Source organism: Tachysurus fulvidraco, chromosome 2 (assembly GCF_022655615.1).
Source record: "Tachysurus fulvidraco isolate hzauxx_2018 chromosome 2, HZAU_PFXX_2.0, whole genome shotgun sequence".
Lineage (NCBI taxonomy): Eukaryota > Metazoa > Chordata > Actinopteri > Siluriformes > Bagridae > Tachysurus > Tachysurus fulvidraco.
This window is the reverse complement of record NC_062519.1, coordinates 36,592,810-36,736,988: the sequence shown is the minus strand read 5'-3', so window position 1 is coordinate 36,736,988 and position 144,179 is coordinate 36,592,810. Positions and strand designations below refer to the sequence as shown.

General features: G+C 37.8%; 9 protein-coding genes and 1 non-coding gene across 46 annotated transcripts in view; 6 read left to right on the top strand and 4 right to left on the bottom strand.

Moving 5' to 3' along the window:
- Window positions 1-25,017: 25,017 nt before the first annotated feature.
- LOC113653738 (CLIP-associating protein 1-B-like) lies at window positions 25,018-89,029 on the bottom strand. Of its 32 annotated transcripts, none has more exons than XM_027163529.2 (45): window positions 88,864-89,029; window positions 84,029-84,519; window positions 70,876-70,954; window positions 70,590-70,693; window positions 70,274-70,365; window positions 70,086-70,161; window positions 68,460-68,557; window positions 68,186-68,250; window positions 53,869-53,997; window positions 53,699-53,775; window positions 53,135-53,227; window positions 52,350-52,495; window positions 51,877-52,012; window positions 50,624-50,694; window positions 50,482-50,541; window positions 50,103-50,180; window positions 49,848-50,015; window positions 49,651-49,697; window positions 49,388-49,558; window positions 47,940-47,963; window positions 46,682-46,789; window positions 45,983-46,021; window positions 45,546-45,689; window positions 43,584-43,691; window positions 42,495-42,554; window positions 41,050-41,153; window positions 40,865-40,888; window positions 39,801-40,045; window positions 38,776-38,839; window positions 38,614-38,616; window positions 38,347-38,510; window positions 38,090-38,168; window positions 37,282-37,425; window positions 35,689-35,784; window positions 34,480-34,626; window positions 33,728-33,834; window positions 32,806-32,922; window positions 31,586-31,733; window positions 31,169-31,403; window positions 31,024-31,080; window positions 30,711-30,925; window positions 30,138-30,266; window positions 29,388-29,594; window positions 28,968-29,084; window positions 25,018-28,588 (listed from the first exon to the last, which is right to left on the bottom strand). In XM_027163529.2, the coding sequence occupies exons 2-45, from the start codon at window positions 84,221-84,223 to the stop codon at window positions 28,502-28,504; spliced, it is 4,857 nt and encodes a 1,618-aa protein (XP_027019330.1). In that variant the 5' UTR covers window positions 84,224-84,519; window positions 88,864-89,029; the 3' UTR covers window positions 25,018-28,501. The 32 variants fall into 32 exon arrangements, with proteins under 32 accessions (XP_027019330.1, XP_027019339.1, XP_027019355.1 ...); XM_027163538.2 differs by having other exon boundaries at window positions 30,735-30,925; window positions 88,864-89,028; XM_027163554.2 differs by lacking the exon at window positions 40,865-40,888.
- LOC113654587 lies at window positions 71,380-71,511 on the top strand. Its single transcript, XR_003443430.1, has one exon. It is a non-coding gene; the product is annotated as a U4atac minor spliceosomal RNA (small nuclear RNA).
- A 2,935-nt stretch (window positions 89,030-91,964) lies between the features above and the next one.
- On the top strand, window positions 91,965-93,014 carry LOC113652224 (hydroxycarboxylic acid receptor 2-like). Its single transcript, XM_027161163.2, has one exon. The coding sequence runs from the start codon at window positions 91,965-91,967 to the stop codon at window positions 92,934-92,936; it is 972 nt and encodes a 323-aa protein (XP_027016964.1). The 3' UTR covers window positions 92,937-93,014.
- A 5,678-nt stretch (window positions 93,015-98,692) lies between these two features.
- On the top strand, window positions 98,693-100,143 carry LOC113653990 (hydroxycarboxylic acid receptor 2-like). The gene has a single exon (XM_027163912.2). The coding sequence runs from the start codon at window positions 98,693-98,695 to the stop codon at window positions 99,662-99,664; it is 972 nt and encodes a 323-aa protein (XP_027019713.2). The 3' UTR covers window positions 99,665-100,143.
- A 3,000-nt stretch (window positions 100,144-103,143) lies between these two features.
- LOC113652402 (hydroxycarboxylic acid receptor 2-like) lies at window positions 103,144-104,112 on the top strand. The gene has a single exon (XM_027161420.1). It carries the CDS (start codon window positions 103,144-103,146, stop codon window positions 104,110-104,112), a length of 969 nt encoding a protein of 322 aa, XP_027017221.1.
- Window positions 104,113-106,377: 2,265 nt separating this feature from the next.
- On the top strand, window positions 106,378-112,601 carry traf3ip2b (TRAF3 interacting protein 2b). Of its 2 annotated transcripts, none has more exons than XM_047810200.1 (9): window positions 106,378-106,514; window positions 107,889-108,547; window positions 108,677-108,719; window positions 109,011-109,075; window positions 110,234-110,331; window positions 110,419-110,487; window positions 111,500-111,616; window positions 111,705-111,779; window positions 112,319-112,601. In XM_047810200.1, the coding sequence occupies exons 2-9, from the start codon at window positions 107,902-107,904 to the stop codon at window positions 112,439-112,441; spliced, it is 1,236 nt and encodes a 411-aa protein (XP_047666156.1). In that variant the 5' UTR covers window positions 106,378-106,514; window positions 107,889-107,901; the 3' UTR covers window positions 112,442-112,601. The 2 variants fall into 2 exon arrangements, with proteins under 2 accessions (XP_047666156.1, XP_027019318.1); XM_027163517.2 differs by having other exon boundaries at window positions 112,295-112,601.
- A 63-nt stretch (window positions 112,602-112,664) lies between these two features.
- Window positions 112,665-121,629, bottom strand: clcn4 (chloride channel, voltage-sensitive 4). The gene is made up of 12 exons (XM_027163506.2): window positions 121,217-121,629; window positions 120,083-120,237; window positions 119,240-119,339; window positions 118,971-119,158; window positions 117,487-117,609; window positions 116,798-117,004; window positions 116,582-116,662; window positions 115,894-116,439; window positions 115,588-115,774; window positions 114,616-115,011; window positions 113,969-114,185; window positions 112,665-113,772 (listed from the first exon to the last, which is right to left on the bottom strand). Exons 1-12 carry the CDS (start codon window positions 121,230-121,232, stop codon window positions 113,682-113,684), a joined length of 2,307 nt encoding a protein of 768 aa, XP_027019307.1. The 5' UTR covers window positions 121,233-121,629; the 3' UTR covers window positions 112,665-113,681.
- Window positions 121,630-124,390: 2,761 nt separating this feature from the next.
- LOC113654044 (putative claudin-24) lies at window positions 124,391-126,963 on the top strand. The gene has a single exon (XM_027163996.2). It carries the CDS (start codon window positions 124,689-124,691, stop codon window positions 125,355-125,357), a length of 669 nt encoding a protein of 222 aa, XP_027019797.1. The 5' UTR covers window positions 124,391-124,688; the 3' UTR covers window positions 125,358-126,963.
- A 4,111-nt stretch (window positions 126,964-131,074) lies between these two features.
- LOC113653713 (claudin-34-like) lies at window positions 131,075-133,458 on the bottom strand. Its single transcript, XM_027163494.2, has 2 exons — window positions 133,262-133,458; window positions 131,075-132,098 (listed from the first exon to the last, which is right to left on the bottom strand). Exon 2 carries the CDS (start codon window positions 131,930-131,932, stop codon window positions 131,150-131,152), a length of 783 nt encoding a protein of 260 aa, XP_027019295.1. The 5' UTR covers window positions 131,933-132,098; window positions 133,262-133,458; the 3' UTR covers window positions 131,075-131,149.
- Window positions 133,459-133,618: 160 nt separating this feature from the next.
- The window catches only part of shroom2b (shroom family member 2b), a 21,059-nt gene continuing 10,498 nt past the window's right edge, over window positions 133,619-144,179 (bottom strand). The window contains exons 1-10 of one of the 5 annotated variants that reach the window (XM_047809936.1): window positions 143,894-144,167; window positions 142,600-142,699; window positions 142,291-142,308; window positions 141,844-141,972; window positions 139,403-141,725; window positions 138,740-138,822; window positions 137,565-138,050; window positions 137,076-137,241; window positions 136,044-136,316; window positions 133,619-135,958 (exon numbers count right to left, since the gene is read on the bottom strand). In XM_047809936.1, coding sequence (XP_047665892.1) covers window positions 135,686-135,958; window positions 136,044-136,316; window positions 137,076-137,241; window positions 137,565-138,050; window positions 138,740-138,822; window positions 139,403-141,725; window positions 141,844-141,972; window positions 142,291-142,308; window positions 142,600-142,691 — 3,843 coding nt within the window. In that variant the 5' untranslated portion in view covers window positions 142,692-142,699; window positions 143,894-144,167 and the 3' untranslated portion in view covers window positions 133,619-135,685. Of the gene's footprint in view, window positions 135,959-136,043; window positions 136,317-137,075; window positions 137,242-137,564; window positions 138,051-138,739; window positions 138,823-139,402; window positions 141,726-141,838; window positions 141,973-142,290; window positions 142,309-142,599; window positions 142,700-143,893; window positions 144,168-144,179 lie in introns of those variants that run through there. The other 4 variants (XM_047809937.1, XM_047809934.1, XM_047809938.1 and 1 more) reach the window with 4 other exon arrangements.

Sequence of the window (144,179 nt, the reverse complement as noted above, 5' to 3'; positions counted from 1 at the left end):
TTATCTTGTGGGTGCATGGCTCCAAAAGGAATCTGATGTAAATAAAAAATGAGAACAGCAAGAATGTTCTCAGCAAAAGTTCAGCAACTTAGATAAGCAGTTAATTTATACTCAGAGTATACTATAGTTTGAGGAATTATTGCTCCATTTTATGGCAAAACTTATTTTGCTATCTTTAAGTTAAATAACTTTTGTATCTTTATGTAACTTTATCCTGGTCAGGTTCATGGTTGACCAAATCCAAACTCTGGAAAAAAAACACTAGACAGGATATCAGTGCATTGCAGAGCATCTCAGACACACTCATTCATACTTAAGGTCATTCAGATTAGCCATTCTACTTACACCAATGTTTCTGACAGATGGGAAGAAACCAGAACATACAGTAGAGTAATCCAAACAGATTGTAGCCAAAAGCTCAGGATTGGACTGTGAAACCTGGAGCTGTGTAGCACCAACACAATGAGGCACAGACAATGACAAGAAAAGTCCATGAATGTCCATCATCTTTTGTGATCAAACTAGCTAAAAACACTTAACAACAATGAAATATCTTTACTTCAGTTCAAACTTATTCTTGACTGAATTAATTTCCTTGAAAACTTTCTGCCCTTACATGCTTTATGTATTTATGAAGACACCATTAAAACTTAAAGCCATTTTCAATTCTGGAGTATGCCTTTTAATTAAAATCTAGTTTGGCTTGTTCTAAATATCTCCTCAACAGCATTATTTAAAAGGTGCATTATAAACTTTCTGCCTCTGGCCAAAATTGAGACGTTTAATAAACGTCTGACAAAGATATTTTTATTACACCTCTTAAACATCTAACTGAATAAACTTGCCTCAGTCGTTAAAATTGTCATCATTTGTTTTCATCTAAAGCTTTTAGACATTGCACACTGTATAACATGATCCCAATAAGAACACTGGACAAGTTCTTGACTTATGTGGAATAAAATGTATTCCTTGTCAGATTATATAATGAAGATCCTCTACCAATAGATCTACAATTTAAGAAAATATCATTTCTATCACTTGCCATTCAGCCAGAAGAGTATTATTGAAGTCAGGCATTGTTGGGTGAAAAACCTGGTTCCACTTCATCATAAAGGTGTTAAGTAGGATTGAGATCAGGGCTCATGACACTCAAGTTCTTCCTTCTAACCTTCGCAAACAATGACTGCATGTTGCATGCGTTGTGTAAAAGGGCACTGTCATACTGGAACAGGTTTGGACTCAACCCAATAGCGCATGTTATATAAAGGTCTACAGCTTACGAACAAATTCTAGATAATTGTATTATATAAAATTTTGAGAAGGAACTGAACATCTGTTCATGACACAGAGATTTGGTTGATTCTCAAAATTTTATATAATACAGTTATCTAGAATTTGTCTATGTATTTTGCTATTTATGCAACTGTAAAATTGAACTAAGAAAAATCGAACCCAAAGTACAGTAATGATGAAATGAATGAAATAATTGTCATTTCAACATTCAACATTCAAACTGTAAAGCTTTCTTCAGAGGTGTTCTTCATGCTTGCCACACATGCAGTGCAGATTAGAGCTGAAACTCAATAACTTGCCAGACATGTGTGGACATGACAACACTATTAGCCCAAAGGACAGAGACAGGACATTGTCTTACATGCAGTTTCTCTGGTTACAGTCTGTTATTGTATGTGTACATTCTAAAAGCATTTTCTTAAAAGTCTTCTCTGACTAAGCCTCTCAGACTCTCCTAAGCCATTTAATGGGACATTTAAACGTAAGCCAGAGGCAAAAAAAAATGCACTGGATGATCTCTAAGTAATAGTCTGGAGGAGGAGAGCGAGCGTGAATAAGTCCTCTGTGGTGGACTCTAAAGGGAGTCAGAAATCTCCTGGGAGCGATTTATAAGACATATTAATATCCAATATGTCTGTCCTACTGACTTCTGCCCCCTCATTATAATAAGACCACCACACAGCCAATCCAAGGGAAGACTTGATACTTTTGTGAACGTCAGGGGTCATGAGACTATGGCTAGTGAATATTAATACATCACACTGAATAATTCTACACTGCCATGAGGTCATAGAGGGTGAATGGGACCCTGAGGCAGGGTTACAAAGGCCCTCGTATAACCCACTTCAAGAACTAGAGGTTTACCTACAGTACAGTGTGAGGAGAGAGGGAGACAACATGTCACATGATGTACTGCTTCTGCTGAGTTTGTGGATCTGTGTTTAGTGTACGGACAAAGCGAGAGCATGTAAGCAGGCAGAAAGAGAGCGTGAGGAGAAGGTGTAAACACTCATTTTCACATAGGTGTATGTTTGCAGCTCAGTCTCATATGGGACAGCTTTAGGAAGAACGCTAACTCTGCGCTTGTGGGCCACTAAATTGACAGAAATGGACTCCAGCTGCAGACTAACAGCCCCAGCTGTATTTTCCTTACACACCTCATTCCCAAACCTGCTGATGATGGCAACCCCTATTCACCTGATCCTGCCCTGCTCCGACACCCAGAGCCCCCATGCAGGAAATGCACCTCCATCTGAGCACGCCACTGATCACTATCACACATAGCACTCCTTCTTTCTACAGCATATCATTTATCACTAAAACCAAAATATTTTGCAGCAATGCAATATGTTTACAAGCAACTGCAAAAGTTTTTATGCCCGCAAGAGAGGTGCCGACAATCCTAGCAGGCAGAGACAAAAAACCACAACCACAACACTTAGTGAACGTCATTGGCTAAGACAGCTCATTTGCTGCTAAGCAACAGTAAGAAAGCAGCTAAGCAAAAGTCAAGTCTGACCTCTACTTCCATTGTTGGTATTGAGAGAAAATTAGTCCTTATTTTCTTGATTGTTACAGACTCACAAGACCAAGGTTCACAGATTTTTTAGGTCCAAACAAACCAATCTGGTTATCAGCTGCCTCCCAAATCACTGCAAATGATTTTAAGTCAGAAAATACACAGTAAACACTAACATTAATAGATTACTTTTACTATTATTGCTCACTTAAACAAAAATAATATTTAATACAAACAAGACATATTGAATTTAGTTTCAGAAATCTAAATAATATCAGTTCAAATGTTCCTCATTATACTTTAAATATGATCTAATTAATTTTTAACAATTTATATCCTGAAATTCTTTTTGTCTTTTCTATCTTCTCATTCCAATACCATGGTGGATAAAAAAATTTGCTCTGTAGATATGTTATGTACATACATAATTTGCATTGAAATAGATCTGAATGTAAATCAGTTGTATTTATTCTAAAAAAAAAATACCTGTCAATCTCAGAAGCAGAAACACTTTGACAAGCAAAGTAGGAATTTGCTTTGGCCAACATTCATAAACACACAGACCTTATGCAATCAACATTCTTCTAACCCAGAGTATAAAAATTGCATGTCTACTTTTACCAAAAGTTGTAGGATCCGGGATCCTTTCATTCTTAGGGATTTAGAAAAATCACCCCTGTTGATTTTAGGTCAACACACTTCCTAGACATAGGCTCTATAATTAAGGTCAAAATGATCAGCTACGTGTCAAAATTTGGAAAGCTACACTGTAATCTGAGAAGGATCTCGCTGGAGACTGCCAAAACACAGGAGGAAATGGAGCCTGTCAAAGCAGAGGTCAAGTTCTTCACAACCCAAAGAGAAAGAGCCATCAAGGAGGATAGTGGTTAACTGTGAAAATGTCAGAGCTGCTTATTGTGTGTGTTTGTGTGAGAACGGAGATATCATTAACATTGTGACCTTCACTGCATTTTAATTATTACCACAGATATTTATTTGACCACATTTCCCTACACTGAGAAAAGACCTGAACACAGAAGAACTCACTTCCTTTAGATGTCAATGGCTAGTTTTTTGCATACTGCCAATAATCCTTTTTACAATATTCCTTTTTTGTGGCACTTTTATTTCAAACATTTTTGTAAATTACATTTACATTTACATTTACATTTACATTTACAGTACAGCATTTGGCAGACGCCTTATCCAGAGCGACGTACATAAGTGCTTAAATCTCTAACATTGAATACATAAATGCTGGTTCACTAGGTTACATACTTAAGATACCATGAGTTTAAAACATTTGTTCAAAGTTACAATGAAAAAGTGTCAAAGGTTGTATATATTTTTTTATTTTTAATGCAAAAGATAAGGAAAGAAGTGTCAGTTGATGTGCTTCCTGAATAAGTAGGTCTTCAACCGCCACTTGAAAATAGCCAGTGACTCAGCTGTCCGGACCTCTAGGGGAAGTTCATTCCACCACCTTGGTGCCAGAACAGAGAAGAGTCTTGTAGTATACTTGCCTCTTACCCTGAGAGAGAAATTATATTCCTATTGTTTATACCACGGCACTGTGAAATTCTTAAATCTGATTTGTCAGAACAGTGCATCTCTTAAATGTATAATTGTTAAGATAACATTTCAATGAGATGGTTGTTTATTTGTTTGTTTATTTATTATATAACATTTATGGAAGGAGTCTCCAGTGTTAGTGCTTTGTAGCAGTCAGCTAACTGTCCATAACTGTACGTTTTCCACCAGAGGAAAGTCAGAAATAAAGAGGAATTTGTATATTGCAGTTTCTTGGTAATAAGCTGCAGTTTTTTATTCTTAATACTTCCAACACAAAGTAAGGTAATAATTGCTTATTGATGCTATTTAGTCACTCCAGGATTTCACAGAGGGTTTTTTGTAATTGTTGTAGCCAAAAAACTTGAGTCTCCAGCTTTTTTTTTTTTTCTTTTTTTTTTCAAATTTGTATCAGTTTGTAGTTTTTTGTGCTTTTTGTTTTTTTTGGTGAAACTGCAAGCCCAGGATTCTTCTTCACCCTCCTACGTACTACGTAATTGCTACGTACGTGAATCAAACAGGGCTTTGGCTGAATGTGTGTTGTGATTATGTCTTGGCCCAAATCTGTAAAAAAAATCTGTGTAATTGAAAAATTGTGTTTACTTGATTTTGTGTTCATTTCTCTGAACATATTCTTGCTGTGAAACATGTACCTATAAAGGTTTTTAATTATATAGAGATGATTAAAACATTGATTTTGGGACGATTGAACCGGAAAAATGTAGAGACATTTACAGGTTTTAGGAGTCAACAATAACAAAAAATACTAATTTTGGTCAAGTGTTTTGTTACTTTCTTAAAGCTGAGTTGTTGGGTAAAAAAACAGGCTGTTTGCTAGAACTGATGCCACATACAGTATAAAGCCCAAGCATCACTCATGTGTTCTATGTCTTGTATACACCAAAACAGATTTATTACCCAAAGACATATTATAATATATTATATGTTTTAAATTCACTGGTAAATCCACTGCAGTCATCGATATTCTGATCAGATCCAGATTCTGGATAGAACATAATGTGATGTGTTAATGAGTCAGGCTCTATGTTAGCACTGGCCACAGCAGGCTACGTCTTTAGCTGGGGTTACACGTTAGCTTGCATGAAGGATCTTAAACCTTACAGGTCCCTCAGTGTCATGAAATAATTAAGCATAAATATTCATGTCTTGTTTCTGAGCAAAATAGCATCTGTTTTGGAATAGCATGCCATCTGTTTTTGGGACTTTAAGGGACAATTGTGTAAAAGAGCCATTTGTGATGCACGCTATCCATTTTGATCTAAAAAGATTATTTTTTGCATTGCTCTTGAAGATGCATGATTTTATTTAAGGTGATAAATGTGTCCTACTCTGATCCTGAAAACCTCATCTAACAAACGGTAACGTTCATGTATTCATGGTTTATTCTGCCTCATTAATTCACCAGCGTGAAATATTACATACAGGCTTTGTTTTAAATAAGCCATTCATGTTCCTAAAACACTATTTAAATCCTGATTAGCATGTAATCTGTCTAAACAAACACTATAAATATAAAACATCAGCATATGATAAGATTCAAAGATGGCTGCCTGTACCATGTTAGACTCACTAGTCATCAAATACAAGCATCTTCAAGATAAAACCTGCTCAACACATATTGCAAACATGTCCCATCCGCTCATTCATCTCCCCATCCATCGTTCTTCCCGGTTCTCCATCACTTTCATGCATCTCATGTCGGTGAGAAGATGAAACTTTGTGTTGTCTCAGTTAAATTCAGAGCTTCTCTACACCTCACATAGCGTTGGTGGCTTTTAGCACTCTGAGGTGTAAAACACACATTTTACAGTGAGTGGGAAACCATTTCCAGCATTCCTCAGGAGAAAAAACTCAGGGACCAAAGACCATGACCTTGCAGGACAGTAGAAGGTACTGTGGCTTCTGAAAAAAATTATTTTTTTCTCCTGCTCCAAAATACCGGATTGAAACAACCAACTAATTCCCAACACCATCAGGAGATAAACAAACAGAGTTAAGGAAATCTGAGGAAACCAGAGTTGTTGCTAACACTGTTGCAGTGTCTCAAAGTTCACTATTCTAGGCAACGTTGGATTGTACAAAACTGTTTAATGTGTTCACTCTGAGAGAAAAACATAGACATATGGAAACAGATAATGTATTGCTTGCTGAAGAAATAAATGTGAAACCATGCCAACCAAAGTGTCTCATGGGACAGAAAATGCAGGGCTTATTTTGTAGATAATTTGTTTGAATCATCAAGTTTAATCTGCACTCTGGGTGCTATTACTTAAACATTTTGGTTGTTCAAACATAACAAGAACGTTCAGGCATTCCTAAAGGATTACTATTTGTATGTATGTATTTAGCTGCAGTTATAATGTAGCACAGCACTTTGAAATCCGATCATGCACTATAGAAGCTAGGCTTGTTGTAGATATAGATATGGCTATCATGAAGCCTGTAGAGATTTTGTATATGGTGCTATCTCCATTTCTGTCTTCTAACTGTAACTCTTAATAAACTACTACAATAAAATACTAATATCTATGTAGTGTTTTTGAGAAAACCTCCTTCTTTAATTTGGGCAGTACTGAGCATAATCCAGTAATCGTTCTTATCATTTGCAGTTGAATAGAATTGCCCAGAAAAACAATGTACAGTGTGCAAGGGCAGTTGTACTTAAGGTGGCGCTGCATAAAACAATGGCTGACAGAGTGGCGTGATGCAGCCCACCCTAAAAATGTATTATTTTTCAAAAACCTGTTTTTTTTTTTTTGTTTGTTTTATTTGTGTTATACCACAATACTTTGTCAGTACTAAAAATGTTTTTATTAATAAATGACACGGTATTTATATCCATTTATAGTCCATCATCTCTTAAAGTTGACATTATAATGATATGCCCCAAGCATCACGATGCCTCTTCCGGCTTGCCTTCTTCCCATAGTACATCATTTTGCCATGTGTTACCCTCTTTTGTCAGTAAAAGAAAATATTTTGCGGCAATGACACATTTGCTAGAGATGCAGTGGGCAGAGATAAGGAGAAAAAACAATGTCTTAATGTCCTTTAAGTATTTCTATGTCCTTTAAGTATTAAGCCAAATTTGACTCACATTCCAGTGACCAGCAGAGTAAGTGTGTTTGCTCAACACTCACACATGCACAGAGAAAGTGCAGAATACAAAAGAGATTTATGAAAAGTGGATATGGAGGGGTGAAGAACGGTGTTAAACTACAATGAGCAGTGTGTGAGTGTGTGTATGTGAGCAGGCGTCTCCAGCAGGCGGCCCAGCTGAGGGAGGTCACTAATGGCAGTTCCCTGAGCTGGAGACCTGCCCACCGATTGCCTCCTCTACTTCCCACCTCACATCACCTCATCTCCAGTCCTCTGCTACTCTCCCCTCTTTTCTATCCCCTTTCATCCTCTCTTCTCCCCTTTGTCCTCAAGAGACTCATTATAATCACAAAAATTGCAGAGGTTCTAACGTGGGACTCAGTCTGACCCCTTAAACACACCTAGACCTGTCAATTTGGTGAAATCCTTATTCACACACATCCACATGCCCATAAAATCACCAGCTGCACACTGATAACATAAATTCCATACATTCCATATACACATTTCTCCAGAATAGTCCATAGGAATACAATTTCTTGATACTGTTGCATTTAACACGTGCATAATCATGTAGATGTCTAATCACCAAGCAGACAACACAGTTCTCGTAACTTGAGAAATTTGAGTTTATGGAAATGATCCATTAGTAAGTCCTGAGACGTGAGCTAGTGGACTGCTTTACAGTCAGTTAAGCTTAATACTTTTACTATGATAGCAGTATTCATTTTGATGTACATGAATTAACGTGGTCTTTGGATTGAAGATGTCTTGGCCCAAAACTGTGAAAAACGTGGTAATTTTGAAAAATTGGGAGACTTTCTTGTGTTAATTTCTGCAGTCCAAAAATTTATAAATGTCTAAAAAAAAAAGAAAAAATGTACTAACTGGCAAATTGGTATGATTTAGGAAGAATATAGAAGAATAAAATATACTGGGTTGTACTGTTAGAGGAAAACAAGCTTTAGATTGACACATGACCCCCTACTGTACTTTCTTTCACATGACTCCCTCCTTCCATATCTCTCATACTGGCTCCTAGACTGCCTAACAGTAAACACTGTGTGATGTTGACCCGGAGGAAGATAATTTCATGTTTTCCAGGAGACGATCAAAAGAAGTGGAAAAGCGACCTGCTCACTGCTACCATTTCAGTCATGCTGGTATGTCAAGAGAAAGCTTCCCACACAAACCCGTTCACTCTCTCAAGACAAATAGACCACGAGAATTTAAGAGCACTCTCTCACAAGCCCCTGAACCCAAAACACAGGTGCCACCACTCTTTCATCTCCATGGCACTGAAGGTCAACAATGTAACGGTGGTTTGAACATAAATAATATATTTTATGTCTTCACAAAGCCGGGGAGTTTAAAGATTCTGCTCTGTTGTGGGCTGAAAGTGAGATACATGGAAAAGGGGGTGGGGGCAGAGCCAAAGTAAAAAACAGAGAGAGAGAGAGAGAGAGAGAGAGAGAGAGAGAGAGAGAGAGAGAGAGAGAGAGAGAGAGAGAGAGAGAGAGAGAGAGAGAGAGAGAGAGAGAGAGAGAGAGAGCCCTAAACTGTGCTCCAGGTACCAAGACCAAAGACCTTTCCTCTTCAGAGCCATAAAAAGAACAAAGACCATTGCTGCCTTCTATGTTACTGTCTGTCATTGATTTGTCTCTTTCTTCAACAGCATGCACATTGTTTAGCCTTGAAGATGACAGAAAACAAAAAAGTACAATACAGATTCTAAGTATTTAAGACTTGTCTAATTATGTTGCTCTTAATATGGCATCCATAAAGGAGCTTCCAAGATTTCATGACCTAGCACCAAGTATCAAATGCTAGTGTTAAAGAAATATATTTAGTTATTATAGCTATTATAAAAGTTTTATCAAAAAACAGCTCCAATGGATCTTCTAAATATTCATTCATTCATTCATTCGTTCATTCATTCATCTTCCCTTGTTCCCTTGAACACTTGGCTATAAGGATACACCCTTAATTTGATGCCAGGGCACCATGCACATACACACACACACACACACACACACACACATTCACACTCACATTCACACCAGTGGGCAATTTAGCGTAACCAATAAACATACCTGCAGGATTTTTTTTATAGTGGGAAGGAAACTGGAGAACCTTCAGGAATCCCACTGGAATCCTGAAGGGTTTGGATCATTCAGTTCCTCTGAGAAAACAATACAATCAAGAGAAACATCAGAGAAAGTTAATTTGGTGCTCAAGCTACCTTTTAACTGCAGTCTTTGTGCTGCAATGCTTTTGGGAAAACTCTAAACTTTAATTAATCTGGAATAATATGGAATAATTAGAATTTGAATATTATATGATATATATATTGCATTGTAGCACAAAGCACCTGAGCAGGATATATATATATACAATCTCTGTTTATGAACCGTTACTCATGTGTCAACATCTGAAGAATTCGTCTATTTTTATTCACACATCCCGCTCAGGTGCTTCGAGACTGGATTACTGCAGCTCGTTTCTGGCAGCTCTGAGCACAATTCAACTGATCCAAAATGCAGCTGTACAGCTTGTTTTCAACCTTCCTAAGTTCTCCCACACTACCCCATTGCTACACTCCTTCCACTGGCTTCCTGTAGATTCCCGCATCAGATTTGAAACACTGATGTTTGCCTACAAAGCCAAAAATGGACCAGCACCTACTTACATCAAAGCTCTTATCACACCTCGCACTGCACCACTGCACCACTGCACCACGCTCCCTCCAATCCTGCTCGACTGATCCACCATCTCTCCAGGTACAAGCAAGGTACATATCAAGACTCTTGTCAAGAGAAGCACAGTGCAGTAATGATCCTGAGACTACTTGTAGGTGTTGTGAGTTTGGTTGAACTGAAACTGTGCAGCGAGTCCTGTGAACAAAAACGCAACTTATACTCAAGTCTGCACTTTTTCAGGAAGTACAGTAACCTGCGTGTCTTTTATCCGTTCAGGATATCCATGATCAGTTTCCATAGCGTATGTTAGCACAAATGGCAAGGGAACATTGTGGAACATAGACGAGATGAGAGGCCTTACAGTAAGTAATAGCACCAAAAGAAACTGGTGAGTGCTGTTGTGCTCTCTCTGTGTGTTTTTGATGACAAAATGAATACAAATACACCAGAGTTTGATAGAATCAAATGAGATTGAAACCAGACCAACGCTGCCGGAGGTCCAGGAACACTCACACTCAGATTTGGAACTCAGTAAATTTATCTAGTGTGAAAGTTTTATGTACTCTTTTTTGTTGCTAGATAGATAGATAGATAGATAGATAGATAGATAGATAGATAGATAGATAGATAGATAGATAGATAGATAGATAGATAGATAGATAGATAGATAGATAGATAGATAGATAGATAGATAGATAGACAGCTTTGATAAACGTCACATGAGACTGAGACATCATAAAATCTGTGCATGTTTGGGACGCATTTTTGCACGGCCAGGCAGCACTAGGCCTCAGATATGCAAAGCGGCTTGCGAGGCCTGTCACTGCCTAATCATGGGCAAGGATGATAGATGATGTTTATTTTGTGGTGATGGAACACAACCCCTGGCCGAAGATAATTGTAATAAAAAGGACAGATCAAGCTGGCGGAGTTATTAAATTATCAGACCATAATTTGCATTAATGTATGAAAAGGGAGCCGTCGTGGCAGCCGGCCACGTGGCTGCTGTGGAGAAGACGATTTTCCATTCCTGTTGTCCTTGACTTCCAGAAGGTTCTTCTCTTTCTTGTTTTGCTCAGCTCATGGTCTTCTCTGTAATGTGGATAGCTCTGATATTGTGGAGTACATTCTAGTGGGTTATTACAGATTCCCAAATCTTCATACACACACAAAGACACACACACACACACACACACACACACACACACACACACACACACACACACACACACACACACACACACACACACACACACACACCACACAGCCCACGTTTACTCCCTACATTTAAAGCTGTTTGACAAGGCACAAGAGAAGGCCTTAATCATAACAGTGTGCATAATAACAGCATGCAATCATCCTGTATACTTTTCATATTTAACTACAGACATCTCCGGCTTACAAATCTCCACTATATACAAAACAAACCAAGTCCGAGAAGGGCAGACAATACAAATAATTCAACAGCATCACAATTACAGAGCGCAAGAGATCCTGTGCCACATGATCGGCCCGTTTCATGTCTGTCTCGCACTCACGTGTTCTCTTCCCGCACGCCCAGGAGAGGCTCTGTGTTCATTAGCCAACCAAGGACTCGGAAACATTTGCCTCGGTTGTCCTTTTCTAAGCGAGGGTTTGAAGGGCCCTCGCTGGGGAGAGGAGGCCCTGGTGCCGAGCCAGCTGGACAGAAACAGAGGAGTAAAAGACGAGAAAAAGAGAGAGCAAGAGTGAGAGAGGAAGATAGAGAGGCTAATGGGGCTGCTCCTCTTTTAAGTGTGATCTACCAGAGGAATACACAGACACGCACAATCCCTGATGTGTGCTGAATCGTGCTGAACAGCCTGTTTCTACTCTCCTTTTCTCACACTTTGATAGTCTCTCATTTTTTTCCCTCTTTCTCTGTGTGTCTTTTCTCTCTCTCTTTCTCTCTCTCTCTCTCTCTCTCTCTCTCTCTCTCTCACTCTCCCTCTCTCACTCTCTCACTCCAATAAAAATAAAATAAAAACCTTTAAAAAAAATAATAATGATAATGATAATGATGATAATTACAATGATGGTTAAACAATGAGGGTAAAGTTCACATCTTAAAATTAATACTAAGTAGTTAAATGATTAAAAAATTAAAAATGTTATTAAACGCTTGTGAATTATTATGCTGTGGTGTTATCATGTGATCCATCAGACGAGAATACAAGATGTAGGTCAAAAAAACAATTCGATAGATAGATAGATAGATAGATAGATAGATAGATAGATAGATAGATAGATAGATAGATAGATAGATAGATAGATAGATAGATAGATAGATAGAAAACTGAACACTGTGAGTTAAGTCACTGATTGATAAACAAAATGACACACAAAATAATTAATAGTTTCACTCAATTCTATGAAACAAATCGGTTTTCATTTCAGTATCATTCACTGATGCTGTAGCAGTTCTGAACAGTTTTTCTTTCACCTTCATTTCGTTCTTCTCTCTCTGGAAGTTACACTTAAACTTAAACTGGAGACTCCTTTCTATAAGAGTCAAGAGTCAAGAGTCAAGAAGCTTTTATTGTCATTCCAAACATACATAGCTGTTGCAGTACACAGTGAAATGAGACAACGTTTCTCCAGGATCAAGGTGCTACATAAAACAAAGACAGGGCTAAGGACATGTAAGTAGTCTTAGCCACATAAAGTGCAACTGTGCAACCTGGTGCAAACAGTGCAGGACAAGACAAACAAGACAGTGCAGGAAAAAAGACAGTGCAGACATAAAGTTACAAGACAATACAAAAAGTCCAAAAAATGCAATACACAAAAGACAATAAACAGTAACAGAAACAGCACCGACCGACCGGTGTAAATACTGAATGTTCAAACAATATTTCGTGCAGTAACATTAGAATGAACACAGTTTCTTAGCAGCAGGTCCTTTGGATAATATATAAAGTTGTGCAAAAAACAGCAAATGACTGAAACATAACAAAACGTTAGATATAACGCTGTGCTCGACTGCTGCCTCTACTTTATGACTGATCAGAATTGGTTTACCAATTCTGGTTTACTGTGGTTTACCAAACTAGGTTTAATACATATTTCTGCTTATTACACAACTACACACTAGTAACACAAAACAAGGGGTGTTTAACTGTGTTCACAAAAATAAAACACTATAGTTAGAAATAAATCTGGGATTAATTTCATATTCAGATGGTAGAAAAAGTAGGGTTTAGAAAAACAAAATTAGAAAATCAGTCAAATATATTATTACCATGTTAATTTTATACAGTAAATTATGTTTACCTCTCTGTGAAAATATAAGTTTGGGGGGGGGGAAGCATCTGGAAAAAATGTAAAAAGACTAAACAAGCTTTAAGAGAATTGAACTCAGTACTGGTCAATCACATAGCATCTCTGGGGTCATGTGACCAAATTACACACTTATAAAATTATTATAAACATATTATTATTATTATTATTATTATTATTATTATTATTATTATTATTATTATTATAGTCTTAAAGAAATACACACTAGAGTTCACTTTTAACACTTTATACAATGTGTAATTATGCCTCTAATAGTTTTATGTGCAATCTATACAAATGAAAACACATTTAAACAATCTAGGCAATGCATTCACATGCAAGCTTGTATATATTTTACAGTGTTTATTTATTCTTAATTCTTTCCTGTGAAATTTCTTTACTTTAAATTTCTTTCATAAGTGTTATGTTTAAATCTCCTTTCTGAGAGATAATATTACATTTTACATTTTTTACATGACAATCTCTTCTCTTATCTCTTATATGACAAATAATAATAATAACAATAATAATAATTCTTATTCTTATTCTTATTATTATTCTTATTATTATTCTTATTATTATTAGTAGTAGTAGTAGTAGTAGTAGTAGTAGTAGTAGTAGTAGTAGTAGTAGTAGTAGTAGTAGTAGTAGTATAATAAAACAAGGTTCTTCAAGTTTCCTCTAAATAGTAAAGAACTGTTTGTTTCTGAAAGTTTTCTTTCCTGATAGAGATCTAAAAACATCTAATTGAAACTTGAACATCAAATGATGCTGCTTTTTATTTTCAGGCAGATTCTCCTGAGTCTGATTTAAATCCATATACAACTGGCCGAATTTTCTTTTTTTTATAGAACCAAATAAAGTGAGAATTGTAACAATTTCGACCATTTTTATTTCCTCCTAAACATGAAAGTGGTTCACAGTTACAACCCCTGGCGATTTACAAGCTTTGAGCATTAAATGATGTTTATGGATGGCAAAACAAACAATAATAAACAAAAGAAATCACACGTAATTACCAGAGGTGGCAATTTCATCCAGATGTGAGCAGGCTTTGGCCTGGGACCTTGGCTGCATTAAATGCGTTACTTGATTAACAGCATGCGCACCCAGCCGGTCCAAGTCGGTCCCTAATGATCCAGAGGTCAGAGGTCACCGGACTAAAAGCAGATCAGAGGGGCCGCAGGCCTCCAGTTCAGACACCGTCATAAATTTACCAGTGCAGAGGAAGCCATCTTTCACCCAGCTGTTAAATAATAACACAATCACGCTGGGCCACTCACACTCACAACAGACAAAACATGCAGCACTGCAGGAGACACATCGAGCAGCTCAACGTTCAAGTTCAGGCTCACAAATCAGTTCCCGGGTTTTTAATTAATTAATCAAAGGCAGATGGAACTCAGATTTAGTAGTAAAAGCAAATGCAGGAAATGGCAGAGAGTCAAACTTAGGCTTTCACCCTGTTTAGTTACATTCTGGGAGTGTAGTTTTTTCTAACTTTAGGTATAAAGTTGCTTTAGGTATAAATGTATGAAATATCTGTGATGCCACAATATCTATTACTCATCTTTCTTTTAGTATTTTCATATTGAAGATTTTTGACAAACATTTATTTGTGTATTTAACATCTATAACATGAGATGAGATCATAACTTTAACAAATTGTCAATTGTCAATTTTTTTTTACCTTTATTATAAAATAATCAACCACTGGCTGCTGTGATGTAGCCTGATGTGTAGTGAACTCTTATCACCCTTAAGTTGATTATTTTCTAACTACAGAATCCCCTGAAGTGATTTATTCCTCTTATACCACAACAATTTGCCAGCTTGGACAATTGTACTATTTATTATAGATTGTTCATTGTGTCTATTTATTGTTGTGTCTAATGTTGTGCAACATCCACCAAACTATTTAGTTCCTGTTCTCACTTATGCTATTGCAGCTAAAATGAAAAGTTCCACTGCTCTCTCTCTCTCTCTCTCTCTCTCTCTCTCTCTCTCTCTCTCTCTCTCTCTCTCTCTCTCTCTCTACCTCTCTCTCACTCTCCCTCTGTGTCTCTCTTTGCTCTCTCTCTCTGTCTCTCTCTCGCTCTCTGTCCCCCCCCCTCTCTCAAAGCGAAAGTTATATTGTCCAAAAAACACAGTTTCTCATGTTACTGGGAAAACAGAAAGAAGACATTCACATGTTTTCCTGTTGTATGTTTGACCTCTGCTGCACATTTAATATGTCTGTTAATCCATGTTCTATTTTACACATTCTGTTTTATTCTTTAATGCAGTTGTATGTATACACTTTTGTATGCCTTAGCTTTAGCCATAGCATGGCTATAAGGAACAGCTTTACCTCTTACAGAGTGCTAACATTGGAAATGTCTTGTAAAATGTAAAATAAATGTCTGCTCCCAAAATAAATGAACAATTACAAATGTTTGGAATTACATTACAGTTTCCACCATATAAGTCCATGTATAAGCTGTTACCATGGAAAAACATTCATATAAACCTTACTGCTGGAAATTATTTCAAACCAATCAGATTAGAGTACTGAACAATTCTGTGGGGTTTTTTTTTTATTATTATTATTATTATTATTATTATTATTATTATTATTATTATTATTATTATTATTGTGCAGCACTGCAGGAATGCAACAGGCTCTGATTTTGCCTGCTCCAGATCCACAATATGGAGGTTCAAAGTACTTAAATCATTAGCGCTAATACTCCCTCTAGTGGAGAAGCTGGATATGACGCACGTACGAGCATCTGGACTCGTGGTTTTGTGGTTAATAGTTTTAATAGTTTCAATTTAGAAGATATTTAAATATTACACACTTATACACTCTCTCTCTCTCTCTCTCTCTCTCTCTCTCTCTCACACACACACACACACACACACGGGCCGCATTTACAGAATTGGCTTTATTTTACTATAATTATTATTATAATTAAACGTTATGATGCAATAAATCTGAACATTTTTTAAAATATTTTTAAAATATATTTTGCAAATATTACAACTACAAATTGATTTTATCTTGACCGATTGCAGCGTTCATTTCATCTGTCGTTCTAAATTATTTTGCCATAAAATAAAAGTGTGCAATGTGATTCGGAGCAATTTTACTAGACACGTTTACAACCGGTGTCAAAAGGCATTTGTTTCTTAAATACGCTGTAAAAAAAAAAAAAGAAGAAGAAAAAAAAGAAAAAAAAGAGATTTCGATGAAATACACACTTCAGAGTGAACAGAATGTGTAGTGAGCATTAAAAGTGCAGAAACAGGTGGCTTCAGGAAGCTCATAAAGAGTTCAGGAAAATATCTAGAAATAAAGAAACGACCTGTAAGACAATCTGCTTTCAAGTCAACTTTGTCTTAACAGGTTTCACTGGTGACCGTAAAAACAAGGTCGAATGCAGAGTGAAGCTTACAAGTGACAGATAAAGTAGGGCTTCGGATTAATATTGCATTCAGTCCAGTGAGACCAGAACAGTACACAAACTGGGACAGTGACCCGACTGGAGGGTGTAAATATCAGTGCTACAGTGAATCAGGGCTCATATAGGCTTTACATTTTACATAGAAACTTATGGCTGAATGTTTAAAAAAAAACCTTTCCATCACTATCATTAGCAAGATTATGAAGTCACGCAAGTTTTTCTGTTTTGAAATTTTTTGTTTTACTTTTTTTTTTTTTAAAGAAAAGGTAAATATCTAAAGTACTACAGTAAAACATCTGGAAAAAATAAAAAAGGTGCATTTTAAAGCTAAAAATTAAACCATTATTATTGTACTAACATATGAAGTATGTTATTTGGTTAAAAATAAAATTGGTAAATCTAAAATTATCACATTTTTTTGGTTTATTATAAATAATTATAATAAGAAATATAAATAAATAAGTTAACAAATAAATTAATTAATTAATAAATAATAATAATAATAATAATAATAATAATAATAATAATAATAATAATAATAATAATAATAATAATAATGTAATCTATCTATAAGATATTATACAATCTTTATAGAATATGTAAACATTTTACAATGCATTATAATGGTGTGTGTGTGTGTGTGTGTGTGTGTGTGTGTGTGTGTGTGTGTGTGTGTGTGTGTGTGTGTGTGTGTGTGTGTGTGTGTGTGTGATGAACAAATGGACACTATAAGAATTAACAGTTTATATTGGATTTGATCCATTGCAGTAAAGTGTAACACATTTTCATACGTAATTATAAAAATGTGTAATATTCACTATAAGTGCATTATAACATGTTATAAACATATTCATTAACAGTCACTACACATATGGCTTAAATTCATAGACGCAAGCTAAATGTCTACAGTTTTAATAAAAAATGAAGACTCAAAGGAAATTTTATAAATGACATTTTATACTGTATTTGAACCAAATGAATAAAATTTATAAGCTGACATTTTTACATTTCAAGTTTAAAGTCTGGAAGTATTAAAATATTTAGACACTAAAACTACAGGCTTCCACAAAACATTTCACTGAGGAGTTAAAATAAAGAAAGTGAAAACAGCATGAGTGCAAATACGAATTCGAATTCGAAATTCGAATATGTAGTTTGTGTTGTCAAAATGATTTGGAACGGTAACAAGCAAAAATGATGAGAAAAATTTCAAAAGCAGTAAATTAAAGCCAACTGAGACAATGACAGTGTGTGTGAGTCTGTGCTGCGTTGTGACTGCATTACGGCCCACATTCAGCTCAATTACGTCTTCATAATCAAAATGGATGATGTGACGGGCAGCTCGCCCCCCACAGTCCCCCAACACGAGACATTTTAATGTCAGTCTGACAGGCCTCACATGGGCCACGGGAGCTGAGCGCATGCATACTAATCAGGCCGATTAAGGCATGTTGAAACTGCGGGCCAAGATAGAGAGGTGGATCTCTCAGACCTCCAGGTCTGTGTCTCATCTCTCTCAGCACGATGTCTTCCTTCCTTTGCTGCGGCAAAACGGAACACCGTGCACATTCTGACCTCCTACACAGCCGGCGTCTGCCGCAGTCCGGCGTACCCAGCATGCCCTGGGCCTGCGGGACTCCCACGGGCCCGCGCCCGTTCCCCGCCATCTGCTGTGATTTATAGAAAAGGCCCGATGATTTATGGTGCAGTCATCTCACAATGAAGTCGTTCTCTTTCACTGGCTCGACCTCCCCGACCCAGCCGCCACTCCTGGCCAGGTTTGGGAAATGCACGCTAATCATACGCTAAAAAGATGCTTAAACAGTCAGACCTGGCCAAGGGAACCGAGAGCCTTTAATAAAATTAATTTTCAGCAACTGGGTGAATATTGATGAGAATCCGGTGCCGAAGATGAGACGTGGCCACCTGAGAGAGAGACCGGGCTGTAACGAGAGCCGAGGATAACACACCTGCACTGGACACCCAATAATACCTCAGATGTTAACACTGTGCTTCAGCCCTAAAAATTAAACAAATAAATACTGGTGCCTGGGGAGAGATACTTACAGATTTAGGCCAAGAAAGTTTATAGAGCTCACAGCTTCGGATGAACTTTCAATGAGCCACAAACTAAAAAAGTACCTCTAGGGTTACGATTAATAAAGTTCTATAATAATGCAACATGAAAGAACCAAGCTGCCTTAATTATTCATGAAGGCAAAATAGCAAGAAAGCAAGAAAAAAAGCAAGAAAGCAAGCAAGAAAGAAAGAAAGTAAAATTTTAGATACTTAAGATAAATTTCTAGATGCTTTCTGCCAAATGCTGTAAATGTAAATGCAATTGTAAGATGAGAACTTGGCGCATCTCAGAGCACAGAAATGGATTTGATATCACAATTTTCACTGAACTAACCTTTTTCTTTACTTACACATGAATATATACCCTCTAATAGGCTTGGGGAAAAACAAAAAAATACTACAAATTCTTGAGGTCTTGAGTGTCTACTTTGATTATAAAGATATGATTTCATGCGTGTGACACGATAAAGATGTTCAGGGCTGACCTTGAGTTTTTGGATTCTAGTAAAAGTAAATAAACTCAACAACTTATGTGACTTCTGGTGAAGATTGATTACACCAGTGTGTGTGTGTGTGTGTGTGTGTGTGTGTGTGTGTGTGTGTGTGTGTGTGTGTGTGTGTGTGTGTGTGTGTGTGTGGATTCCTAAATGTGGCAAAGATCAAATACTTCTGCAAGCTATGCTATCAAAACTGTGTATATGTAAAACTGTATAACACAAACATGTCAGTAAATACACTGACCTACAGGCCTTAAACTCCACACATGTTCAATCGAAGCCTTTGAATTGATTGAAAGGAATGATCGATGAGCCAGAAGGAATTCTACAGTAAATGAATGGAGGTGATGTAAATGTATCTGTCAGTGGAGACAGCCAGAGGAAAACACTCAGCGATGAACCTCATAGCGCTCTGCGTCACAGCAGCAGAGCCATTTTCAGCTTCAGTGCTCAGGCTTTTCGATCCCAATGACACACTGAGTGAAGAAGATGACACGCTCATTCCTGATGACTTGTCAGGACATATGTAGAAATACAGTCAGTTATCCGATCAGCAGTCAAATCAGGCTTTATCGCTCAATTACCATGCCATAATTTTATTCATGAAATGCTGCAGGGATTAAAAACTTTCTATTGTCTTCTGAAATGCAAGGGCATCGAAAAGAGTTGGAGTGCAACAGGGGAGCAAGAGCTAGACATTAATATCAATCACTTATAGTCAGTTTTCTATTCATTGTAACATTAATGCAGTAATATATTAATAAAGTAATAAATATTAAATGATTGGTGCGAAACAATACATTTACATTTCTGTCATTTAGCAGACACCCTTAGCCAGAGTGACTTACAATTAATTTCAATTTATACAACTAAACAATTGAGGGTTACGGGCCTTGCTCAGGGGCCCAGCAGTGGCAGCTTGGTGGACATGGGATTTAAACTCATGACCGAGTTCCGATCAGTAGTCCAACGCCTTAAACACAAAGCCACCACGTCCCACAACCACAAGGGGGTTGTGTTGTTATTTGTTTAACAGTTCTATGGTCCCAGGTTGAGCTTGAGGGCCTTGATACAGTTTGTTTATATCCAAGCAATTAATCGGTTAGTAATCGGAGGGATAGCTCAATCGGATCTGAATGACAGTTTGAATGGACTGAATAGGGTTATGTAGATCTGAAATAATCCAATAATGTTGAAAGAAATGAAAAACAAAGCCATGTAAACACTTGAATCTGCAAATTTTTGCAATCGGATTTAAGAAATGTCATGCACAGTGCAGTGTTAAGTGTTTACAGTAAGTGTTATGACAATGCCAGTCTCTCTCTGGATTTGCTTGGAATATTGAAAACAAATATCTGATTCGGATTGCAATATTTATGGTACACATACTGTGTAAACAGTGTTTTAACAATCTATACAGTCATGATGAATTCACCCAATGTCTAAAATTATCTCACGTAAACATAATGTCTGGGTTTCCTCCGGGTTCTCTGGTGTTCTTCTAAAAGCATGTAGGTATGTACAGTAGACTGGCTACTTGTCCACACACTCATTCAAACCCGGGGGCTTTTCTAGTGCAGCTAATAAACCTAGAGGCATGTATTTGGGAAACAGAAGAAAACTGGAAAACGTGGAGGACACCAACACAGACAGAGAGAGAACATGATAAACTCCACACAGAGTAACCTGACCTACTGCAGACCCTGGAGCTGTGAGGAAGCAACGCCACCCACATTACCGCCGTCTCATTCAGCAGAAATATAAACCTCATCTATCTGTCTGTTGTGCATAAGTTTTGTAGGGAGTCATTATATGTTGCTCATGTAACCTTTCAGCAAAGTAATCACATTTGTGATCTAGATGTAGTATATATACTGTACTGTACCATCTCCAGCTCTTTTCCCAATTCTGAAAGGCCCAGTCAGGATAGTTTGATATCACCAGGCCTGAGCTTGGACTAATTCTTTCCTGCACTGGGCTTGTTTAGGCAAGTTTTGGCTGCTCTAAAGCCTACTCACATTACACTTTAATGACTTTGGAAAGAAATGTGACCTATAGCAATCTATAGCAGTGTTCAAAAACTGAGCTGATCAGCATTATTGTGTGACTGAGATTAACAGATAGATTCCAAATCTTATTTTTTTTTTTAATTAACACTCACACACACACACACACACACACACACACACACACACACACACACACAAACACGTGTATTATTATTATTATTATTATTATTATTATTATTATTATTATTATTATTATTGTTATTTATATGTACAGATTTTCTCAACAGCAGTTTCTCATCCACCAAATGACATAAACATCTTGTATTAATTCCAGATTATTTGCATTATATCACAATTACATCCACATAATTAAGAAATATTACGCACTAAATATTTGATGTATCTGAATTTTGTTAATTTTGTACTATGTGTCGAGGTCGATTGGGTCGCTGCCGTTGGTTCAGCTCTCTTACTCCACCTGCTGTTAGTTTGAGGAACTGCACGAACGCTATCAGGGCAAAGCGTCTTGTCTCTGACTATTTTCACCTCACCTTGAATCATAAAAGTGGTTTGATTGACAAGCTGCTTTAGCTTTTGGACGTAAAAGGGCATTTCATTAACTCTCATCAGACTGCAGTTCTGTTGGATCGGGTGATGCTGAAGTCTGCTTTAGAGACTGAAGATCCTTTTGCCCTTCAAAATCATATTATAAAAAACACTGCACTTTTCTAGGGATGTTAGATATTGTTTCTATTAGTTCTCTGTACCATGATATTCTTTCCACATGGTAATGCCAAATTGTAATCTTAATTATAGAAGTGTTTGTTATTTATTCTCAAATCTGATCACCCACAAGGTGTTGATTCGTTTTTCTATAACGGCATAAAAAACATTATATTAAAAAATAATATTAATAATATTGATTTAAAAAAAAGGCATTGACTTGGTTCAGATTTTTTCTAGAGACATGTTGAAAATTTAAGTGAAGTGAAGTGACATACGGCTAAGTACGGTGACCCATACTAAGAATTTGTTCTCTTCATTTAACCCATCCAAAGTGCACACACAGCAGTGAACACACACACACCGTGAACACACACCCGGAGCAGTGAGCAGCCATTTATGCTGCAGCGCCCGGGGAGCAGTTGGGGGGGGGTTCGGTGCCTTGCTCAAGGGCACCTCAGTTGTGGCCGGTGCGAGACTCGAACCCACAACCTTCGGGTTACAAGTCAGACTCTCTAACCATTAGGCCACAACTGCCCACAAAGGAAGGGATCGCTAAAAATGTGTGCTGTAAGAGTCAATAACTAATACTTACACTACAGGAAAGTCTTTTGTAGCCTTTAGAAGACGTTTCTGGACCTTTCTGAACTTCTGGACAAGCTGAATGAGTGGAAATAGCTGCTATAATGTAATTCATAACAGGAAGCAACTTATTATTTTAAGGTTGCACAATGTTTACATCACCTACAAATGGATAAAATGTGCTCTGTTCATTAATATTATAACGAGAATCAAACTGTTATGGAATAAAGCACTGTTTGGAGGGTTTGGGCTTGATTTATTCCCCATCATGTCAATAACAGTTAATAGTCATTTTAGGTTCATTTCAAGTCCAAATTTGGACAATAACTAGATTCATTTTTATAAAATATCAGCTAAAATGTAGTGAAAATGGGATTATGATTTACGTGTAAATGTTAAGGTTAAGGTGCTTCTTATCATTCAGTTTCAGTCTCTATGTTTATGGCATGCAGCTGGAGCAGACTTCAGCTTTAGTTTTTCTGAAAAATTAAATAATCAGTACTAAACCCATTTTTTTAAATAAGAAAAAAAAGGTTAAGCCCAGCTTGGAGGATTTAATTAGTAGGAGTTGGAGAGAATGGAGTGTGCTTGTGGAGCAGGATGATGTGATGAGCTCTCTCTCCTGCCTCAGGCTGTGATGTCAGTGTGAAGCTCAGAAGGTCTAAAACATTTCCTCCTCCACATAACCTTCCCTGATGAAATCACCTGCAAGCCAGCACACGAGTCCACTTACCACTGTGACTGACAGATCAAATAAGAGAAAGGTATAAAGAATGGAACAAAGTAGCATGAAGTGCACAGCGATATTTAGAAGGCTTCGGACTAAAGCAGGAAATGATCTGAAGTAAGGATTCAATTTGCAATTGTTTTGACTTCTCCAAGTTTGTCTCCTGTTGTTTTCAGAAGATTGTGAATCTCCTGTGTACATCTCACTGCGGTTAGTTCCTGTAGCTGCAAGGAAGATTTTGGAATTTGGCCCAATTCCCATACATGTACACAGAATTAAAGGCTGTGTCCCAAACCACACCATGCACATTAAGCACATCAAGGGCTTTACATAAATAAATTACTTACCAGTTTATTGGGAAATGTGTTGTAATAGAATAATATTCCACATGGGTTGGTGTGAATTGCCTCAACGTGGAGCAGACGAGCTTGGTTTAAACTTGACTTTGAATGCACATGCACAAACAGCACGACTATCACTATATGCCAGGGCATGTCTGAGCCAAAACATCTTCGTCCATCAGATTTCCAAATCCAACTCTAAAATGTTTACTATTTCTTTTACACACAGCCAAGCTCTGCCCCACTTACAACTTTCCTCCATCGTTGGGATTGTTCATGAGAATGGAATGGAAATGGGGTTGGGGATTAGGATGAGAATGAGGAAGGGGATGAGGATGAGGAAGAGGATGGTATGAGGATGAGGAAGGGGATGGGGAAAGGAGTCGGTATGAGGAAAGGGATAGGGATGAGAATGGGGATGGGGTAGCTTAGTGGTTAAGGTGGTTACCAATCCAAAGGTTGTGAGCTCAAATCCCAGGTCCACCAAGCTACCATCGCTGGGCCCCTGAGCAAGGCCCTTAACACTCAATTGCTCAGTTGCATAAAATGAGGGAAAATGTGAGTTGTTCTGGATAAGGGCATCTACCAAATGCTGTAAATGTAAATATTGATCTATATTTATTAATGAACAACATGGTGAATTGTGAGTAAAAGTGTCTGAGACTTGCGTGGCTGATTACGCACAGATATGTTTAATTAGTAGCTGGGTGACTGAACAGGGAAGTGACAGTGGGTTCTGGGAAGTGTAGTCCATGGCAGTCATGTTTAAAGGGAGAGGTGTATGCTGGGGAGTGGAGTTAGTGGACTTCATGGCCCTGAACATATACAACAAAAGGATAAAAATTTTGTGCCAAATAAATATAATATACGATTAATCGTGTTTGTTAAACTATTTTTCTACCACGTAATGTAGTGTTAACAGTAAGCCTTGGTTGAGCATGGTATGATATGTACAGAATAATAAGTGCTTCGTAAAGTTTTACAATGATGATGCAAGTACCGGCAATTTTACAATGTGATTTCAATTAGAATTTAGAACTGAAACAAACCTTTCTTATAAAAACTATTTTACAAACAGATCAAAACTTTAAGAAAGACAGAGACTGAGACTGTGACTGTGAAACTCAGAGGTTTTGCTTTATCTAGAGCAAATGGTGTTTACAGATTCTATCACAGGTGGAAGTACAACAAAAAAGGGGTCTTTATGTACAGTTACTGCTGCAAAATAAAAGACATAAATACAGATATGGATATTAAATAAGAGCAGCTAAACGAAAGGCATGCACAGTAAAGCGAGAGGCAGAGTTATAATAGTTTAATACGTCAGCAGAAGCATCGTACTGGCTGCCGTAGTAACAGTCCTTTAAAACACTGGATTCCCCTTAACCACGCACACACACAGGCACACGCACACACACACACGCACACACACACGCACACACACACGCACACACACACGCACGCACCACCTAAAAAAAGCATTTGCAGCTTAAGTGAACTGAGTCAGTTAGCTGGAATAGTGAGGAAAGGGAACGTACAAAGCACTGAGCCTCTCTAGACTTTTGTAACCAAAGCCTGGGCTCCTAGCAAGTATCCATGTAAACATATCTACAGTATACACACAACCAGGATTATTACTCAGTCAACTACAGCACGATGCTGCTTCCTGCACACACCGTTACAGTACTGGTTTTACACCAGAATAGACCAGATTTCGCAAGCGACTGCTAAAACACGCATGCTTCAAACATGCATGCAGAAGGAATGGTCGATTAAAACATCGCTAAAATGTTCAAACACTGGAGCACTGCCACACATCATATCTAAGCAAGTAGAAATCTCTCCAATGGAGGCAGATTCCACCATTTAGATGGTTAATATGTCTGTTTTTAGACACGGCTGTAATTTAGCCTCAAAACAGATAATGAGTGGATCATTTCGCTTTTGGTTTATATTTTTCCAGAAAATATGATCAAAAACGAGACCATTTCAAGCTTGAAATAAGTAGTGCATTAGTAAAGCACTCTAGAAATGAGTTTCAATGAGTTGGATAAGTCGAGCTCTTACATACTAATCTCTCTGCTAATTATACACATTCCATGAATTTGCTTTTCCTTTTTTACTTGCATAGATTTTTTTTCCCCCAGTGAAACTCTTTGTACTGTTTTCTGACTTTAATACATTGTTTATTAGTATAATCTGTCCTGTAGTATTAAGTCTAAATCACAGGTTCTCAAACTTTTTGCAGTCAGAGACTCTTTTGGACTATAGAAAATAAATTCTACAGAAATTCTCTCAGCACTGATTCACGAGCGTAAACAAAACTCGTTCAGATATTAGCCTCATTATTTGAATGTGTAAAGTGTGTTTATTAATGAGAGGCAGACGGCCTCACAACAACAACTCTGGGGGAATAGGAACGATTCAGTAATAATATTAAAAGTGGGCTGTGATTTTTACCGCCATAAATACATGAATAATTCTCAGACCTCTGTAGTGGATGTACCTGAACCCCAGTTTGAGAACCTATGCTTTAGATAACGATCTAGAAATCATGCCCTAGTTGTTAACCTCACTACTACAAGACATTAGACGTAACCTGGATGACTGAACACCGTGCAACTCCGGGTTCATTCGGACACAATGACAGATTACACATCCAGGGCAAAGTGTTGTCGACTTTTTTCCGATTCAGCGAGTTCCCTACTGCTCTTCAGTGTCTAGATGTACAACAGAGACACAAAAAAAAAACAACATACTAGAAATGTTTGATCTCATCTTAACACTAACACAACACGCTCAACATTCAGCATTGAAGAGCACAAAGTGTAACTAAAAGAGCCAGGGTTCAATCAACAGCAGCTGTGTGAGAGGAAGAACTTGAAGAAAAAGGCCATACAGCCACAGACGTTTCCACACAACCAGAAAATTGGATAAGTGGTTTGGCTAAAAGTAAATCCAATTTGGATCAGTTTAGAATCATTGCTCTAAAAAAAAAAAATGTACATTTGCACTAAATATATATAAGTCGTATCGGAGCGACATGTCATTTCATATCAGTATTTTAATCTAAAACGAGCCGACCGAATTTTGAAGATTTTGTCAGGTGAATATTTTAGCTGAAAGATTTATTTGGGTCTGTGAACGTCATTAAGATAGAAAGAGTTAGAAAGAAGGTTGTCTATGGAGCAGATTAAGCAACGTCCTTTTATATCTCTGTTCTTGGTCTAAACTAGCCGAATGATCCTCGAGCAAATTCAGGTGCTGTATAACGGGAAAATCTTTTTTTCTTCTTCTTCTTCTTCTTTTTTTTTTTAATTAAACCAGGGATAAATTCATTCCTTTCTTCATGGACAAAAGGACAATTACTATACAAATACAATCAATTGCATATTTAGAATTAAAAGTCCCCCAAAAAGTGAAATTTCTATAGGTGTGCATGAAATTTCAAAATTTTCCAGACATTTGAAGCAGAAGAAGTGTGATAAAGGTGTCTAAACCCCTACATAGGAATGAATGTTCAACTAGTTTATACATTTACTAAAACGTCCTTCGCTGAATAGACAAAAGCTAAGAATTATACGGCAGCGGATTGTTGTTTTTTCAACCAAGAACTTTTTTTTACATGAACTTGATGCCTGATTGTTTTGTAAATGCCTCCAGCAACAGTAAATAGTTTCGCTAAGCTGCTGAAAGAATGATGTTTTTAAAAAGAGCTTAAAGGAGTACTACAGCTTTTTTTCCCCTATTATAATCTTCACACACCAGAACTGTAGAATATGTGTAATCACAGCAGACTTCTTCTGTATGGAGTTTCCCTGGATGCTTCACAGTACTGAGAGAACGGTTTCTCTAAAGGGGTCCAAGCACCAACGTGTTCATGAACATTTGCATGTATTAGATTTAAACTTCGGTGCACATGTCTAAAGGCAGATGCTGAATGAATGTTTAAGTCTGTATAACAAGAATTCAAAACTCTAAATGATCGAACCACTTCAACCAAAATGTTTTTATGTTTTGGCATGTTTGGGTTCATCAGATACGATTTTGTGTCACATACACATAGATACAGTGTCTATGTCATATACCATCAAATTTCTCTCTCACAAGAATGTTCTGATTCTGAAAGATTTCTACAGAATGAACTTATAAATTTATAAAAGTGTTCGAAATATTTGTCCACTAGACAACTGCCTCGAGACGTTCATTTTAAGCTAGCAGTATATGAAGAGGTTTTCTCAGTAATGGGTAATTTTCTAAAAAATGAAAAATGTTTTCTAAATTGTTGTTATTACACATAGTCTGTAGATGTGGTAATGAGAGATTTAAATACAACAACAAAAAGCCAGAGTTCTCCTTTAGTGTAGAAACAGACTGAGAATACAGACAAACAGGTCCACTGGACTGAGGCACAGATGTCTGATACATTACACGAGTCAAGATTCAAGAGTAGAGCAATACAAGCAACCCAGTTCAGTACCACATACTGTCCTTTCATTAGCAGAAGACTTCCGACCCTGGGATGTTCTGAAACCGGGTTGTTTCAGTAGAACTGGACGGGGCGTGAGGTTAGGATTGGCTTCCGATGTGATTGGTCGGTTTAGCTGTGGGACGAGATGTCAGAGGAGCTGCTGCTGTTGCTGTTGGTAGTTTGGGCTCGCTTGATGTAAAGGTTTAGCAGTTTCATCTGCCAGAGGACAAGAGGAAAACCAGACTGAAGGCTTATCATGATTATAACACATACTTACTGTAGACTTACAAGGGACAAACCCTCTCTTTCTGGCCTTTCTGGTCGGATAGTTGTTCATGATTTTTTATTAAAAACAACAGGAATAATAAATACAGACTGAAGAAAACGTTCCTTATCTGTAAACTACATATTGGAACATAAATGAAATGACAATTTTTCAAATAAATCTCACACCCACCCACCCACGTACATACACACAAGTACATACATACATACACATACGTACATACACACACATACAAGTACATACATACACACACATAAACACACATGTACATACACACGCACAAAAACATGCACATGTCTGCAGATTTACCTTGCTGCCTGTCAGTTGGGCAAGATGAGGCTTCAGACCTTCTCCAATCACAGAATAAATTGCCACAAGGCAGAAGACACTGGCTTTCCTCACGCTGCTCTCAGTGTTATCATAACCCTGAAACACAGACACACACACAGTTGAATGTGACACATACAAAAAAACAGGACACAACAGTCTTGTTATTAGGTACGTATTTGCTCATGGCTCTGTGAACCTGTAGCACTGTTTAAAAAAACCTTATTGCTGTAGTGTTCAGAGTTTTCCTAGAACAGGGTTGAACATCTAAGTGTACTACAGTAGGTATGTAATGACTCTGTGTGTGTGTGTGTGTGTGTGTGTGTGTGTGTGTGTGTGTGTGTGTGTGTGTGTGTGTGTGTGTGTGTGTGTGTGTGTGAACATGTACATGTGAGTGCACACCTGTAGTAGGCCGGGGATGATGTCAGGCAGAAGCTGATATAAAGAATCTTCTGGAATGCGCTCGATGACTTTGGTCTGCATTTTAATGGCGGCTAGGTCGATGGGGTAGTCTGCAGTCTGTACAATGGGACACAGAACCTTAATGCACTGCTCCGGGTGGATGGAGGAAGCCAGGGTGGACGCGGCTTCCTCTGCAGCACGCACCACCTTAAAGAAACGCAAACAAACAGCAATGAGATGCTAAAGGAAGTGTACTTCTAACCGGGGCTGTGGCAAAATGTTTGGTGCTGACACTTGGACTGCTCTTGAGATGCTCTTTGGCCTTTGAGGAAGGCACTTAATTCAATTCAGTTTCATTTTATTTATATACCATATATTAACAATGGACATTGTCCAAAAAGCATCTTTAGAGAAATATACAAACTCAGGATATATATTTGAAATGTATATATTTATAAATAATGTAACCTTTGAACTATGCATCATTTTTAACTGAGTAAATGTTAACATGAATGACATCTCATATACTCTGCATCTAAATTTGTATTCTAATTTTATCTAATTTTATTGTGCTGGATTGTGAGAAGAGTAAAATAAAAGCAGAAAATAAGTGATGCGTTCCATGTTTCCAGTAGAGAGACTAAAATGCCTACATGTCGTCATCGTTCTCATCAGTTTATTTTTTTCTGGAATTTTCCAGTTCATCCAGTAAACAGTAAAAAAAAAAAAAAAACACCACTTGTGCCTGACCTCTTTGTGGGAGTCTTTGTGCGCCTCCAGTGTTTTCATAATGGTCAGTTCTGCATAGTTCCTGAAGCGTGTAGGTTGACTGCGCAACATCTCTTTCAGCACACGCAGAGCCAGCGCCCGGATGGTGTGCTGAGCAGGAAAACAGCAAGATCGCCTGTTAGCCATGGATCCACACACTCCTAATCCAACTCCTGATCCAAAAGCCTTGAAACTTTAAAAACCGAGTAACGCTACTGATTTTTAGATCATGAATTAAAACTAGGACCATGAACCGGTTCTGTGTAATTTCTAATAATCATTAACATATAAATGAATTGTAGTTATAGAGTTGTCACTTCATTGAAGTTTATTTCTATAACATATCTGTTCAAATGAGCTAGATTTTATTGACCATTCAATGCTACATTAATGCAACTTTAAAACAGGAAAACGTAAACATTACATATACAAGATAAGGGAAGGGGCGGGGCTTCCTGGGGTGTATAAGAGGTGTATGTGAGGTGTGTGTGAAAGCTGCCAGGTCACAGTGCTGTAAATACTTTACTCATTTCTCTGCGAGTCCTGTATACTGACATGCACATGGAGCAGATCACTCACATCTTTGTCCCCCAGCGTCTCCAGAAGCAGCAGCAGCATGGTTTTAAAATGCTCCTCCCATACGGCTATGCTGTCGTCACGGGTCACCTTCAACAGCTCCAACAGGGCGGCCCGTCTCTCCTCCACACGCTCGCTGTGATTGGACAGCTCCTTCAGGAGATCACCGACCAGCTCCAAGTGCTGTGCAGGGCCTGGCCAATGTCAGAAAGGAAACAAAATAAGGCTATCCTCGGATAACTGAGGTACTTGTTGAACAGCTCAAGAAACTGATCAGTAAAAATATTATTACCTGTAGAATAACTTTTGGGAGCCATGATTTTGTTTTCACCAAACTCTTGACGACGACCTAAAGGAGAACCAAGAATTATTCCTCGTGTTATAGAATTGAAAATACTCAATCAATCAATCTATAAGCAGATAAATAAAAACATTACCATCACGAAGCTGTTCGACATCGTCATCGAACACTGCCTCCTTCAGAGCAGCTTTATCGTAAGTGCTGATGGAGTCAGTGTAGTTGTAGGGATTGTACTCGCGTGTCTTGGGCCCCAGGAAAGAGCGAGGGGACGGTGTATTCAGTAACGAAGTCTTGTTGTCCAGTGCGGTTCGGCCTCCCTCCATCATGTCTGTACCTAGCCGTGGGTCTGCAATGGAGGACGCTACTGCACTCTGTGTGAGAAACAAACCATGACACTTAAAATACAAACAACTGGATTGAAAGAAAATATGTTTTTATTATTAACATGTACCATGTAAGTAAACTTCATAATGCATTTCTGATCAAAGCACAGCTGGAGAAATAAAGCAATGATCAGCCTGTTTTATTCACTACAAAGTGAAATCAAACTCACTGCGTCATCTTTCTTGGTGTCACGTTTGATTGGCTCGTAGCTGTCCTCCTGGCTGCGGAAGCTGAAGCTCTGAATGGCTTCAGTGACTCCTCGCAGAGAGCTGTAGATCTCGTCTGAGTTCATGTTCTCTGTGTCATATTCCAGCATGCTGCACACACACATACACACACACACACACCGTATAAAAGTCTAGTCAGATTTTATTTTTCAGCACAGTGCATTTTCAGTCATTAGGAATCATTTGAGAATCATTCGGTTCATTCAACTCCACGGAATTATTCTCCCTCGTAAAAATATGGCATCATGTTCAGCCATAAATCCAAGTCGCAGTGAGTCTAATCCCTCAAATCTACACGACTACAAATGACGACCAGCAATAACTAATATGGAGGGATTTACCTAGACTTTTATAAACAGGATTTTAAAAACCTTAAACACATTTTCCATTGATTTGTGTCTTTTTGCTCTCTAATGTGTTTTTAAATGAACTTTATTATCAAGTTGGCATTTGCATGATATTTATTACAGTTCACACAAAAAAAGCTAATATTATGTGACAATCTATGCATGTAATAGTTTAGTTTAACTTGTTTTGATATACACCTAAGACAAACAAAGCTCACAATAATTTTTCAGTAGTTATTTTGAAAAAGATATCCCAGTGCTGTACACAGCTTTAGCTTTATCTGTCATCTCTATTAGACAGTAATTAAGTGTGACTAGAAATGTGCAGTGTATTGAAACCATCTGCGTTTGAGACACTCTGAATATATTTAGCTCACTTTGTGGGATCCCCTTGAGGACCGGCTCTGTGAGCATTAGACAACATGCTGAACATTTCGTTTTATGTACTTCTGTTGTCTTGTCAGCGGCTCCTGAACGAGGGTTTAGTTTAATATTCATCCAGACAGAGAACAAAACAGAAGGACAGAACAGACAGTGAAATAAAATAAAGGATGAGAAAGGGATAGATTTGGAATAGTCAAGCAATTGATGTGGAATGACAGAGATTGATCTGATATCAGAAGAACCCCAGAAGGATGTGAAGGATGAGATGTAAAGAAAACTGAGAAAGTTTCTGGACATTTTGAGACATTCGTCCTGTGTAATAAATGCAATACAAGTAAATGAGTAATGAACAACAGCCTGTGTCTAAATGGGGAAGTGACTCCCCATGACCTTTGACTCCACTCTGTGACCCCCAAGCGGAAGGCCATTACCTGGGCGAGGGGGCCCGGCGCCCAAGTCGGTGAGGGGGGGTGCCAGGGCCAGAGGGAGGGGGAGTGAAGGGACACGGGGCCTTTGATAGACCGTTCGAACTCCAGCCCCATATACGACTAAGTCAGGAACAAGGGATGATGCAGGGAGAAAGAAAAACAAAGAGAAAAAGGAGAAAGAGAAGAAAGGAAAGGAAAAGCAGAGGAAAACAGGCTTGCGTGTTAAAAGGTCAACATAACAGTTATTGTAACAGGATTAGTATTGTTACAGCAACAGAGGTCCATAACCAAACATGGCATCTGCTCAATCGTGTACGGTGACTTAAGTATTCACACCCCTGAACCTTTCCACAGTTTGTAATCTTTGAACCTGAAACAGAAATGGATTTATGTAGAATTAAATATCAAGAGTCTACATAAAATAGGTCAGACTGGGAGGAGTTGGGGTTTGTTGGTCTGATGAAACCAAATTTGAACAAAAAGAACTATGTTGGTGAAAACCCATGACACTAATAACACCATCCCTATAATGAAGCATGGTGGTGAAAGCATGACTTTGACGGTTCTCCTCGGTTGCTTCTTTGACTATTGCCCTCCTGTTCATTGACATTTGGGGACACACTCTGATATGTGGTTATGTTGTATTCTTTCGATTTTATAATCATAAATTTAATGTTTTTCGACCAAATTAAGTCTATTTCTTATCAGGCTGGAACAATACAAAATGTGGAACAGGTCAAGGGAATGAATACATTCTCACAGCATATGTTAACACTTGGTTTACAGACTATGGCTTTGTTACTTGTTTATGGATTTTGTTTCACAAGCAGAAATGCATGCAAACGGTTGGAAATAGTAAGTTTAAAGGCATTCTGACTTTGTACTTCCAGAATGTTCTGGGGCTTTTACAGCAGTCTTGAAGTACCTGGGTGAGAGGCCTCCATGAGAGCAGTTTGTGGGGGACGTCAGGGGACTGGTGCGGGAACTAGAGAGTCTTGGAGGCGTGCGGCCTACTGTGTTGCTCGGTGAACTCTAAAACGTGAAGAGAGAAACAAATGAGAGTTTGTTACTGTGTGAACAAATCCATGGAAAGCCTGAAAAGGTCATTTTTTCTATAGAGGATCATAATTCTTCAAATGCTTATAAATTCTATGATTTTGCACTTCATTAAAGTTTTTCACACGAACTTGCATATTTGCAGTGTCAATATTCATGCATGGATAAATACAATATGTGACATCGTCAAATAACATTTTGTCTCTTGCTTTCAAAAAACTTTGTCTCTTGTTCTGCACCTGAGAAGGTGGAGAACCTTTATTTTGGCCTTTGTTAATTTTGTCACATAGTCACACTAATTGAGTTCCAACTTCTGTACATTTTTCAGTGTCACTTCCATGATGTTTACTGTTTTGACTTCTAACACTACCGAGCCGTTTTTGTTAAGTGTTGCTACGTCCTGGTTTTGACGTGATACGAGGCATGAGGTGATATGATTGGCTGTATATTGCTAAGCATCTAGGCATAACCTTCTAACACTGCATCTTTTCACACTGTACACATTTGGCATCACAATTTCGGGTTAACTCTAATGCAAGTCTAGTGCAAAAAGCCCTATTGTATAATAATCTTCAGGATTCGTTTGATGTAAATATTACAGAAGGCATAAAGTTGGAGTACCATGGCTGCAGCATTGCTTGAATTCTTCAGGTGATTATGCAGGAGTTTGGTGGCTCCATCCTGGAAAGTTTTAGGCAGCGCACCCAGGAGCATGGTGAACTCTGGTGTGTTCAGCTCGAAGAGGGAGATCAGGACCATCTGAGCAGCCTGTGATACAAGCACAGCGTCCAGTGAGACCAGGACTACAAGCGACGTAAACTGGTCGAGGAGTTGGAGGAAGTTGTTTTACAGAAGCTTTATACCATAGCTAAACTTGTACAAGTATCCTAGGGTGATACTTGAAGCAGTAATATACAAATAAGAGAGAAATTAGAGAAAAAAGCAACATAAAGTGTCCTAGAAAAAGAACTGGTTTAAAATTAGCTGTAACTTGCTTCCGTCAGTAGAAAGACAGCTGATCGGTGCTCCTGAAATATCGAAACTTCTACAACAATTTTTGATTCTGATTGGTCAGAAAGTGTTGGTCAATTTCTATGACAGGAAATTCTCTTAAAATAGTTGATTACTTCAAATCTCAGGTTTATATTAATGCTGGTATCATTATTGTTTCTATAGTAACAATTTATTGACATCATTTAATACTTAGTAATAAACAGATCACATCAGCATATCAATGATTATTTTCAATGTTATCACATCTGATTTCTTATGAATACAATTTCCTTGAATTAAACATAGTCTTAAAATGATTGTCTTAGATAATACAATTCTGCATCTGTAAATAAATAAATAGATAGATAAGTAGATAGATAGATAGATAGATAGATAGATAGATAGATAGATAGATAGATAGATAGATAGATAGATAGATAGATAGATAGATAGATAAATAAATAAAGGTGGAACTGCAGCCATGGAAGGAGACAGATGTTAAAACCATAGAAAGATCTGAAGAAATGGTTAGAGGCATTTCCGGGCATGCGTGGCGCATTATACGAGTCCAAAGCAACAGAAACTTTAGATAGTGACAGGTTCCCAGCAGGGCAAAGTAAGAATAATACATCTGTGGATACACATTTAAAACACCTGTACACCTTCTTCCCACATTCAACAGATAAAGAGTCCCGAATAAGAAGAGTTATCCATAGGAGCAGCTTCAGAGAGAGAGAGAGAGAGAGAGAGAGAGAGAGAGAGAGAGAGAGAGAGAGAGATTGAGCCATGTGTGGTTCACGCACCGGTCATGCAGGTTTAAAGCAAAACTTAGACTACCTGCTTACATCTCTCCTCCAGGTTGCCCTCCACAGGGAGGGGGGTGAGTGAGCTGAGCCTGCCTGCCAGCTCCTCACTTACCCAGCTGTGCAGGGTCTGACACACACATAGGTATACACACACACAGTCAGAAAGGTTGCTTACATTTATCTTGCACTAATACTCACTGGCTGTTTAACCTGGCATGAAGGTCACTTTGGAGGTAGAATTACTGACTAGACATCAACTAATTTAGATTAATCAGCTCCACTATGGACCAACAGTGGACCACCTGATAGACCTGATATGTACAAATATAGCCATGTTTCTATAGTCGAGTCTTTGAATCATAACCAGGCTGTTTGCCTCACACCTCAAAGATCCGGGATTCGTTTCCCATCGCCACCCTGTGGGCATGAAGCTCAATGCATGTTCTCCCCATGCTTCAGGCTTTTCCTCCAGGTTTTCTCTCACAGTACCTCCTTGTATTTAATTGTACATATGTGACTTTTTGTAAGCTTTTACCTGTTTGGAAAAAGGCTACTACAGCCTAGCTGTGTTTATACTTACACTTTTACAAACTAAATCCAACATTTCATTCATTCATTCATTCATTAAGCAACAAAAATGGTTCTTATCAGGATTTAAATAAGATCAAAAGTTTTGAAGCTTAGTGTTGTTGATGTTGATCACCACAGTTACAGTTCATGTGACCGTGGTGTAGTTCATTTATAACCTTCAGGTATAACATTATTCTTCTGGTAATTGTATTAGGCTTTAAAATTCATAACAGTTGTGTTAATTTGTGAAAGTTGAACAGAACGTGTAAACTTTTTTTTTTTAACTTCCACATTTGTTATGCTGAAGACACGCAGCTATATGTTTCAGCTGTCAGATGTGAGACACCAGCTTAATAAGATTGAAGATTGTGTGAAGGACTTTAGACAATGGATGCTAACTAACTTCCTCCTGCTTAACTCGGATAAGACACAAGTGCTTTTACTTGGTCCACAGGCAGCCAAAAGTAGGCTTTCTGATTACAGAGTAACTCTGGATGGTCTTTCTGTTTCATCATGTGCAGCAGTAAAAGACCTCGGTGTGAGTATTGATACCGGTCTCTCATTTGAAGCTCACATAAATAATACCACAAAATATGTATGTATGTATGTATATATATATATATATATATATATATATATATATATATATATATATATATATATATATATAGTATTTTAAATTTTAAGCTAATCTTTTTAAAATTAATTTATACTTCAATTGTATATATTCAGTTTTTATTTTAAATTTTTATTCTTATTTTTTTCTTCTTCTCATTATTATTATATATGTATTTCCTTTTCTCTCTCTTCTGTTTCCATACTTCTGTAAAGCTGCTATGAGACAATGGGAGATTGTTAAAAGCACTATACAAATAAATTGAACTGAATTGGATTAATCGATGTCTCGGTGAAGCCACATTGGAGACTACATACAGTTCGTCTCGGAGTACAACTGATGATATTGTGTGCAATTACAGCTGAGCAGTTGTGGTGGAGCACAAAAGCTTTTGTGGGAAGCTGTGTGTTTTCTGAGAGATGAAGGAAATGCCCTCACCTTTCTGACATCTGAGCTCTTGGGTTCTGTGGTCCAGGTGATGATACGGGAGACGGCCAGGCGAGTCTCGCTGGAGTTCACAAAATCACTGGGATCCATTTGCCGGGCTAGAGACTCGATATACTTCAGAATGGCCACCTTCACCTACACGACAGAAACAACAGAGCTAAGAAACTAGGAGTTAAATATTTAAGAAGGCTTCTTCTATTCCTCAATTACTGAATAATATGCTATACTATTTAAACAGAGCACAAGCTTGTAATGTAAATTCATTTTTACTGTGTGAATGAATTAACAGTCAATTATTTTGTTTTAAATGCAATTTACATATATAATATCCCTCGTTTGCAGCGTCTCCACAAAACGTTTCACACAATGTGGAGCTTTTAGTCAATGGCCTCAAACACAGTACGATAAAACACAAGTGTTCAACAAGCAATTTCAGTTGTTATTAATAATGTTCACAATGAAAAAGGAACATCTCTCCTTTCCTGGAGGAATACAGCTTCATTTTTAATTTATTCATCGTGAAAGAAAAGTGTTTATTATCCCGTCATTATATAAATTCAGAATTTTTATACAAACTACAAAATTGTCATTTTTATTTAGCCCTAATGAACAAAGCCAGAGGCAATGGAGAAAATGAAAAAACAATGAGAGGAACCAGATATCAGAAAAAACAATGAGAGGAACCAGACTCAACAGGGAATCCATCCTCATCTGGGTGATTATAAATTTTTACCCTTCTGTAACTGTGTACTGTATGGAGAAATAGTGCAGTAATGTTAGTTTAAAAAAGTCCACCAACCTTGAGGTTTGGAGTTTGCGTCTGATCGACGATGAAGCGCATTAAAATGTTGAACTGCTGATCGTAGGGAAATGAATCCCTGTGAAATAAAGAGGGGGAGAGAGAGAGAGAGAGAGAGAGAGAGAGAGAGAGAGAGAGAGAGAGAGAGAGAGAGAGAGAGAGAGAAGACACAAAACAGTGAATGAAACAAAAAATAAGACATGAAAAAAATGTAACTAGACTAAAAATGTGGCAGTTTTTTCCAGTAGAGTTCAGACCTGGTGACATCGAGAGCTTTCTGCACTTTGGCCTGCACTGATCCCAGAAGATCAGCACCCATCTTCTTCAACAGCTGTGTGAGGAGCACAAAGAGCCAGTCCTGCAGATCGTCCCTGTGCAGCACAATGAAGTCCACCAGGGTTTCTAGGAACATGCTGAACACCTGAAGGTAGAAGGACAAGCTTGATCATTCATGACATACAAAACCCAATATTACACCAATAAATGACTGATTCACTGAACAAACCCAGAATGAAACTACTCACTCTCTGAAGCAGTGATTCACACCAACACAAGACCATGCAACAACAACAAACAAAAATAAATCTGTTAGCCTCAAACAACATGCACATCATATTACAGCAGATAAATAAGTTTTCTTTCTTAAGTCAGATTTATAAAAGGATGTCTTTATTTAGGTGAATCACCTTGCTGTGAGGGTCGGCGAACATCCTAGTGAAAATCTCACACAACCTCTTGAGTTCCACACGACTGAAAGACAAAAAAAGACCCAAAATATTAAAGAATCATGGAGAATCGCATTTCACTCCAGTTTTTGTGGTAATCAGGAATTATACACTTTGTTCATCTGTATTACTTTGACAGATTTACAAACAAGGCTGAACGGAAGGCTTAATAACATTGTATTTATTTAATCTATTTAATAAAAATAATCAATTGGTGATTTGGAAATGAAATTTACACAATTTTACGTACATTAGAGCTTTTCACACTGGAAATAGATCATCCTGGTGTAACATCTGTGGTAGATATTCATCCTACCAACCATGTAAAAGAACGCTCTGCTGAATACTAAAGCCTGCTCATTTCCTGTCTGTTTATATATTTCTAACCATGCAAAGCCACTGTTTCTTTCCTGGCTTGCTAGCTTACACCGTCTTCCCGAGCACTCTCCAAGGTTTGTTCTACGCTCCCTGTTTCTTTGGGTGATCATGGTTTTGCTTTTTATTGTTAATAAACTAGCTTTGATTGAGTGAATTTTATTTTTTTATTATTATTATTATTATTTTATGTGTTTAGTCTGACCTCTTCTCTAGCCAAAGAAGCAGAAAAGCATGGTTTTATATGTGTCTCCTGTGTCCCTGTAGCAGGGGGAAATGTTACAGGTAAACCATAAATATTGTCACCTCTACTGCAGGTTTACTTGTGAGAGGAATATATAAGTAAGCAGAAAATTAAAAAGTTAATTATCTGTTAATTATTTGCATGTGTAGAATACGTCGTTACTGGAGATTGTAGAAAAAGACCACCTCATCAAAGTTGTATCTGTTTTAAATTCCTCATGGGTGCATTTATTTCCGTACTGTAATACTGTGGATATTCCCTTTCAGGATATAATGAAGGCCTTAACAAGGGCATTAGTTCACTGTTACACATCTAATGTAGGATCTGCATTTTCTGCTTGAATTCTCTAAACAAACCCCGAACTCACCTGAGGGTTCTTTGGCTCTTCAGAAGGTTCTGGAGGCCCAGCAGGCCTTCTTTCCTCTCGGACCAGTTGGAACTGGCGCAGTGGTTCAGGATCTCAGCTACGTCCTCCGTCTGACGCATGTAGTGTGGCACTCCTCCGTTCCGTGAACTGTAGGAAAGCTCTGAACAGGCGCTGGAGGCATCGCTGTTAGCGTCATCATCTGAGTACATGCCTGGAGACTCGTGCCAACGCCGTATGGGCCTCCGCTAATGAAACACAAAGCACAACAAGACACAAGATGTATATAATAACGCTGTACTGCTTGGTAATAACGCAGCACTATGCATGCAGCTGATTCTTTGAGGATATGTCGATGTTGTATGAGGAGAAAAGCATGCAATGGATAAGTGAATACCGTCATTAAGCTTTAAAAGCTGTTACCGGACTAGAAAGGCCATTTATACCACAGTGCCGTTGATGTCTCGACTCTGATTGGTTGATTCAGTTTCTGTTACAGCAGTGAATGTAATTTAAATCATGGGTTCATATTTATATGATTATTTTAAACCCCTTTTTACCAGTAAACTAGTGTATCATGCTGTCGGCAGAATGAAAACCATCTCATCGGACGTTTTCAATGGGTGTAAACTAATTATTTTATCACTACAAGTCTGATATAAAATAAGTCAGGACTCTGTTGGCTTTCAGTGTGAGATGTGTTTTTACATCTGTATACAAACTTAAACCAAATTGAAGTGGTTAATGATAACACCTTCGAATTTAAGCTGTTTATGAACAAGCACTCGGGGTGTCTCAGAGAGCAGAAATGGGTTTGATATCGTTTACTTTGAACATAGAAACCTTTGTGTGAAAATAAAGGAAATAAAACAAATCCTGAGCAGGTTTTTGTGATATAAGAATAATTTATTTCATTTTCAGCATGCAGTAATATTTTATTCTTTACTTAACTACTCCATAAGAATCTACTGTGAGTGACTTTTTGTTAGTACGTTCTGTGACTCTAAAGATGATGAAGATGAGGATGAGGAGAATATACAGTTTATACATCAAGAAAAAACCCAAACCTTATTCCTGGAGTCTCCTAACAGCTGATGAGAGTTAAGAGAGCCGAAAAGGGAAAAGCAAAGACAGTGACATGTCAGGATTTTCGGTTCATGTTTCCTGCTTACTTCTAGTGTTAACAGATAAAAAACTCAACAATTTTTTGTGTGTGTGGATTCTGAAAGCTGAGTACTGAACACAGTCTCACCAGAGCATCAGCCACTGCTGCCTCCACCTCCATGCCTGTGTTCAGGATGCGCATGGCGTTGACTGAAGCAGAGATCCGTGCCTGATGGATCAGCCCAAAACGATCTGTTAGAAAGAGAGACAGAGAGAGAGAAAGAGAGAGAAAGAATTATTGTAATTTATTCCTGTTAGGCAAGATGTCATTTCAGAGCTCTATTCTAACTGGGATTCAAACTGCAGCTGTAGTAAAAACTCCCCATGACAAGCCCCTCCCCCATTACAAGCCCCTCCCCCATGACAAGCCCCTCCCCAATAACATGCTCCATCAAGCCCCACCCAATAACAAGCCCCTTCCCACAAAGAGCTCCCATTAAACCCCGCCTCATAACAAGTCCCTCCCCACAAGAAGTTCCCATCAAACCCTGATCAAAACAAGCCCCTCCCCATAACAAGCCCCTCCCCTTATCTCATTCAGTTTGACTATTTAAAATTTCTGATTACTATATTTCTTAGATATCTTTAACATTTTTCTGATCATTATTCTAAAATTAGGAACTTTCAAAATGGACAAATTACACCAAAAATTTAATGAACAAAAACATATATTTTTTAAATCTCAAATATCATCACAAAATATAACAAAAATAAATAAATAAATAAATAAATAAATAAATAAATATGCAATGCTGAATACATGTAACCACAATTGTACAATGATCCAAATAAAAAACAATCCAAAGCACAAAAATATGAAATAATTTCAAACAAATGTGATGTTTGTACTACACTCAGTGTATCTGTTTCTACGGATGAAATTATTGTAGTTTTAAAGTAGAGGTTTGTATGCAGGTAAGATTTAGGAGATATTTACAATAACACTAAACTGTAAACTCTCAGTAAACAGAATTAGAAAATAGTTTTCATTTAAATAATAATTTCAAAACAATTAAAGACCACAGTATCATGATGATAGTTTGATGCAACCCTAATGCTGTTAGTAAAAGCTTGGTTTTATTTGCTTAATTGTTTCTATTTGGGGTAAATTGGACCAGGAAATATAACAAATTACTATAGAATTAACCACCAAAGTGATAGGTATAGGGATTGAGAAAACCTCTTCTTTAAAGCTCCAAAAATTAACAAATAAATCATAAACAATAAATAAAGAGATAAATCCAGTGACACATTTCCAAAAATAAAAACAAACTAAAGTCAACTAAATTCCATAATGACAATAAAAAAAATGTATACATACAGCACAAAACAAGCAAAATTAAATATTGCAAAAAAAAAATCACACACTTCACACCTTGCTAAATTTTTCGTCCATTATCATGTATGTATAATTAGACTATAAAGGCGATTGTTATGTTATTTATTCAAACAATATTGAGGTGTGAAATGTGTGAATTGATGCTCTGTAGCTCCCCCTGTCAGGGGTTCGGTGCCTCTCATGCCGACGTTCACCTGTTTGCAGAGCGTCGCCGCTGGTCAGGGCACTGGTGGAGCGCGAGTGACGCCGAGACACTGATCAACAGGAGAACCAAATACAGCTGAGAATTCAACTATTACACTGAAGCAATCGTTCGATTGTTCATAAATATACAGAGATACATTCTGGGAAGACAAGACAGAAAAAAAGACTGGAACATTTCTCTGGAGTTTAGTTAGACACTGAGAGTGTTTTGAGTTACAGCATGCAGGAGAAGAAGAAGAGGTGAAGGCAAGAGGAAGGGAGAGGAAGAGCTGCTAGAAAAAAAGAGGTGTTTACACATACAGAGATTCGCAGTGATAAAGCAAGCATTCGTTTTTCCTGTGACACAAGTGACAGTAACTAATAGCCACTAGACGTGGGCGTGTCCAGAAACATGAAGGAGTTGAGAAAAGTTTGATTTTATGCAAATATGGAGCGATGTGTTACAGCGACTACTAATGAGAGTGAAGAAAGTAGAGCGCACGTGGCACCCACTGAGAAACATTGTTACTCTGATAACTACTGATGACATCATAATACCGAGTCTGGAGACTCACAGTGAGAAAATCACTGTATGTGTGAATTTGGTACTTATAAAAGCTATAACATTCAAATGAGATGGATGTTGATATCGCTGCTACAGATCTGTCAGAATTTGCAGGGAAATGTGCGTAAACTTGTATGTTGTAACTTAATCTGTACGTTGTTGGTGCAGATTTTTATAAAGTTCTGCTCTGAATTATGTGTAGAAATTTGTACATTTGAAAGTGTGAAGTGTGTGTGTTTGTGAAAGAGAGAGTGTTTGAGAGAGTTAGTGTGTGTGTACGGGTGTGTGTGTGTGTGTGTGTGCGTGCGTGTGTGTGTGGTGAGAGTGTATGTTTGAGAGAGTTTGAGTGTGTGTGTGTGTGAGTGTGTGTGTGTGTGAGAGTGTATGTTTGAGAGAGTTTGAGTGTGTGTGTGTGAGTGCGTGTGTGCGTGCGTGTGTGTGTGAGTGTGTTTGAGAGTGTGTGTGTGTGTGTGTGTGTGTGTGTGTGTGTGTGTGTGTGTGTGTGTGTGTGTGTGTGAGAGAGAGAGAGACTCACCAAGGGGAGTAAAACCCCGTGCAGGACTTGTGTCTCTGCTGCTCTCCCTGCTCGTGTCACGACTGCAACCCTGACTCATACTGGGCCGTGGGATACGACTACCCCGCACTACCAGCCCCATACACACATACACACACACACAAGCATGTCCGAGCAGCAGGAGAGAAAAAATGAAACAGTTAAGACAGGACAAAGGAGAAAAGAGAAAGAAGGTTAAGTGATTTCTAGATGAAAAGAGAGAAGGTATGAAGTAAAGGGGATACTGTGGATTTGTCCCTGTACCTGCTGCTAATATCATAAAGACAACCCTGTACTCATCCCAGGATTCTCAGACTCAACACACTCAAGAGTGCTTGATTTTACTCTTCTACACCTCTACATTGATGACTTAGAATCCCACTATAGATGATGCTTCCTCTCAAGGTTTCTTCCTCATTTTCCTCTGCCACCTCTGGAGGTTTTCCTCATCTCTGTCACCTCTGGCTTGTGCAAATAGGGATCTAAATCTAGATCTGGATTTCTGGACAGCTGCTCTGTGTCTATTGTTAAAAACAATACACAAATGAAATAAAAATAAAATTGAAAATAAAACTGACAGAAACTCAGAGTCTCAAAGAATTCTAAGGCTGAAAAATGAAAAATCTCTATGTTCGAAATCTTCTCATGATGGTGAACTGCAGTGAGTCTCAGTTTGTCCTGAAATAAAACGGCTGTCCAGATAAATAAATAAAGCAAAGGTACACGCAGCGTGCACACGCAGTCAGAGCTGGAGGCGTTCATCTATAACGTTAATCGGCAGAAAGACGCAAAGACGGCAAACAAAAGCAGTGAAATGTCACTATTCTTATTACCAGAGTTGTCATATAATATATAATATAGAACTTCTTGTTTTAAATTCTCACTGAGGGCTAAACCCCCTAAAGATGAAATCCTAGAACCGCCCCTGGTGAGGAGGCAAAGGCTTCACATTGTCAAGAAATCAGTAACTCAACTAACAGAGGAAACATTCAGTAACAAATTTTAAAATACTTCACAAATATATAAAGTGCTGTTGTTAAAATGGTGGTGTGTTTTATAATGATCCTATGATTTGCCCATTAAACAAACACACACACAAAAAAAAAACGGATTATGGAAAAGTTTCCACTGGTTTAAGAGCAGAACCATTAAGCAATCAAATGATGAGGTCACTAAGGGTCAAAGAATTATTGAAGGAGTATGAAACCTGTGTGAATAATGCACAAGGACTAACACTGAAAGTCATCACTCGGTTTAATGCGATTTCCTATAAATAATTTCTTCCTTGGTACATTGATTCATGACTGCAGAATTCATTTTCCACATTAATTCAACTACCATGTTCCATTCTCTTACAAAGAGCTGTAGTACTGCAGAAATGTGACATGTTCTGGTTATTTAAGCCAACAAAAGAAAATACACACAACATCTGAAACCAGAATATCTTGAGGAAACCTGGAACACATGGAGAACATGCAAACTCAAAGTAGACATGGTGGAGGTGGGAAATGAACCTCCAACCCTAGAAATGCGAGGATATACAGTAATTTGAAAGGGGATACAAGAGGACACAGGATTATAATCCCAAAATGTTTTTGTTTACATCTATACATATCTATCTTTTTTTGCCCTTGGCTTGTTTTCTTTTCCATCACAATTTTTCTGATCAGTGAAATAAAGTTAGACTTATGTAAGGAGCTGTACACACCTTTAGCCACTTGTTCTGTGTGAAATACAACCAAACCAAATAGCAAACAAGGTAAAAGAATTAGTTTGGCTCTAATTCTGCAAATAGGTGTGCAGGAACCTGGTGTCAAATCTATATCCAGTACTGAAAAACATTTTCAAATTCATACAAAATAAGAATAATCCCGTGGGTCTTGTGTGCATGCTAACTCCCATTCTGAGACAACAAACCCACTTTGTGTGTGTGTGTGTTCTCACCCTGGCCGGAGCGACCCGGGCTGCTCTCTCGGCTGCAGCCTTGACTGCGTGGGATCCTACTGCGCTTCTCTGCCTGGGTCAGAGAGGACACCTTGCCATAGGACTGACCAATAAGCTTCCCTGGAGAACTGGAACGACTCCCAGCTACACACACATACACCACATAGTGATGCCAAGAGAGTGAAGGAGTGAAACGTTAGTAAATGTATCTATAACATCTCACAGTAGTATAGTGTAATAATATAGCACACACACATTTAATACAGATACACATGCAGGATCATGGTTACACAGGAAGTCATAAATCATAAACAGAAATCGAACAGTGACTGACATCAACGTGGCATTAAGTAAACTTAGGGAAAAGGGAGGAACTGTACATTTAGGTGATGGGGTGGTATAAATCATGCTCTAAGTGATCAGAAAGTCTGCTGTACCGTGAGTCTTACCACCTGCTTGGTTTGCTGACCTGGATCCTTTTGTACAAGCAGCACATGGGGCATTGAAGGGCATCCGGTTACATAATGACCATGAAACTACATTACCCAACATGCATTGGGCATGTCATTATATTTGCTTGTACCACAGCACAGTTAAATGTTCTATAAGAGAATGTTATATAAGACAATCTGTGACAAAACCTATATTAATGATGTTTATGATGATCTTTTGAATAAATTATTGTTTCTATAGTAACAAGTTTTAGAAGGAGTCTCCAGTGTCATTTCCGGTACATATCCTTACAAAAAGACAGGTTTATCGCTGCTAAAATGGATGGATGTTCCAGATCTATAAATGTAACTATAAACAGATAAAAATGACATGTTTTGCTGTGGTATAAGGAGAATAAAGTCATGTTTTATTCCTTACATAAAACATCTCTGATTGTTGCCATGGGCAACAATACCAAGCATGCTGGTGTTCATGATGGCACATAGTAAGCGTATCAGATTTCTTACAAACCAGCAGTTCTTAAATGATACATCTTTAGTGAAAATAACGTGAAATGGTTTAGATTTCATTTCATAACTGAACTCTTGCATGACCCTATCAGGACATTTTCTCATAACTATGATGATAGAGCATTATTTCCAAAGAATAAACAGAACGTCTAGTGTGTCTGACTGTGAACTCACGTTGTGATTGTGACACCACTTTCGCTCTGCTCCGCCCCCTACTGTCTGTAACAGAGGCTCCGCCTCCGACGCTGCTGCCTGAACTCTGTCTCCGTGTACGTACACGACCTAGAGATATAAAGACAGACACAGTGGATGACATGCACAAAGTTTATTTTGAACATTTTTTAAAAGTTTCAATAAATGTAAATTGGGATTTTAAGATGGAAAAAGCACTGGAATCACCTTCTGTACAAAAATGCACTAGCGCTTATGAAAACACGTTTACAGGACACATACAGCTACTGTAACTGTAACTAATATGTAGCTTTCTGTAGATCAGTAAAATTAATGCAAATGCTGAAAACTGATGCATTATGGCCTTTATCATTTTCATACCTTTACACCTTCTACTGATCCTTTTTTCCATAGCAACATATATGCATTAAGTAACTTAATGCAGATTACAATTTATATATTGTAACAACAGATTACTGGTGCTCTGTGAAAAGATTAAAGATTGGGATTATGTTTATTACCAAATGTTACAAAGACTGTGTCAGTTTTGATAGCACCTGGATCGATATACTAAAAATCGTTAAGATAAGATTTCAAACAATCACTTCATGCCCTGTACTACTGAATAAACACACACACACACACACACACACACACACACACACACACACACACACACACACACACACACACACACACACACACACATACACACACTTTTAACTGAATCAGCACTCCTATAGAAATGAAGGTGTCTAACAGACAGTACACTCAGCTTGGAGTTCACTATCAGACTCCATGCAGGTGATCCATGCAGACGTTTTAATCACAGCTTATCGATCACAGCAGGTCAATCACATCACATTCATCACATATTAAGAATAGTTTTATCAATCAGAGCTATCAATAACATCTCATCAATCACAGAGATGCCCAGCTCTAACAAACCTGATTCATCTCATTTTGTTTTGCTTGAACTGTGAATTAGGTGAATCAATTGAATCAGCTTTGAAGCAAGTAAATCAGATGTGAATCAAATTAATAAAAAATGAATCATGTGAACTGGGCTTCCCTGAATCATTAGTACATGGGGACTAGCACAAGATGAGAGACAGAGAGGACTGCACATAGAACCCAACTCCACACACACACACACACACACACACACACACACACACACACACACACACACACACACACACACACACACACACACACACACACACACACACACACACACACTGTATGACAGAAACCTTACCCTCCACATTACCAGGAGTTGCATCTTAGGCAAATAAAAGGCAAATGAAAGGCACAATATTTTGTTATTATTATTATTATTGTTATTATTATTATTAGTGCTATTAATGGTCAGTGCTATAATATAAAACAAAACTTGCTAGATGCCATTAAATACAAAAAAAATATTAAAAAGGATTATATAAAAAGAAATATAAAAAGATTATTATAGATATTTTCAATATATTAGTAGAAATATATTGAAAACAATATATTTCACTCTAAAAGGAGGAAATGTTGCCTGTATTCTTATATTCTACATTACACTCAACCCATAAAAGGCTTTAAGGGAGAGTTTATCTGAATAAATAGCCCTCATTTCAGACAACTCTATCACCAAAATACTGCCAAGACATACTAAATGTCTAAAGTTTGTTTCCTTTAGATTCCTTTAAAAGAGCTTTGAGGTTACTATAGCTAATTAGTAATAAATGCTGATAGCTAACGATTTAGCACTCAAGTAAAACTCAAGTAAATTTGACAATATGAGCTTGCAATTTTTAAAAATTACTGCAGATTTGGGCCAAGATGTGTCATGTGGCATCATCACAATGTGCATCCAGCCAAAGTGCTTTTCAATTCACTGTGAACATGAGTACAGCTATCATAGGAAGTAACTGCATATGCTGTTATGCTGCATATTCACTGGTAATAGTTTAAAAGAAACTGTGCTTGCAAATTCAACAAAAGTAATTTTTCCTCCAAAAAGTACAAAAAAAATGCAAGACAGTTTCTTGCAAGTTGTGCCAAAAATCAAGCTTTTTTGGCCACAAAGACTATGGGAAATCCTGGTGAAACTGGCATAACTCAATCCTGCCGGTCTCACACAATGTCATCTCATACACACTTGCTCATGTGTTTTTAGATATGGTATGACACACCGCTTCAGTAGAAAACTAGAGAAACATGTGCTTAAGATTTTTCACTGTCCTCATAATCCCTCTGAAGCTCTCATGTGATCAAGCGCTACTAACAGTTCCAGGATCTAGAGGTGATTGCTCTTTAGCTGTAGATGGACAAAAGCTTTGGAATAGCTTCTCCTATCCTCACAAAACTTTAGTTTCTTTGACATTTGACCAGCTTTGTATTTATTGGTTTGTATTTATTGTTTTAAAGCACTCTGTTCAACCTGAGCTGATTTTAATGGTGCTATATAAATAACTATGACATTGTTATTGACATCAACGAATCATGCCTAATCATAATGAATGACTATATTGTTGACTATTTTGAGGGGAAAAAAGTGTCTACATTTAGGATTGTATTAATGAGCCAAACAAATAGAACTGTGCAAGAGAACAGAACAAATAGTCCTCTAAGACTAAAGACTAAGAAGCACTGCAATGCAGATTTTTTTCCCCACAGAACTCACTTCAAGCTCCACTCCAGAGTGCAGATGTAATATGTTACCTAGCGAGGCGTAGGAGCCGGGTGGCAGTGCTCCAGCTGAGGTGAAGGGAGCAGCAGCGGGTACTTTGGGCATTCGAGACTTTGCTGTGGCGGCAGCGTTGACGTCAACATCGCTGCGTGATCGCTGCAACGAGCCAGGCGAGGAGGACACTCGAGAGCTAACCACTTTATCTGAGAGACAGGGGCACAGTTAAATAATGGATAGTTAAAACAAAACTAGGACAATTTAGGCACATCAATTAAAACAAATGGCATAGTCTTACTTCTGGTTACATTGCTTGCTACAGGTGTTTTCCCAGCCTGGGGACGACTGAAAGAGAGAGAGAGAGAGAGAGAGAGAGAGAGAGAGAGAGAGAGAGAGAGAGAGAGAGAGAGAGGGAGAGAGGGAGAGAGAGGAGATTTAATTAAAAAAAATAAAAAACAGTCCTTTTCACACAGTTGAACTCGACTCGTGTCTTACTTGAGGCTTTCTTGAGAGCTGGAGGAGGAGCGATCGGACTGAGGGAGCGACATAACACTGTCCGAGCTCTTTAGATGAGACTGCAGAGCCTTCTGATAGGTCAGTTCGAGGGCTTGAAACAGCTGCTCCGCCTCCTTACTGAAGTGGCCGTGGAAGCCCCAATAACACCTAAAAAATTCAAGCAGGATGTTCCAGATAATTCAGATCATTTTCACATTCTGACTTCTTAACCGTAAAAAACCCAATAACACCTACTTTCTAGCAACCATTCTGGCTTCTGAGTCTGCATCATGGACTCCTTTCTTAACAGTTTCCATCAGAACAGGGACATGTCTGAAATGACACAAAGTCAACTGGGTTTAAAGGAAGCTCTGGCGAAAGCAGATCCAAAATCAATATATGGGTTTTTTTCTGCTCTTCTGTGGAAACCGCGCAGACACTATTTTTTTCAATCCTAATACAATCCTGTGGTCACAGGAAGTCCTGATAGAAGCCTTTGTGGCAACCGAAGAGAAGAGACCACGAGGGATAACAGTAGTGTTCAAGGACATGACCTCTGTGTGTGAATGTGGATGTGTGATCACAGAACGCAGGTTTGTCACAAATTTTTGTCAAAAAATTACCATGGTCTTACCTCTCCAGACAGCTCGTCTGCCATTCCTGGAGTAAAAGGTCTAAAAACTCATAACAGCGCCTGGGAAGGTAAAAATAAAAAGACTTAGACTATTCTTTCAACATGTTATCTACTGTTCATGAGAAAACAGAGACTGCCTTACCGACGGACAGCCACGGATTTAGACGTGCAGTTACTGGTAATGATGGGGATAAGCCGAGGATAGTGTGTGTGCTGGGGAAAAAACATAAATAAAACACATTGAGATGTAAATACATAAAAATAAAACACAAAATGCAGAAGACTTGCAAGGGTACAATATGCTGTTCTTTTCTTAAGTATTGCAAACTTTAAAGTGGCAGTTGGTAAGATTTAAATAAGCAGTTTGTCATTTATATCATTCTGATGCTTAAAAGGCAAGTTACAAATGCAATTAAAGTATGTCACACTTTCAATTTACTCTTTTACTCACCTTAAGAGGAATGGCTGAGGTAAAGAAATGACTCTGAGCGATTGATAGCTGTTCTATTAAAGCCGCTGATTAATTTTCTATAAGGCTGCGTCTCAATCAGCTTTGTGGCTCATTCAAGCTCTAGTAAGGACCCTGGGCACGTATTCATAAAAATTGTACGGATTATGTGAGAGAGCTCCTAATTTAGCAAGAGTATTTCAATTCTCAAGAATGTTGAACACGGACCTAGCAGTCTTCAGTGTCAATGTTTTGTAATCGCCTGAGGAAAAGAGTACCTTAAAGTTTCCTGTCAAATCAATGGACCTTAAAAGAAATTTTAAATAAAGGCTAGTGATGGAATGGCTGTTTATAGCTACTATAATGTAAGTGAAAGCAGTAAGTAACGAGTTTTTAGAGGTGCTGCATTGTTAAACAACTATAAACAAATATAAAGTGAGTGCTATGCCTCGTTCTTTAATTAAAACAAGTGGTCCAATGTTCACCTTCTGCTTCTCTCTGGGCCACATCACACCAACCCTTCATGGATTATTTGTAATATCTTTCTTATTACTTTATAACATCTTTGCTCTTTACTTACACAACAGCAGCCTTGCCACAAGCTCAATACATTTCAAAAATATAGCAGTTGAACACAGTTGACTCCTGGGATTCAGAATCGCAATCTTCCGGTCACTAGCCCTGATCTAACAGTTACCCCTTTCCATTATTTCTCTGCTATTAAATCTCTCAGACTGACAAACACAGCAGTCAAGCAGAAGCTTCACTTATGCTTAAACATGAGCCTGGGCAGCTGGTACAGACATAACGCACTGATCAATGGCATTGATTTCCTGTTGTTTCCTCCAATTTAACAACCGGCTGCACTAGACATGCAGTAAATCTGGCCTTTAACGGTGTGGGATGAGGAAACATGACAGCAAACAACAGCATAAACCTGTACTCACTCGTATGATAAGGCGGATGGCTGCTGCACCGGATGTGGCCATCACTTTAGTGCTGTTGGGAACGAGATTGAGCAGTGTGGGCATGATGGACTCTGCTCCATGGTCAAACTTGTTACCCAGAACAGATGACAAATACCTGGAAAGAGAGAGAAAGAAAGAGAAGTTGTGCATGTGTATGTAATATACGTGTGTGTGTGTGTGTGTGTGTGTGTGTGTGTGTGTGTGTGTGTGTGTGTGTGTGTGTGTGTGTGTGTTTTAGTGTATAGATGCACTTCCGCTGCATCCTTCATTCCCCCGTTCCATGACAATGTAATGTAACATAATGCATGAGGCTTAAAAGCGATTCTGGAACCAGTTCAACACAAACCCGAAACGCATTTCAACTAATTGATCTTTTTCTTTATAACCCTTTTAGAAGCGACATCTTTTTAACTAACAGCCAATTGGATCATTGAGCGATAAGCTGAACGTACCCCAGTGTAATGCAGGCCTCACGGACAACTTGAGAGCGCAGGTCTTTAGCTGAGAGCTTTAACGCTACTTCCAGCTGCCTCAGTTGCTGAAGGAACACTTCGTGATCGGTGGCTCCGGCAAGCAGCAGCGAACGTACCTTCTTCAGCTACGACAAATTCCGAAGGTAATTTTAATACATGCAAATAATCCACAAGGAAGAGCTTTAATTCAGGTGTTTTGGGAAAGAGTTTTGCAGGCGTAAACATAGTAATTAAACTCGAATACTACCAGCTCTCTGAAAATGTATGATTTCTGGTCGCTTTTTCTCCACAAGTCTATGCACATGTCAAGGAAGCATAGGTCATTTACTTACTCTCTTTACATTCTGAATGAATTCTTTAATGACTGGCAAGCTAACTGGCATTCACTTTCTTTCTAATTTTCTTTACTTACTAACAGACTTAGTTTCTTTACTTTCTTTCTGACTTAATCACCCTTACACACTGTTCATTTACACATCACTAATTGTCTTATTTTTACACATAATTTCCTTTCCTGACTGACTTTCTTTCTTTTTGTAACTTACTGTTCCCTCACTGACTCATTGACTCTCCCACAAGAGAGACATTATTTCAGTCAACCAGACAAGCAGAACAGTATTCAGATACAGGTGCCTTAGGCACAACTGAATGCTGCCAGATCCATTTCCAAATCTACTGTAGCTTTAATCTAATAAATAATCCATAATTCTGAGCTTAACTTTGATTTTATCAACAAAAGCAGGAAATGGCAGGAAATCGCTCACCGCCAACACTCTGTGCTCCCAGTCTTGCTTTTCATCTGAGAGGACCTCTCTGATTTTATTCATGGACTCCTCAAGCTCTCTGTTGGAGTAAATCTGAAATGGGCACAAAGCACAGTCCTCGTGAGCAGAGCCAGAAATGGCTGATCTCCAACCTGAGCTCCTCTGTGACCTTTATATTTACTGTCAGAGCGAGTAAAAAATGACAAGCCAGCAATACATGAAATTTCAGTACAGTACATATAAAAGCAGTGCATGTACTTTCAGAATAACTGGATTTGTACCTCTGATTTCTTTCACATTTTCACCTTTAGTTAATATATGCAATATCAAGAGATGTCATTGTTGCTAATAAGATTGGAACAGGCAGAGAGAAGAAAACAGAGCTTTACTACAAAAAACCCTTGTCTATGTGAGGGGAAAAGATGGCTCCATGGCAACAGCACAAATGATAAACAGCATGCATGATAAACAAAACATTCGACCATTTTTAATGTCTTTAAACTCAGGAAAAAAATCAATATTAAGGAAAAATGAATATGATGCTGGGGGAAAAGTGGGTCTCACCTGTACCGTGGGCACATCTTCAAAGGCACAGATGAAGTCTTCCTCATCCACAGCACCAGCACCTGACACCTCTTTGCCTGTATAATACACAAATACACTTATTATTACTTATACAAAAATTATATCACTATAATAAATATTACAGTATGTTACATCTTTTAAGGACTAACCTGCGCTCTTGGTGCTGGAGCCAGAGCTAGGCCTGCGCATGGATCCTGTTCGGCGGACAGAAGCTGCTCCTTTAGAGGAGGCAGAGGAACGTCCTCCATCCACAGAGTCGTCATCATCTATATTCTTATCTAAGAAATTAATAAAATAAATAAATAAAAAGTAAATCAAAAATATTACTTTTTCTGAAAATACATCTTCTAGTGTCAAAGAAAAACAAATGATTTAAATAAAGTATTCTCTGTTCTGGATTATATTAGCAACCCAGGAATTAGACATGATATTGTACTCTATTTCTTTTTAGAATCTTGTATTGTTTGTAACCTAATCACAATTTGACACATTTATGCTGCTGAAGTACTTTAATTTTTTTTTCAGTGTAAGGTGAGCAGAAATAAGTATATATGAATTCATATAATGTTTTTTTGTAATGACTTTCTATAGGGTAAATATACAGATTAATAGAACACAAGTAAATAAAAGTAACATTCTATGCAAGATTCTCATCCAATTAGTAAAACAAACAGTAAAAGAATTGTTTGGCTTTTCACCGTAAATATCACTGTTAGTGCCGGTATTAGATTCAGCATTTTCTCTAAATCTACAATTCAGAACACAATTTCTGTGTACTTCTTTTTGTTTATTAAAAATTTAAAAAGTTAATCTTTAAGCTTGCAAAAATGTCCATTAAATAAATAAGAATGTAAAACAGTTTCCTGCACTAATCTATATCTATATACTTTAACAGTTTTAATGCAAATATGTAAAGGTATATAAAGGTAACCAAACATATAGCTGATGTCTAATAGCCATAATTGTTAACTAGCTGTGGTAACAGGTGAATGCTAATATTGAGAGCTTTCTGTAAATATGTAATAGTAACAATTACAAGCTAGCTGTTATGTGAGGTGAACACTAGTCATGAGAGCTTTCTGAAAAAATATCTAATAGCCATAATCGCTAGCTAGCTGAGGTAAGAGGTGAATGCTATTATTGAGAGCTTATAGTTATAATTGTTAGCTAGCTGTTGTGTGATGTGAATGTTAGTCATGAGAGTTTTCTGTAAATATCTAATAGCTACTGTAGAACTGCTAGCTAGCTTCGGTAAGAGGCGAATGCTAATATTGAGAGCTTTTTATAAATATCTACTACTCATCATTGTTAGCTAGCTGTTTTGTGATGTGAATGCTAGTTGTGAAATCTTTCTGAAAACAACTAATAGTCATATTTAATAGCTAGTTGTTGTGTGAGGTGAAAATTAGTCATGAGAGTTTCTGAAAAAATATTTAATATCCATAACTGATAGCTAGCTGTAGTATGAGGTGAATGCTAGTTATGAGAGCTTTCTGTAAATATCTAATAGCCATAATTGCTAGCTAGATGTTGTGTGATAATAAATTTAGTCATAAGATGTCACTGCTATGCTAGCCATAATGCAATATGACCAGGAGAGCAATGTGCTTGGATACCTGTACTGCTGAGACAAGAGCAATGCTAGTCATACTGTAATGCCAGTTCTAGGCTATAAATTAAGTTGGTCATAATAAGATATTATGTGATGATGTGATGTAATAGATAGGCTAGTCGTGATGATGTGATTTGATGATGTGAAAGCTAGGCTAGTTGTGATGATGTGAAATGATGATGTAAATGCTAGGCTAGTTGTGCTGTGATGATGAAATGTGATAATGTGATATGATGATGTGAGATCTATGTCAGTTGCGATGATGAGATACAGTATGATGATGATATAAGAGCTAGGCTAGTTGTGATGATGTGATACATGTCAGGCTAGATGTGATGTGACAATGTGGTGTGGATGCTTGGCTAGCTATGAGGTGAGTATTAGGCTGGCCTTGTTGTGATGTTTGTGATTTCCTAACCCAAAATCACATGAACATCCTTTCAGATCATTTCTGATATCAAAGGTCTGAGGAAGGACAGTGTCAATGGTGGATAATAATAATAATAAAATATAATGCTTTATTTTTCTAAATACAACTTTTGGCACAACTTCTCTAATCGCTCCTACCTCTCTTGGCTGCACTTTTACAATAAAAGGAAGAAATATACCTAAAACAATACTAACACACTTAAACACAAACTTTTCGAATTATGACTCAGTAAAAAGGAAATCTGGCCATAGAAGTTGTGTGTTTGAGTGCCAGGCTAGGCTGAAGTTATGTGAATTCTTGTCCATCCCCTGATCTGAGGTTACTGCTAGGCTAAAGGCAACGTGATGGCAATGCTAGGCTAGTCATGCTTATGGGATTCCTATTTGAAGGGCACTGTCTTATTCAGCACAACCTTATATTGGAAGTGCCTATATATTTCCCCTTGAGTCATACACGTGAGAGCTCTACTGAAATGTGTCAGACCGGCAATCAATTCTAATGAATTATTAAAACGCCCCCACCCCACCCACCCACACACACACACACACACACACACACACACACAAACACACCAGAACAGCTCACTAAAGCCATCTTCATCATCTTTCTAACACATGCTTCCAGTAATAAACACTCTTCCTCAGTGATTTCTACAGCTTTAGTACCATAAATATCGCATTTCTCACATAGTAGAAGGACAAATAGATTCTAAGACAGTGACAGATTCAAAGAAAAAATAAATATCCAGTGCTAATTATCACCACCATGTGTTCAAAGAAAACAGTGATGTTGAAATCCAAGAAAAATTAACCACATCTGTTCCCAGTCCTTTCCTCTGTCACCACTTCAAGATGCTCTCATTCACTCTTCAATAAAGATTAGCTAATGTTCACACCCGTTCGGCATTCACACCCAAAGCTGCTGTCTGTTACCGGCTTCATCTGTCGCTCTTCTGCCGCTCTCTATCTCATTCCCTCCCTCTTTCCCTCCCTCCCTTGATGGAAAGAAAGAAAGATGCTTACAGGCGCAGATCCTCCGGCATACCAGTTTCCTCAACATGCCGTCACACTCTGTGGCTCAGCCTCATGCTGCCTGTGTCTCCATAGCCTGCCCCTCCTTCTCCGCTCACTGTGTGTGTGTGTGTGTGTGTGTGTGTGTGTGTGTGTGTGTGTGTGTGTGTGTGTTAGTGTGTGTGTGTGTGTGTGTGTGTGTGACTAAGGATGCTCTTCCCGAGTGTGTGGTCGAATCTGTGGACAGGCAGCCACTGAACATGGGCATCTCTGAATGATTCATACAAGCACACTCCCTCCCCCTGCATGTGTGTGTATGTGTGTGATTAAAAGAGAGACAAGAACACCAGAAACACACCGTTTAGATGATGTGTCACTCTGTAAATACGCCTCCCCAATTTTACTAGACGGGGGAAGGGGCAACTTGTTTGGGGGAGGGGCTAATAAACGCACATATACACACACAAACACACACAGACTAAGCCTGAAATTATATACATCGTATAATGTATACTGCACCTGTGTATACTGTAGTATTTACTACTTATCTATCAGAAGGTTTATCGGATTATGTGGAGCAGTCGCCATACAAGATATGAATGGGTTACTATAAAAATGCTAATGAATTAAAACAACAATTAACATAAACTCAATTGAATTCAGTACATTTTTTTCTGTATAGTGATTTTAATATTGCACACTGTCACAAAGCAGCTTTACAGAAATCTATAAATTTAAGGATTTAAATGAAAACATTTTTAAATGACCCCTAATGATCAAGCCAGAAATTATGGTAGTGAAGAAAAACTTCCTGAGATGATAGAAGGAAGAGACCTCTTTCCTAATTTCCCTCTTACAACTGTGTACTATATAGTCAAATATTTCATTCTAGTTGTAAGATGAAGTCTATCTTGTTGACGTTATCATTTGTTCTTGAGTTCAAAACGATTCATTGCAATTGCAGCACAAAGTAATCTTCATGGTTTCGAGGTGATACCAAGGATCAATCTCAGTTTCACACTGACAGTTTATTCTAACACAGATCACAGAAATTGGTAATATGACATCTGTGCTAAACCTGAGACCACCTGTTGTACCTGAACTGTGCCGTGATTCCGGTGAACACATGTAGCATGAGCTATGTGTGTTTGGGATGAAGACAGATGAAAACAAATGCACTGGATTTCAGTTTAAAATCAGACCAATACTGCAGGGGAACAATCATAATCCACATTTTAATATACCCAGTGAAAAGCAACAAATGTGTCTGAAGGATGTCGATGTGTCCTTAAGCCTTATAATCACACCCTCCAGTGTCACCCAAATGAGGATGAGGTTGAGGATGAGGTTTCCTCTCAAGGTTTCTTCCGCTTCCATCTAAGGGAGTTGTTTCTCACCACAGTCACCTCAGTCACCTCAGAATTGCTCATTGGGGATAAATGCAAACAAATTCAAATCTGTCTACTATTAATCTTAAACTTTTGTATAATATTAATCGTTGTATAATATAAAACATTTGTGCTATATTTCTTATGTTCTTTAAAACTGCTTTGAGACAATGTCCATTGTTAAAAGTGCTATACAAATCATTGGACATACCTTTGGACTGTATTATAGCAGGAGTTACTGCTAGAGTCAGAGCTGCTGTTATAATTACACAGATCCCTCAGATTTATCTCTGATTTCAGTTATCACAACTCCAAAATGTTCATCTCTTGGTTGTTAAAACCAAAAAACTATAACAGGAAGTGGTAGAAAATGTTCTGCAGTCAGTCAAAAACCTCTTCAGTTTGGACCAGGAGGTTAATGTAAATAAAGCAACAGCACACTTAGCATGACACACGTTTTTAAATTATATAAGCTGCCACAGAAACTAAAGAGCTTTTTAAGAAAAAATATTAATCAATTATTCATTGTGTTTTAATGTTGACACAGCTACAACTACTAATACATTACTAGCAGAGAGACCATCGCTGCTACCAGCTGTGTTTTAGCATTAGCTTGACAAAACAATTAGCTGAGGTAGCTCGTTTAGGCTACCTGAAAAGCGTGCTATGATTTCCTTTCGCATAATTTGTGGTATGTTAGTTCTTTTAAATTTGTTAAATGTAACTATGGAAACAGGGCCACATTTGATTTTCTACCTGTACACACACACACACACACACACACACACACACACATACACACACACACCTGCCATCAGAAGAATCGATCACATCTCAATTTCTATAAATATTATTTAGCTTGAAGGGAACTGGGGTAAAGATTAGTATTTGTCAACATAAACTGTACATTTACAGTAGACTGATATTAAAACAAAAGTGTATGCTAAACAGTAAGCAGACAGTTATAGCATGTTCAAGCATTACACTCTGTTTCATATCACCCACTGTCTTCCCAAAATGTCACTGGCTGATTAGAGATCAAACCATCTGCCCCTCTAAAGTGCTCAGTCACTGTAATAATACACGTCTGATGAATCTGCACCCAAAGCATCCTGACACTAACAGCAGACACAATCTGATGCGTCACCAGAGAAAATGAGTCAGTGAACGGACCCTGCTATTGGAACACAGTGTGCTGATGGAGTAAACTGGGTTAGCAGAAAGTAGAAACCTGGTCTGATCTCTATATTACAGCTGAGGGGAGGGGCTAACAAGCTACACAATACTCAAAACTTACATGACGAATAATATTATACACCTCATTTAAATTGAAAATCAACTAAATTTGTTTTTATGACTTACAACTTTTTATATTAGTAATTAATAAATTGCTAGATAATGTTTATGATGATGATGATGATGAAAACAAGTATAGAACTTGACACCAATCAGGTATTATAGCAGGAACATCCTTAAAATTATACTTCAAAATTAAAGGGAGGTACTGAACTTAACGCCTGAACTTAAGACCCTTCCATTTGGATTAATCCCAAATTTGAATCGTTTCATTTGCTGGTCATAATTCCATATGAATCTTATAAAAATTCAACCACTCTTTCTTGAAATATTGTGCAATATTCTTGGACAGATGGAAGGACAGACAGATGGACAGACGGATCACAGACAGCTAGAAGAAGGAGCTTGAGCTCCTGAACATGAATAAGTAAGGAACATCTCTTTATGACAAACAGAAAGTAATCATTTCATTCTCATGTAGCACAAGACATAAGAGTTCACCCTATCATCTGGAGATTATGAGACACATCAGTGCCACAATCTGTGCCATAGCCATTCACAGCTACAAGTCCAACAGATGAAAAGGGACAGCATACTGCCTCTCCGCTGTCAGCTCATGTATGTAGAAGCGGGGACATACAGTACATGGCACTTTACATCAAGTGTGTTATGCTGCATGAGCAGAAGTTCATGAAGATGCAGCTTTTTGTGTCACAGAAGAAGCACATGTCAGCCTTCACCCTCCCCAGTTGGTAGATGCCATGTGATCGAGGACACAGGGGTGGTGGAAATTCACAGTTGTTATTCAAAAACTCATTATTCGTAGCCAAAAGTTCAAGATCAGAAAAATACAAAGAAAAAATCAAGAAACATTCTACTGATTCATTCTGTAATAAGTGAATTTCTTACTGTGGGATAAAAAAGGTTTATCTTATCCTGTGTATAATAAGTTTGATCGACTACACAAACACAAAACAGCACAGGACAAACACGATCAGTACCACATGTTTCCTGTATACATGATTTATACCGGAAAGTATTAAAAAAATTAAATACTATAAAAAGCATTGTGATGTCGTTTTGCCAAAATGTGCCACCAAAACAATAACAGTACCACATTAAAACTTCTAGAGAAATAACTCATATACCAAGACAGTAAAGGAGGAATAGATACTTAATTTTGGTATTAAAATAAATCATGCTAGCAACTATTTAACTTTAAAAGATGGTCAGTGTAAGAAACTGATTTGAGATGCCCTTAGAAAAAGAGATTATATGGGATATAAATGTGGAAAAATAAATAAATATAACAGACATCCTAAGTTACTTGGTCAGTGTTTGGGAGAGAGAATTCACTGCATTTCAGCCATGAAAGCCAATTTCAGATTAATGTATAAAATCCAAGCTCAAAAACAGTTTAAAACGAAAGGTTAGAAACTGATCTGAGAGAACGTTTCATTTCAACTCCTTATATTCTTTCTCCACAAGGTGGCAGTCTTTATCTCTAAAGTATCATCCTAGAGCTAGAGATGTGAGTATCTGAAATATTCCAGATATGTGAAGTGACTTAGTTTTTATTGCTGTGACTCCTTGCTGTCACTGGATGTTTAACGATATCAGTAAAGTAGTATGTAAAACATGCACATAGTATGCATATGCATGTTATTTTTATTTAAAGAGAAAGTTCAGTGTCTTTTCTGGCATAAACACTAGACGGCAACGCCACACACTAACTCTTTGTGACAGCTGACTGCTCGTACCATAATTCGGAAAATGAGTACAAATCAGCCAAGACACATAGCAAAGACTGAACCCGGCAATCAACACATTCCACACAGACTCGACTTGCTGAGTTTGGACTTTCTCAGCTTGAGATGGAAATTATACGCTTGCAATAAAAATTGCAGAGATGCACAGAATAAACTGAAATGCTACAGAATGATGCCTCAGCTCGACGCATTGAGAGGTCAAAAAAGAAAGAGCTGGTTTGGGTTAGAGATCGTTCCTGCAATTCAACTTAAACTCAATCAAAGCAACAAAAGCTCAAAGCTGCACAATGTTCAATTCAATTTAATTAATAATAAACAATAGCCTGTGAAGGGTTCACAGAGAAATGAAGACACAATAATGTCCTAATTTACTTTTTTTGAGTAAGGTCAACATTCAAAAAGTAGGTTGTAACTAGGTCAGAAAGTGTCCTTTACATATCTCTTAAAATGTGGCCTAATTTTTGTTATCCGCATGTCTAATCAGTCTGGTTTCAGGTAGCTCCATATTAGGCCTCTCAGATCACTGTGTTAATGCTCAGACACTGAAGATGGCTTTCTACTGTAAATAACATTCCTAACCACAGAGCTGTAGCCATTCATAAAGACCAGAGTGTACTAATAAGTATGAGGAGGAGGAAATGTGCGTAAAGTGCATAGCTGGTCAAGTAAATCAGTTGTTTTAACCAAAAAATAACTTTTGAGTTCTTCCACTTGGGTCCACTAAAAGAACTTGGAGTAAAACCTATTGAAAGAGACTGTATATAAAGCCACTCTGGATGTAAACAGTCAACAAGATTATTGACATTATTGGTAAAGATAACAAAATATTATTTTTATTTGAAGTCAGTTTATTCTGTATCATTATTCTTAAAATATTCTCTCATAAATATTCTTAAGTCTTAAGTGTTAATAACAACAACAACAAAACAACAATAATATATTAATAATAATGTTATTATTATTATCCATCTATTTTCTATTATCTTTTATTTTTTATTCTGTAGCAGTTTCATTTATCACATCATACACAGTACGACATGGAATGAAATGCTTTTTTGTGACCGTCTGTGTTATAAAAAGAGTCAAAATAAAAATAAAATTTAAAAAGAAAAAAAAATTATAAAATGAAATAAAATAATAGAAGTGTCATTTTACTTCAGTGCCAACCGATCACGCACACACTCAAACACTGTGGACTATTAAGAGATGCCAGTTCACTGTTTAGACTGCTGAAGGAAACCAGAGAACCCAGTGGAAACCCTCAAGGTACAACAACTTGCAAATTCCTCAGACACATGAATCAGACCCCTAACCCTGAAAGTGCGAAGAAAATGTGCTAACAACTAAAGTAACCGTGTTTTTATTGTTGTTGTTTCTATATTTGTACTCATCATCATATCATTTTAATTATAAAAAAATATGGTCTTGCTTTCAAATAGATTATAAATTGTTCTTTCCTAGTTTGTTTAAATCTCTAATGCATCCTGGTTTTTGCACATGGACATTGTGTATGTATAACTGCAGCTGCTGAGGCACAGAAACCTCAAAAAGCCCAGTCGTAGTCACCCAGGAGAACTGCATTGTGGTTACTCCAGCTCTGGCTCAGACAAAAAGAGAACAGGAAACACAGGACGCTTCTGTTCAGTGCAAACCGATCCACTATTCAGAATGGTAGCAATGGTAACAGTGCTCTCCTGAGCTTTGTCACAGCTGACAAGTGACCATGGAACAGGCTAAATATTAAATTAAATTACTCTAAATGAAATTTCACATCATCTGCTCTCAAAGACACATGATTTTCTCTCATAAGCTTTAAAAACCCAGTGTTAAAGCTGGTGAAGAAACACATCCTAAATAAAAAGAAGCTCTTGTTTTGGAGAACAGTGTCACTGTGTGTGGGCTCAGCACATATACACAGGCTGCTGAAAACACAAAAGTCAACCTAGTGATACCCTTCAGACTTCCTTTGCCAGGCAGCCTTTCATACACACACACGCGTGCACGCGCACACACACACACACACACACACACACACACACACACACACACACACACACACACACACACACACACACACACTAACACACACACAGGCAACAGTCAAACAAGTCATACCCTTCAGACTTCCTTTGCCAGGCAGCCACACAAACACACACACAAGCATCAGTCAAACAAGTGATACCCTTCAGACTTCCTTTGCCAGTGAGCCACACACACACACATAATTGCACACATACACACACTCCAACACACACAGATTTGATTCAAGGCCAAACCTATCCCTACATTCACACTAGCAAGCAATATTACAGCAGGTGAGACTTCATTTTAATAAACATAAGTGACAAAGAGCCACAATTTCAGTGACGGCACAACAAGCAACATTTAAATTGAGATTTCTCAGCTGTGTGCAATAAAAACTGTGACACAGTAAAGCAGCAAATCCAAACGATTGGCTCCAAGGATTCCTCAGAGCAATCCTATGCTACCGTATGTGGGCCACCATTTCATCAGTTCCACACCCACATGTCTAATTCCTATTTGTGTGGGCCACCATTTCATCAGTTCCACAAACACAGCCCTAGTTCCTATCTGCTCTTAGTTTCCTTTTACTGATCCACATGCAAAACTGGAAAACCTATAAACATGCATTCATCATATCCAGTCACATACAACTTCTCATTCAGTATGTATAAAGACACTGTGAAGAAAGTCATAAAGCTCCTATTGATAAATGAAACAAAAACCACTCATTCCTGTCACACACAACCTTTTATTAAATGTGATTTTAATTTGTAATATTTAATAGTAATTAGAAAGTACATTCTGCTAGTACAGTTAGCTTGTTTTGCTAATCTACTAACAAATCTACTACCGACTGGCATGTAACTTTTTTTCATTTTCACAGTGAATAGTGAATTTCAGATTGCTTTAGAAAAGGTTAATGCTTCTCATTGGAACTTAATAAATTTGTTCCTATTTCCTGCTTGATGCTCATAAATATAAGCACTGGTTCCTTTAATCCTGTCATGTACAACCTTTCATTAAAATTGTCTACAGAAAAGTTAAAACTTGAAAAGGAAATAACAGAAATTGTTTGTTTAAATGGTGAGTGCACATTGCTACAGTTAGCTTGTTTGGCTAACTCCTCAATGGAGACTATCATGTAACATGTAAAACAAACAACTAATTTCCACACAGATTAGTGTATTTGATATTACTTTAGCTGTATATAACTATTAATGTTTCTCTTTAAACTGAAACCTGCTTGACAGGAATAATAATAAAAAAAAAATACTCAGAGCTAAATTAGCTACTATTAAGTGCTTGATGCTAAACCATGATAGAAAACCCCTATATATGCTGGTTGATTTTATCCTGTCGTATACAACCTCATTAAATGTGTATAGAAAAATTTCAAAGAAAAATGAGATCCTAAAAGGAAATAATAGAAATTGTCATTGAGGTAAATAAAATGTTCTTTCATGTCCCTGATTGCTTCAGATTAAGAAAAAATTTCATAAAATTATACCACAAACCATGTACTCATATGCAGTCTGAAAAAATGATACTGTATAAAATAAAACAAAAACACCAACTTGTGTTAATCACGTTGCACACGTTAAAAAATTAAGGACTTCAACATCAATAGTTAATCCTGTGGAAGAAATATGAGAACTGGAACGAAGCAAGATGTCACTCAAGATGAATTCATCTCAATAAACTAAACTAAGTCAGGCAGCAACTTTCTGCTCCTAGCACACAAAAGCATCATTATCCTAAAGCCACAGAACGGAGAAATGATAACGAAGGTCTATTAAAGTGCACCTGCTTCAATTCTAATAAAAATGACGACAGCTATTAACCGTCAGAGTCAAGCTTATGTAAACAGCTTGTTAAACTCGCTGCAAGTGTCTAGAAACAGCTTGTGTGTGTGTGTGTGTGTGTGTGTGTGTGTGTGTGTGTGTGTGTGTGTGTGTGTGTGTGTGTGTGAGTGAAATCTCAATCACCTGCCAGAGTCTATAAATATTGTGAGAAGAAAATGTGCTAGAAATGACTTCTAGCAGAGCTCTTACCTTCCCCAGACGTCATGCCCGGTGTGCTGATGTTCGATGCAGTGCAGTTACTGTGTGTACATAAGTGCGAGTGTTTGCTCTCCTGTGCTCTGCATAGCTTCACTCTTGTCTTTCCTGCTCCCTCCCTCTCTCCCTCTCACTCTCTCCCCAGCTTCTCCTCCCCTCTCTGTGTGATCTTGTGACTGCAGATACAAAGTGCCACCGTTCTCCAAAAAAAAAGAGGCTGCAGCTGCTTGTTCGAGCCTCCTCGTCTACATCACCCCAGTCCCTCTAATCCAGTCTATTCTCTTTCTTCATTTCATCCATCTTCTTCACCAAGGGGACTTTTCCATTCTAGTGAACTTACAGTATGGGCAGGAGGATGGGTGCTTTGACGTGTGCTAACCTTTATACAGCACAAAGAAACACTGAGTGGCTTCCACCTCCTTCTTCAGATACTCAGCAGAAAGAAAGACTCTTTAGAGCTTTTATTCACTGTGCTACTTAACAACAAGGCCTGAGGGTGTAAATATTTATAGATGGGGGAAGTGTTCATAATGTTTACAGTAAAGACTCTGTATCTGTCAATCCACAGAAGGAAGTGTGGCCAGTGTGCCTGTCAGTCCCATTGAAGGAGGTGTGGCCATTGTGTCTGTATGCAAAGGAGGGGTGACCAGAGTAAGTGCCATTGAAGGAGGTGTGGCCAGTTTACAGTCCCACTGCCATTGGCAAGTCCCATTGAAGGAGGTGTGGCCAGTTTGCATGCCAATCCCATTAAAGGAGGTGTAACCAGAGTGTCTGCCAGTCCCACTGAAGGAGGTGTTGCCAGTTTCCCTGCCAGTCCCATTGAAGGAGGTATGGCCAGTTTGCCTGTCAGTCCCAGTGAAGGAGGTGTGGTCAATCTGCCTGTCAGCAAAGGAGGTGTGGCCAGTGTGTCTGTCAGTCCCATTGAAGGAGGTGTGGCCAGAGTGTCTGTCAGCAAAGGAGGCATGACCTTTGTATCTATCAGACCTACTGAAGCAGACATGAACTCTGTGCCTTTGTACCTCTGTATCTGTATCATCCAGTGAAGAAAGTGTAAACTCTTTGAGTCTTTGTGAAGAAGGGTTGGCCTCTGTGCTTGCCATTCTCATTTAAGGAGGCATAGTCTTTTTTTTCTGCTAGTTTCAACAAAAGTGGTGTGACCACAGAACCCATTTAGAAGGGGTGGCTAAAGTCCCAGTTTCAACAATAACAGTGTGGTCTCTGTACCTAACGGTCATAGTAAGAGAGATGCGGCCAATGTGCTTGTCAGTTTCAGCAGTGACGATGTGGCCTCATTACCTGTCAGTCATAGTAAAGGAGGTGTGGCCTTTGTTTAGTCACTCTAACTGAAGGGGGCGTTCTCTGTGACTGTCTTCTTAAAGATGTCAATAATGTATCAAGCTGTACATCATTCTGGAATGAGAGACACCAAATACTGCAAATACTTTAAATGCTCCACAGCTAAACAAATTCATAATCCTTCACTTCAATCTGAAAATGACACCATGTACTAGAAGCATTTGCTAAATAACAATGCAAATTAAATGTCTGCTTATTCAACTACTCAAACATCACCCACAATGTAGAATGCATCAACCTTTTCAGTGTGAAAGTTAGACATCAATACTGATGTCCACAGTAACACTGCCAATAAAAGTATCAGTCCTCTATACTGCTAAATACATAAAAACAGAGATGAGCATCCATAAGCGCAAGCTGTCGATCTCATTCACAACAACAAAAGCTGTTTGCAACCGTCCTGAAATAAAGTGCACTGTACCATCAGTGGGAATTCATCTGTGTTCAAAAGTGTACTGGAAAATTTTCATTACTTTATTTTACTCAGTCTCTGCTGATGACATGTCAGGGAAGTCTACAGATAATAAATTAAAAAGAACAAATCGAAGCACCTGGCACAACCGTCACTGTTCAGCTGCGTTCACACATACAGTAATTATATTGCTGTAAGTCAGCAGCCGCTTTACACTGTCGAAGACGTCAGTAGGTGTTCCTACTATTGGTTGCCATGGTAACAACGTTTATCAGTGAGTGGAGCAACTAGAATCCACATCTGGCTACATAAATTTTATTGCCGCTAAAAAAAAACATTCTGGAGGGAGATTTTATATTTAAGTTTATATGCATCATATCATATGAGACGAAGGAGGGGCCAGTGGTGGCTCAAGCAGTTAAGGCTTTGGGTTATTGATCATAGGATCCGAGTTCAATCCCCAACATTCCAAAGCTGCAGCTGTTGGGCCCTTGGGCAAGGCCCTTATGCCTCACTGCTCCAGGGGAGCTATATCATGGCTGACCTTGTGCTCTTACCCCAACCTCCAAACTTGGAATATGTGAAAAAAGAATTTAACTGTGCTATAATGCAGATGTGACAAAAAAAGAGGCTTCTTCTTCAGTGTGTGATCTTTGCCACAGTTCATGAGCACTCTTCTGTCTTCACTCCCATTAGTAGTTGCTGAACCAAGTTGTTTTATATTTGCATAATCGGTCTTCGGAAATTGCTATGTAATATCGTGTTGCGATAGATAGACAGATAGATAGATAGATAGATAGATAGATACTTTATTAATACTGGAGGAAATTCAATCACTGTAGTGTGAATGCAGCATTAGGCTGCATGAATCTACATAACAAATCATATCACATTGAGCTATTTTTTTTAGAAAACACTAGAAAACAAACAACAAATAATATGATGAGATTAAACTAAAACACATCTGACAGTGTAGTGAGGGAAAAAAACAGCGTAGCAGTGTAGTTTGTACCTTATGCAACAAACTGGTCAGATTAAAAGTGTTACACAATTAAATCCTGCAAACCCCAAAACAAAGAATACAGACTTTAGCTGATGTGTAATCACTCACCTACAGACAGAACCATATTTCCAGATCGCTGTACTTCGTCAAATTTACTAAAAATGACATTCAACCTAAACAAAAAAGAAAGAATATAACGTAAAGTTTTTTGCTTGTAAATGAGAACTTCCGTCACATGCAGGAACATCAAAAAGGGAACTGCACTTCTTTTAAAGGGATCTTTAAAATGAAGATTTCCGAAGTGCGCAGTGAGTCTATTTTGATGAGGTCACAAATTTTTAAAAGTATACCTCACATAATATATATTTTTAAAAGGTTATACCTTGATTGTGGCAAGCCTTTTTTCCCAAGATCCATTCGCACTCTCTCTCCGACATGTCTGTAAATCTCCACAAGACAGTTCATAGCTCCATCTCGAACCTAGAGAAGAGAAGAAAGACTGAGACACAAACATGCACTTAATTTAAATAAATAGTGAATTGGAAAAGGTAATGAAAATAAGCTTATAAGCTATAAGCTGGTATTTCTGTTGTATTGTTGTATCGGTTTTCCTGTTACAATATTTCTGTTAGAAGTTTGTGGCTGATTGTCAGTTTAACAGTCTAATGTCAGATTACAATGTAGTTACAATGGATATTATTAGGAGACAAAAATAACCAACGCTCCAGTTCTATTATTAGATACTAAAGGCAAAAGAGCAAGAGCTTATTTTCTCAGTCAACATTACGTTTAGAAGAGACAACAAATGTGGGGCTCAGAATTACAGACTGCAATTAAGCACTTGTGATGAGTTACACAAGAGAGACCTGTCTTGGCTAGTCAACCATCTATCCATGACAATCCTGCAGGTTTGGTGGTGGCTTTTAGTATTCACCTGTTTGTGAGTTTAAGAAACCGTTAAGCAAATTGAAAATAGATCAGTGATCAATGTCAATGAAAGAAGTTTAAAAATAAATAAATAAATACATAAATAAATAAAACATTAGAAATAGCGAGACACAGTGGCTTAGTGGTTAGCACGTTCGCCTCACACCTCCAGGGTTGGGGGTTCGATTCCCGCCTCTGCCTTGTGTGTATGGAGTTTGCATGTTCTCCCTGTGCCTCGGGGGTTTCCTCTGGGTACTCCGGTTTCCTCCCCCGGTCCAAAGACATGCATGGTAGGTTGATTGGCATCTCTGGAAAATTGTCCATAGTGTGAGTGTGTGAGTGAATAAGAGTGTGTGTGCCCTGCAATGGGTTGGCACTCCGTCCAGAGTGTATCCTGCCTCGATGCCTGATGACGCCTGGGATAGGCACAGGCTCCCCGTGACTCGAGGTAGTTCGGATAAGCGGTAGAAAATGAATGAATGAATGAACATTAAAAAAGTCATCCCTAACTAAATAAAGTCTGCCACTGAATTACATTTACTTACAAAGCGTTCAAGACTTAATTAATATTTTAAATATCAAATTCAAATTGTATTTGTCACATACAAATAAACTTTGAATTAGATTAATTAAAGTATGCTTTATATGCATCATTAACACTTTTAATGTTATCAAAGATATCAGTAATTAACGATAAAATATTTATTTACAATTAACTCTCCTAATCTGTTATCTTAATTTGGTACCGTGGCTGATATATATAATCTAAATAAAAATAAGAACTAAAAAAAACAAAGCAATAAAATAAAAGATATATTAAATGTGTTTAAAAAATGGTTCTTTCCAAAATCCTGAAGCAATGCTATTGTTTGTTTCTGTTCACAACTGAATAATCGATAAAAAAAATAACTAAGAAAATAAATGTAAAAATAGTCTCAATTGTATACTGTTTAAAGCATATGCGCCTAAATAGTTTACTGCATTTTATGCGTTATAATATCTGGCCACTAGATGGCGCCCAAGATCAAGGTATCACAATTAACCTCGTGAACTTTACTTTAAACACGTAAGTCGTGAATACCTGACTTGTAGGGTCTCCTAACAGACCACATATGTGAGGCACAATCTTGCTCAGAGTTAAACCCCTGGCTCCATATCTAAAGAAAACAACAATAGAAAAAATAATTAATTTGACTATATGTACTTTTAACTTTTACTAACAATGTAAATGTAAATAAACATGCAGACAGAATGTGGAGTGATACGCACATATTTAATGTTGAAATAAGGCAAAAACAGACAGCCTCTCTGGTCCTGTTGTTCTTGTGTTTGAATCCTGCCAACATGCGGTCCCATACATACTGCATAGACCAGGTTACATGGTTTAAAGCATAAAGCAATGCCGATAACTTATCAATACATGTCATGCTTTGTAGTTTCTGAAATATACCTTTAACTATAATTAAGTTTGGCCTACACTGAACACGATAGCACGTATTTATGTGTTAAAAGAACATATCAGAGCACACTGTGTAACAATGGGCTTCTTCCTAAATTAATAAAAAAAAACACTAGTAACATGTACCTGTGGATTGGCAGCTTGATCCATTATTTTTAACAGCAGAGAATGGGCTTGGTCTCTTACTTGGTCTTTGGCATCACCTAAACGGTCTGTTAAACTGGGCAGGACTGAAGACAAAAGGACAAAAAAGAAAAACTTACACTTTGTTTTGTTTTTTTATGACAACTTGTATTACAGAATCGAGTCTGAATGAGTCATCTAGACTAAACTATATACTTTATTTTAAATTTACCAAAAAAGGAGGAAAGGTAGTTCTGTGTAGTTTAAAACAATAATTATTTTTCTTTACCTGTACCAATTTGGGGTTTAAAATTATTTTGTAATCTGGTGACTAAAGCAGACACAATGTCCATTCCCAGAAGAGCCACCTGAAAAACAAAGACAAATTAGTATAAAAATGTATAACGTATAAATACACAAAAATTACAAAAAGGTATAAATACACAAAAAATAACTAAATAAATAAATAAACCGTAATAAACAGTTAGATTTTCTCAACAAGCCTGCAGTAAATGTGATTTTTTTTTTATAACCCCGCCCATTTGACGTCGCACTGCTGGTATGCAAATGAGCACAGCAAAGGCTCATGGGTAAAGCAGAAATACTACTTTAAAGACTGTTTATTTCTACAAATATACGCAGGAGGTTAAAAATAATCTATGCAATAAGTATATTATATACTACAATCGCATATCTATCAAATATTACTAAATAAGAACACTATCGTTATATCTACCGTCCTGTGAATGCGGAGGGGAAAATACAAGACCGGGACTCAGTACAATGCGAGTTAACCTTCCTTGTCTCGGGGTGGTTTGGGCTGTTCAATGAACGTCTAGTGAGAACATCCCTGCTAACACCTGACCAACACAAACAGCATCACCTGAGCAGCTTCTGCTCAGACTTTGGTGCAATTTTTGGAACCCTTTACTTCTCGGTTTAATAAAGAATACACTGAAAAAAACCAACACGTGCATGTGGAAACAGCGCGCTCTAGCGGTCGCTATTGAGAATGTTCAGAAATCTGGTTTCTCTTAAGTTTATATTTGATATTCCTCAGGAGAAAAGAAATAATAATAATAATCTTGTCACGTTGGCAAGAAAAATCTGGCAGAAAAGCGCTTGACGATAGAGGACAAAATTCACACAGACTGTTGAACAAGAACATTTTAATCCTGTGTAAATACATGATACAGGAATGACAAAAAACACTAACAAAAAACATTAATTAGTTAATATGAAGTTAATTTGTTTTATAAAATTTATTTGAACTATAGCTGGAATTGTTGGCAGTGATGATACAATCTGATTCGAGAATTCAACACGCCAACATGGTACACACACACACACACACACACACACACACACACACACACCAGAGTTAATTCAGCCCCAATGTCTTTCTTGCTGAAGGTTAATCCACACACTACACACTCCTCCTGCACCGGTGTGTGTAGGTATGTCCTTACATGTTAATCGGGACCAAATATCCCCACGAGGAGAGGAACATCTGACCAGTTGCTCTTTATGGGGATGTTTAACTGGATTTCATTTGATTCCTTTCCACAGAAAAAAGACTTAATGATCCAAAAGGTTTTCTCCTGGTGGCTGAGGTTGTGGTTAGAGTTTTATCTAAGTGTGTGTGTGGAAATAAGCTGTAGCAGTGCTGCAGAGGGACTCCTGGCCTCATTTCTGCATGTGGTGCATTTACACTTGCTGGAGATGACTGGGTTTCCAGGCCAGCTGTGGGAGAGGAGTTCTGATTGGTCGGGTCGGCTCGGCTCAGGTGGCGTAAGAACGTTCTAGTAAATTTGGACTAAATAGGTCAAACAGTGAGGTGACAACTGGCACTCTCACTTTTTACAACACAACATGAGTCTAAGGTTTGTAATTTTAGCAACGTAGAGGATTACGGATAATCTGCAGAGCCAAGTAACACCACACTGTATGGCAGAAAAGCTCAGTTAGTGTCTTTGTTTGTCTTTGTTAGGATTATTGTCTAGGCTGCAAACTTCAGATTTGTTAAAAAGAGCCAACAAAATAAACATGTGATTGTGAAAGACCCATGCGTGAGTATAAAGAAAACATTGATAGTGCTGCAGACCTTCAGGTCTTTCAGGCCTTCAGTCCGGCTGAACTGCATTCATAATGCAGGCTCCCCCCCCCTACTGCAGTACACACACACATGCACACACAGACGCACACACAGACACACGAGCTTCAGCAACAGTACTGAGCTAGTGCACTCAGATAATACACACTCATGCACACACAAGATGCAGCAAGAGAATTGAGCTTACACACACACACACACACACACACAAGCTGGAGCAAGTGAACTGAGCGGGTGCATGCTCACACGCACACACACACAAGCTTCAGCAACAATACTGAGCTAGTTCACTCACACAATACACACTCACACATATGAGATGCATCAAGAGAATTAAGCTCACTCACACATACATACACACACATACACACACAAGCTGCAGCAAGAGAACTAAGCGGGCACATGCTCACACACACACACACTGCAGCAAGAGTACTGGGTGCACAGACACACACACACACAGAATCCAAGCCGTACATTATTATTACAGTGTGAGTGTAGGATCTTGAAGCATTTTGGTGTCCTTTGAAAGCAAGAATTATAAAATAATCACATCCTTAAATTCTTAGATAGCATTCATACATCACTTGTAGGAAAACTAAGTTTAAATCAGCTGTAATTGAATCTTTACAGTCATATATGCATTATAGTCACAATAAAGAGCTCCAATCAATCTGAAGAAAAATGTCCAAAACTCATTTCATTTCAGGACATGAGGAAAAACACGTTCTGCTACAAGCTCACTTTACACAAGATCACTGAAACCTTACAGCTGAGTGACTCATGGTGATAGTACTGTAAGAAGATTGAGGTTTATTTCATTCTCATGCTGTCAGAATGCATCTCATTTTACATCTGTTTCTCCCTGTTGTGTCACCCGCCATTTCCCACACACCAGCCATGTCTATTATCATACGGCCAGAGGGTGAAAGCTAACAAGTGCTTCCTGTACGATGACTATGTTCGTGTGAAAGCACTATCTGCCCTCTTCCACATACATGAGCTCATAGATGCCTACAATTGGCTACTGGCACTGTGATAGACAGCAGAATGCAAGAGAGAGAGAGAGAGAGAGAGAGAGAGAGAGAGAGAGAGAGAGAGAGAGAGAGAGAGAGAGAGAGAGAGAGAGAGAGACCTCTAAGGTCGAGCCATGGAAACAACACCATCTCTGAGAACATCAGGGCTTACAGACTGAACACAAAGTCTCAGAGTATCAATTACCTACAGAGCAGAGCTAAAATATTGCAGAGCAAGATAACTTCATTACTGCACTTAAGAATGATTTTCAAGCAGCTGCTTTTTAGATTAATGCCAGTTAGCAGGACAGTGGTGCAATGGATAACGTTGCTATTTCACCGGTTTGGGATCCATGTTTGATCAGTCTTAAGATTTTTAAGCTTGGGGCAAGAAAAGGGTGGAGCATCTGATGTGAAAGAGCTTTGTGATGTAGTGTGTATTTCTGTTTCACAGCTAGTGTTTCCAGGATAGTGTCCAGAAGAAAGAGAAGAAGAGGAAAGAGGGAGAAGGAATGTAGCACATACAATATTTAATAATGATAGGGAGTTAAAAGATGACACAGATTAGATCGTATAGGGATTATTTTTGTGACCAATCATATTGCAGGTAAGATCTACTACACAGCAAAGAAATGCCATATACTGTATATATATTCTGTAGCTATGTCATTTGTAGATACTCTAACATCTCTGAAACATGGTCGAAATGCCTTGGCAGCAGAAATGATATAATTCGTCGCTATGACATTTCTGCACTGTGTCGGAGATGCTTTCATTTACATTTAATAAATTTATTAGATTTGTAACATACAGATGTTAACTAATGTTGTCTAATATGATCGGTCACAAATGTAATCCCTACACTAAATAGCCTCAAATATCTTAACATAGAGACAAACTGATTTTTTTTTTATTGGACAACCAATCACAGTCTTCTAAAGAATGAGTCATACCCAGTAATGTGTTTAACCCCGCCTCCTCTCTAATATAATAGCTGTTGTATTATAACTCTTGAGATAAGATTTTTTTTGGCTAAATTAGCTCTCTGAAATCATTCTTTAAATCTTTATGAATATGGACCTTATCTTATCCTGATATGGGAAGCAATATTTTAAACAAGTGAGAATGCAAGACCATCTCATAAGATCACATAACCTAACTGAAGGTTTCACTTCAGCTGGGTCTGAACTGAATTCCATAAATTAAGCAAGTTCAGGAGCTTATTCTTTTATAATTGAAGGTTTGATGTTAAAGCAGTAATTGGGTTGTAACTGCCAAGTTCACACCCAGCTGTCGCAATTTTCCATTGAGAGTTTATCGAGTTAGCAATCTGTGGACATGCATCACTTTAACAAGGCTGTAATAACACTATTAACATGCAGGAAAGATCTAGATGGACCTGGCTCCATCATATCAGACTACAAAAATAAATGTATATTAATGCTCATCCTGCTCAGTCCTAATTCATTTACATTGCTATATCTGCAGGGTACGAATGCGACTGGGTTTTGTGCATTTCATCTCATGAGCTTCATTCAAGGCACGTTTATTTTTTACTCATCAAACTCGTGTCAAAGTCAAGCTGACCAACAAAGTTCGTTTCACTTACAAAGAATCACATGTGCAAAATTTGTCCAGGACCATGGTGCTACATGAAAAAACACTAAGCTACATAAAACAAACACAGAGCTACATGAAACAATACAGAGCTACATGAAACAACACAAAGCTACATGAAACAACACAGAGCTACATGAAACAACACAGAGCTACATGAAACAACACAGAGCTACATGAAACAACACAGAGCTACAATGAACAACACAGAGCTACATGAAACAACACAGAGCTACAATGAACAACACAGAGCTACATGAAACAACACAGAGCTACAATGAACAACACAGCTACATGAAACAATACAGAGCTACATGAAACAACACAAAGCTACATGAAACAACACAGAGCTACATGAAACAACACAGAGCTACATGAAACAACACAGAGCTACATGAAACAACACAGAGCTACAATGAACAACACAGCTACATGAAACAATACAGAGCTACATGAAACAACACAAAGCTACATGAAACAATACAGAGCTACATGAAACAACACAGAGCTACAAAGAACAACACAGAGCTACATGAAACAACACAAAGCTACATGAAACAATACAGAGCTACATGAAACAACACAGAGCTACAAAGAACAACACAGAGCTACATGAAACAACACAAAGCTACATGAAACAACACAGAGCTACATGAAACAACACAGAGCTACATGAAACAACACAGAGCTACATGAAACAACACAGAGCTACATGAAACAACACAGAGCTACATGAAACAACACAGAGCTACAAAGAACAACACAGAGCTACATGAAACAACACAGAGCTACATGAAACAACACAGAGCTACATGAAACAACACAGAGCTACATGAAACAACACAGAGCTACATGAAACAACACAGAGCTACATGAAACAACACAGAGCTACAAAGAACAACACAGAGCTACATGAAACAATACAGAGCTACATGAAACAACACAGAGCTACATAAAACAACACAGAGCTACATAAAAACAACACAGAGCTACAAATAACAACACCAAGCTACATAAAACAACACAGAGCTACATGAAACAACATAGAGCTACATAGAATAACACAGAGCTACATGAAACAACATAGAGCTACATAGAATAACACAGAGCTACATGAAACAACACCAAGCTAAGGACTGAAAGTAAGTTGTCTTTGCCACATAAAGTGCAATGTGTGCAACATAGTGCAAACAGTGCGAGATGAGAGACAGTGCAGACAGACAATACAAACCAAATACAGGACAAAAACACAATATAACGCTGACCAGTGTGCATCCTGTATGTTGTACAAAACATTGTGCAAAGGAATAGGGTTATAAACATTGTGCAAAAGAGGGTTGTAACCACAGGGATGCTAAAGAACAATTACAATAAATGTGCAAAATGTGTGTGTGTGTGTGTGTGTGTGTGTGTGTGTGTGTGTGTGTGTATTCGTTCGGTAACAGTTCAGTTCTGGGTATTTAGGCACCTGATGGCGTGAGAGAAGAAACTTATAGTTTATGGATCTTGAGATAATTATAATAATAATCATATAATATATTATAATTACATTTTTTACCTTATTATAATTTGTACCTGTATTATATTATATTATATTATATTATATATTATATTATATTAATTCATTCATCATTCATTTTCTACCACTTATCCAATCTCTCGGGTCATGGGAAGCCTGTGCCTATCTCAGGCGTCATCAAGGCAGGATACACCCTGGACGGAGTGCCAACCCATCACAGGGCACACACACACACACACACTCATTCACTCACACAATCACACACTACGAACAATTTTTCAAGAGATGCCAATCAACCTACCATGCATGTCTTTGGACCAGGGAGGAAACCAGAGTACCCGGAGGAAACCCCCGAAACACGGGGAGAACATGCAAACTCCGCACACTCAAGGCGGAGGCGGGAATCGAACCCCCAACCCTGGAGGTGTGAGGCAAACGTACTAACCACCAAGCCACGGTGCCCACCTATTATATTATATATTATACTATAATTTTTATCTGTACCTTTGCTGGGAACTCTTTAATACTTACAGATGTTAGATAGCTAATGATGCATAACAACAAACTTTTAAATGAGGACTCAACCATGAAACGTACACCTGAGAAAAATAATAAAAAACAGCAGGTGTGTAATCGACTAGTTGAACGTGTTGATGTCAGATATTCTCCTGGAATATCAGTGTTCTACTCCACAGACCTGCATGCCCAATCCTGATGCTGAATGCTGTGAATACCACTTATTAACTATTAAGATGGACTGCAATTGCCACAAATTTGTACATTACTGTAAAGCTGCTTTGTGACAATATGCATTTTTTGAAAAAATTTTAATAATAAAGCTTCCTTATGTTCTTCCTGTATCTGCATGGGTTTGCTCCAGGTTTTACGGTTTGTTTCCATCTCCCAAAAACATGCCAGGCAGTGGACTGGATGTGAATGAGAATGTGTACATGTGTGTGGTGCTCTGAAATGATCTAGCATTCAGTCCAAAGAGTTTATTCTGCCTTCATTACAGTGATTACGGGCTTGACTCTGAATCCACCACAACGCACAATTGACGAGGATATAAAGCGAATGAATGCAAATGAATGAAAGAATGAATAAATGAATGAAAGACCATCTCAGAAAGCCTCATTCAATAACAGGTGGTGTTTACAAAGTGTCCAATACCAGCTCACTGCATCGCCCCTTTAAAAAAAACTAAATAAATCTGCTCATTCTCAACAAGCTCAAACATGCTGAGGAATTTTCGCCTGATTGTAATATAAAAGGATTGAGCAACATGTTGACATGATAGTGATTATACATATCATCGTGATTTCACCCGTTTGTGTAAAAAGCCACACGGCCCTGTTTATTTGCAGCACAGAGATAACCAGGCTTTTCCATCCGCTCATATCGGAGTGTCAGTGACAAATTCAGCGCTGAGCTGTGTATATGGCTGACAGCGATACACCACTAGCTTTCTCTGTCAAGGTCATCGTGTCCATCTGGAACACCGAATCCGCTAAAGGCTGCACTGCAATCCCTTAAAAATGCTAACGCAACATGATCAAACTCCAAATGCCTCAAAAAGCAATCTATGAATATTTTATTATTCGGTATTGGGTATAAAGAAAGAATTTCCTAATAGATACTAGATGCAGGTACTTTTCATCACTAAAGACAGATGTACAAGACACACGTGAAAGATTTAACACAAGTGTTTGGACACAATCCGGCAGTCTGAGATTGTGTTTGTCTCGTCCAGCCCTGGTTATAATTATATGACAGCAGTGAGAGCAGAACCGGACCCTGGTGCTTTTGTTGTCTCGATACACATAGTTTATGATACATTTACAGAGATTTATTTCAGATGAATTTTGTTCTGCAGTTGTGAAGAAGTCATCCATCTGGGAACAAACGGAAAAAATAATGAATACTAAACGGTCACATACGTTATTTAGTACATATTTTGTAGATGTTTATTTTATGATTTCTGCATTTGAGAGTCTGTTACAGAATTCTAACAATAAATAACACAAAATATCATGTAACCACTTTTCAGACACAAACTTTATTGAAGCCTGTTTTATTTTGCATTCAACATGAAGCAAGTGCAAAGAAACTATAGCATGATTGTCCAGGATGATCAGTAAAATTTACCAGCTAATTTTCTAATAAAACATCTACTAATTTTAACAGTCAGTAATAGTTTAATAACGCTTTTTTAATAAAGTTTTGTAACTCCAAATATTGACTTTCAAATGGTCAATTCTATCCTAACTGTTGGTTAATTTCTCTTTCTAACACTGTGAGATGATGTTTTCTCGCCTTTTTGTCAGGAGTCTCCGGGGTTAGTGCTTTATAACAGTCAGAAGAAGATCTGTTCAAAAAAGTTGAAGTTTTCCAAAAGTCACAGCCTTCAGGAAACATGACAAGCCGCATTATTGTCTTGTACAACTTAAAGAGAACAAACAGAGAGACCGGTTTGGGAATGTATGGGAATATAGGTGCTATAATGCAAGTAATAACAGTGACTTACTGGTCTTGTGGACATTCCTCATCACGAATGTGCATAACATCATTAAATCATCACTACTGTTGATTAAACTGAGCAATAATCTACTTCAAGGTTGTTACGATCACATCTCGTCACTTCGGGATGGGACACACTGCTAATCGTTGATTAGTTTCCTGTTACAGAGCAGCCTTATGTGTTTTATGCCTTACATGACTGATAATTATGTGCCACTACATGGATGTACTACATGGATCTCAACTAAACGTTATTTCTCCTTACTTGTAAAGCCCTTCAGAACCTTGCTCCAAAATACCTCCCAGATCATATACTCCTACACTCCCTCCTGTATTCTTCACTCTTCCTCATCATCCTCATCCTTATGTCCCGCACCTTTTTAACCACAACTGGCACTGGAGCATTTAGTTGCACCTCATCTCTGTAATTCTCTCACAGAAAACATCTGTAACATACGGTAGATTCTCTCATCACATTGAAAACACTTATTTTTTTATTTGCAACTTGTTTAATTTATATAGTGACCTTGAGTTACAATAATCCAATAAAAGACAATAAAAGACCACTGACAATAGTGGCTGTGGAAAAGACCACTGACCTCATATCTCACAGCCCACAAGTTCTGTTTCACACATAACAAAGAAGCGTATATATCTAAAATTCATGCAGGATGTGACTGCATAGGAGGATAAAGCCACACACACACACACACACACACACACAAACACACACACACACGCTGCTGTAGTGTATCTGCAGAGTCATCATGAGGTCAGTGTTGCTCAGATGACACAGCTGTAAGACAAACCCTACACAGTGACGTGATACAACAAAGCAGCTGAAAGTCTTTCATACTCAGTAAGCCACGAATGAGAGTTAGGGACAGGGTTCGATTTCTTTTTATCCCCCAACTGTGAAATATTATCTGTGTTTTATTGTTACGTTTATTCCTACATAATCCAAAACAGAATGGCACCAGTGTTTTCATGTACTGTTCTGGCAGAGCAAGCCCTTCCAGACTAAAACCTAGTCACAAAACTGTATACTGTTCATCATTCACTTCAGGATTTCACGGATTTGGATTTGGACGAGCTTACCTTTATCAGTTAGTAATTAGTGCAGACTTTACGCAGACACGTCATGTCACACACATAGCTATATTCACACATACAGATCTTCTTCACTTTACATATTCAGTGGTAGGAGTTTATAAGAAGAATCACATGCTTGCAATTTCACCAAATCAAAATCAAGCACTTTTGGCTGCAACAATCACAAAATATCACTCTGGGAAATCCTGAAGGAACTGGTTTATATACTACAAATATTGTTTTATAGAAGCCTTTATTTGCCACATATACATTACAGCACAGTGAAATTCTTTCTTCACATATCCCATCTTTGGAAGTTGGGCTCAGAGCACAGAGTCAGGCATGATACAGCACCCATGGTGGGTTAAGTGTGGGTTAATTATTTAATGTACAATTGTGCATTTGTAGTTTGTGCAAGGGCAACATATGGGTGGTCAGGTGCCCACAAAGTTGGTGTTCTAGCTGCTAGTGGTTAAGGTGTCAAACTACCAGTTGGAATGCTGTGAGTTTGAATCCCAGGTTCATCAAGCTGCTACCACTGGAGACCCTGAGCAAGGCCCCAAACCCTCCATTACCCAGTCGTATAAAAATACGACTGGATCAGGGCATGTACCAAATGCGGTAAATGTAGCTATTGCTTTATCCTGAATAATTATACCGGTGAAACCATGGAAACTGGCCAAAAACTAAACATAGGAATTTCTAAGTGCAGTGAGCGTAGAGCGATTTGAGTAACGTGAAGTGAGAAATGTGACACATCTCTGTCTCTTTCTCTCACACACTTACACACACACATCACTATATAAACACACAGAGTATGTACATCACTGAATAGCCTACAGTAAGCCTAGTTGAAGGCTTTGTAAGAAGTCAGACAGGCTTTGGCCTGTGCAAGTTTTCTTAAGCTTGAAGCTGTTCCGGTTGGTAATCCACTATACGTTCTAACTCATCTTAACAAAAATGACATTAAAGCACAGCGAACAAATCGTTTAAAACCTCATCACAAAAGCAGCACAATGCTAAGCACAAAACCCGAACAAAAAGTGAACAGTAGGTAGTTTGAGTAAATATTTCTATCTCATCTGAGAAACAATTTGTAAAGATTTAAATACGATGCAATATTTACAAAGTATCTGCTTTTAAACAGAAAGAAAAGCGCAGAAGTCTAAATCTAAGGCAACGTTTCACACTCCTAGAATACTTTCCACTGGAATTATGACACATTTTGAGGTCACACAGTTTACAAGTAAAAGCAGGTTATATACCATTTCACCAGTTAAAGCCTGACAACATACTTTACATGTTCAATTCAATTTTATTTCTACAGCACTTTAAACAATGGACATCACTAAGCCTTACAGAAATATCAAAATTTTGTATTCATTTTAAATGTATCCCTAATGAGAAATGCAGAGATGATGGTGTTGATGACAGAAAAACTCCCTTAGAGGATACGAGAAAGAAACAAGACTCAAAATCCATCCTCATCTGAGTGACATCAGATAGCGTGATTATAAACATCTTCCCTTCGAGAGCTATTAATTGCACTTTTGCACAGTTATTTAACCAGGAAATTCATCCTAGCTTCGAGTCTTTAAGTTATCTGGTCATGGATGGAGATTGTTCATGGTTATTTACAGTCCTAAGTCATCTTCATGGTTTTCTAAGTGGTTCCATCCACATTGACCACAGGTTTAACTTATAAATTAATAGACATATTTTGTTTACCTGAACGTTGTGTGTATTCCAGTTGTATACCAGGTTTTATACCAGAGAGGACTGTAAAAAGTCTGAACATGTTGTTGTTCAAAGATGACAGACACGTATCAGAAAAAGAGGCATTTTTGCAATTCATACAATATATATGAATAATATTTAAGGCACAATAACTAATCAATATGGCAGAGGACGCATATTGTTGCCAGTGATTATGTAGTACACCGTCCGAAATAGATAGGCGGTTAGCTAAATTGTGGTTTGTCAGTGGAAAACAAAGCACAAGAGGCAGCTTTTATTTTGTCACATATACAGTACATTGAAATTCCTTCTTCACATATCCCAATTTTGGTGGATGGGATCAGAGCACAGGGTCAGCCATGTTACAGCACCCCTGGAGAACTGAGGGTTAAGGGCCTTTCTCAAGGGCCCAACAGCTGCAGCTTGGCAGTGCTGGGGATTGAACTCCAATCCTCTGATCAATAACCCAGAGCCTTAACCGCTTGAGCCACCACTGGCCCGCGAATGTAACTTCAATGTCTCAAATCCCTCCCTCACCATGTGTTCACACAAGAAAGCAATGAAATGAAAGATGTGATGCAACAAAGCCAAAACTGGCCCAAGTTATCCCAGGGAACCGAAGCCATACTGTAGCTTGTGTGGTCTGTTGTTTCGTCAGTTCCTCACTCCCAGCTGAATTAGTTTTTGTACACTGTTTACTCTGCACTGTTTAACCTTTTCTTAAGAGCAATAATGAACAAATGTACAACTTGAAAGGAAGTAGCACAGGTCTCTGGTGCACACTGACAAAAAACACATCCGTTTCCTACTTTTGTACAATCTAACTACTGATGTATGGATGGGACAGCAGCCTAGATATTAACGATTAAAACTGTTTTATTCCTTACTAATATGTAAGATTTTGATCAGGATTTTGATAGTAACATGTCTGCAATCCACACCATATATTGATATATGGCTGATTCTATCAACAGTACATAACATTTTTTTCCTTTTTAACATTTTCCCCAGGAATTTCAAAACACATTCTATAACACAAAACCATGATGTACATCCATCCAGCCATCTGTTGTATCACTTATCCTACACAACCCATTACAGACACACTCACAACCATCTTAATGATCAATTGCTTGGCTGTATAAAATGAGATTAAAACGTGGAAAAGAGCGTCTGCCAAATGACGTAAATGTATAAAATGGGAGGTTTCTGTCAGAAAGGCTATCCGGCTTAAAGCCTGTGCCAAAAAATACAACATGTGGATCGACCAAGAGCAAGGAGCTGCTGAGGACATGATGTTGTGCCACAATTAAGGAATTAAATATAATGATAAATCATCAATAAATCTTCAGTGTTGTGATGCAAAGCGCTGTTCTCACCCCGATGCGATTCTTTTCCAATAAAACCACCACCTGAAGCTTTTGATTCCTTTAACTCTAAAGCAATTTGCCAATGGTTTTTGTTATTTTTATTAACCACATTTTGTGTTTTATTTATAAATAAATAATTTAATCAACTCCTGAAGCAAGAACTCTTTAAACAGCACTAAGAGCCCTAAAACTGTCCATGAGACAAGAAGATTGGCTAGACTGCAAAGCCCCAGTCTCTAAGTATGTAAGTGAACTGCGTGTTCCCTTTCCAGGAATAAAAGTAGGTGCTCTTATCGCCTAAATCAATACCCATTTACATCTTAAACATCTGCTGCATTTCTGCTGAGGTGTGATATTCAAATACAGCGAATCACTTAGCCACGTCTGCCAACATATGCAGTCATCTGGTTTACAAGACGCTCAAATGACAATTTTTAATAAAGCATAATTATTTTATTCACCTTGAAGTTGCTCGAGTTGACCCACGAAGTAGCCAAGCCGTCCACCATCTTGTCCAGCATGGTCTGATCATGCTCCAGGTCATGTGACCTCTGCCTGTCCAAAACATAGTCTATGATCTCTTGTCCGACCTGGAGTCGCCGTCCCAGGTCTTTCTGCATCACCTGTTCCACAATATATTCCATACTGGCCTCCATGTTTCATTAAGATCAAACCAGTTACAGACCAGAAAGCGCATAAAAAATGGCAACCAGACGCAGTGATCAGTAAAAGTGATGACGTGTGACGAGTGCAAAAACAGCCCTTTATTTCAAAAAGGTTCTCCCTTTATTTACAAGCCGGTGGCATGTGGGAAGCATGTGTGAGCTATTACAGAAAATAGTTCAAACGCTGGCTACGGAAAGACTTCAGGGATTCGACTGCAGTTGGAGAACGACGGTGATGTCGGTTCCCGCATTCTCTTGAAGATCCACTCACAGTCCTCCGAGGAAAACTGAAACAGAGTGTGCAATGGATCACAGTTTAGACGGACGAAGTATACAAAAAGCTTTTTTGAAAGCAGTTTCCAGCATATCTTCAAATCCAAATTGTCCTGGTCACATACACAATCACATACTATAGGGCATGCAGGGAAATTATTGTTTGACTGTCCTTGACATAAAATTAGAATCAAACAGATTAAAAATAGACTTGGAATAGAATTGCAACAAAAATACAACTGCACAGGTAGAGAATGGAAAAAATATATATAAACATATTTAAAAGATTATTAGGATATAAATACAATATGACATGAATACAGTGCAAAAGTAGGCAATTTTAGTGCAATATATTTTGTGTAAAAAAAAAACCTGAGGATTTGTTGTGTATAAAACACGATGTACAAATCTATAAATGTACAGTAATGTGTTATGTTATGGACACCAAAGTATGTACAGTTAAAAATGAATACAACCAACACATACATTGGGTGTTGTATTTATTAATAAGCATCACATACAAAAACCCATTTGGAATAAATAATAACTTGCAGTGTTGGCTATAAATGAGTAATACAACTAAAGTAACAGTTTATTCACAGGAGATCATACAGTTGAAGGAAAACATAGCCTCACGCCGATAACGAACAGACTAATTAATCATTTAGATGTTGATTTCTGTAAGAAGTCATTTGTTTAAGAAGGAGCCTGCGATGTCAGCACTTTGCAGCAGACGGAAGGTTTTCCACCTGGAAAGTGTTCATGACAGATAACTTGTCACTCTCAGTTTTTGACAAATGGCTTTTTTTTTAAATTATTATTTTTAATTACTTTACCTGTGGGGGGGGGGGGGGGTACTGAGCTGTTAAAACACAACAGAATCTACCTTGTCCTATGGATGTTCCACAACATTAAAATGTGACCATAAGAAGATAAACAGTACAAGTACCATGCAGTGCAGGACCAAAAATCCAGGAGGTGGAGTCTGACCTGATCCAGCTTCACCTACCTGGGCAAAGCCAAACCAAGTCCAGAAGGTAGAGACAACTTTAAAGTAAAGTTAGTGTTTTAAGGCTGAATAAATATGGCTGTTGATCCGTGTAGGTTAGGTTTAGGTTTATATGAGAAGTTAGGTCAGGTCAAATTCTACAGCCTGCTCATTTAAAAGATTTTTTAAACCATTTTAACCTTCCTCTTGTGTTAGCTTTCTGTTACCATCTCTTATGTTAACGGGTCGGTTTTGACCCGTGTCTTAAAACAGTCATAAAATAGCCTCAAAACAATTATTTATCATCAGATTTGTTTCCTACCTTTTAGATACCATGTTAGGTTTCCTTATCCATAAAAAGATTGGTTTTAATATTTTTGGTGTGTCCCCTGGGCCTTTCTTTTGACAGCATACTTTTCGTTTTTAATTCCAAAAAGTGGTAAAATTAACCTCAAGAGAATTACATAAATAAATGAAAGATTGTTATGTTTCCTGACTCTTACAGATGAGTATTAGGACACATCTCTTAAATAAATTTGTTTTATACATTTTTTGTTTTATATATTTTTTTTAATTTTATTAACTATTGTAACATCTATGGTGTTACGGGTCAATTTTGACCCATATATTTTTTTTAAAAATAGAACATTAATACAAATACAAAATGAAAAGCAGAACAAGTAATGATACAAAATATAGATTTGCAAGGTCAAACACACAACAACCAATCAAGCAAATCAAACCAATAGAAATCTATTACTACTAAATCCAAAAAAGTCTGTGTGCAAAAACATGCATGAGTATGTGTGTGTTTTTAGATGCATGTGTGGTCATTCACTGGCATGTCTAGGTGGCAGTCAGCTTGTCCAGGTTGTCCACCTCTACAGTACATTGTTTTTATTATAGTCCAGGATTAATATGGGCTTTTTGTCACTTCGTGATGAGACAGCAGAATCTTTGTGAAAAGTGGACATAGTGTAAGTACAACACTCCGTTTTTTTTTTGGACAACATGAAACAACAGTGGTGGTGTCTGTAAAAGTGAATTTTGAAGAAAGAGGAGCCCTGTGCTTCACCTGCAAAATTTCAATGGGCAACTCAGTTTTATTCACTCACTCACTCTCATTTTCTACCGTTTACCCAACTACCATGGGTCATGGGGAGCCTGTGCCTATTCCAGGCGTCATCGAGCATCAAGGCAGGATACACCCTGGATGGAGTGCCAACCCATCACAGGGCACACACACACACACACTACGGACAATTTTCAAGAGCTGCCAATCAACCTACCATGCATGTCTTTGGACCGGGGGAGGAAACCGGAGTACCCGGAGGAAACCCTGGAGGCATGGGGAGAACATGCAAACTCCACAGGTGTGAGGCGAACGTGCTAACCACTAAGCCACCATGCCCCAACTCAGGTTTTTTTTATTTTTTTTATTGTGCCCACCATGGTAAGTTTCCTTCTAAGAAGTTCTTGTCCAAGGTCATAGCTGGTAAAAAATTGTCACACGTGATATTGTGATTCCGCAGTCCAGTAGTCATTTCAAGGACTACACATTTTCGTTGTTTTTTCTCAGGGATGCCACTCACAGTGTAAATCTGTAGATTTTTAAGACGTTTGCTGCCATGAAAATCAGGAGGTACTGAGCTTCAATATATGTTACTTCAGCACTGGCAACCACCTCATCAGACTCATTAAATGTGTCTGTCTTCCGTTGATATTTTACATCATCTTCATCATCAGAAACATGCTTGTCCATATCACTATGCTGTTCTCTGTCCTCTGCCTCATTTTCAGCAAAGATATGATCCAGAGCTTGGCTTGTCGTAAATTGTCTTTTCATTTTCGCATGCTCCAAGATGGCGATGTGTACTCTGCAAGTCACTAACTCCAAACTGAATTGGTCTTATGCATGCCTTAGGTGTCTGGACGTATACGTCTTTGTTTGTTTCTTTTGTTTGTTCAGGGAAGGGGACAAACGGGCAAAGAGAGAAGCCCCTAACTAAAGCTCACAGGTTTGGAAAAGAAGCTAGCTGTCAGTGGGCTGTTGGCTGACATTGTTAGTGAGCTGACAGCGTGTTTATGATTTCAGATTTGACAATATTTATAGTATTATAATATTATATTATAACTGGGTCAAAACTGACCCTAACTACACAAAGGTCATAATTTTCACCAGAGCATTTTAAAATTTAGTAAAAAAAAAAATTTTTTTTTAATTTTGTTTAAATTGAGGTTCCTGACAAAGTCAAAAAGCCTTGATACAATTAACAAATTTATGTGGTACTTTTAAGCATTTAAAACCTAAAAACGGGTCAGTTCTGACCCTAACACAAGAGGAAGGTTAAAGAAACAAAACATTTTAATCTCTGGGGTATTAAAAAAACTGAAAAACCCCAAGACATGCTGTTATTGGGAAATAATCACCTTCAGGTACAACATTACTGCCCCAGTCATTATTTCCATGTAACAACACAAACTGTTGTGTTTTATTCCTTATCTGGAACTAGAGGAAAGTTAACCATATTTCTTTAATATTATCAAAAACATCTTTCCCAGTTTACCAGATCGACAACAAAATTAGTAATTTACTACTGAGCTCAGAAACAAAACTTTGAAATGACTGAATAAAGAAAAAAAAGGACCTTTAAATCTCACTGAATTTTAATATAAATCTGGACACAGCTGTCTACAGGAGAAAGAAACTGCTCAGGTCTTAATTAAGGAGTTTGGCTAAATAAGTGTAAAAGCAGAATAAAATGGTCTGTGTCTCAGAACACAAGCATGCTGTGATGTAAACAAACACACTGGACTCATAAAACCTCAATAGTTCACTCGTGAAAACAGATTATTTGCATTTAAGCAGGTTATAATTACATTTACATGGAATACATTTCCTACAATCTGCACCTGAAAATGCACATCAGGCTTAGCAAAGTTGATTCCTTAATAAAAAAAAATAATAAATAAAAAAAATCACCAGGCATTTGATTTAAATGCAATTCAGGTTTGTTTCTTGTAAACATTCTTAATAAATGCAGCTGATGAACCCATGATATGTTGTATTTATTGAAGTTTATTATAAAGCCCAATACCTGTTGTGATCGTTTTACAGTTAAATGCAATACTCAGAAACAAACTGCCTGGTTGTTGTTAGACATTTGCAATAGTAAGAATTCATGCAGGTAGCTGCAGAGAGAGGATGGCTAGCTAACTTGCTAGCTAGCTGCAGAAAATAACTATTTTCATTGGTTAGCTTTGTTTCGGCTAACTTGAAAAAGCATTTCTTACAGTGTTAACGGACCGAATCAGTTTCTTCTACTGTAGAAAAAGGAGAACAGATGATACATGCTGTAAATATACATACCTGCCATGTCAGTCTGCACTGAGCATCACTGGGTTTGTTGATTATCAGATATTTCTGCAGCAAGCAGCGGGTTTCATCTCCGCCCCAAAAGCGCCCGTTTGGCATAAAGACTAAATTGCGCATGCGCCAGTAGTAGCGCGTTTGCACGCGTTATTTTTTCCAACAGAACTGGCGCAAACCCCGCCTCCTGTTTTACTATTAGCTGCAAGGCAGATTTTTTTTACCTACAGACAGGCTTGCTGCTGATTGGACAGTTCATCGCTTTGTGAATATGAATGAGCCAATCATAGCAAACACTTCGAAACCTTTAAATACTGTATACTAGCTTATGAAACAATGCCCTCTACCGCCAGAAAAGGTTTAGGCATCTATGTGAATTATATATGTATTTTATATATATAGTGTAAAAGTCAGTCACCCAGTCAATAAAAGTATGAAGGCTGTGTAAGTGAAAGCAAGTTACTATATAATAGTATACAGTATATAATATAATATGGTTATATATTATATTTATAATCATGGTGGTGTCTCCTGAGAAATATCTTGACTGCAAGCTTTTCAGATCTGTTTACCAAAGAACAGTTGGGTGAAATCTGACATGGGTGTGCATGACCAAACCACCCAGGATGAGGAGTTCATATACTTTATAACATACTGACATAGACTAATGTACAAAAATTTATACAGTCCTACCCTCACAATAAACAGGGATTGAATATAATTAGGACAAAATTTTAAGTTTTAAATTTTAAGACTAGATGTTTAATGACTGTAACAAGTAGAGCTTCCTGAATTTTTGGGTTTTTTTTTTTCTTTTTACCAAAACTCCAAAAGAGGGGGGTGGGGGTGGGGGGGTTGTTGTTTCCTTATTTATGTCCTTAGTTACAGATATTAAGGTTTTTGTTAGATTTTGGTGTGTTAACTAGATTCATCATTTCAAGGTTAGAAAGACGTGTGTGTGTGTGTGTGTGTGTGTGTGTGTGTGTGTGTGTGTGTGTGTGTGTGTGTGTGTGTGTGTGTGTGTGTGTGTGTGTGTGTGTGTGTGTGTGTGTGTGTGTGTGATACTTTGGGATGTACTGGTACAACATCCAGAATGATTTCAACCTAGAGATGATTAAATAAGACGTATCAAGAATAAGGAGTTTGTTTTGAACAGTTTGCCTTTTTCAGGTTGGATCAGCATTTTATTGATAGTGTGTCCAAGCAAAAAATAATATAGCTCCTTTATAAGTTTAAGACAGCTCCTTATAAGACATCAGATTTTAGTTTCAACCACATAATTTCCTTTGCTGATTAGTAAGTAGACCGTAGCGGTTAGGAAGGTGCCAACCATACCATGTTATGAATTTAAATAAAAATGTGGAAATATTTTGGCTTGAGTTGTTGCTAGTAGGCACTGGAGCAATTATATTACGAATATGCAAATATGACCAAATTTGTGGTCTGCAACTGGATAAGACATGAGTTTCAAATTTCAGTAACATCATTGCAGAGATATCTCATTTCTAACACATCTAATTTAACTAAATGTGAGCTAAATATTAAGTTCTTCATTATCTAATTCATTGAAAACCCCTATAATTGTATTGTCTTCAATGTCTATCAGATAGTGATGTGTAATCTTCAGAGTTTTCAAGAATGTAGTTAAAACATTAAAATGCCTTCAGTAAATGTAAGTATGACTTAAAAACTAAAGATATGATGGCAGTTTCACTGGCAGTCATACTTTAAAATACCATAACGTTACGATATGTGTATAAATATTTATTATTCCCCATTTTCCAATCAATTTTTCAATCAATCAAGTCTTTTAAATTTTGTTTCTGCCTTTAAGACTTTGTACCAACATATGGACAAACATGTGGACATCTGACCATCACATCCATATGTGGTTCTTCTCCAAACTGCACCAAAAAGATGTAAGCACACAGCTGTCTGTAGATTTTATGATGTATGGGTTAGAGACTGCAGTGAGGAAAAGACATGAGGCAGAGATGGAGGTAGCAGAGATGAGGATGTTGAGGTTCTCTTTAGGAGTGACGAGGATGGACAGTATTAGGAAAGGGCACATCAGAGGGACAGCTCAGGTTGGCAGTTTTGGGGACACGGTCAGAAAGGATAGATTGAGATGGTTTGGACATGTACAAAGGAGGGAGATGGTTATATTGGTAGAAGGATGTTGGAGATGGAGCTGCCAGGTAAGAGGTCAAGAGGAAGACCAAAGAGAAGATATATGAATGTGTTAAATGAGGACATGAAAGTAATTTGTGTGAGAGTAGAGGATACCGAGGATAGAGTTAGCTGGAAACAGATGATTCCCTGTGGCCACCCATAACGGGAAAAGCCAAAAGTAGAAGAGGTAGAAGAAGCTGTAGCATTAAAATTTCCTTTCTTTGTAACCAAGTTGCCCAAACCTGTTCCAGCATGACAATGCCCAAACCAAAAATTATAAAGACATGGTTTGCCAAGGATGGTGTGATAACCTTGTGTGGCATGCATAGATCCCTGCCCTCAGCCATGCTGAACACCTTTGGGATGAACAGAAATGCAGACTGCAGACTGCATGCCTCTTGTGGCTGAATGAACACAAAATCATTACAACCACGTTGCAAAATCTATTGGAATAAACAATTGGAAAATCTTTCCGGAAGCGTGAAAATGCCTGCCCATGCCTCCTTCTTCTCCTCTTCTAGATTTTATTTTAAACACTGTGTATTGTGTTTTTGATCAGTTCAGTTAAGAATTAAATTAGTGACCAGGACACATGCACATATTTTAGATGTACAAACTGTAGTTGTGATATGTGTATGAATGCCTTCTCTTCTCAAAATTACTCTGAATACCGAAATTAGGAAAAATGCTAGCCACATTTATAGTTAATATGTATATATGTGTTTTACTAATGCCATGTTCCACCAAGGAAGAGTGCTGCAAACCACAGTGCATGGTGTCTTCCTCATTATCATTTTAAATTATAATGTGGGTAAAGAGTGGCAAGTTGTTTGACGTTCTGTTCACCCAGTAATTTGCATATGGCTGTAGAATAAAAAAGCACTCTAGGGTAAAGAGTTCCAAAGTCCATTTGCATCAATACTGCCAACATGTCAAACTCCTCTGTTTGTTGTGCTTTTGAGCCCACTGTCTTACACCAATATCTACCCACTGTTCTTATCACAGAATTCATTTTTGGTCTCACGGGGAATGTCCTGGTTATCGCCATGTTTGCTTTACACATGGAAAGCTGGAAGCCAAATTCCATCTACCTGGCACATCTGGCTGTGGCTGACTCAGTGGTGCTGGGCTGTCTGCTATTCAGAGCAGACTACTACAGCAGGAAACAAAACTGGATCTTCGGAGACGCCTTCTGCCGCATCCTGCTCTTCCTCCTGGCAGCCAACAGGGCCGCTGGCATCTTCTTCCTCACCGCTGTGGCTGTGGACCGCTACCTGAAGATTGTGCACCCATTACACCGCATAAATCGGATGAATCTGAGTTACGCCATGTGGGTCTCTGTAGGTCTCTGGATTATGGTTATACTTTTGACAGGTCAGTTATTGGGCTCACCGCACTTTTTTAAGTTCGGCAATCGCACCCAGTGTGAGAGCTTCAACATATGCTTGGATAACAATCCACTATCAATCTGGAGCAATGCCTTCTATGTGATCCAGTTCTGCGTGCCAGGCAGCATCATCATCTTCTGCACAGCCTGCATTACATGGCAGCTGAAAACCAAGACCATGGACACCACAGGCAAAATCAAGAGGGCAGTCCAGTTCATTTTTGTTGTCGCTATGGTCTTCCTCATCTGCTTCTTTCCAAGCACTGTCTCACGGGTTGCTGTTTGGGTCCTGAAGATCTGGTACAATGAGTGTTCACACTACAGTGAGGCAAATCTGGCATTTTATACTTCAGTCTGCTTCACCTATTTGAATAGCATGCTAAATCCTCTGGTTTACTACTTTTCCACTCCTGCATTCAGTGGCATCTTACAGAAACTTTACAGAAGACTCACAGGACAAAAGGAAGAGCTACCTTCAGGGAAAAACACTGTGTCTACAGTAACAAGCGAATAAAGTAGATTTAAGCAAAGTGTGTGAAAAATGCCAAGACCTGATAGGTGCATTTTGTTATAGTGATAATTAAAATTTAAATATGGTGTATAAATGTCAAACGTTCATTGTTCAATTTGCATAAAGACAAAATAATAATAATAATAATAATAATAATAATAATAATAATAATAATAATAATAATAATAATAATTTTGTGGGAGAGAATAAATGGTAGAAATAATAACTCTATAAAGCATTACATTTAAATTAAAAACAAATTCTGGTTGAGTTGAGCATCATGTGGCATCTGAATTCATATTCACTTGCAAAGTGTCTGATTGCATGGCAAGCTAAGCATCAATGAGGCAGTTTGCATATCTTGTAATTTATGTAAACATTATTATTATTATTATTATTATTATTATTATTATTATTATTATTATTATTATTATTATTATTGAACTATGAATTTAGTTAACTATGCACCACTTGTGAAAGTCTGATCATTTTATAGTGTGCTTATTAACTCTGTAAAAGCATGTAAACAAAAATTGTAATCCACCAACTTTGTTGAAAAAAAAAATAGCTGTAATATTACACATAAATTTGTGCTTATTTAACATTGAGTCCAATTTGTAGTTGTTCTTTCTCCTGCTCTGTGTTTGAGGTCACCACAGCAAATCATCTGCTGCGCATATTTGATTTTGGCACAGGTTTTACGCCGGATGCCCTTCCTGATACAACCCTCCCTTTTTATCCAGGCTTGGGATCGGCACTGAGAGTTAACCCCTCAGTGGCTGGGTAAGCTCCCTGGCCAGGAATTGACCCTGGAGCACCAGGGCGCCCGAGTACAACTTGTTTAGTGTGAGTGTTAAAGTAATAATCTGTCCACTCTATGAATGTGCAGCAACACTACAATCTACTTGTGCAGGACAATATTCTTTGCTTCTCTAAGTATTCTTGTGTAATAAATTGAAATCAGTTCCAGTGGAAGAAAAATAATCTTGTTTAAGACTTTACTAAGTTTATAATGCATGCGTCATACTATACATTATATATTAGAATGTAAAGAGTTATAAGCTTTCATTTAAAATTGACAATTTGCTGTTTCATTCTTGTCTCATGAAAAGACCCATTAAACTGTTTATTACCTCAATCTGTGCAGGGCATCTCTGATGTGTGTGTGTGTGTGTGTGTGTGTGTGTGTGTGTGTGTGTGTGTGTGTGTGTGTGTGTGTGTGTGTGTGTGTGTGTGTGTGTGTGTGTGTGTGTGTGTGTGTGTATTCTGGAAATAGAAGATTACTCATGGTTCATTTTAAAAATGAAACAATATTTAAATTATTGATCTAACATGGAATTAAATTAGCATTTGTTCTTTTGTAATTTTTCGAAAGCTATTGAAATTTAGATTAAAAATAATGATTATTACTTGTATTACACTTGTATACTCAGTGTAACAGAGCATTCTTAGAAGCTGGAGAACAGTTTACATCATTCTCTGTGATTTTAATGAAAATAATCAGTGGAAAATAATTGCTTAAATAACATATATTAAATATAGTGGGCCACATTCAAAATCTAGGATAATATAAAAATAATTATTTTATTATTATTGTTTTATTTTTTAAACATTAAATGTTTAAAAATTAAATATTCAACATCTTTATTATTAGGTCCCTATTTAAATGCAAGCAAATTAGTGATATTGACCACGTTATCTGCCAAATCTCTATTAAAGCACATGTTCAGATGGATTTGATCTAAAATGATATATATATTTTTTCTGCAATCTTGTAAAGTCTTGTAACTTTTAGACCCCACTGTATGTACTGAACACCTGACACTGTAGAACCCATTATTTTATATCTCTTTAGGGCATTGATATAGCAATTAGAATGTTATTGTAATGAAAAAAAACAAAATCAAGGGTGGCACAAAGAAGTTTCCAGGTTCTCTAGCTTCCTCCCACCTTATAAAAAAACTACCAGTATGTAGACTGGTGACTCTAAATTATCTCTAGGTATGTATATGTGTGATAGACTGACTTTTTTTTAAAGATAAAATTATGATTTGCATTTTCTAACCCAGATATGACTTTTAATGACAACTTGCAGTGAACCTTCACCTCTGATAGGTCATCTCTTCACAAGACATTAAACATCAGTTCCAACCAAATAATTTCCTTTGCTGATTAGGTAAGCAGACCATAGCAATAAGGAAGATACTCACCACACGATACTATGAATAATTCAAATGAAAATGTGGTAATATTTCACCTTGAGATGTCATTTATAAGCAGTGGTGCTATTCAATTATGAATATGCAAAAATGGCAAGATCTTATGAAACTGAATAAGAGGAGTGTCACACTGCAGAGTTTAGCACCCTACCTCATTCATCACCAATAAAATGATTAGTCACATGTACAATTGTTTATTGCTTATATAGTGAACAGGAACAGTTAGTTAGGCTTTGTTTTATGATGTTTTGTGGTTGAATATGAGCAGATCATTTAGTCCTATACACTTCACAATTCATGCGTCTGCTTTTCTCAGCACTCACATCATCAGTAACAACACAGGGAACCAATGCAATGGCAGCCATACATATGCCCATGACATAAAATAAGATGGTTGATCTCTAACCTTTTATATCTTATGGAAGCTATAGGCCTTTAATTTAAAATGATGACTGATAACGTTCATTCCTGGGTATCTCCAAAGAATCTTCACAGCTCAGATAGGAGATGCCATTCTCTTTAATGAAATTCCATTTGGAGTTCGGGAACTTATTCGCCCATTAGTCAGAAACACAAAACTATTTATTACATTGAGAATACCATCCCCACAATGAGGCTATAACACATGGTGAGCAGCAGCATCTAAGATCAATGTGTTGTTTAGTAAGCAAATTCATAAAATCATCATCTTAGCCCATAGCAATGGTCAATGCACAGACAGGCAGAAGCAAACAAGGATAAGTGATAATCAAAAAGTAAACATGGGTAAGGATCTAAACATCTCATGGAAGATGTGAGATTGAATCCAAGGACCACCATGCTGTCACTGCTGTCAAGGGGCAGTTGGCACAATGCCCTTAACCCTCAATTGTTCAGTTATTATATAAATGAGATAAATTTAAGTTGCTCTGAGAGATTGTCTGCCAAATGTTGTAAATGTAAACCAGAAATCACAGAACTAGATACCAGGCAAAGGAACAAAAGTGTGTAAACTGCAATATAATATACAACACAAAAAAAAAATGAAACACAAGGGCTTGCATATGCAAACTAATCAAGGGAGGGACTGACAACAGGCCAGAATAAAATGAGACAGTAGGAAACATACATTTATAATATATAAAAAAAGTCTTCACAGGGTATCGATCCCAAGGGACACCCAAGAAGCCCCCAAGGCACAGAAAGGAAATGCAAACTCTGCATACACACAGGACCAGAGACAGGAATCAAACCCCCAACCACAGAGGAGCAAGGCAAGTATGCTAATTACTAAGCCACCATGTCTCCAAAAGAGGAAGAAGAAGAAGAAGAAGAAGAAGAAGAAGAAGAAGAAGAAGAAGAAGAAGAAGAAGAAGAAGAAGAAGAACAAGAACAAGAACAAGAACAAGAACAAGAAGAAGAACAAGAAGAAGAAGAAGAACAAGAAGAAGAAGAAGAAATCCTGCTAGTCATGCTACTGTAGACAGTGGGAGGTCAGCATGATATTCCTTTGCACAGTGCAGGTGTACATGTCTGTTATTTAAGATGCTTCTCTCTTTTTTAGTGTGTATTTAAGGGATGCAAGATGTAAAAAAATGCTTTATTGAGTGTCCTTTCTTTACAAACTGGCTCCAATTGATCTAGCTGTATTTCTAGAACAGAGCTTCTGAATTAACCTGTTAAATTTCTTTGTATCCTTTGCACTGATGCCATTTTCCCTAGCACACAACAGCATAGAAATGTGAACTATCTGGTAGAACACACACAAGAGGGATGTGCACATATCACAAGTACCGTACTTTCCTAAGAAAGTTGAGGAAACTTTGGCTCCTCTTGTCTCCTCTAGACAAGATGCCTCCATGTCATCTTCATCGGTGGTACCATGTACAGTAAAACTTTTTCACACCACTGTACTGTATATGTGACAAAATAAAGGCTTCTGTTCTTAAAGCAATATGTTATGCTGTCTGTTCTCAAAAAAACAGAGCAAAGAACACTCATCTGTAACCTCAGCATAACTTTTCATTGATTTAATGACCTCAGGAGACCAAATCCTTACTGTCCTTTTGGTCATTGGTTACTATATATCATGGGTTTACAAAGGAGTATGAGAAGAACCAGGTTATGATTTGATCTCACCAGTGGTGAGAGTTATAGTTCTGGAGTTATAGGCCTCTTTGCCATTTGCCTACAGCAGACACATTGTTTTATTCTCTTTCGTAATACATTCCAAAAACTGTCAATTGCCTCTTTTCCACCAAAAAGAACCGGGTGCTGGTTCAGAGCTAGTGCTGGTGCTGGTTCAAAGTTGGTTCCACTGGCGAACTTTCTAAGAACCGGTTTGCCTTTCCATAGGCTAGAGAGCCATCACAGACCCAAGTGTTACGTCACTGTATACGTCTCATTTGTCCCAGCAACATTAGTGCAGCAACGCCAAACACAAACACAACATCAACAATGTTGCTTTACTGTTCATTCTCATGGCTTTGTGAACCTAAATTGGCATCCAAATACGGCAAATCCAATGCGTACGTGCAGCTCCATGTAATTTGTATAAACAGAGGTTGCAATCAAGAAAGTACATAACATTATTTTATCATTAACACATAAAAAAGTTAGCCTTAGCATGTAGCTACCTACTATCATGTGTGCTGATAATTGATCATATTGCGGTAAAGTAAAAGTGTATTAAACATTAGTATTCTAAAGGTACATTATCAAAGGCGCTAACAGTAACCCAGCTCCTGACACAAGCAGTTCCTAAGTCTAGACCAGCAACGTTTTGGTGCTACTTACAGTAAGAACCACTTTTCCTGGTTCAGAGCCGGTGCTTTGTGTGTCAAAAAAGAAAGAACTGGTTCTAAATTAGGCTCCAAACCAGCACTCAAACTGCCTTGCTGGAAAAGGGGCAAATGTTCACTTCCTTTATTGCAATATGACAAGGATTACACCATTTCTTTCATAATCTTTTTCATTGTTTTCATTTCATGTTTTCGTTCCACCTTCAATGTAGTAAACCCATTCAAACTAACATTAGCATCTGATATGTCTGAGTGTAGCCATGACTCTTTGGGTGTTGATCTAAAACCATTTTATTTGCCAGGAAACTTACACTCCCAATAATGATTGGAGGGAGATAGTTTAAATCTCCTGCTCAGCTGATGCCATATCTCTGTCGCAGCTTCTTTTGGAGTTGTAATTTGTGTATGGCTGCCTTCTATTTTCAACATTGTTTTTCATTTAAAACCACAGTTGAATATAATTAAGAATGGTGGTAAATTTAAGTTGGGTTGGACTTTGAGTTTAGGACAAATGTAAATCACATTCATTGTTTATTCATACATCGTGTGTCTCAACAATGAACTTACATATAAGGAAGTGTGTTTCCATGCCACAATACAATGTGCCTTTTTAATAATAATTTTTATATTATAATATGTGTGTTGGGTGGCGATTAGTTTGACGTTTTGTTCACCTGGTTATTTGCCTATGAGTGTAGAATAAAACATTAGTGCATGGGAAAGAGTTTCTCACTTTCTCACCTGCATCTGTACTGCCAACATGTCAAACTCCTCTGTATGTTGTGTGTTTGAGCCACCTATTTTAATAAATGTCCTACCCCCTATACTTATCATTGAGTTCATTTTTGGCCTCACAGGGAACATTTTGGCCCTCATTATGTTTGCTCTTGATGCGGAGCGCTCGAAGCCAAACTCCGTCTACCTGGCAAACCTGGCTGTGGCTGACTCTGTGCTTCTCTTCTTCATGCCATTTAGAGCAGACTACTACATCAGAAGCCAGGACTGGATCTTCGGAGACGCCTTCTGCCGCATCCTGCTCTTCGGTGTGGCAGCCAACAGGGCAGCTAGCATCTTCTTCCTCACTGCCGTAGCTGTGGACCGCTACCTGAAGATTGTGCACCCATTACACCGCATAAATCGGATGAATCTGAGCTACGCCATATGGGTCTCTGCAGGTCTCTGGGTTATGGTTATACTTTTGACAGGTCAGTTATTGGGCTCACCGCACTTTTTTAAGTTCGGCAATCACACCCAGTGTGAGAGCTTCAACATATGCTTGGATAACAATCCACTATCAATCTGGAGCAATGCCTTCTATGTGATCCAGTTCTGCGTGCCAGGCAGCATCATCATCTTCTGCACAGCCTGCATTACATGGCAGCTGAAAACCAAGACCATGGACACCACAGGCAAGGTCAAGAGGGCAGTCCAGTTCGTTTCAGTCGTTGCCATGGTCTTCATCATCTGCTTCTTGCCAAGCACTGCTTCACGGGTTGCTGTTTGGGTCCTGAAGATCTGGTACAGCGAGTGTTCACACTACAATAATGCAAATGTGTTTTTTTATTTTTCACTCTGCTTCACTTATTTAAATAGTGTTCTTAACCCTCTGGTTTACTACTTTTCCACTCCTGCATTCAGTGGTACCATACAGAAATTTGTCAGGAGACTTACAGGGCAGAAAGAAGAAGTGGTGTCAGGGAACAGGAGTGTGGCTTCAGTAACAAGTGGTTAAAATCTACTCAAGAAAAATATGTGAAAAATGCAGTTAATTCAGAGGTGCACTTTGTTATAGTTTAATTCAAACTGATCGTTCAGTTGGCTTGAGATATACTATATATTTTGTATCATTTTTGTTAGAAACACCTAGAGCAAACAAATGATAGAAATAACAACTCTGTAAAACTCTATATACTATAAAGCAATTATAATCTATTTAAGCATTATTTGACATTTGAACACATACTGATTGCTAAAAGCCACCACATTTAGTCCTCCATCTGCTCTATTTTTTTAGTACACCCAACTGGGCACATAGGTCTGATCCGCTGTATATATTGTTGACCAAAGTTGAATAATTGATTTTGCTTACAGTTTGTATATCCTTAGAAATGTTAGTAACAATAAGACATATCACATTTAACTGAAATATGGAGACAAACTGTCTATTGTCATACATTTATATACTTAAAGAATGCAAAGTGTAAAAATCAGCCTGTCTAACATGGAATTAAATGGAAGGGTTTATTCAGGAAATGCTGGACATTAACTCAATGTAATATGAATTTTAAATTCATTTGAAAACTGATTTCTGATCTACAAATAGAGAATCATGGGTATTGCTTGACGAAAGCGCAGCAGAACTAAAACATACATGATGCAGCCAATACAAAAAAAAAAAATATTCTCAAACAATGTAGTTTTATAATATGTTGGTCATATTAAACACACATCCCAAAACCACATTAATGAACTGTTATTCTATTCTATAAGTAGATATATTTTGTTTTCCTTTAAACATAATGATTTGATATTCATTATCTTCTTTTCTGTCTGACATTGTCCCATTTGACCTTTAATAACCTGAGAGAACGACTTTTTTTTTTTTTTTTTTTTTTTTTTACGTTTTACTCTTATTTAAAATTATTATTTAAATTTTGTAAGATCTGAAAACTATGGGAATTTTAAATAGCAAACATTACAGTTTATCTTGTTCACTTGACATAATATTGCATTCTGTGCAGCTACAGGACACTTCAGATAATAAAGTCAAGAGTTATAAATGAAAGGAGCTGCATACGTTATTATTTCAGATCTGTGAAGACATTTGAAGTTAGAACATGGGTGGGGTTTTTCTTCACAGTCTCATATTTCCTCCCACCTCTAAAAAATTGGTGTCACCTACTGTTATTGAGAATGAGGGTGTGAATGTGTGGGTACATGGTGTCCTGTGTCTGTTCTGTTCCTCCTCCTTTTTCCGGTACTAAAGTTGATTAAATAATAATATGTTAAGTTTAAAGAGTTGATTTTGAAGATTAAATGTAAGATTTACCTTTTCCTAGCCAGAAAAATCTCTTAAAAATAGCTTGAATCACAGCTAAACTTCATCTCCTTTATAAGATACAGTATATAAAGATATAGATATCTCAGCTCATGAAACATCAGTTCCTTCCATGTAATTTCCAGTTCTGAAGGTCCCAGTTAGAAAGGTTATGAATAAATGACATAATATATGTGGAACTGAGCTATCCAATAAGGTAAATTGCAAATAAGCTCACATCTGGGGTCTTAAAGTCAAACTACAGTCCTGTCATATTGTTATGTCTGACTGGTATATGTATTACTGCTTATTGTAATACAGGTAACCAGTGTTAAATCCAAAGCTGAACTGATCATCAAAAACTATAAGACAACAAAATTTTTAAATACAACATTAATGTGACTTTTGATAAGTATCAATGTAAAACTATATATATATATAAATTATATAGATTTCCTCTTATAGACTTACAGAAGTAGATATTGATTTAAATTACTGTAGCCTTCCTTCAGCAAAAATTAATCTGGCCCTCTGACCAAGAAGGCATTTCCACCTGCAAAAATGTTTCTCACTAGTTGCTCTTGTCTTATTCACAGGTTCTTCCTCTTGGGCCTTTATAAAATCTTCTATTATTTAATAATTGATGGGGAACATACTACCGAATTGTGGAAGGATAGTGACATCACAATTTTGTTCATACTGTACCATCTTGAAATCTTATCAAGGAATTCAGATAGTGCACTGTTCTAGCCAGAGTGATAGTGCAAGTCAAGAAGTGAAGTACAAGTGAAAAACTCCAACTCTGATTTCACGGGTTCAAGATTACAGGAATTACAGGAATTGATTTCTGCTCCTTCTAATCAGCTCCTCCTTTCAGAAACAGTTGCTTCCAGCAGGAACAAAATCCAGACCCAAATGCAGTCATAACAGACAGACTGACAGACAGACAGACAGACAGACAGACAGACAGACAGACAGACAGACAGACAGACAGACAGACAGACAGACAGACAGGGGTTTATTGAAAAAAAGTAATAAAATCTGCACACACAGGAAACCACTAGTGAAAAACTAAGCGACTAAAATACAAAAACCAAAGAGTTAAACAGAGCCCACCAGGTATCAAGCAACAACAAGGACTCAGCAAGCGACACATGCGAGACAACCAGTATAAATTGGAAAGGAAATTATAAAACAATAAGGGACAGGTGTGCGAGGCAGGGAAAGGGTCTAAGGATCGTGAGAGCACAAAACATACAAAGATGCATGACACAAGATATAAACAAACCTCTGCTGAAACGATACCAACAGGGTTCCAACAGGGAATTGTCCAAGCCATCATGACACTCTTCTACTGATGTTGCCTAAACGTATAGCAGTTGTTAATTTTCTACATCATTATCTCTTGTTGGAGTAATACAATTATCATATTGCAAGAGATCCATTCTTATGCCATTCTCTAAACCACTGACATTTATCAAGAAAGGATTTGAAGTGACTGGATAATAAAGGATATTTCTGTCCTTTAGTTTCTGATAGGGCTGAGGTGCTTCCTCTGTCCACTGGAGTGTCTTTAGTTAACCTGTGAGAACTGATGTGCCGGGGTGCTGTCACATAACCGAAACCCACAGTGAACTGACAGTAACGATTACAAAATTCCTAGACCCTCTGCAATTTTTTTATGTTATTCTTGTGAATGAAAAAATCAAGGTGTCATCAATACAAACATTACAAAGTGACTGAGGAACTGTTATGGGATTTCAAGCCTGGAGGACAAAGGGGGCATAAGTCATAAGACAAAGCAAGATATTTAATTTTGCCTTTGTTACTAAACATTACTTATAATTCAAATCCACTGCTGGGGTTTATCAATAATGGTTGGAAATAATAAACAAAAAGTATTTTATTCTTAGTTTAGGATAAATGCAAAGCACATTCACTGTTTATCCTTGCACTTATAGTAATAAGTACTTATAGCTTATAACACTCTCATGCATGTTGCCTGCCACAGTGCACAGGCTATTTGTCATTTTTAAATCATAATGGGGTGGGTGGCCAATTGTTGGACATTTTCTTCACCTATGTATTTGCCTATGGCAACTACCTATTTGCCTGTTATGTAGAATAAAACATCAGTGTAGAGTAAAAAGTTCATTTCCATCAGTACTGCCAATATGTCGAACTCCTCAGTTTGTTGTGTGTTTGAGTCCCCTATTTTGGACTACGTCCTCCCCCCTTTACTTATCATGGAGTTCATTTTTGGCCTCACAGGTAACATTTTTGCCCTCTGCATGTTCGCCTTCCATGTGGAGCGCTGGAAACCAAACTCCATCTACCTGGCAAATCTGGCCGTGGCTGATTCAGTGATGCTCTTCTTCATGCCGTTCAGAGCCGACTACTACATCAGAGGCCAGGACTGGATCTTCGGAGATGCGTTCTGCCGCATCATGCTCTTCCTCCTGGCAGCCAACAGGGCAGCTAGCATCTTCTTCCTCACCGCTGTGGCTGTGGACCGTTACCTAAAGATTGTGCACCCATTACACCGCATAAATCGGATGAATCTGAGCTACAACATGTGGGTCTCTGCAGGCCTTTGGACTATGGTTTTACTTATTACAACTCAGTTGCTGGGCTCGCCACACTTGTTCAGCGTCGGCAATCGCACTCAATGTGAGAGCTTCAACATATGCTTTGGGAACAATCCACTATCAGTTTGGAACAATGCCTTTTATGTGATCCAGTTCTGCGTGCCAGGCAGCATCATCATCTTCTGCACAGCCTGCATTACATGGCAATTGAAAACCAAGACCATGGACACCACAGGCAAAATCAAGAAAGCAGTCCAGTTCATTTCCGTCGTTGCCATGGTCTTCCTTATCTGCTTCTTTCCAAGCACTGCTTCACGAGTTGCGGTTTGGGTCCTGAAGGCCCAGTACAATGAGTGTTCACACTTCAGTGAGGCAAATCTGGCATTTTATATTTCAATCTGCTTCACCTATTTGAATAGTACACTAAATCCTCTGGTTTACTACTTTTCCACTCCTGCATTCAGTGGCATCTTACAGAAACTTTACAGAAGACTCACAGGACAAAAGAAAGAGGTGCCCTCATGTACAGCCTTTAGTAACAAACAAATTAAGTAGAAGATTTATATAAAAATGAAAATATTATTACATATTAAAAGCTAAAAGCCTTACATAGTTAAGCTTCCTTTAAGAAAAAATTTAATACTGTACTCATATTTAGGTTTCTTCCTCATATCATCTCAGTTACTGTACTTTTTCCCGAGACCATTGCCTCTGGTTAGCTCATTAGGGATAAATGTAAATGAAAAATGTAAACTTTATGATCTTAGTTCAGAATAATCAGATGTTATATTCCTGTAAAGTTGCATTGAGACAATGTCTGTTGTTACAAAGTGCTATACAAATAATGACTGGATTAAATTTAGCTCTTTGTTTTAGCAGTGAACAGTGGTTTTAGTGGTTGAAACCTTAACTCTGTAAAACAGTACATTTTTACTATAAGGTAATACAGGGTAATTCCAGCATTTTGTGACATCGGGACTCATATTGACTTGCAAAGTGTCTCATCGCATGCTAAGCTTGACATCAATGATGCAGTTTGCATATTTTACATGCAATCTTTCCATGGGAATGTAGACCAATATTCAAAAACTGAAAAACATTCATTTACATTTTAAAGGTGGAGCAAAAAGAAGAATAAGCAAAAGCAAGAATTCCCTCAATCCCACACACCTGTGATGACATTAAGTAAAAATTTCTACCACAATTCAAACTGTGTGGTTGGTTAAAATGTTCTGATGGTACAGTAATTGGAGTTTCATTTTCATCTTTTCTGTTTTTCAGTTTTTATGTAAATGCTGGTATTTAATTCTGATTCTGAATTTCTGTATTTATTAATGAAAGTATGTTTAATTTCAATTTATTATTAGTTCAATAAAATGTGGGTTTATTTGTGCTATACTCAGTGATGGTTCTCTGCTTGTAATTTTAGCACTGGATGGACAATAATTCTGATGTCACACCGTTTGTCCTTCATTACTATAGTTACTGACCAGGTGACTAATAAGAACCTTTAAAGTAAATGAAAAAAAGATAGAAATCAAACACAAATAAATGTAAACATGTAAAACACATTTAGAGTATTTCTCATGTAATCTAATATATGTAAAGTATATATATATATATATATATATATATATATATATATATATATATATATATCCACATATACAGAAAATACCAAATTTATATTTAGACAAACATTTATGTAGCATTTGCAGCACAAAAAGTTCTAGTGAACAAAAAAAGAAATAGAGTAATAAAGTATATAAATATAAAACTTGCTAACAGAAGTCATAACTTCAGTAATTAAGTGTATAAGAATAAAGCATATGATTATATGCTTTAGGTTTAGGTTTCTTCCTTATATCATCTCAGTGACTCAGAAACTGGCATGAGTGCAATTTGGGGAGCAGTGGTGCCTCAAGTGGTTAAGGCTTTGAGTTGTTGATTGGAGGATTGGAATTCAAGCCCCAGCACAGCCAAGCTGCAACTGTTGGGCCCTTGAGCAAGGCCCTTAACCCTTTCTGTCCAGGGGCATTGTTTCATGGCTGACTCTGTGCTCCGACTCTGTGCTCCTAAATTCCAAAAGTTAGGATATGTGAAGAAAGAATTTCACTGTATTGTAAAGTATACGTGACAAAATAAAGGTGTCTATTAATCTTCTATTAATTTTACTGTGTTAGTGGCTACTTTCATGGGAAAGGTTTTATGGGATCAAGCTTCAAAAATGGTAAGAGAGCTTTGTTGGAGTTTAACAGGCATATGTTCAGGGGGCAGGAGAGATGGAAAAAGCAAGAGCAAAGAAAAAAAATGTAAGTTATGTATATGGATATGAATATATTTTGTTGCAATTGTTAGAACCTTTCTGTAAAATAAGCAAAATAAATAAATAAAAATAAAAATTTCACACTGTGGGTCACTGGGTAGCATGTTGCCTATACATTATTATTATTATTATTATTATTAGTAGTAGTAGTAGTAGTAGTAGTAGTAGTAGTAGTAGTACAAGAAGAAGAAGAAGAAGAAGAAGAAGAAGAAGAAGAAGAAGAAGAAGAAGAAGAAGAAGAAGAAGAAGAAGAAAGGTTGTTATATTATTTAAAAAAAGATATGCCTCCAATTTGTTGGCATAAAACCTTAATCATTATGTGTAAGGTTTCAAGAGTGCCAGGATTTCTGGGGTTAACCGTATTGCTCTATCATAAGAGACCACAGCTACCACAGTTACTTGTTTCACAAGCTACTCACTACAGTTTTACACACCATGTGTTTCCATGGCAGCCAGTGTAAAGCCCCACCCATAGGTCAGCCTTTATAAAGGCCAAATGATCTGTTTTCACTTACTTTCACTGGTGATGCACATCACTCAACATCTAATCTATAAAAAACAAACAGACACACACAGAATACAGTAGATACAAGTGCTCTGTCTGGTGCTCTGACTGTTCTCCCATCCTCAAGTGAGTTTGTGATTATTTATTCATGTCTTTTTATCTTTATTCTTTTGGGTTAATGTGCAGTTTAAACAAGGGTAAACGATAACAATCTATACATTTCAGACATTTAAGTTATCACCAATAACAAGGTGTCATTTATAAATATAGAGTGTTTACAGTTATTTGTATCAGTTTTTCAAGCAAAACCAGAAAGCTTTCAGACAACCATCAGCAATGTCAAAATTCGTAAGATTATTACGAAAAAATAGTCTTTTATGTGAAAAAATGTGATTTTTATTCTATGGAATCAAGCCAGTCAATTGAGTAATCATATATAAAGTGATCAGGTTTAGGGTTGTACAGAGGAAAACCTACAGCATTAAATTTCAATGTAAAGCAGCTTTTTAAGAAGTGTTACACAGAGGTTTGTGATGATGGAGGTACATACAAGATTGCACAGATAAGGCTTGTGGTTTTTTATACTTGCAGCAATGTCTGCAAAAAATTAATACACAGTAAGAGAAGGGTTTTTTGCAGGTCTAAAAAAATTCTAGCATGTAAGGCCGTATGTCTGGGTGTATGCGAAGGCCTAGTTTTTCACATATGGCACACATACATGGGCTTCTTTTTTGCACCTTTTCTTTGACAGATTTCTAGTGTGAACTCGTTCTTTTTCCGCACTAGTTCCCATGTGTGCAGGCGTAAGAACAAAAACATAACAAATGTCAATGTCAGCACCTTTTTTTAATGCATTCATAGGAAATATTACAGGATAGATAGATAGATAGATAGATAGATAGATAGATAGATAGATAGATAGATAGATAGATAGATAGATAGATAGATAGATAGATAGATAGATAGATAGATCAAAAATAAAATAAATAAAAAATAAAAATTGAAAAAATTTAAATACATAAATAAATGTATAAATAAAATACCCAGAAACTTATGTTTAAAGTGGCACAAAAACATAGGCGCTGTTTTTTTTAAATCCAGTGTAGGAAACATCAGGAAACTGTATACGTGATGTTTCTACAGTATGCACTATGTTATCTTTACAACTCATTTGCTGTGTTTAGCTTGCTGAGTAGGATAGTTTGCTTGACATGACCCAGATTTGAATGATACGTTACATCAAGATGATGGAATTCTTTGTTGCCCGGCACATCCATCTCACTTACATCCATTTATAATGTGGTTAAAGCATTCAAAATTAGATTTCTGTCGACATTATGTAGGCAAAAACATTTTTAAGCCAGAAACTTTAGAGTGAATGTTTGTATTGGGTCTGCCCAAGAGTACAAGGATATCCAAAGTATACTTAGACTAGTTTAGCAGTTTAAATGCTACAGCACAAAAGGATATTTTATGTAATATATTGTGGTTTTTTTGCAGCTCCTACATCAACATGGCTCATCACAGTCACCATCAAAATTCATTAAACTGTCCTGAGGAAAACGATGAGACATGGAGTGCGGAAGTCCAGTCTGGGCTTCTACTGACTCCAAAAACCTCTCTCGATCACTCCATTGCCCTAAGCAGGGTAGTGGAAGGACAGACATTTAGCCACCAACACAACCCTATAGGACCCAGTCTTACCCAGTCCTGTGTAAAACTGACCCAGCCTGATCAATTAACCAGACCCTGCCAGCAGGCATTGTACCCAAACCAGTTTAATACTAATAGAAAAGGTCTGGAGACTCATCATGGCTGGCACTACCCAAGCTACCATAGCCGAAGACCTGGTGAATGTCAAACGAGTAGTCTACCACCGTATTTGCCCTCTACTGATTACCACACTTACTTGAGTTCTGGCTATGAATTACCCAGTTGGCATCACTCCTACCCAGGTACATACAGCTCCAGCCTTAACAGCCTGGAACAGCCTGGTTCGCTGCACTCTTTTATCGCATCTGGATCTTCTGTACACACCAACCAGGTGATGCCTTTCCCTGGCCTCCACTGTGAGTACAATGGACAAGTTCCACTCCACATAGACCCTCAGGAACATCTCATCTCCAGGCCTGTATATCGGCTGTCCCACAGACAAAAAGGTAACTGGATCAAGTCTTTTAAATATCCCTTGACTTCCATCAAATGTTTATGTGAATATTGTTAAACAAATATTAGTATTATATTGTGCAAGTTAAGAAATGTGTCTTGAATCTTCTGATATCACACAGATCCTGAGCTATTAGGATATACACATACAGGTAACACAAAAAGGTGAGTAAATGAGTCACCTTATTGATCTATTGCAACAATCTTGCAGTAATAAAGAGATCATCCAAATCATCTGTAAAGACTTAGGTATTTGGTAGTCTATTATAGTCCAGTTGGTCTGAAATTAGCTTGTACCTGTCGGTTCAGAGGAATGCATCCAAAGCCTAACATTTAAAAACCTCTCATTTTCAATAAGATGAGATTAGATTATCCATAGAACTTTATGAACAACGTGTAATTATAAAGCAAAAACAAGGCTTGTTGTTGTGGCTAAATGGGGTTTCCTCTCAACAGTGGTGCTGTTTCTTACACACCTGGGCAAAACAGTCTCTGCAGCACACCGCTTTCCCAGGAACAGAGTGAGTCCTCTTAATAATCCATTGTCTTAATAATCTAGCAGAAATTTCCAATACATATATTCATGGCTACAGAAGGCTTAGTGTTATATGATTTAGCACAAATGTCCTCTGTGCTGTTTCCTTCATAAGGCTTTGGGTGAACCATGCCCAGCACAGGGACTGAATGAACATGATATGTGTTTTGGTCTTCGGTGGTTATATTCTGAGCTGGTATTCAACAGCATCAATCCTTCCATATAACCTCACTTCACCTTTACTACATGGGATCAGCCATTTTTGTTCTCCTTAGACACTGTCTCACTATGCTTAACAATCAAATCACAAAACTTCTCATATCACTGCTATGCTGATGACAGACGATGAGAAGACGTCTTAATCTATACATTAAATACTGAAATGCCTTTCTCACATTTCTTGTTAAACTAAATAAAGGAACTGCCCCACATTCTGCATAGCACTTTGTATCACAGCACATCTGAGTTCTAAAATCTGATTGGTCAGAAGGTTTTCTATAACAGCAGCTCCGACTATAATAAAAAATCACAGGTTTATAGAAATTAAATTTTCATTTTAAAAAGGTAATACATGTTGAAGACGTTTCTTTTATGAGACTTTTTTTCCTTTGGAAGGAATCTTTAGTGTCAGCACTTTGTAACAGTCACAGGTAACGGTTTTATTACATGGGGTTCTTACAAGACTCAGTCCCAATAGAAGTTGAATAATTATGTAGAGTGATGCTCAACAATCAAGCCAAATAACAATTGAGCCAAAAATAACAACAGACTACAGGTGTCAGGTCGAGGCTGTTTTCTCATATCTAACCACTAGTGAAGTCAATTCTAATCTTCAGGATGCCTGCCATTTTCTTAAAGTCTCTTGAGTGGTGGATCTAAGACCAGCATCTTCAAACTTTGCATTTCAGACAATTTCTATCCCTTTTTTCTCTGCTCTTTGAATTATTGTTTAGAAACAAATCACTTTCTTATTGACTAGACTTATCTATTCATTATATGAAGCAGCATTAGACTAATTCTAATACATCCTCAGATAATTTGTTAGACATGAGATAAAAGTCTCTTTCATGTGACTAAATGGAAATGGAAACATGTTATGGATGTGCTAGTCTATTTGTCACTCTCTTATCTCTTGCATGCAAAGGAAAAGTGTTTGTCACATATGAGGTGGACAGCGAAGATCATCTTAAAGAGGTCATCAAGTTTGTGGCCTTGTTAAGAAACAACGGCTTTGACACGCATGTAAGAGGATGTGCATCAGCTTTTTTCATGTTCTTTTATGTGACAACATCCTGAAGTGATGAATTGTTTCCATCTGTATGTATCCAGATTGATGTTTTTGAACAGCAGCTCTACAGCGTCAGTAAGATTGACTGCATGGAAAGATATCTCAATGAGGTAATGCCTGTAGATGCCCATTCTTTAGAGTGGCCATCATTTAATATCTTATCAATATCTTAATCAGCATCAATAATCAATGCCTAATTAAGGAAGCTGTGCATAATTTATTAGGTTTAACAACCACGATTGGATAAATACATCATGATACAAGTTTAAGTCACAGCTTGTGAGAAAAAACATCACCACGTAAATCCTTTGTGGTATTAAGCCGTTGTGTTGTGTAGTTGACCTATTTTTCGCTGACTAGATTGACTTTATTGTCACTGTGCAAGGTACATGTACAGAGCCAATGAAATGATATCAAGCTTCAAAAAAATCTTCAAAATACTCGGTGAACTGTGCAGTCCAGTTTGTCCTGAACTGACTTTTCTGTCATTTCCACTTATAACCTCATTTCCACATTTAGTCTTCACTCCAACTGATTCAAATTCAGAGCAGGGTTTCAACATAAGCCAGTAGATCAAGTTATTATGTCTCAAAATATGCTGTGTCTGCAAAACAGTACCGAAGCATCCGGTCCCTCACAACTGTACTGTGTAACACTTGTGTTCCTCGAGCCATCAGACTCCTCAACACCCAGAACTGATCTGAACTGAAATCTCACACACTTTAAATATACATCTATGTTTACAAAACTACTAATATAAACACTTTATATGCTGTGTTTTGTTTTGTTTTTTACACGTCACTTTTATGCTGCTATCGTATGTGTAGATATTTTTACAAATCCCTTTTTTTTGCACTATGGTCCAGACTACAGACTGTGTACATTTTGGCGCCATTCTGTTTTATCTATCTGTACTGTAGCATATTGTATTGTCTGTCTGCACTGTCCTTGTCTTTGCACAAGGTTGCACACTATGTACTTTATGTGGCAGGCTAACTGACTTTTTAGTCCTTAGCTCTATGTTGTTTTAAAGTAGCACCAAGGCCCTGGAGGAACTTTCTTACTTTTCTGTATTCTCGACTTGAGCTTGATTACCTCATTGCCATGTTTGTCTTTCTGCAGAAAGATTACCTGATTATCATGGTTATAAGTCTGAAGTATTTTGAGACAGTAACCGGTGCTGGTGTGAGTGTGGACTGTGATGAGAGGACCTCAAACACTGTGTACATCCACAAGCAGGTGTGCAGAAACTCATGATTTTGGTCTTTACACCTTCACACAGTTGAATTCCTGTACATTTACCGCTTGTGCTTTGTTTCCTACTCAGCTTCAGAGTGAATTCATTCAGAATGGCTGTAGGAACTTCAGGGTCGTTCCTGTGATTTTTCCTGGAGCTAAAAAGGTAAACATTTAGTTTAGTAGTTCAGATTTACTGCTAGTGACTAGAAGACTGTGAGTTCAAATCAATGGTCTGATGAAGAGAAACGAATGAGACACAAACCTGCTCAAAAGCGCAGATTGAATGGATAGATATAAGAATTTAGTAAATTAATAAAGTGTGTACTGTAAAATTCAACATTTTGCATATCCAAGGTTGTTGAAAAGCTGAGGTTAAAGATGATATGAAATAGACACAGGCATAAATAATGAAATATCAGTTCTGTTTGAAATTTCAAGTTAAGTTGAGTTTGACTTTAGTTACAATAAAGTGGAAATTCTGTAATTTCCTACTTTACACAGTTCTGAAAACTACTAAATAGCAATAAAATAACATCTAAGCAAGTGAAAAATCTATATTCGAGATATATTTACTTACCAAGATAGTGTATTTTCAAAAAGTGTGAGATATTACATAATGAAATTAAACAATAATAAACACGGTATGTTTCCATCTCTTATTTTGCAAATGGTCCTCAGAGTTACGTTCCCCTTTGGCTGCAGAACACACACCTGTACAGCTGGCCCAGGGACCGGGACGATATTCTACGGCGGCTCATGCGGGTGGAGAAGTACAACCCCCCACCTATCGGCCCACTACCCACCATCTTCTCCAAGCCCATCTAACTCATCAAGAGGCATTTGGAATAACAACAACAGTGCAACAGTGTCTTAAAACTAACAATTAGCCAGCTGTAGGATGGGACATTCACAGTCAATGTAAACAGGTGTAAGAAAATGCTTGTCATCATGTAAAAGAATAAATAAAGATTACAGAATAGATGTACGTACAGTATGTAAATGTTCATTAAAGTTAAGAGAATTATTCAAATAAATAGGAATGTCCAGATGTTGATTAAATCATTTAATAATCATAAGCTGAAATTAAAATCGCAGATTCCCTTTTCCAGTATTTTCCAGATAATTCGTAAGTGGTTTCTTTTGCATGTAGCTGCCAATTAAAACAAAAAGGCTCGTGCCATTTAATACTGCTCTGCCATTTTGTTTTAGTATCAAGCAACTGCACAAAGTGCACATAAAAATAAATCATAAAAATGTACAACAATCGCAAAAAATGTAGCACGACATCTGACATTTTGTAACAGGTCTAAATAAATACTCACATTAAAATAATAATAAATATTCAAATCCCTAGAATGTAAGAGCTAATCATATAATATAATCAGTATCTTACCTTTAATCCTGTAATTATAGCCTGCATGAAATAAAGTACCTCCAGAGCGAACTGACTAAAGTTCCCGTTTATGTACGTGTTATATTAGTTTGTCTTGTCCCTTATAATAGGGAAAATGTAATAAATTTAATAAATTACAACAGCAATGCCTAAAGTCAATGCCTAAAATGATTAAAGTTAAAAAAAGGAGTATGGCAGCAGCAGTTAGATCAACACAAGTTACAATGACTTAAAACACTTGAACTTTTTTGCACTTGATGCACAACAGCTTAGTGAGTCAATGGGAATTTTTGTTACTGAGCTGATAATAACAGAAAATGCTAATCAGGGGCGCTGGAAGCATTAATGCCTTCTCCTGTCAGATCATATTTGATCTGACTGTTTTACAGAAGTCCCAGTGTCACTCACAACAGGCTGGGCTTTGAATACTTAAGTGAACATCATGGTACCTGATTATTGATGAAATCACCTCTAAATGTTGCCATGCACATCATCCAAGATCTTCATTTCAGATTCTGATCTTTTTTGGCCCAAAACACATAAAGGTTTGATATGACATTTCTACACGATTAAATACTTGCAGTTACAGTAGTGTTGCACTATTTACAGACTGTAAGGTTCATGAGGTCACTGGCCTAACAAGGTGAAAGGTCAGAGACGGAGATAGGCTTTTTAGTTGAACATGATCGACTCAGGGTCCTGGTTCATCATTTGGGCCATGTGTCGTAGCACATCTTTCTTAGTGATGATGCCGAGTAACCGCCTAAGGAGCAGAGAAATATGATGTCAGAAAAACTGATTTACAACATGGATGGAATCAACCAATCATGAAGCAGCAGGGCAGAGCAAAAGATCGTGTAATTTAATGTTCACATCCAACATCAGCGTGAAGGAAAAGTGTGATAAATAATAATTTATGGTTTCCCACTGATATATGTTCATATATGTGAAACTCTTACCCGCTGCGAGTGACAAGGCACTGGCGAAGGCCGAGCTTGCGGAAGATGTCCACCACAGTCTCCATAGGTGTGTGGTCAGTGACAGTAAAAGGACTCAGGTTCAGGATGCGCCTCAGCTTCAGGGGCTGAGGGTTTGAGGCTGGCAGCTGTGGTGCGTCCTCGGTGAAGTACACCACTGAGTTACTCACCACGCCATCCTGCTTCTGACGTGCAGTCTCTAAATTTACATAGAAGAAACAAAAACTATTAATTTTTTGCAATAGATACTAATAGATAAAGAGATACTGAAATAAGACCAAATAAACTGTGTTAAATAAAAAAATTTAAAAAAAAAGAGTATTCTGTACTCTTGTCTAGAAGAAGTTAATAAATTGTTTGGAGAATTTACATTTAAGGCAAAAGTGCTATGAAGTCTCATCAATCATTTCGTGATGTCTTTCTGATATGGGCTTCTGACAGACGGTAGCAGTTTTAAGAGCATCAGCTTACTAGATTTTGTCAATTTATTGACAAAATAAAATTCATAATTGCCCAGCCTTTGCTTTACAGTGGCAGCTAACACTTGAGTAACTAAAACTAACATAGAGAAATGTGAGTAAATATATATTCTGCATTCCTACAGAACTGCAGTGAGTGTAAGTGCTTACTGATAGCCAGGGTCAGATCCCTGCGCTGGACAAAACCGATGAGTCTTTCGGACTCACGCGAGACGACCACAGGGAAACCGTTATAGTCCGTCTCTTTGATGAGCATCTCGACGTCCTCCACTGTGGTGGAGTCCTGCGTGAGGACGGAGAGTGGCGGCTCGTTCCTGCGCGGTCGCATCACATCGGTGGCCAGGGTGCGGTGTGTGAACTCGTCCTGATCCAGGTACGGGTAACCATTCAGACGGATGTGTGCCTCATAAATTCCCTCTTTACTGAACGCATCCGCCACCCACTTACTTGTAACAGCGGCGGCCATTAGAGGAACAATGTACTCTAACCCGCCAGTCAGCTCGAACATGATGACCACCAGAGACACTGTCATCCGAGTGACTCCACCTGAAAGGAAGAGAAAGAGAGTAAAGAAGTAAGAAAAAGGCAGGAAAGAAGAATAGGACTAAATAAAACCGCTCATTAGATTGCAACATAATAATTGCGTCTGCATGTTGCACAATTCAGGGCTTGTTTGGGCAATGATTCTCAGGTCTCTTTTCACGCAGATGAACTCCCTGTATTGTAAAATGTTATATCACTTCTGCTGTGCATAGTTTTTCAAACATTAAGGCAATAAGTAAATCCTTGTATAGTTTCAGTTTAATTCTTGTATTATTTGTTTAATTTTTTTCCTCAAGACAGTTTAATGGTTCACGTAAAACTTTTCAGTCAAAAGCTGAACCCCCCCCAACTGCTCCCCGGGCACCGCAGCATAAATGGCTGCCCACTGCTCCAGGTGTGTGTTCACGGAGTAGTTGTGCACTTTGGATGGGTTAAATGCAGAGAACGAATTCTGAGAATGGGTCACCGTACTTACCCGTATGTCACTTCACTTCATTACACTGTTAACCACAACCTGTATGAACCATACATGTAATTTAATTTAGCAAACATAGCCTGGATTATGCTGCACTGTCTTACCAAGACAGGCTGCGGCCCCCACCATGGCATACAGCCCGGGGGTGACACAGTCTGCACCAGGGCGACACCAGTTCTTGAAGATGATCCATTCGTGGTGGTGGTAGGCCATCTGCTCCACTGCAATGCCCACTATCCTTCCAGCAATAGCTCCAACCGCCATACTGGGGATGAACAACCCTGACGGGATCTGGGCAAAGCAGTAACACAGAAAACAGTAAATATTTTGTTTGAAAAAAACACTTATACACTTAATACAAGTGATTAATGTGTAATAACTTATGCACTTGTATAAAAGCGATGACATACCTTCATGCCAAAAGTAAAGATGGTGATGACTATCTTAAAGATTAATGCTAGCGCCAACTGCCAGAGAGCGGTGTACACCCCTGGTCCGGCCGGTCTGTCTGGTATGTCATCCTCAGGACGACTCATATTGGGGTTATTGATGTAATCGCATAGTTGGGAGGACTCGAGAGCACCACAGTCATTAAACAACTCTGAGATTAGCTCACTGGTGCTGCGACGTGTGTACGGGTTAGGGAAAGCCAAGATGGCTGTAATGCCCGTCACCACAATTACCTCCAAGACAGGGTACTTGCCGAGACGAGTGGTCTTCCTGCGGCGACACCAGGCAATGTTGCCCCGGATAAACAGGGTGCCCCAGAGGCCCCCAAATACTCCAAGCAAGATGAAGGGAACTAGCTCTGCCATGTACCACGGTGTGTGATACTCCACGTAGAATAGCACCAGGCGATTGTTGCCGAACGGGTTGATGGAGCGCAGCGTGAAGGCAGCAACCAGTGCAGCGAAGAACGAGCGCCACAGTGTCTTAAGAGGGAAGTAATAACTAACCTGAAAGAGGAAGCTCAAATTGGAGAAGGCTCATAAAAGGAAGCAGTTTTATATATGTTCTGAGTACTCAGAAATTTACTAAAGGCTATGATGAATGTTTAGCTGCAATTTAAGAAGACACTGTTTACTGTGATGTGAGTACCTCTTCTAAGCTGAAAAGCACTCCACCTATTGGAGCACCAAACGCCACAGATACTCCAGCAGCCGCAGCAGCCGATAAAACCTACAGATCCCACAAACAGCATGCAGTGGTGGTGTTACTTCCGGTCATGACAGAAAAAAAGAAGAACTAAAATGTATAAAAAGAGAATGGCTTTGCCATCTACAGTATTACATGAACATAGCAGTGCAATTTCACCTCTCTACGTTTGCCTTCGTTCTTGCTGTATTTGGAGAAAAGGCTGCAGAAGAGGTTCCCACAGCAGCAGGCCACGTGCACCAGTGGTCCTTCCTTTCCCAGACTCAGACCAGACGACACGGCCAACACCAGAGTGACTGTCTTAATCAGCAGGGTCCACTTCCCCAGGTAACCTCGGATTATGAACCCACTTAGGATTGTCTTAATCTGGCAAAAAAAAAAGACTCAGTTCAGTCAAAAATTCAGTTCAGTGTGAATGATGTATAATTTATAAGCATTTTTATGAGGAAAAAATACCTTCCACTAACATAGCCTGTGGTCTATTTTAATATTATACCTTTACATTTATAGCGTTTGGCAGATGCCCTTATACATTTTACCTCATCTTATACATCTTAGGGTTAAAAGCCTTGTTTAGGGGCACAACAGTGGCAGGTTAGTGGACCTGAGATTCAAACTCACAACCTTCTGATCATTAGCCCAACACCTTAAACACTAAGCTACCAGGTCACTAATACACAATTAGCAACTACATCCCTAATACATTAAAATAAATAAACTTCTCTTGCATCATTTCTATGTTAACATTAGCCTGGTGTACTGCTTCTAGAAAGATCATCATACTGAGATATTCAATTCCCTATTAAAGCATTTCTAAGACCTTATGGTTCCTTAATAGAACCCCTCACCTCTGGAATTCCTGATCCACAGGCATAGGGAGCAAAAACTCGTACCAAAGACACAGCCAGAAAGGAGAAGAAGAGTGCCCATAGCACATACAGGAAGTAATTCAACACATATACTCCAGCACCCTAAGCACAATACACAGGAGAGAACACATTTCAGACATCCATCGCATTTCTGTCTTTTCAGTGTACTGTAGTTGAATTACACACAACTACACAATACAAGTTGACCAATAAAAAATCAGCTGATATTAAGGTTCTATGAGATGATTTTTTATCTCTGGAAATCAATTCATTTCAAAGTTTTAATTAGGGTGCAGATTTAGAACGTTAACGACCAAACCAAAAGCAAAAAATATCTCTCTGAGATTACATAAATATTGCACAATATTGTTATTTGCTCGATGCACTTCTCACACTTTATGTACATAACTGATCAGTCATATATTCTGTATTCCAGGCCTGGCCAACCCGCGGCTCCCGAGCCGCACGCGGCTCTTTGCCCGGTTTCAATGCGGCACTTACGTTCAAATCGAAGTTTGTATTTGTGTCTTTTAATATGCGTGTTCGCTTCACTTGAGTCCAATACAGTAAACAATTTGTGTCAAGTTCGGTCTCAAAATGGCAGGGAGAAAAAGGGTGATGTTCATGTGTGCCCATGTGTATGATGTGGCTCTTTGCGGTAACACAGTAAAAAATGTGGCTCTTGGTCTCTGACTGGTTGGCCACCCCTGCTGTATTCATATTTAATTCTCATACTGTTTACTGTATCACATCTGCATTGTCTTTTGTAGACTGTATCATCTTGTCTTGTATAGTTTAGTGTTATTTATGTCTATACTTTCGAGAGTCACAAGCAGCTGGAACCAAATTCCTTGTGTGTGTCAACATACTTGGCCAATAAACCAATAAATTCTGATTCTGATTCCGATAAAGAGGCAATTTTTTTGAAGAATGAAATTCAAACTTGAAGTCATCTTCCTCTGGGTGACAGCAGATAATGCAGTCATATAGAGAAAAAGAAGTACAAACAGTACTAAATGTATAGGATGATATAGAAGGTCTAAATTATCCAGGTGAGATTATCCACTAAACAAGAAGGTGAGATACAAGTAGAAACTGGTTTTATAGTGCTTAGAGTATGTAATTTGCGACTATATGAGATAAAATTGCATTAATAAAGTAAAAGTAATGTCTCTTTAAATACTTAATTTAAAAAAGGATATAATGTATAAGTACTTTGCAAAAAAAATGCTCATGAACTTGTCATTAAATAAAAACAGATACCCAAAGAAACCCAATTTGTGGTCCTTTCAATTTCACCATACTGATAGTTATTCGCGCCTAAAGATTTTTGTGTTACACAACAAAAAAATTATCCTTTAAAAAAATGTTTAGTTCAACATGTGATGCATAAATAATGGTAGCAAGAATAAATGTATATAATATTTAAAAAAGAACAAGCGTCAACTCGAGTCCTTCTGTACCTCAGTGTGTCCTGTCATCAACTCAGCCCATTTCTGCCACTGAGGACATTTGTCCCTGTCGGCAAATGTAGTCTCATTGGATGTCCAGCAGCACTGCTCATGGCTGTACCAGAATGCAGACAGACAAACTCCCTCCTTAAGGTCTGTCATCCAGTCCACAGCAAGGTCTATGACTCCAGCCAAAGTGCCTGAAGCAGAGAAAATGGAATCATCACTATGACCATCAGTCAGTGTTTATCAATCTCACATAGAGCCACTGAGTTTTATACCTGATAGTAGTCCGATAAGCAGCATGACCACCCATCCTGACCAGGCATCCAGCAGGCTCTTTACAAGCTCCCAGATAGATTCCTTCCGCTTGTTTCGAATCTAAGCATAATATCATTCAGTCAGAGTCACGCTACATGTCCAAAAGTATGTGGACTCCTGATCCTCACACCCATATGTTCTTTCTTCCCCAAACTGATGCCACAAATTTGGAAGCATACAATTGTGAAGAACGTCTTTGTATACCATAGCAAGTTTTCCTGTCACTGCAACTAAGAGGACCAAACCTGTTCCAGCATGACAATGACCCTGTGCACAAATCGAACTCTATGAAGACATAATTTGCCAAGAACTTGAGTGTCCTGCACACAGACCTGGGCTCAACCCCACTCAACACATTTGGAATGAACTGGAACACTGACTGCACACCAAACCTCCTTACTTAACATCAGTGCCTGATCTCACTAAGGCACTTATTGCTGAATGATCATGAAACCCCACAGATATACTCCAAAGTCTAGTGGAAATCCTTACCAAAAGAGTAGAGTATATTATAACAGCAAAAGGGTTCAAATCTGGGACTAAATCTGGAATGTGATGATTAACAAGCACATGTGTGACACGTGTGATGATCAGGTGCCCAACAACACTTGTGGACACAAACACTTCAGAGACAGTAAAACCTGATCTGGAAGCAAAGGGTGGCCCTAAGCCATAATAGGAATTCATATATTATTCGAGATATATTGTCCACTCATTCAAAGGAATTCATCAGCTCTTACTGTACATTTCTGCAACGCTGATAATGATATAACTGTTAAACATGTGTGGATCTCATACAGTACCTTCCTGTGGCGGTCAGTGTCTCTGGATTTCTCCCTGAGCCAGTCAATGGTGTGGAAATCTTCATATGTGCCAACATCAGGAATAGGTTCATCAAGGAAGTCCATCAGGTTCCCAGCCCCGTTCATCTCCTCCGTGCTGGTGGCATTGCTGATCACTTAGGAAAAGATCAAACTGTCAGAAAAAAACAAACCTAACAACATGGTCAACAGGTCAAGACTGAAGTGTAGTTTGTACCGCATACTAGTAATGGTTATATAGAAGTAAATCAAGACTGGACTGCAGCATAAATATCCTTAAACAAACAAACAAACAAACAAGTATTATTTTAAAAAATTCAAAAAAAAAAAAAAAAAGAAAGAAAGAGAAGAAGAAGAAGAAGAAGAAGAAGAAGAAGAAGAAGAAGATAGGATGTACTTATTATTATTATTATTATTATTATTATTATTATTATTATTATTATTTACATTCTATGTAAAATGCTAAACTTATGAGCACATCAGAGACCATCATATCCTTAGGACATTTAATCTATGAAGAATAAATGAGCAAAAATGCAGCAGAAAGGTATTATTTTTACATTATATTCCATCATCATGAATACTACACTCAGTTAAATATTGACTATTATATATATATATATATATATATATATATATATATATATATATATATATATATATATATATATATATATATATATTGACGGTTATTAAACTAACTATGTGTTATAAACTGTTAACTACCATTTGTTTGCATTAAATCTGTGTCCATGACAAAGTGCTAAGAAAAAGCTAAAACCTACGTCTCAAAAATCGATATATTACAGCAGATATCAGGTATCAGGTGTCATCATGATTCACATGTCTTTTAAAGACATATATCTTAAAATAAAAAATGGTCTGCAAGCTTAAAATAACATTTGCACAAGACAGAGAAACGTCAACAAAAGCCCCACGCGCGCGAGACAGAATTAGACACCATCAGTAACAATATAAAACACGGTTACATTCAGAATAACAGCATTACTGTCATTTATATCGTTTATATTTTGAATTATGACGTGAAACAGGTGCAATTTAATTCCCCGCAGCGGAAATGTACAATCTCCTGCATGTATATTAGCGTATTCTTACCTTCTGCCTCCGCCATTCTTTATCATTAAACAATCCTTGTTTATCCGTTTACTTAGATCCGTTTCTGTAGTATAAACATTATTTTTTTTTAAAAGCAATAATTCTTTTAAACGTCACTTTATGACTGCCATATAATAATATAGCTAGCAAGAAGCTGGTAAATAAAACAGCCGTCACTTTCCCAGCATGCATCTGGGTGCGTCTCAAATCGACGAAAAATATACAGCTTGGTAGCCTAGTGCTTAAGGTGTCGGGCTACCCATCGGAAGGTTGTGAGTTCGAGCCCAGGTCCACCAAGCTGTCACTGTTGGGGCCCCTGAGCAAGGCCCCTTAACGGTCAGTTGTATAAAATGTATGCTGTCAATAAAATATCCGTCGCTGCGTGCATCTGGGTGCGTCTCAAATCGACAAAATCCAGCTTGGGTTGCTAAGCTACCAGCAGCCAAAACAGCATTTTTCTTACTACTTGACTAAAAAAATCTATATGTGTTCGAGCTTTTCTGCCTTAATGTTCTTTATTTACTTTTAAAAAAAAACTTTACCATGCTGTAGGATTAGCATGGCTGAGGGGATTTGTCTATTCAGTCACAAGACAGTATTAATATGGTCAGGTGATGAGTCAAAGATGTTCAGTAAGGTTGAGCCCAGGGCTTTGTATTGAGTCACTCCAATTTTTCCACTTTTTCTCATGCTTAAACAGGTTTTAGACCCATATTTCCGAGTATGAGGATTTTCTAGAATTCCTATTACAGATTCCTTAGGGCATAATATTAAACCTATTAAAAATGTCACTAATTTCGATACACCCCAAACTTTAGAACACACACTCTTTTGTGATGCACTGTGGTCAAGCATAAGTTTTAACATGGAAAAAATTCAGCAAATGGGTTTGTAATAATAAGATTTAAATGTTTTCATAATAAGATAAATTGAGCATGCACTATATTGTTTACATAACAACAGGTCATATGTAGACAGGCTTAGGTGAGAGTGGTTTATGTAGCTAACCAGACTGTTATTTAATTGGCCTGTGCACTAGCAGGCTCTTAGCTCACTTTGACAGTGCTTGTCAAAGCATTTATGTACACTATCAGCATTAAACAATTTTTTATATAATAAATTCTGCTATGGACACACCCCTAGTCCCATTTATGAGCTAATCAAGTCATTTAAATCACAATTCTCAATTAAATATTCGGTATAAGCATAAGCTGCTGCAAATTGCTGGTTTAAAAACATTTCAAAGACTGGATCTATACTGTACTGTATATGAGCGACTTCAGATTAAACCATTTTTCTCTTACAATATTGACAAAAATAGGTGGGCATACATATAAGATACATACAAATACATAAATAATATATTCATAAAGCCATGTTGAGTTAAAACATTTGTCCTAGACTAGGCTACAGATATAGTAAAAGTGACACTAGATTATCTAGGAAATATGTACAAAAAATATCCAGAGATACTCTGAGTGTTCTCTGAGAGACACATCAACATTTGCTTTTTATTCGTCTTTCCGCCAGTATGATGGGAATAGTGAAAAAGATGAATATTGTGTACTGGCTCCCCTCTGTGTTAACATCTCGCAATGCACTTGTAGATCATACTTATTACCATTATAATACGTTTTATTGTAAACAGACACAATACTTTTCAAAATTCTCTGAATAAAAGCTAGAGCACTAACCTTTATGCCTTTATTTTAAATATTCTGTCTTAGGGATGTGTCTAAGTTGAGTTTAGTGTACTCCAAAGTGTGTGTGTGTGTGTGTGTGTGTGTGTGTGTGTGTGTGTGTGTGTGTGTGTGTGTGTGTGTGTGTGTGTGTGTGTGTGTGTGCAGTATGTACAGTACGTGTGTATGTATATGTGTGTGTGTGTGTGTGTTTGTATGTACAGTATGCACGTGTGTGTTTATGTGTGTTTATGTGTGTGTGTGTGTGTGTGTGTGTGTGTGTACAGTATGTACAGTACGTGTGTATGTATATGTGTGTGTGTGTGTTTGTGTGTTTGTATGTACAGTATGCACGTGTGTGTTTATGTGTGTTTATGTGTGTGTGTGTGTACAGTATGTACAGTACGTGTGTATGTATATATATGTGTGTGTTTGTATGTACAGTATGCACGTGTGTGTTTATGTGTGTGTGTGTGTGTGTGTGTGTGTGTGTGTGTGTGTGTGTGTGTGTGTGTGTGTGTGTGTGTGTGTGTGTGTGTGTTTCATGTTCTTCTCTTTGCCACTCTGTGCCTTCCATGTTCAGACTCCTACCAGCGGACGTCACCGTCTGCATAACACTTTGTCCCCTGACATGGCCTGCAAGAAAAGCCTTTTGTTTGATTCTGTTTGCTCTCAGCTTTTTCTTTTTTTTTTATTATTTGAATAGGTATTTTAAGGACAAGGGAAATACACATGGTGCTCTCAACCACTCATTACAGATATAATCTCACTTTTCCAATATTTGCCAGTGTATATTAAACAAGATTCTTTTCTCTACGTAGATGAGGCATACAGCAAAACAATAACTATAAAAGCATAGCAATAAAATATTTTTCATGCTTCTTGTTTTGGATTTTCCGAGAACACTTCTACTAGGTTTTTTATGTAGTTTCTCAATTAATTAATTGCCATTAACAAGGATGTAAAATGATAATTTGCTAAAAAAAAAAACAAAAAAAAACTCCTGGCCCATGAAACTCCTGAAACAGCTGGAAAAGATTAATTTTATTCAGCAGATAAACACAGTTAAATTAAGGTGACATATAAATTGTAAAGTAAATCTGCATCTTTAATACCAAATTTGTTTGTTGTAAAATACAGTAGTCACTACATGATCTTACGCAACTTAACTTGTGGCATGAACATATTCATTTGTTTTCTTTAAAAAATCAAGTCTCTGTACATTTGAAACATTTGTGAGATCCAACAATGTGCATGAAATGGACACTGATTTCACACGAGTGAAAATAACTAAAGGCAAAGTAGATGTGACATTACAGTTTAGTTCAGAACATAAAGATTGTCTTATTTTCTTGACTGCAATGTTGTTGTCTGTCCTTTTCATGCCGTATTTCTTTCTGCTATGAAGAAAAGAACAGGAAGCAGTAGTACCTTTGTGAAGCATGTGAACATTCACACCATTCTACTAGCAGAATCTGCATTTCTGAGCCGGCCTTTCTGTATTCTTCCCACACGTCCTGAGAGGGACTGTTTGGAAATGCATGTGTGAATAATGCTGTTGTTTTCCTGGACATTTCCCCTGGTGCTGATCAGTGCAGCTCAGACGTGCCATCAGCAAGAGGAGGGCAACATGTCAGAACGATGCCATCCTCCTGGCTGTATCTGTTAAATACTCTCCTTCAAAGGAAACTCACTAGAGGAGGAGGAATCCTGTTAATGCTTTAGTAAGCAGACTTTGGAGTGGCGTCTCTGATATAAAGACTTCTCCACGAGTATTTCTCTGGAGTACCATTATGGATTCGGAAGTATGTGTTCTGGAGCTTCTTGGTGTATTCCTCTCTCTGAGCGCCTGGCTCTTCTCATTAACCACCACTCTGATGTCGCAGTGGCTCACTCTGTCCACCGAACTTCTTCCTGCTGAGAGCTACGAACTGGGACTGTGGGGCACATGTGTGGTGCAGGAGCTGGGGGTTCTGGAGTGTCAGCGATATGACAGCCTCCTTGGACTCCCTCCGGATATCCGTTTGGCTCGGATCCTTATGTGTGCCGCCTTGGCAACTGGTTTACTGGGAATATCCTTTGCAATCCCAGGCATCTACCTGGTCAACAGTTGTAAAGGTTCTGAGACTCTCAGAGAGAAGAGGACGCTGAAGATGATGGGGGGAGTGCTGTGTTTTGCTGCAGGAATTATGGCCCTGATTCCTGTGTCATACATAGCCCATCTGACCGTTCTGAGATTCTTCGATGAGTCCATTCCTGATGTGGTTCCACGCTGGGAGTTTGGTCAGGCACTGTTCTGGGGCTGGACTGCAGCATTTCTGCACATTGTCGCTGGATCATTGCTTATTACCTCCTGTGTCTGTCTGCAAGATATACCATGTCCACTGCCAGAGTCTGTACCACTGCGAGGAAGACATGCCAGTCCTGAAATTTCTCCAGGAAGGAGGACAGAATATGTGTGATATGTGTTAGGAGATAGGTATTTAAAATGTTCTCTTTCCATTAGCCACAAACCACTAAACCACAAAGATAGTGTTTTGGTGAAATGGAACCGTGCTGGGCATGATGTGCAAAATTACAAGATGCTGCTCTTTCACCATTTTCTTTCTAATAAAGGTAATTTCATTTTTATATTTCAATGTTTAAATTTCATACTGCACACAGAGGACTGTTACAAATCAGTTCAAGCAAGATAAAGCGTTTAAAACATATACAGTATTTATGAGATTTCATTAATTGACCATGCTTGGAAAATATAGGTTATGGCAAGACAGTGTTGGTATATATGCAGGGTTAGAGACATCAAAAAAATTATTAGCTTTTCTAGAACACAAGAGAAAGCTCAGTGCTTAGCGTCATGGATTAGTAACCTAAAACATTAAAGTGTGATAAATGTGATAATATAGCTAGCTTGCTAGTTAATAGTTTTATTAGAATGTGTCTTTACACAATCAACACAAAGTCAGTGTTTCAGCTATGAGCTTTGGTGTTCTGTCCTTGCATTGAGCATAAAGCATATTATTTCGAGCATTGGTATTGTTTGTCTGTATGTGTAATCATATTGGAACTGTGTGGTTGTGCTTGCAGGTGATTTATATGATTGCTTTGCATCAAACTTTAGTTAGATTGTTCTCAACAGTGTCAGCGCACACATCTGTACGTTCCTGATTCTAATACAGAGTAGTCAGTGTACAGTTGAGTACTGTTACTTTTTTTTTTATTTGAATGTTTGGAATTCAGCATTAATCCCCAAGAATATAATCAAATATTGTATTTTGAAGCATAAACTTTCTGAGAAAGTTGTTACACTGCTACTGTAACATATGCATGTCAGTGCATGTTACTGTTTGATATACAGTATGTGATCCAAATACTTTCAAATGCGATGACATTTTAAATGCGATGGCGTTGTGTTGTTTTCCTGCTTTCTACCATCAGATGATGTATATATCGTATTATATTATCATATAGTCATGTCAAAACCTGGTAATGAAACGTGTGGAATAAAAGACAGAATGCTAATATGCCAAAAAAAACAATGTAGCATTTTTACAAGAACAAATTGATAGCAATATATCATTTAGTGTAAAGGAAATGGGTAATGATTTATATCTATTCATCAAAGAAAATGATGTTATCTGTTTTAACAGTTATCGCTTTTACCTGTACATATCACATGGGCCTGGTTTTTGTTGTGATTTGTTTGAGTTGCAAACATTATTTGGATGTTTTATTCTGTTTATTCCGCTTTATTTATCTTAAAAAAAAACTAAATGTATATATCGTGTGAGCTGATATTTACCTATTATTTCTACGGCTTTTAATTTTGTTTATTAAGTAAAAAACAAAGCAGAACAGGTTCTATTAATACGTTTTGTTCTACTACAGATGGTACTTGTGGATGATATCTGTGCTGAAGATTAAATTGAACCAATAATATAAATATTAAGGAATAAAGACAAAAAGAAATGTTAAAAACTGCCTGTTTTGCACACAAATTATTGGATGTTTAATGGGTTCATTTTCTGTGCACCAAGCTTTGTGACAAAGAAACCTGACAAAGCAGGATTTTTGGAAGCAGCAGAGGAGTGTAATCTTCTCTGATCCTTATGTCTGCACTGCTACACTAAGCTACATTTAATGACTGCTTTAATGATGATACACTTACACAAGCTGGCTCAAGACATTATTTAAAATTTTCTCAGCAGTTTTCAGAACTGTTCCGTTTTTTTCAGCCAGGGTTTTACCATCTTCCTTTGATGTGTGTGTGTGTGTGTGTGTGTGTGTGTGTGTGTGTGTGTGTGTGTGTGTGTGTGTGTGTGTGTGTGTGTGTGTGTGTGTGTGTGTGAGTGTGCAAAGCTCTCTTTGTTGGCCTTCCACAATGGACTTATTTATCTTTGTATGCTAATCTCACCATCTTTAGACATACAAAGGTTTCTTCTCCACCACAACAAGCACATGGTCCTCTCACTAGTTGCCCATTTCCTTCCCACTTCCTTTGTGCAAATGAACCACACGGATTTTGAAATTCTGCTTCAGGATCTGTTCTCCAAATGGACAATGAGGAGAAGATATCTCTCTATGTCACTTGCACTGTAGAAATAATGTTTTATTTTTATTAAGGTTTGTGTCTCATACACCTGTACACACGCTCATGTGTAGTTATCCATTCAGCCAACTGTGTGGAATCGTGTGGAAGCAGTGCAATGAATAAAATCATTCATTTCATTTTCAATAATCAGTACGGGAAAAAATGTGATCTGAGTTACTTTGACCGTGGCACAGTGTTGATTTCAGACCTGGCATTTTTACAAGCAACAGTTTCTAGAGTTTACACAGAACAGCAGACTACAGAAGACTACTTTACAACAGCAGAGGACTGCACTGGGTTCCAAGTGTAGTCTGTGGGACAAGAACAGGAATTTGAGGCTGCAGTGGGCACAGACTCTGCAAAACCGTATAGCTGAAGATTAAATAAATGTAGCCTTGTTTTTGGTTGTAAGGAGTGGATGCTGTTGTGGTTGTCTGCTGTTTGTAGCCTGTTCATTTTACTGTGTGACGTGAGTAACCCTGTCACAGAACATGGTTACACACAACCTGTCTGATTCATTTATTGCATTACACTGCTGCCGCCTGATACCACATGATCAAACGCTATTGTACCTGACCTAGTGAACTAACATGAGGATGTGTTTTTGATAGAGACTACAAAGCACATCTGCAAATAAATGTAAATGTTAATGTAAATTATTGACTGACAAATGCCTCAGTTACCAGTGGTACTTATTCATGTTAAGCTAACCCGGTGTGTTCATGGTTCATCCTAAAAGTACACACACAAAAAAATAAAAAAATCTCAAATTTCACTGGGAAGCATTTTCCAGCAGACACTTTTGCAGTCCTATAAAGGTAATATTTATGCTCCTGTAACTGTTATGTATCAGAATGGTGTTTTTATAGTGTATAATTCGAGCACGTACCACCACACTTGTCATTATTCACATCATGAGTTGCCCTGTGCTGTGCAGAAATCACAGGTTCTGACTCCTGCCCCTGCATTGGAGCCAGTCAGGCTGCTGAGAAAGTCCTTTTGTTCTGCCAGCATCAGCCCATTTGTTGTGCTGAGCACACACACAGCCGGGTTGGCACATGCTGCACTTACAGACTAACAATTAATGCTGCTATGAGAAGGCTGAAGATGATCTCACGTGTCCCGTTCTGGTTTAGCAGGGCAACCACAGGGGTCATGGACTCCAGAGCCCACAACATGTGAGTCAGGGGCTGGAAGCTTTATTACATGGATAAGGATCTCTAAAATATACACCAGCCTTACGTAACATGAAGCAGTCATTTCCAGCTTACATAACTTCCAGTAATTAGACACACTTGTCACATATACAGGCTTTAGGTATTCATTTTGTGCTGTAAGATTCAATGTTTACAGGGGATCACACCCCCAGAATAAATTCTGAGAAAATAGTTCTCTGTATCCCTCATCCAATCCAGCAATGGATGTTTGTGTGTTCCAAATCCTGCTGAATTCTGATTGGCCACAAGACGTTGATCCATTTTCTGGGTGCAGCTACGAACCTCACATTTCTGTGCTTATGTATTTATTCTAATATGTTAATATTTCTGTAATCACACACTACCCATGGACTTGTATAGTGGACACTGCAAATATATTTGGGGAAAATTTCTGTGAAATGACATTTATTTATTATTTTTGGAAGGAGTTTCCAGCAAGAAAAGATTTTTCTAGATTTTTCTATAATATAAATGATAACAGGAATTAGCTTGATTCTTGGTCATTTATAGTAAATAAATTTTTACTAAATTATTTTTCAGTACTGAAAAATCAATGAAATATAAAAAATAAATAACTTCAACTTTGGACTAGTAACAGTAACACTGCTTTCCATAGGTGCAAATCACTCCTCACCATCATTTATTAATTTCCTAAAACAGTGAGCACGGTTGTGTTTAATTCCCTACTTATTTTCTCATTAACCTGTCAATATTGATCATTTCTCTCTACTTTTATTTGCTGGTGTCATACAGTAAGCCGGCTTCTTTAGTGATGCCACTTAAATGAACATCAAAGAACCATAAATCTTCCACTTGTCAAAAATCCCACTAAGCAGATATAAAAACATGTAAAAAGAAAGGGACAAATATTCAATAACTCTTTGAACCCATATAATATTTTGCCATTTTATTCAAAAAGTATAATATTTAGTAAATCTGTGGGATCATTTATTTTTCCATGTTTTTTTCAGAGTGAATTGAGTTATTCATGATCTGGGGGTGTATACATGGCTGTACTTTATTCATTCGTATCAGTTATACTGGGTCACAATGTTTTTACCCTTACCCTTGCTTTGGCTTTTTATGCTTTTTTCCATATCTCAGCCTTGGGGGTTATCTATATTATCTAGAGTCTGTCATTTGCATTATATTGCAGTATAAAAGTCTAACTTTGTGCACTCAATAAATTCTCTTTGACCCTTTGACTACTGGTGAAACTGCAATATTTTTCATCATCCAGAAAAATTTCCAAACGTTTATTGATTATGTAGTAACTACAATGAAACAAAGTGAGAGATCATTAAAAGAAGATCAAGAAAATAATCAACCATCAGGCTTGAAACATGACTCATAAGAATCTTATGGCACAAATGATATCTCTGGCAACGTTTTTGGATCTTTTTAATCTGAAAATACTTTTGTGAATCCCAAACCAAGGTCTCATTACTGCTGTTATATCAGTTACATCAGCTCCATTGCATTGTCTCTGAAAAGACTATTTTAGGACTATTTAAATGGTATTTTAAATATCTAAAAAGAATATATTTTACTCTGGTCCCAAAGCAACATTGTAAAATGATCTACAAATAGTACAAAAACTAAGGAACCCTTGAGTGTTCATTCCTTTTATATGACTTTTATATCCTTTTTTATGAATCAAACATGTCATACTTATTCATTCATTGTTGGACTTAACATTGTAGAACATTCATGAAACAAGTTATCATGTACACTGTAGCAGCTATAAGCAGTCCTTTCCACACCAGTTTCTTACAGTCATGTTACAAAGATTCCACAAAGAACAAAGTCCTCTATCCTGAAGTCTGAGAATTTAGACTTTACAAATGTAAGAATTTGTAAGAATTTACAAATGATTTTTGTAGAGTTCAGTCAAATGAGGCCCCTTCCAATGATGCATGCTGTTATGGTAAATGCATCAACACCTTCTGACCAATCAGAATAAAGTTTTCAACCACTGTGTTTTAACAATATACATAAAGCCTCATTTACAATAACATAGAAGTCAAGGTTTCTTTCATTGTTTACATCTCTCCTTTGACACTTGTGTAAATTTTAAATGAGTCAAAAGCAATTTATATCCATATAAACCTACGAAACATAAAAATATATAATTCCCATGGCACATTTAACAGGTGCAATGTGCAAGAATACATTAAGAATATAGTTCACATTAAACATTATTCGCTTTGGTTGTGCATCATTGTGAGCAGGTTGCAATGGTGTCAAATCCCAAGAGGTAAGGATGTTTATGAATAACTTCCCGATTACTGTCCTACCCCAAAGGACACACTTTAATTGTGCAAAAATTGTTTGCCTTGTAAACAGTCTGACCCAACCTCCCTTCAAAAACACTTACATTTCAACGCACGCTCATATTACCAAGCATTCACAGAAAGAGTTTATGATTGAAAACCCACATTCACATTTACCCGTCTTTTGGGGACTGGAAAGCCAGGTTATCAATGCCGAGGCTGTTTATTCTGTCTTGCTCAGGTTTTTGCCTGGATTTTACATGCACTGCCATTTCAGTTTCACACAGTCCACCGTGGTTCTCCTTTTTCCTTGAAGGTTTGATTTTGGAGTTCAGTCCTTCTGGCAGCTTATAGCACAGGAACACTATTCCACTTAATACCACCAAGATGGACGCAAAAATTCCAACAGCGATACCTGGACCAACATACTGCTTATCAGGAGCTGGGGGCATGTTGAAGTTAGGTGGAAAGTTGATGGTCTGGTTAGTCACCACAGAGTTTATGTTCCAGTAAAGAGGAATTAATGAGCTCACACCAGCAAGTAACATAAGTCCTCCACCAAAGGAAAAAGGCAGTGTGATAGATCTAGCCTCATTAAGTCCAAAGTAGACGTTTCTGAGTCCATAAATGATGCTGGAATTAGCAAAAAATCCCAAGATAAAGGCAAGCAGCATGAGCGCCTGGGCAGCAGCGATCTCATTAGGCATGTAAGGGTCCGTCAGTTGCATCCGCTGGCAGTACATGACCTTGTATTCAGGTGTGACAATTACACTGGTGTAAAAGCACACCTTCCAGATACCCACCCAAGCCATACCAGAGGTGATGACAGACAGGTCGGATACCTCCCACACCCTCCACTCCACCAGGCCGATGGCTACAATGGTGAGAATCCAACCAACCGCACCAACCCATAACCCCACAAACTGGGCATGGGCAGTGTGTACCAGGTATGGCATGATACACTAGCTTCTACTGCCCAGTGTATGCCTTTTTATTTTCCTTCATTGTCAGGTAAAGTGTTTACTCCTCCTAGCTGTCTGGCAACTATCTAATAGTCATCTTTTTTGCAGATCCCTCTCGTCGTGTCTCCAAGATACCTGACAAAACACACCAGAAGCGTCCCTTAGGAGAGAACAGAGGAAGAGAATGAGCTAGCGATAAAGAGAAGGGAGGGGTATGTAGGCGGTTGAATTAGCAGGAACAAACTGGGTTGTTTAGGGAAGCAAACACAAGTAAAAAGAAATACATCAACAAAAACATTTTCCACACATTTAAATATAAGTCTAATATTAAATTAGAATCTTTGTATAAAACTTTGTATAATAATCTTTTTGTACTTTTTGCAATATTTCATATGTTCTGTAAAGCTGCTTTGAGACAATGTCGATGTTAAAATTTGCTATACAAATAAATTTAAATTTAATTGACTTTTGTGCCAAGCAATAGGAAACTGCCGTCTATTTGTACCTCACTTTAGTGATGCTATAAAGCAATAAATGATGACAAAGAAATTTACTCAAAATCTATTTCTTCAAGTTAAACCTGCTTTTTTCTTTAAGCTTTAAAAATTAAATTTACAGCACATCATATCAGCCATCTCCAGACAAGCCAGTAAAAAAACAGAACTGTTCCTTCTAGTAAAATCAACCTCTCTATAGCAAGTCAGCCATGTTGATTAAACATCACAACAACAGATTTTATTAGCAATTTCATATACCAGGAAAAACAAATCATTACTACTGTCATTTGTAGGCATGTAAACCTTACAAGGCTTTTAAATTTAGAATATGCCTACGTTTTATTTAAAGGTTAAATATTGAGATATAAAAGAAAGAATAATCAGTCTGTCAGATGGTCATGTTTCATTAAGTAAATCATAAGAATAAGAAAATCTGCATCTAAAATTGACATGGGTCACAGCAAAAATAAACTAAATAAATAAATAAATAATATTAAAACATTTTAAAAAATTGAAACTCAAGTATTCAAGATTTAACTTTTTAATTGATGAAAATAGTTGACCACAAGACTAGCCAGCTGGCAATCAGTCATAAGGAAAATATTAGAGTTGGCTAGAATTAGAATGCTAGATCACATTAGCACGGAAATTATAACTTAACTAGCTAGCCAGTTTAACAAGCTAATTTACAAATCTGCGGTCATCCAACATAAGGTAAAATCAGACAAATATCTGCCTTTATGAGTTATATATAAAACAACAACAAAACATCTAACCAAAAAAAAAACATGCGGAAAATATAGATGATGGGAAACATATTCCTCACCTTAAACAGACTAATGTTAGTATTTAAACCGTGATGAAAAGCATAATGGCGCACCTGAATGCCTCACTTCCTCCTCTATTCAGTAAATACAGACATAACTACATTTGTGAATTATTAACTTAACATACACACTCCTCCCAGATGCTGGGGCACGACGTCCTCAATAAAACCATCACAACACCTACGCCACCGACATTGTAAAGGTCAAACATTGTAAAGCTTTGTGAAATGCTATAATAAAAACTTGGCAGATGATGCAAACATTATCAAACTTCTATCATCAAAGCAATAAAATAAAATATTGTGGTGTAACAAACATGAAATGGGGCAAGAGGCCAGTAATTTTGACAAATCATATTAGATAAGTCACACAAAGTTTATTTGTTTCAAAGGTGTGGCATTTTTAGGAAGTCAACATAATGTAAATGTACACAAAATTCATTTATAGTTTGAGTGACTTACAAGAGTACTTCAAAGTCTGTCAATAAATGCGTTCTGCTACTAGTTTACTAGAACACAGACTAAGAATACAGAATACTGAGAATACTGTCAATCCGAAAACTCTTCCGAGGTTGTAATTTAGTACGAACAGCAAACAGACAAGACCATTTTTGTAAGTGCTAATTAAAAAATACCAAAAGAAGCTGAGATTATACTTCATCACCCATTTAATGCTGAAATTTGAAATACACAAGTTCATGCTTGGCGTGTTCAGAGTTTTATGTTGATGGTGGAGTACATCATCTGGGTGTTAGGATCTTAAATAAAGTGCTATCTCTGTTGTGGTTGCACAGTGACTTGACTGAAGCTTGTCCCTTTAAGACTCTGTCATATGCAGAGCTCCGGGAAGTTTTTAGGAAATTTTGGAGTCAACTGTTAGGAAAAAACAAGGTTGCGTCATACTTAAAATAGGCCATGACCTACTTCAAACTTAATATATTCTACATAGATGTAAGATATACATCTACTGGCCAATTTAATATTGGCCAGCATCTCAGCTCATTCATAGAATTTACAGCATACAATCAGCCAATTATCTGGCAGCAGTCCAGTGCAAAAATGTATATAGCTACATAAATATGCATATAAATATACTTCACCTTCAACGGTTTACATGCTGTAATATAATACTTACTAATTTATAAACATCATTATTATATTATTAATGTACAATATATATCAATATCATTAAAATGAAGTTTATCCACTTCATTCAGGTCATTCTCTAAAAATAAATTAAATAAAGTAAAAAATAAAAGCTCACAGCTTAGAAATGTACCAGCTAAAGTATGTCAAGGATATATCAAGATGGAAGAGGTTAAATAACAAATCATGCACACTCTCAGTCAGGAGGTTTCATTTTTGTTTCTACAGGTATCTACTACATCTGTATTGTACAATATGTGTCCATTTCCATGAACAGTTTCACCAATTTTCTCTGTGGTAAGAAAAAACCTTTTAAACTAACTTATAGTGGACATTTGCATAAAGTTATTGTAGTTACAGGCGCAAAAACATTTCTGAGGTATGTTGAGGACGTGATGTTTGAGGACGTGGTGGTTTTGAGCAAGGCCCTTAACCTCACCTGCTCCAGGGGTGCCGCACTATGGCTGACCCTGTGCTCTGACCCCAGGCTCATAATAACCTGGGATATGCAAAACCCTAAAGCATTTCACTGCATGTCATACTCTGCATGTGACAAATAAAATTTGAATTTGAATTTGTTGTAGGAATGGGATAGGCATCTTATCCAAGAAGTATTCCAGCTTCATAGCCAGCATTCCTGAGATAGACTCCGTGTCCATCATGACTGACCAAAATAAAACACTTGCTGAATATGAAAGAATAAACAGTTGAAGAGAATTTACAGGATTTTGTAAAGGAATTTCTAACTGTAGTAAAGCCACAGCTAACGGGAATGATCTATTATTACATGGCTTTAATATTGGATAAAACTCCGGCTTTCTTTCTCTCAAACCCCTCCAATCCTCAGAATTGTATTATGAGAGTGTTACAGCTGTAGTTTTCAATTCCTATATTTGACAGAATTCAGCATCTTAGCTCAGACCTCAGCATCAGCTTCTTGACTTCTTGTCCTTTCTTTTCTTTTCTAACAGGGAAATTCACACGTTATAAATGCAGTAAAAAGATCTCTATAATTGTTGACACTGACACTATGCCTCTCAAAAGATGCAAAGACACAGCAATCCAGAACAATAAACTATAATGCATCACACACACACACACACATATATATTTTTCTATATATATATATATATATATATATATATATATATATATATATATATATATATATTACTCAATATAAATACTGAGTAAATTCCTCACAGATTACTTGCATATTTATAGAACAGTCAAGATGCCAATCTGTCACCTTTCAAAATAAATGAAGTTGAATTAAGTTTAGTAGCCCAGTCTCTGCTCCAGAGGCAGGCTGTCCTTCAAACACTTTAGCTGCTCCTCTCCCAATTTTATCCGGTCCTCAAGTTTTCTTTGCTCAATGATGAGTGCCGACTTCATCTTCACAAAGTGCTGGTAGTCAGCAAGGTGTTCCTCGCTCAGGTAGCTGGCCAAGATATCGTAGACCAGGCGCTCCCTTCGGTCCAGGTTTTCCTTCAACTCCTTGGCGTCTTCATGCTGGCGAATCAGGAGCTTTCGTTTTTCTGTTAGTGTATGCTGTACACAAAAATAAAATAGTGCTGTAATTAAAGAAGTACAGTAGTAAGAGAATGCATTTGATATGATTTTGAAGATGCCTTACCTTCTCATTAGCTGAAACACCATCCTCCAGGTTATTAAGAGCATTTTCCACACGTGCCAGTCTCCCCGACAGTGAGAGCAGTAGGCTGACCACCTTGTCCAGGTCTCCGACAAACATGCAGAACTTGTCCAACTCATTAGGCTTGCAAATGGCCTGCACTGTGGCCTCCACTTCTTCACCCAGGGTGTTGTTGTCCTGCATGTCCTCCAGAAGACTTTTTCTGGCCTCACGTAGTACCTGAAGTTTCCTGCTCAGGCTGTCAATCAGCTCCTGCTGCATGGACAGACAACAAGTACATGAGTACACATGAGAATCATGCATAACAGAATTACATGGCGACTATAAATGCGAGAGCTGGTTTTGTACTGAAGCTGCAAGAGTAGTGTAGCTAAAGTCTATTTAATTCAAAACAATTGCTAAATAAATAAACCTCAAGCCAAATCCAGTTCTTATAGTGATTTCACTGAATTGCTGATGTTTTAGGGATTTAATGTAATTTTATAAACATGCACAAAACTTTACAGTGTAGCTGGAATCACTTTCATAGCACAAATTCGGATTTCTTTTCGGATTTCTCTATATTTATACTGTAGGCCTACAATATATACACAATTTAGAGAATTGCACTACTGTTGGGTTTTAACTATAGTAGCACAGTAGCTAGAGAGCAAAATGAGAGTAGCAAAGATCAGAAACTAATCTTGTCTTGGCTGAGTGACTACAGCTGAGTGATGGGAGCAAGTCATGGCCTAATGGTTAGAGCATCTGACTCGTAATCCTAAGATTGTGGGTTCTATTCTCAAGCCGGCCATGACTGAGGTGCCCTTGAGCAAGGCCCTGAACCCCCCAACTGCTCCCCGGGCACCACACTATAAATGGCTGCCCACTGCTCCGTGTGTGTGCACTTTGGATGGGTCAAATGCAGAGAACGAATTCTGAGTACGGGTCACCATACTTAGCTGTATGTTATGTCACTTTCACATATTGCTAATGAAATGTGTTAAAAGCTGCAGTGAGGTGGCTATACTGTACCTTTTTACTAGCCAGATCATATTCAAGTTCATCTTCAGAGCCCTGCTCCTTCATCTGTTCTTGCATGTCTTTCATCTTAATCAGGAGCTCGGCTTTAGGAGCTGACGTATTGTAGTATGAAGAGCTCGTTGCTAGGGAGGCGGACGCCGCCATTTTGTCATCGGCTCTGTAAATCAGATATAATCTGAGTGATTAAAAAAAATCTAAGTGAATGAAGAACAGATCCAAATGCACTGAGATACACAGTGAAATGCAGTCATTTTTAAATGTGTAATACAAAATAATTATTAAGATTGCAGTAAGATGTCTGCTGCTGTCCAACAGAAAGTTTTAACTTCAAAAATGCTAGTAGATGAAGTAATAGTATTACACCAGCAGATGACAGTGTTTTTCTTATTGATCCAGAAACAAGGAAGCAAACCTAAACTCAACAAACTAATATTTAGTACATCATATTCTCTCTCATATTCAAACACAGCAGCTACTCACTTCTCTGGTGGGGTTTTAGGAGACTGTTTTGAAGCTGATTTTCTCCTCTGCTGTAGGCCCTCTAGAATCTGTTCTCCTTGAGGGTAGATTCCTTCCATTAGGTCCATAGTGGTCTTCATCTTGCTCTGATCCAAAATGTCTACCAGACTCTTATCCATTCCCATAATATCTCTGGCTAACTCTTCTGTCTTCTCATCCTCCTCAGATAGTCCAATAGCAGTTGCACCCAGCTTCACTGTCTCTGTGCTGTCCATCTTCTGGACCTCAGAAAAACTGAATTGCATGGCCTGGAAAAGGGAAGGAGGCTGCTCTGGAGAGCAGGGTACGTTTAGTTGGTGTGTAAAACCTTTATCAGTGCCACCAGGTGACTCATTGGGAAGCAGATAATTCTTATTTTCTGCATCAGAGATGCCTTCTGCATGGACAATCCTCATAGGAATGTTTTTAACAGCAGAGATGGGCTCTGTTGCGTTCTCCATCAGGTTACTACATTGGGATACAGATACCTTGTTAGACAAAATAGCAGCACATCATAGATAACAATAAAAAAGCATATCATGTAATATTATTCAGAGCTAGTACACAGAGCTACTCTAAAATATGGTTGATCTGATTAATTTTCCATTAGGGAAAAGCAGTGCCAGCTGTAATTCAATGTTATAATGCCAAAGTGCAAGTGATCATAGAAACTTATTTCATGGAGGTTACGCAAAATTCTGTTAAAATTAGTCAGATATAATTTTTGTCAAATTAGTAAGAACAATAAAATACTTCTGTTATTAGAAAATCATCAACTTTGCAGTAGTTAAAGTATATTCTATAATATTCTTTTTTGCAACAATACACATCACTCTACCCCATCATTGATTACAGTAAAAAAAAAAAGGGTGGCTTATCCAAGGTGAGTAAAACTTATGAGAATTATGATTAAACATTTATTTCAATGAGAGTTTAAAATATTACCATAGAATTTGACTTCCTTTCAGTCATAAAATGCAGGTTTCATGTAACATTTGTATTTAATCATTTTGGCACTGCTGTACCTTGCTCATATTTCATTAGAACTGTGGTGAGCTTAAATGTTATACAGTAGATAAAAAGCCAAACCCTTTAGTATTGTGACAATTTATTTGGTGACTGTAACCAGGTTTTGTACAGTTCAGCATAATACAAACCTGTCACTATAAATTGTCTCTGGGTCTAGGATGTTTTCTGAATGAGTTGCTACCAAAGGCTTCTCTGCTGACAGACTGATTTTCTGTGGGGAAAAATAAGAGACATCAGTTAACAATTTTACAAGTTTAGACACATTGAGCCCTAAAACAGAACAGTATTATGGATCATGATTTCTAAACTTCTAAACAGCAAAGAAAGCAACAAATGAACAAGAACCAACATATATAGAATGATGATAGCTTGTTTGATCATTCAGAAAACATACAGTGCAGAATTGACTCCTGTCACTACAGTATAATCAGCAAAACTTTGTTGTATTATTATATTGGTAGCTTTTTGCACTGTACCAGCTCTTCGGGTTTAAGCAGCAGTACAATGACTAATTTCATTGTGCAAAAAAGAAACTTGGCTTAAATAAAAGCCTGTAATATGAATAATGGAACGAGGATTTAGTCCATTTTGTTGATTATAGATGTAGAATAGATGATTGCAAAATATACAAGATGTCAACTTTATATTCTAAATCAAGAAGACTAAATGAAGGCAGAGAAGGAACAGCGAAATGTAGACCACTAACAGGCCAAATAACTGACATCATTTCAGTTCAGTAAATGCTGACTTTATAAGCAAAAAAAAAAAAAAGAAAGAAAAGAAAGACTTACTTCCCCATGAAAGTCTGCTGAAGGAGAGGACCTGGACCTTTCATGAATACAGACTGTGCTGCTGCCTTCTTCTATCCCTGAATCCAAAATGTTCTCTGCAGAGTGATATCTGCTGGATGTTCTTCCCCCTGTTGTCTTCTTTTGCAAGTTCCATGTTGCCTCATATTCTGCAAAAGTGCCCAGTCGCTGCTGCTCTTCAGGCGTGGTGTAACATTTGTTTGAACTGAACAGCTGTTTCTTTGCAGACTTTATCTCAGTTTCATCCACAAGCAAAGAAAACCTGTTTTCTCCTCCAGTGATGCTTTCACTGGGGTTGAATTGGGAATTCTTTGGGATGGGTTTGGAAAATGTTGGTCTAGAAGCTCCTTGAAAGAACCTAAATGTATCTACGAATGATCCAAGAGTTGCTTGTTCTGAGGTTTTGTCTCCTACACCTACTTCATTGATCTTGTCAGGCTCTGAGAAAGAATGGACCCTTTTGTCCAGGGAGAAACGTTTTCGACTTCCAATGCGGGAGACATTTCCATTGGTAGATTTTGTGGCTAAATGACCATGAAATGTTTCATTCCCAGAAAGCTCCAGATCTCTCCTTTTAAAGGATGTGGCCTGTAGAACCCTGGCTTGTGCCTCTTTCAGGTGGTCCTTGTAGGTGCTTGTAAAAGATCCATCTGAAGAGGATGTTGATGTCTCTGTGGACTTCCAGACCCCTAGTTCCTCCTCAAATTCACCTGGATAATTTAAGGTAGCTGCACTCCGACTCTTTTGCAGCTGGGCTCTCTTTTCTTGAATCTCATTGAGCAAAATAGTGGCATAACGGTCACTTCGTCTTCCTTGCTTACCACTAATGGGGTCGGGTTTTTCTTGTATTAAGCACCCTTTTGTTTTGATCGTGGTACTCTCAACCAGAACCCTGTTCTCCTGAGCTAAAGAATGTAACAATGGGGTCTTCTGAGGGCAGATTTTATGTCCATTCTTGGATATCCAAGGGCCATTTTGGGTATCTTTATTTTCTCTGGTAAAATATCTCTGTTCTGCCTGTTGATTCACTATGTTGTTGTTGTGTTGGTTCTCAGAAATTGATCCATCCTTCCACCATTTATTTTCCTTCTCTTTTTTCACAGAGTTAGTCTTCACTGTTGCTGGACCTGAAGCTTCTAATTTCGGAGGACCGACTGTATGTTTATAGCTTTTGTTCTCAGATGCCTGCAAAGAAGTTAGAGGGTACTTTAATTTTATGGTTCTTTGATGGTTTACGGGGTTCCTGTCACTGCTACTGTGGGTTGGATTTGATTCTGGCCTAGATTTATGCTCTTCAACTCCATCTGAGAACTCCTGTGTGGGCTCTTCAGAAGTAATGCAATAGTACCGATAATTAGCCATTCCATAAGAGCTGTTGTCAATATTTGTGCTAGACATAAACCCAGTTGTACTTCCAGTTTGCTTCTGGAAACCCTTATTAGTGGGAAGATTTTGCAGGCTGTGGTAGTAGATGCCCTCACTCTGCATTTTGGGTGCAAACCTGCTCTTGGGATAAGGGTAAAATGGACTCTCATCACTACGCTGCCGTTGGTGTTGAGGCTGACAAGAAAAAGGGTTCTGACCTTGTCTTACGTCAGTACTAGATAAGGAATAAAGCTTTGTGGTATTCAGCTCATTTGAGCAGTAGTCCGCAGCTGATGGGTATACCTGAAGAAAATCTTTCTTAAATGTTGAGTTGTAGCTGTGTTGTGATTGGAGTCCTTGTTGACTAAAATTGTAATCATCAGCCTGCCTGCCTGTAACTCTACTATAGGATTTCTGATGGGAATGTGTAGGTTGTCCATGTGAGTATGGGATGCCTAGTCCCGTCTCATGAACTTTAGTTGTCATGAAACTGTCATTGTGTAAAGGTGGAGCCGGGGTGGGTGATGAGTAAGCCACTGAAGATGTCTCTGGAACATGCCACACAGGGTTAATATTTAACCTCCCAGAGGAGAAGAATCTGGAGCCAGTCTTGTCTTCGATCTTAGGGCTGATACAACCTTTATTACTCACAGGAATCTGTAGGTACTTGTGGTGTTCCCTTTGGCTGCCCTGGTAAAACGTGGACTCTGTTGTGGAAGCACTTTCTGACAAACACTGTTCAGGGGTACAAGAAGAAAATCCCCTAAATCCAGAGTTATGATTATCACCAACACTTGTGGTTGCTAGATTTTCTGCTCCACTATGATGTGAGTTAGAGGAGTGCTCTAGAAGTTCCATGTTGCCCACTGAGCTGAACTGGCATGACACACGCTGCAAATTTGTCTGGCTCCAACAAACAATGAAGTCATTTGATGATGAACTGAAAAAGAAGATAGGGATATTGCAACTTTATGAGGGACAGTTCAATACATTAAGTTAAAAGGGCCAATATGAAACAGAACACAATGAGGTTTTGACGAAAACGTCTGTAACCTCACTCTGCATCACACTTTGTCTGCCACACAGGTTCAAGCCCAGTATTATCTTCAATCTCATGAACTTCTGAGGAATTCTCAGCGATGTTGGAAGAATGCCAAGACTGAGGTCTGCATAAAGGTTCATTCTTCCTAAAGGGTAAACAGAGAAGAGTGGTTTAATAGATATATTGGTGTGCAAAATATTCCATATTCTCACTGTGAAGTAATTAAAACCAATTAGATTTTTCAATTAGATTTTTCAAGATTGGTGGTATTCATTACCCCCCCCACACACACACACACACAATATGCAAGGGACTACCAAGAAGAATCCCATTCTCAGTCAAGCAGCAAGGCAACTGTAATCCCCGAATATGCATGTCTGAGTGTTAATATAAGTATCTCTAAAATAATTACTCTAATCACACAAGATAATTCTGTAAATCTTTACTGGTTTGCAACACATACCCTTTGGCCCGGTTTTTTCTGAGAAGCATGCAAGATATGAACAAAACACAACACATCATTAGTCAGAATCATCAATCAAACACAATGCAGCATATCTCTTTGGAAGAGCTGGATTTAAGAATTCAAACACAAATGGCATCATCAGAATCAGAGTAACTGCTTGCTTGCACATAAACAGTACAGCTACACCACATGAAAGTATAGTAGATGCTGGAATACGGAAGGGCACTACACTACACAATAGAGGCTCAGGCTACTTGGGATTCAGAGACAAACTACAGTATGGAGGGGTCATTTATTACTAAATACCTCATAGAACTCTGCACAATCTTCATTAGGAGGTTCCTAGCCATGTGTATGTCACTTTCTGCAGGCATTGTTTGTGTTACAATATCCACCATTTATGTTCCTGTACAGCATTGGGGAAGAGAAACTGCTCATATAAGTGTAAATGTTGACATTTCCATGTGCTAGTTAATATGAAACTTAGTGTTAAGGTGTTTTCCAAAAGAAAATGAAGGTGTTTTCCATAGGAAAATGAAGGTGTTTTAGAATACCACACTACTGACTAATATTCGTGGACAGATTGTTATGTAAAATTTACATACAAAATGTAAAAGGCATTACAAAATGTAAAAATCTTCATAAAATCATCTAAGACAGAGAACAAGTTCAGTTAAACAGTTTGACTGTCAATGCTCAAATCAATTGTTAATTTCCCAATGCAGTATTTACAGCAAGCAATTTTTTTTATCTTAGAACCATGGATTTTTGGTACACTGGTGAAGTATAAAAGCTATTTCTAAGCCTGTGAGCAGTCCAAAGAACCACCTTCTACCAAACCATGTGACGTCAAGTGTGAAAGCTGGTACTGTGTGTCGAGCAATGTGATCTGCTCATCTTTTCACATTCTTTCTACAGTAGCTTCAGGTTTTGTGATTACAGGGAAAGGCAGAACAACTTATTGATATATAAAACAAGGCATTCTTTGTACTTGTTTGCAGGTTTCCCTGCACAAGGAAATGCCATGAATCAAAAAAGCAGTAAAGTGTTGGTCCAAGGGAAAAGAAGATGAAGCAGATTATTCACAACTGTGAAGAGTATAAACAGTTATCTAAACGAGTTATCGAGTACTGTTCCACTTATCGAGTACTGTATCTAGATGACAGAGCAAGCCACCAATTGACCATAATGCACCAAGACTCTATGTATAAAACAAGGAGATGATCTTTAGCATAAATTGAAAAGCAGATATGAAAATCTATTTTTCGAATGGTTAAGCTTAGGACCAAATAGCCAGTTGTAAGTTTTAAAAAGATAAAAGTTTTTGTTTTTAGGTGAGTGCCGAATATAATTGGTAAAAAGACAATAAAGTAAAGGAGCACAATTAAACACCTAAATGTTTTTTGCCATGGCAAATCCATTATAAGACCTGATTTATATAAACAGATAGAGTTTTGATGATTCTTTTAAATAATGTAACATTTACACCGACAGCAGAAACTCTTGTAAAACAACAGACATGATGATACAGAGTACCTACAATGAGACCAAAGTCCAAGGACTGTTAATGACTTACAAAAAAAAAAAAAATCTCACTTACCAAACAGTTATTGCATAAGATTTTGCTATTCCTTCATTTTAGTTTTGCAAATAAACATGTGCTCATTTAGCACAAACACAAGAACATTTTTGCTTTTCCTCTATCCTGTTAGAATGCATTAATGCTTTGAAAGAGTCCCATGAACACCAGATCCTTCTGGAGTTGAGAATCTTATATCAATCCCACAAGCAACTCAGGACAACAAGCCAAGTGAAATGTAGGCTGACCAATAGACAATCAACCCCTACCCCATACTCCCTCCTACACACAACACACACATAAACAA

Excerpts from the sequence above, each read along its gene's own strand:
- traf3ip2b (XM_027163517.2), top strand. The coding sequence starts at position 107,902 with ATGGCTCATCACAGTCACCATCAAAATTCATTAAACTGTCCTGAGGAA. Across the intron at positions 108,720-109,010 it reads CATACAGGTAACACAAAAAG|TGGTGCTGTTTCTTACACAC; the intron begins GTGAGTAAATGA and ends TCCTCTCAACAG. Across the intron at positions 110,488-111,499 it reads TGGAAAGATATCTCAATGAG|AAAGATTACCTGATTATCAT; the intron begins GTAATGCCTGTA and ends GTCTTTCTGCAG.
- clcn4 (XM_027163506.2), bottom strand. Across the intron at positions 117,005-117,486 it reads GTGGATCAGGAATTCCAGAG|ATTAAGACAATCCTAAGTGG; the intron begins GTGAGGGGTTCT and ends TTTTTTTGCCAG. Across the intron at positions 116,440-116,581 it reads TGCTTTTCAGCTTAGAAGAG|GTTAGTTATTACTTCCCTCT; the intron begins GTACTCACATCA and ends TTCCTCTTTCAG.
- LOC113653738 (XM_027163529.2), bottom strand. The coding sequence starts at position 84,223 with ATGGAGGCCAGTATGGAATATATTGTGGAACAGGTGATGCAGAAAGAC. Across the intron at positions 68,558-70,085 it reads TAGGAGACCCTACAAGTCAG|GTTCGAGATGGAGCTATGAA; the intron begins GTATTCACGACT and ends TCTCTTCTCTAG. Across the intron at positions 42,555-43,583 it reads ACGGGGTTTTACTCCCCTTG|TGTCTCGGCGTCACTCGCGC; the intron begins GTGAGTCTCTCT and ends CCTGTTGATCAG.
- LOC113654044 (XM_027163996.2), top strand. The coding sequence starts at position 124,689 with ATGGATTCGGAAGTATGTGTTCTGGAGCTTCTTGGTGTATTCCTCTCT.
- LOC113653990 (XM_027163912.2), top strand. The coding sequence starts at position 98,693 with ATGTCAAACTCCTCTGTATGTTGTGTGTTTGAGCCACCTATTTTAATA.
- LOC113652224 (XM_027161163.2), top strand. The coding sequence starts at position 91,965 with ATGTCAAACTCCTCTGTTTGTTGTGCTTTTGAGCCCACTGTCTTACAC.
- LOC113652402 (XM_027161420.1), top strand. The coding sequence starts at position 103,144 with ATGTCGAACTCCTCAGTTTGTTGTGTGTTTGAGTCCCCTATTTTGGAC.
- LOC113653713 (XM_027163494.2), bottom strand. The coding sequence starts at position 131,932 with ATGCCATACCTGGTACACACTGCCCATGCCCAGTTTGTGGGGTTATGG.